The 144,179-nt window shown below is 42.2% G+C and overlaps 2 protein-coding genes across 8 annotated transcripts in view; both read left to right on the forward strand.

The window, feature by feature from the left end:
• The first annotated feature begins 39,258 nt into the window (after nt 1–39,258).
• Klhl24 (kelch like family member 24) lies at nt 39,259–70,615 on the forward strand. 3 transcript variants are annotated; one of them, XM_021185338.3, is made up of 8 exons: nt 39,259–39,387; nt 44,149–44,211; nt 49,136–50,116; nt 57,176–57,360; nt 58,492–58,610; nt 59,806–59,994; nt 62,023–62,211; nt 64,825–70,615. In XM_021185338.3, exons 3-8 carry the CDS (start codon nt 49,197–49,199, stop codon nt 65,023–65,025), a joined length of 1,803 nt encoding a protein of 600 aa, XP_021040997.1. In that variant the 5' UTR covers nt 39,259–39,387; nt 44,149–44,211; nt 49,136–49,196; the 3' UTR covers nt 65,026–70,615. The 3 variants fall into 3 exon arrangements, with proteins under 3 accessions (XP_021040997.1, XP_021040999.1, XP_085688419.1); XM_085832293.1 differs by having other exon boundaries at nt 39,276–39,411; XM_021185340.3 differs by lacking the exon at nt 44,149–44,211 and having other exon boundaries at nt 39,267–39,387.
• Nucleotides 70,616–97,891: 27,276 nt separating this feature from the next.
• The window catches only part of Yeats2 (YEATS domain containing 2), a 95,581-nt gene continuing 49,293 nt past the window's right edge, over nt 97,892–144,179 (forward strand). Inside the window, exons 1-11 of one of the 5 annotated variants that reach the window (XM_029470574.2) lie at nt 97,892–98,043; nt 102,764–102,827; nt 110,680–110,798; nt 113,360–113,457; nt 114,619–114,711; nt 117,337–117,582; nt 119,576–119,691; nt 122,414–122,575; nt 131,543–131,654; nt 135,333–135,377; nt 138,809–138,983. In XM_029470574.2, the coding sequence (XP_029326434.1) occupies nt 110,699–110,798; nt 113,360–113,457; nt 114,619–114,711; nt 117,337–117,582; nt 119,576–119,691; nt 122,414–122,575; nt 131,543–131,654; nt 135,333–135,377; nt 138,809–138,983 (1,147 nt within the window). In that variant the 5' untranslated portion in view covers nt 97,892–98,043; nt 102,764–102,827; nt 110,680–110,698. Of the gene's footprint in view, nt 98,044–98,207; nt 98,468–102,763; nt 102,828–110,679; nt 110,799–113,359; nt 113,458–114,618; nt 114,712–117,336; nt 117,583–119,575; nt 119,692–122,413; nt 122,576–131,542; nt 132,862–135,332; nt 135,378–138,808; nt 138,984–144,179 lie in introns of those variants that run through there. The other 4 variants (XM_021185201.3, XM_029470575.2, XM_085832526.1 and 1 more) reach the window with 4 other exon arrangements.

Here is a 144,179-nt window from a genome sequence, read left to right on the forward strand (position 1 = left end):
GTTTGTACCACTATTTACCAGTGGGTGGGTCTTATCTGTCATGTCAACAATGTAGCATGCAACATCCAGCTCTGAGTAAGACAGTTAATACATTTTTAATTTTTTCCTCAGAAGCCTATATAGCATCTTCAGGCTCAGTGAAAGCTAGCCAGAAGAGAGGAAGGTTCCCAGCCTGTTTGAGATTGACTTCGATGCATTCTGGATTCAGTATGTGTAGGACTTTTAGCAATCAAGCCTTATCATGTAGTTATAGTATATATCTAATGGCAAAGTCAATAGCCTACATTGTTTTAGATACTTCTGAAGCCTCCCTCACCAATAATTCCTAAAGAGGTTACCTATGTTTTGCACTACAACTTTAATAGTCCACGGCTTTTTGGTTAACCATGCAGGTTAATTCCACTTAAACTCTTTTCTTCTTATAGTCATATTTTAAAGTTACATTAATAATTCATAGGTTTTCACATTTATCCTTAGTTTTGGTAAACCCACCAACAACCCCTTCTCTCTCTCACCCTCCTACCCAATCCTTGCTTGTCTTTTAGTTCCCAGTATCCCCTCTCTTATATCATATGTATTCTACTATACCTTCAATTATATTTTAACTGGGTTGTGAGATAGTAGACTTCCACATGGCTTTCCATGCATCTTCATTTTGGGTTAGCCTTCCCTCAACCCATGATTTCTTCCATACTGCTATACACCTTCCTGATTTAGTCTTTTTGCTCTCATTCCACCTCTATACTTTCATTTTTCCATAATGCTATCCCCATTCCTTTACCACCACCACCCCACACACACAGACACACACACAGACACAGAGAGAGAGAGAGAGACCCCTTTTTTCTTTTCATGGCTTCTACTTGTGCTCTTACGTTAAATGCACAAAACAAAATGTTTGAAATTAAAATCACATATTGGAGAAAACATGCAGTACTTGTTTTTCTGTGCCTGAATTACCTTACTCAGTTTAATTTTTCCAGTTCCATCCATTTACCTGTGGATTTCATGGTTTCATTTTTCTTTACAGCTGAGTAATATCCTGTCATGCATATGTAACACATTTTCTTTTTTTTTTTTATTTAGAGAATACTTTATTAGTTTTTGTAATCAAACCCACGTAGATAAGACCTTACATATTTAATACAGTGCGTTACCCCTGTACAAATGGAAAAAAAATTAAGTTCAACATTTCTAGACCAATATGGCTGTTAATTTCTGTACAATGCCAACTCAACACAGTAAACTGGGATACGTTTTTCCAAAGTTGACAGCACAGCTAAAGTTTCCAAAAAATTCAAATTATATATATGTATATATATTTATATTTATATAAAAAGACCAATAATAGCAGTATGTTATGCATCAATAGCAGCAACAGCTTTTCCAGGTTCTGCAGTCATTTGAACAAAATTGTAGAGACATCCAGCACACTCTATTAAAAAAAAAAAAAGTAAAAAACAAAACCCCAGAAAACAGCACAGTTCTGTTACTCTTGTGGTACCTGGCATCATTTTTTATTTCTGTTTTTTGTTTGTTTGTTTGTTTTGTTCTTTTTAATCAGCTTCTCAATCATCATCTGGAAAGAAAACATTCTGAGCAACATCATTAAAACCAGCTCTGATAAAGCACGGTCACTACTACGTATCATAAAGCAGGTACAAGCTATTTTACATTCACAGAGGTAGTAACACATTTTCTTATCCAGCAATCTATTGATGAACTTCTAGGTTGATCCTATTTCTAGCTATTGTAGATAGAGCAGCAATAAACATGTGTGTCTAATGTTCTAACCAAAAAAACTCCTGCAGGGGGTATCAGGATGCCTGGTTATAACAGAGCCATAGTAACAAAAATAACATGGTTCTGACTCAGAGATCAATGGAATATATTTGAGAATGTAGGTGTAAGACCACAGAACTACAATTACATGATATTTTTAATAAAGATGTCCAAAAATACACATTGGAGAGAACACAGAATGGTACTAGGGAGACTGGATTTCAACATGCAGAGAAAGGAAAACATAAAAGCTATAGTTCATTTTACTCATTTTAAGCAGGAAATAATAGATGGTTTATGCTGGGCAATAAAATCTTTAAATGCTTTAAAATTTACTCTCACCATAATTTAAAAACAAAATTAACCATAGGGAAGTGTGACTAGGCACTTCAAATTGGCACTTGGATATCCTGATAGACTGTCCTTGAACTGTGAACCAAGATAAGCCCTTTATCTCTTACAATACCTTTGCCAAAGTATTTTATGACAGCAACAGAAGAGAAACTAAGACAGTAAGAGTCTTTCCTTTCCTGCTGATTAGCTTTAACAACAGGTGACATTAACCTGTGTCTTTATAACAAGCTTACTCTGTTGATCTATTGGTTTTCACTCTTTGTTACATCTCATAAATACAGATAGATAAACTTTGTATTTTGTTTTTCCTAAAAGTAGTCTGGTCTAGTGTAATTTTGTTACATGTGTTCATGATAAGTGTTTTTAAGTATTGTACTAGGGGTTTCTGGAGAAACAGAACCATAAAATGAATATTGCAGAATGTGATTTTTTTTAGATTAGTTACAGATTGAAATTTACAGAGTGCTCAAACAATTGCACTTGTATGCTCAAGATGCTGAGAACACACTGTTCTCATGCTTGGTCTGTGAAGTTGAATGCCCCAGCAGACCCATGCTGGAGCTGAAGGCTTAAACTCCTGCAGAGTCTGGTCTTCAATCCACATCTAACAAAAAGAAGCTGTGGTCTGGGGCCCATGAAGGACAGAAGCGTAGTTAGTTACATGCACTAGCCATCAGGGACCACTGCTTTTCCTCTTAACACTGAGCCTCCCCACTCAGTTACTCCTTCCTAGAAATAGTCCAGCAGACCATCCCAGAGACTTTTATCTAATCTAATGCCACATACAATCAAGTAATTAATCAAAAGTTACAATCACACCGGTCTGTCTGGGCTGGCACCCTGAGGAGACCTTGGGTGCAAACTCTGCAGCCAGCCCCACAACACCCAGAGACAGCTTAACTCCCAGGCACTCGAACACGCCCAGGATCAGAGGATACCAGGATTCCAGGAGCTTTGTCACGCCAGGATCTCAAGGTCCCAGAGGCAGCTTGACTCCCAGGAGCTCTGACACACCCCGGATCTCAGGATCTCAGGACCTCAGGACCCCAAAATCACAGGATCACAGAGACAACTTGACTCTGAGGAGTTCTGACACAACCAGGATCACAGGAAGGGCAGGCTCCAATCAGACATAGCCAGGGCAGGTAGCACTAGAGATAACCAGATGGCAGGAGGCAAGCATAACAACATAAGCAACAGAAACCAAGGTTACTTGGCATCATCACAACCCAATTCTCCCACCATAGCAAGTCCTGGATACCCCAACACATCAGAAAAGCAAGATTCAGAACTAAAATCACTTCTCATGATGATGATAGAGGACATTAAGAAGGATATAAATAACTCCCTTAAAGAAATACAGGAGAACACAGGTAAATAGCTAGAAGCCCTTAAAGAGGAAACACAAAAATCCCTTAAAGAGTTACAGGAAAACACAATCAAACAGGAGAAGGAAAGGAAAAAAAAAAAAAAAACATCCAGGATCTAAAAATGAAACTAGAAACAATAAAGAAATCTCAAAGAGAGACAACCCTAGAGTTAGAAAACCTAGGAAAGAGATCAGGAGTCATAGATGCAAGCATCACCAACAGAATACAAGAGATAGAAGAGAGAATCTCAGATGCAGAACATACCGTAGAAAACATTGACACAACAGTCCAAGAAAACACAAAAAGCAAAAAGCTCCTAACTCAAAACATCCAGGAAATCTAGGACACAATGAGAAGACAAAACCTAAGGATAATAGGTATAGAAGAGAGTGAAGATTCCCAACTTAAAGAGCCAGTAAATATCTTCAACAAAATTATAGAAGAAAACTTCCCTAATCTAAAGAAATAAATGCCCAAGAACATACAAGAAGCCTACAGAACTCCAAATAGACTCAACCAGAAAAGAAATTCCTCCTGTCACATAATAATCAAAACACCAAATACACTAAACAAAGAAAGAATTTTAAAAGCAGTAAGGGAAAAAGGTCAAGTAACATATAAAGGCAGACCTATCAGAATTATACCAGACTTCTCACCAGAGACTATGAAAGCTAGAAGATCCTCGGCTATGTCATACAGACCCTAAAAGAACACAAATGCCAGCCCAGGCTACTATACCCAGCAAAACTCTCAATCACCATAGATGAAGAAAGCAAAATATTCCATAACAAAACCAAATTTACACAACATCCTTCCAGAAATCCAGCCCTACAAAGGATAACAGATGGAAAACACCAACACAAGGAGTGAAATTACACCCTAGAAGAAGCAAGAAAGTAATCTTTCAAAAAACCCACACAAACATAATTCCACCTCTAACCAGAAAATTAACAGGAAGCAACAATCACTTTTTCTTAATATCTCTTAATACGAAAATTAATATTACCAACATATCCTAATCTATTATAATTCAAAAATATGAGGAATAAGTAATTTGTAGGCTGTCATCCCATGGTCTCTCTAATTTGGTAATGGGAGAAATAGGTCCAATATTTTACAATCCATATACACTTTCTGCTTATTTGTACATGACAGGGTCTTGCTGTGTGCCACTTAATGGTCTTGGATTCTCCTATCTCAGCCTCTTTATTAGTAGGATTGTTTATTTGATGTTTTTACACTATACTATGGTTTTCAGAACAGCTTACATATCTCAAAATTATTTATACAGCCAAAAGAAATATAGACAATTAATTTGAGAAGTGGCTTGTAAGAGAACAGCAAAGAGTAAGAATGAAGGCCTTGCTTGATATTTATAATTATTGTATCAATTTTGAAGAAGAGGACTTTATAAGTTACTCTTGTTCTGAGATGAATGCTTTTCAAAATCATCACAGCCAATGCACCAGAATCTTACCCTCACCTAACATATGTGCCACCCTCCAAGGAGAACCATTCTTCAATGAAACAATTGATGAATGACTTCATTGGATAGACCATCTTAATACACACACCATCTCTTAAATGAATGTAACCTGTTCCCTGTGGGCTGAGAATGATGACAATCACTCAAGTCAAATAGCTTTGACTGTAGCAGGAAATCTGTAACCAAAAATCATGCCTACAATTTATTACTTGGCACAGCAGAACTGTTAACTCTTAGCTTATCTACTATGGAGATAAAATCCTTTGGTGATGTGAGGGTCATTCAAGTACAGCCTTATTACAATGAACTCCAATGTCCAAAAACTGTTCTTATTTTGTGTTTGCACCACAGTAAGAACCAAGATTTTAAGCTCTACTAAAAGGAAAACAAACAAACAAACAAAAAGACTTTATCTATTTATGTTCATTTAAAAAGCTAATAGTGATATATTATTTTAAAATATCATACAGTTAATATATTTGGAGTTATTTAAAATATATATTGAGGAAAACGTATGTATTTTTAGTATTGCTGTAGACAAACATCTACAATTGATTGTTGTTTTATATCAAACAACTTTTATAATACTCATTTTTATTGTTACAACATTTTATAAATTTTAAAGAATATGATAAAAACGAAAGGTATTGCAGGGGGGGTTGTTGGTTTTTTTCTGTTTTGGTTTGGTTTGGTTTGATATTTTGGTTTTTTTCAAGACAGGGTTTCTCTGTATCAGAGAGCCAGACAGCTCTGGCTGTCCTGGAACTCACTTTGTAGACCAGGCTGGCCTCGAACTCAGAAATCTGCCTGCCTCTGCCTCTGGAGTGCTGGGATTAAAGATGTGAGCCACCACGCCCAGTTGTATTGAAGGTTTTGAAGGGGGGCTCTCTGGGAGGAGTTGGAGTACAAAAGGGAAAGAAGAATGTTATTTAAGTCTATTTACTCAAAATATGTTTTTAAATGTTAATAAATTCAGATAAATTGAGATTATGCATCTTTTCTCATCATAATGCAATAAAACTTAAATCAAAAAAAAAAAAAAAAAAAGAAAAGTAACTATCACAAATCCAAGTTTTTGTCAGGTCCCAAAGACCCCCAGGACAAGTCTCATTCAGTACTTGTGGCTCCTCCCAGCACTTCTCACATGCCTCCTTCCCTATACCTCTCCATCCCAGAGGCTGGATGTTATTTCACTTCCTCTACCTTCTCTTTCCAATATAAACCAGCCATTTGGCCACACACTCCCTTGGTTTCTTGGCTAGTTCTTGGCCTCTTGGTCCTTAGCTCCTTTCTTGGTCTGCTTGCTCTCTCTCCTCTTCTCTCACTGCTCTTTCCTTCTCCTCTGCCCAGTTCAGTATGTTGGTCATGTTTTACTCTACTACTTTCTCTCTCCAATCTGGATCCTTCCTGATACCTCTGGCTGTACTTTCCACAAAATATACAATAAAAAACCTTCTCTTTAAACCACACCTACAAGACCTGTGAGAGGACACTCTACATGTAGTTCCTGTGACCCTGCCCCCAAGTTAATTCTGGTTGGCGAATAAGGATGCTGACAGCCAATAGCTGGGCAGAAGGGACAGGTGGGGGGGTAGTTTTCGAAAGGCTTGGATGAAAAAATAGAACATGCAGGAGAGGAGGAAGAAGAAGCTTCCATGGGTTAAGGGTCAAGAAAGTGTGGCCCTGAAGGGTTCCCATTTGGAGCTAAGAGTAGCCCAGATGGAACATAGTAAGTAATAACTCAGGATTCTCAATAGGAAAGTAGATTCTAAACAGGTCTACATCTCCTTGTCCTACATAGCATCTTTTCTCCCCTAACTCTGGATGGTAGGTTAGAAATGAGGGTTGAATCATTTGAAAACCCCTATTAAAGGAGGTTTTGGAAAATCTACACCTACATTAATCATCCTTCCTGGATTGAGTTAGAGCTTCCCATTTACCTTAATTATAAGACACTGCAATACCAAAAGGTACCATAAAGTATCTCCTTTACTCCAGACATGTTCATGCTTACTCTCATTGTGGAGAAGCAGTCCATTTCCTCCTTGGTAGTCAGGGTCAGTCCTGCCTGAAAAATCTATAACTTCTTGCTTAGCCTGTTGTTGAAGGGAGAGAGAAAAGGGAAGAGGGTAGCTAGGAGCATGTGGGGAGAGAGAAAAAGATAGAAGGAAGAGGAAGAGACAGAGACAGAGAAAAGAAGGAAAAGAGAGGGGAGAGAGAGAGAGGAAGGGAAAGAGAGAGGGAGAGAAAGAGAGAAGGAAGAGGGAGAAAGGATGGGAGAGAAAGAGAGAGAAGCCCTAATAGTCTTTTTATAAGTGAGCCAGGCTAATACCTGGCTGTTGCTAGGTAACTATTGGCAGGGACTAGAAGGAATGCTAACAGTAACTGACTACCAACTTTTTATTCCTTACTTTTCTAGAACTAACTGTTCAGAAGTTTTACATAAGACACTAATTCCTTTATCAGTACCATCAAATATATTTATCTTGCACAGTTCATTAAATGCACTGTACCATCAATTATCAGTGCTCTCCACACTAACTGGAGAGCCTCTAATAGCTTTCAGTATAATCAAAATTGAGAGTCAGCTGTAGGTGCCACTGATCCCACTAGAGAAAGCTGTCCTTAGTGTTGTGCTTTTGTAGGATCCCTCCACATACTACAAATGTTAGTCAGGGTTCTTTAGAAGAGCAGAACTCATCGAATGGATGGATGTTATAAATGGGGGGTTATATTGCCTTACATGCTAAAGCCTGAGTAGTCCAATCATGCCTACCACATCCTGGAGAAGCTGAGAATCTGGTAGCTCCTTGGTCCACAAACCTGGATATAAACTGTCTTCATCTGGGGCTAAAGGCCAGGGGGATAACTGAAGATCCACTGATCCATACTGAAAAGCTAGACTCTGTCAGCCACAGATGACCATGGCAGTGAGACAGAAGCCACCACCAGCAGGAAGAGGATGTGAGTAAGCAGCTCTGCTTCATCCTTCTATCTCTTTATATCCAGGCTGCCACTGGAGTGTGCTGACCAAGCTGGGGAAAGGCTTTCTCCCCTCAGTTAATCTCTCCTGGGTATACAGTCACACACTCTCACAGAGGTGTGCCTCTTAGTTGATTCTAGTGCACAGTAAACATTCAAGAATAAGCATCAAACATGACATTTTTGTTGTTGTCAAAACTCAAGCTGCCTCTAGACTTTCTAAGAACAACTGAATAAGAAAATTTGTGGTCAATTATTTTTTGCATTTTAACTTGATGTCTGACAAAATTACTTTTCTTGACATATTTAATTTAGTGTGTGTGTGTGTGTGTGTGTGTGTGTGTGTGTGTGTGTGTGTGTGTGTGTGTAAAAATATGTGTTGGTATCAGGACCTCCAAAACCTGTGACACCACATAGGTGGGACCTACAGACCTGTTTTCAAGACAACAGCCACCATATTCCTAGAATCCACTTGGCTCTCCTCCCACCTTTACCTGTGTTACATTATCCATACATATAAGGGAAATGCCCCTCCCTTTCTCTCTCTTCTCCTCCTTCTCTTTCCTCTGTTACCTTCCTTGTCCCTCTCTCTCCCAATAAACCTCTTACACGTGGAACTGTTTTGTGTTCAGCACGAGCTGCTATTCTAACACATCAAAATGTGTGTGTAAATATAAACATATTTAGAATAAATTTTGAACTTGTAATTATGTCAAAACTATAGGAGCTGTTGGGCTGTCTGCCTGTATTCTCTCTCCATTTTACTGCTGCTGTTGCCTCATTGAAAAGGGTGGTTTTCAAGGTCCTTATCTAAAAGAAGAAGAAGAAGAAGAAGAAGAAGAAGAAGAAGAAGAAGAAGAAGAAGAAGAAGAAGAAGAAGAAGAAGAAGGAGGAGGAGGAGGAGGAAGAGGAGGAGGAGGGGAGGGGAGGGGAGGGGAGGGGAGGGGAGGAGAGGGGAGGGGAGGGGAGGGGAGGGGAGGGGAGGGGAGGGAAGGGAAGGGAGAAGGGAAGGGAGAAGGGAAGGGAGAAGGGAAGGGAGAAGGGAAGGGAGAAGGGAAGGGAGAAGGGAAGGGAGAAGGGAAGGGAGAAGGGAAGGGAGAAGGGAAGGGAGAAGGGAAGGGAGAAGGGAAGGGAGAAGGGAAGGGAGAAGGGAAGGGAGAAGGGAAGGGAGAAGGGAAGGGAGAAGGGAAGGGAGAAGGGAAGGGAGAAGGGAAGGGAGAAGGGAAGGGAGAAGGGAAGGGAGAAGGGAAGGGTGAAGGGAAGGGTGAAGGGAAGGGTGAAGGGAAGGGTGAAGGGAAGGGTGAAGGGAAGGGTGAAGGGAAGGGTGAAGGGAAGGGTGAAGGGAAGGGTGAAGGGAAGGGTGAAGGGAAGGGTGAAGGGAAGGGTGAAGGGAAGGGTGAAGGGAAGGGTGAAGGGAAGGGTGAAGGGAAGGGTGAAGGGAAGGGTGAAGGGAAGGGTGAAGGGAAGGGGGAAGGGAAGGGGGAAGGGAAGGGGGAAGGGAAGGGGGAAGGGAAGGGGGAAGGGAAGGGGGAAGGGAAGGGAAGGGAAGGGAAGGGAAGGGAAGGGAAGGGAAGGGAAGGGAAGGGAAGGGAAGGGAAGGGAAGGGAAGGGAAGGGAAAGAAGAGGAAAGAAGGGGAAAGAAGAAGAAAGAAGGGGAAAGAAGGGGAAAGAAGGGGAAAGAAGGGGAAAGGGGAAAGAAGGGGAAAGGGGAAAGGAAAGGAAAAGAAGAGGTGGGGAGGAAGAGGAAGAGAAAGGGGAAAAACCGGAACTGAAGGGCAGGGAGGGGAGTGTCATTTAAAAACCAAGCAATTTTTGGATGCTTGGTATGAGAAACAAACCCTCAGTCCATAATAATGAATTTGAGACGTCAAGAATCTTGAAAAATTCCTGGAAAGAAGCTATGACTACAAACCTGATAGATTACAAGATCAGTGGTACTGGGGGGGGGGGTGCTGCAGGTCCACAGCCATTACTATTGATTTTGGATACCTTTAGGCCACAGAGAGCCAGTCATTGCCATCTCTGTGTCAGACCTAATATCCTAATAAGCAGATAAAAACCTTTCAGAGTGTATTAACTTAACAAAACCCTATTCTTCGCCAATCAAATGGATGAGAATGCTACCAGGTCACATATAAGGCCAGCAGCTGTGAGTTCTGCCGTCTGCTTGTACAGGGCTCTCTGATGCTCCTACCATTTGGTGTTAAGATACTTCAATTTATGACTTCCCTTGTTCTGTCTCCATAAAAACATCATGAAACTGCTTCTATGCTATAATATGAAATTTGGAATAACTTAAATCTGTGTTCCCAAGCTATAGTCACTCATATTATCTCATGACTTCTGAGGCGAGAACTATGTTTCTGTGTAGGCACACCAAAAATGAGGCAATTTCATTATCCTTCCTGCAATGCTGATTGTCAGCCCAAACGACAGTGAAAATGCTTGACTCCTCAACTTGGCAAAAATGTGGTTGTTATTATCCTTCTCGAAATTCCCTAATTGAGGAAAATATGTAATAAAAAATATTTTTAAAAAATTCCCTACCCCTTATCTTCCATTTGGCTAGGTACTTCTGGGAAGTAGACTCTCCCAGGGGCCTGGGTCAAAGTATCTAATTACTTGTTTATTTTACACTTAGTTTCAGCTTGCCTTAACTAATGTATATCCTGGGGCTTAGCATACCTGCTACCTCCCTGTCAGGTAGTGTTAGGTTTCAAGCCTGAGCCAAATGACTGAGATGCCTATTTAACATACCAAAGAGAACTCTGCCTACCAAGTTCTCCTGGCAATCTCTCACTCCCTACCTTTCACAGGGCCCCCCTAGCTGGCATACCTCACCCCCTAACCTGAATTCTCCAGCTCAGGGGGCTGGGCTGCTCTTCCCTATACAATCTAAGCATTTTGGGTACCCACTCTCTTTGTCCCTTTGGACCTCTAGGCTACTGTACATAACTCCCCTCCCTCCCTCCGTACAAAGCACAGCTTAGTCTGGTCAAGACTACTCTGGACTCCTCCCTGTCTATGCCTCTAACTACACTCACCCTTTTATCCACAATAAACTTTTTCCTACAACATACCTAGGACCAGTCATGGTTTCCTTTTCCTTTCCTTTCTTACTTCTTTTTTTTTTCACTCACATGGGCTCAGTCATAAAGCAAACTGTTAGTAATTTTTCAAACCTGAAATAAACTAAAAACACCTAGGCAGGCAGGCACCAGCTCCCAGGTGTTAATCCTGCAATTCACACACACACACACACACACACACACACACACACACCTCAACAACAACAATAAAAACAACAAACCCTCCACCATTTTGGGCCAAATTTAAAGCAAGCATTTATTAAATATTAAATATTGATCAATGATGAGCTTTGGTCAGGATCATTCACTGGAATTTCCCATGTTGCTGGGACTTGCAAGGACAAACTTGTAGGCCATCATACTTTTCCATGAGGCTTTGTCATTTCCCAAGACTACAATTTCCAACATTCCAGGAAGTTATCTGATTCCTAGACATGTGGGGATTACAGGTTAATTTTGAGAATTACACAGAAAGGACAGAAGCCGAGTGCCTCCTGTAGATTTGTGATCTGAAAAACACAGTTCTATATGTAAAAGCACCTCTGGTTTGGGGAATAGACGGATCATATATTTTTCTTACACTTAGGGAACATACAGAGGAACCCTAAAACCTACTGATATGAGAAAATAATTCTTATTTATTTCTAACATAATACAAAATAAATTCAACTCCTTTTATGTACCTAGTACAATAACTTATCTCTGTGCTTTCAGCCTTAAGGAAAGATAAAATAACATACTATAAGAAAACTGAGGAAAGCCAGACAGTAGTGGCACACAACTTTAATCCTAGCACTGGAGAGGCAGAGGCAGGTGGATTTCTGAGTTCCAGGTCAGCCTGGTTTACAGAATGAGTTCCAGGACATCCAGGACTACACAGAGAAACCTATCAAAAAAAGGAAGAAGAAGGAAGAGGAGCAGGAGGAGGAAGAACAGAAGGAAGAAGAGGAAGAGAACAGAAAGCTGGGGCAGAGAAGGACAGACTGGATCTTGACAGCTGAGATTGCTTTATTGGAACAGTGAAGGGCCTCTTTTTGCAGAGTAAAGGCTGAGCACATCTGGAAAAGCTGGGACATGAATGAATATATACATGCACACATATACAGGCAGCTACCAAAAGATACAGCTATGTTTGTTTGTTTGTTTGTGGCTTGACTGGGAGCAGTATGGATTGTTTTCTATACTTAGGCATATTATTTCTGCAGATAGAGCTGAATGACCAGTCAGGCAAAGATAAAGCCTATAGTTCTTTATGACTAGCAACTACTGCCCAGTACAACATAACTCAATTTCTCATGACCCTATGCAATTTACTATCCATGACTTACTAAAATTACTACCATGTCCACTACAAAGGTGAGCAGGTATCATAAAGTAAAGAAGACAAAAAGAGTAGAGCTAGACATGTCAGACTTTCTTCCCCTCTCAGATGCCTGCAAGGCCCAAATGAGATCCTATCTTGCCTATGTTCCATATACCAGCTTCCTGAGTTCAAATTGGAATATATAGTTATTTTATTAAGAAAAAAATGTTTCTAGTTATGATAGCACACATCTTTCATCTCAGCACTTTAGAGCCAAAGGCAAGTTCCAGGGCAGAAGAAAGAAAGGAAGAAAGAAAGAAAGAAAGGAAGAAAAAAAGGAAGGAAGGAAGGAAGGAAGGAAGGAAGGAAGAAAGGAAGGAAGGAAGGAAGGAAGGAAGGAAGGAAGGAAGGAAGGAAGGAAGGAAGGAAGAAAGAAAGAAAGAAAGAAAGAAAGAAAGAAAGAAAGAAAGAAAGAAAGAAAGAAAGAGAAAGAGAGGGAGAAAGAAAGAAAGAAAGAAAGAAAGAAAGAAAGAAAGAAAGAAAGGAAGGAAGAAAGAGAAAGAGAGAGAAGGGAGAGAGGGAGGGAGAGAGAGAGAAGGGAGAGAAGGAGGGAGGGAGGGAGGAAGGAAAGAGGGGTTAGTGATAATTACAAAATATATTTTTGCTAAGAATTTTTTTAAAATATAATGAAAAGAAAGAGACCACCATTCCAACTGAAGTGTCTGGACAAAGCAAACTTTACTCTTGACCAAGAGGATGTTATCAGGAAGAGCAAACACATACCAAGACAGGAAGCGCATTTGGTTGTTATTCTAATACAGGTAGTAACTGTCTTTTCCCCATTGGCTGGGGTCCAACCTCACAGTCTTACTCCATTGGCTAGTCTAAAGAAAGCTGGAACATAGGGAATGAAGGAAGGAGGGGAAAGGAGTCTCGAGCCATCAAATTCCTCGAGCAGGGGGCCTTTGATTAAACAAGGGAGGATTAATGCTTTTTAAAGTCTTAAATGGTGGAAAGACAAAAAAGATCTTAATTCCTTGTCCTAAACACAAGTTTTATAGTATTGGGTAGAAAAGACTCATGTTTGATAATTCTTACATATGTCTGAGGATTTGTCCTACATGTTATGTCTATGCACCATGAGCATGCCTGGTGCCTGCAGAGGCCAGAAAATGACTTCAGATCCCTTGGAACTGGAGCTACCATGTGGGTCCTGGGAATCAAACCTGGGTCCTTGGCAAGACCAGCCAATGCTCTTAACTGCTGAGCCAACTCTCTAGCCCCAAGATTTTGATGTTTTTTTGTTGGTGGTGGTGATGAGTTTTTGTTGTTTTTTTTTTTTTTTAATAGAAATGCTCTTGGGTAAGAAAGTATTTTAGATTGTAAATTAGTTTTGTCCTAAAGTGAAAGATTTTTCCAAACTGGAAAAGAAAAAATGAGGATACAGTTAGAAGTTAAGGTACCTGATAAACACATCTTAAAACTTATTTTAGTGGACAAATATCTATTTCTAAAATTCAATCTACTGTACAAATTTTTAATTTTGTCTGTAAACTTAAGTCTATAGACTGATGATTAAATGAACAAATGGCTCTGAGAAATTGCCAAATTGAGTAAAGCTTTCTGTTGCCTTAGCCAAAGACACCCCATCCCTTCTCCTAGAAACACCAGTAGTCTCCTTATACAAGTGTCTTGTGGAGGGTTGGTCTATTGTAAGGATACCCCATCCCTTCTCCTAAAAACATCAGTAGTCTCCTTACACAAGCCTCTTGTGGAGGATTGGTTTATTGTAATGCCAAGTATGGGCTTGAAGTCTGCACATAGACCTGTAACCCTTCTCCCAAGTTATTTCTGATTGGTAAATAAAGATGCCAACAGCCAATAGCTGGGCAGAAGAAACATAGGTGGGGTTTAGGTTTCCAGGATATGAGGTTCAGAGAGGGACCAGGAGGAAGAAGAAAGTGCGGGAGGAAAAAAGAAGAAGCCACCATGGGTTAGGAGTCAAGAAAACGTGGCCCTGATATATACCACATCAGAGTCCCTTTAACCTGTAGTGAATGGACCCTCTCAGATACTTCTAACCAACCCTGTACCACAAAATTTCATGAGATAAACTCTTAGATTTATATATCTCACCACAAACTTGGGCCAGCTCCCCCTGAGAGCACATATGTACAAATGGAATGTCAGAATTGTCTGTGAGTCCCTGGCTGAAATGCAGGATTTCTTACCTAGCAAGTGAGCCAATGACTATTAGTACCAAACACATCTGTTCCAGCTTCCTGCTTGGGCATAAGACCCAGCTGCAGGCTCATGAGCTGCATGAGACCCAGTGCTGTGAAACTACTCTATCTCTAGAGGCTATGAGAAGAGACTTTCACTTCTGCCAAGTGCTCCCTGAGTCCCAGGTGTTTGTGGCTGGTGCTGGGACCCAAACTCCCCTGTGACCCTCCCTGTCCTACCATACTTTCACCCTCAGTCCCTTGTGTTCCATCTCAGTGTCTTCTTAAACCATCCCACTCCATACAAAACCTAACACTCACATACTCATTGGATGACACTCAGGTTTAACTACATCAACAACTGAGAACTTAAGCAAGTAGACTCAAAACATCTCTAACATTTAGTGGGGAGGATTCTATTACTCCTTTCATTAGTCATGCTTTTGTTTAAAACACTTTACTTACTCAGGGCCCTGCCTTATCTTAAACAAGAGTTCTTGTTTAAGAAGATTCAAATTTTTTACTAGTTTCATAAAAAATTCTTTCTTTATTCAGTTTTGATAGGTTATTTCTCCGAAGGTGAAATAAGTTGATACAAGCCAGATTATATTAGATTAAATGCAGATTTAGTGGGAAGCTGCTCTCAAGTGAGTTCATAGCCCCAAGGACCAAGGAGGGAAGTCACCATGGGAAGAAGGGTGGAGAGAAAAAGAGAAAGGGCCTCTGTCTCTCTCTGTCTCTCTCTCTCTCTCTCTCTCTCTCTCTCTCTCTCTCTCTCTCTCTCTCTCTCTGTGTGTGTGTGTGTGTGTGTGTGTGTGTGTGTGTGTGTATGTGTGTAGAGGAGGAGGAGGAAAAAGAGAAAGAGGAGAGAGAGAAGAACCAAAAATGTCTGGATTATATAGGGAAGAATCACTGGGATTAGGGCAGCTCACCCAGCCTCTGGGCTGGAAAGTTCAGGGTTGAGGACAAGGTGTGCCAGGTAGGGACTGAGGGATGCTGAAAGAACCTGGAAGCCAGGACTGCTTTGATGACCCGTCCAGCAGGTCCAGTTATTCGAGGGTCTCGAGGGGACCTTCTCCTAATAACCAAATGGGGGGTAGAGAGAGACGAGGGCCTTGTGCGAATAACGACATGGAACTGTTCTGGATTGCATCAAAGCCCCAAATGTATTAGCCAGGCCCGAGGTTTAAATGCACAAGCAAAAGGGGAAGTGCCTTTCAGCAGGAGGAATGGGGCAGAGGAAATGCACCTCAGCAGGAGGGATAGGGCAAAAGAAATTTTTCTTTTGGTGATTACAAGGGGAAGCAGGAACTTGGCAGTATCAGGGTACATCTTGAGGTCAGGACATCAGTGATGACTTAGGGCTGGAACATTCTGTGGTTCTCGGAATCGGTGTGTCGGTGGCCCGCTTTTGACCCTCTTTTCTTCTCAGGGGGGGAGAGGCCCAATTCAAAGATCAGGACAATAGCGTTGACTTAATAGCTCCCAACACTTTGATATGTAAAATATGCACCTTGGTCCCTTGTTCTAGGGGTCTGAAACCAAACAAGTATCATTTGGGCTGTTTCCTTTTTAAAAAAAAAATGAACCATTAATTTACTTTATGTATATGAGTACACTGTAGCTGTCTTCAGACACATCAGAAGAGGCCATCAAATCTTATTGCAGGTGGTTGTGAGCCACCATGTGGTTCCTGATAATTGAACTCAGGGACCTCTGGAAGAGCAGTCATTACTCTTAACTGCTAAGCCATATCTCCAGCCCACCTCATCTCCCCAATTTGGACTGCTTTCAATTCCAGATTTTAAGTTGGCAAAGACTCACTTTAAATCTCTCCAAAAGAATTCATTTTGTGGTACATCCTTTTTTTTTTTTTTTTTTTTTTTTTTAAATCTAATCTCTCAGAACTAAAACTAAACTTCTTCCAAGTAACAAAGAGGGAGAAATATTAACTGAGTCCAATCAGTTGAATTACTGTGTTACTGTTGATATTCAAAAAGTTAAGCTATAGCTACTGGAGAAATGGCTCAAGAGAATCCGGGATCAGTTCCCAGCATTTATTTGGAGACATATAACTCTATTTGACGCCAATATATGCAATGCCCTTTTCTAGCCTACATACTGTTAGGGACCTCCTGGCTCACAGACAGCTTCAAAGTGGACATCCCAGTCCCCACCCCCACCTCCCCCAGCCCGTGAATGACATTTCAGGCTTGGAATGACATTACAGCCTTTCCGGGCACTAACAATAGTGCTAACAACAGGAAGTAGTTACAAAAGAGATTATGTGGCCCCTTATCACCAAGGAAAAGGTAGAAATTTTATTATGACAAATGGCTGAGGTACCTACTAACATAACAAAGTGGACTGGCAATGAAAGGATAACATAAACCTCATTCGTCTTCATTTAAGGACCAGGTCTGATTTCTAGAAGAAGGCCATAAGGCACCAGCTCCAGGAACATATTATAAAATCCAGAAACAAGGTCATAAAACCCCCTCCTAAAGAACAGGCTGAGGATAACCACAGAAATGGGAAAATATCTTATCCCAGGATGGGTCATCTATGCTGGACAGTCCTATCTCATCCTGTAGTTAAAAGTTCATGACATAGGAATGCAGGCCAGTGACTACAAGCCAATCAGAAGCTGACCCCTGTGACCTCCCCAGCACCCACTAATGAAATTTTAGATTATTTAGCCCATTCTAAAAAACTGATATAGTAGCCAATCAAAGTAATACTAATGTCTCCGCTTTGGCCCCTACCAATTGCACAGAGATTACCTAATCCTTCTAGAGAGTTCCCCTGATTCCCTATAAGAAGGCCTGCGTGCCTTTGTCTGGAAGTCGCCATTTTGGAGGATGGTTGACCCCTGCATGCTGGTTGCTTCTGCAGAATAAGTACTCTTTGTCTTTGCAAACTATCTGAGTCTGGGGTCTTCAGCGATTTTTGGACCCTTACAACAGGTACTGCCAACAACTCTCAGCAACATAAATCTGTGGCATTTTTGGAATTTTCTTGTCTCAAAATGTTTAGTCTGGGCATTGTTTCCCCTTACAGGTCATATATCTGTATATATGTAAATGTAAATGTGTGTGTGTGTGTATATACATATATATGTATATATGTATATATACACATATACATACATACATACATACATACATACATACATACATACATACATTTTGAGACAAGAAACATTTTGAGACAAGAAAATTCCAAAAATGCCACTGAGTTCATTTTGTGTTGGTAATCTACTGTTCAGCAAGGGGTCTATCATTAAGAGTGGTTTGTATATCCAGTGAGACTCCATTGGAAAAGACTAACTTTTCCTTTGTGCGAAGTTACTAATTGAAGATAGCCTCTGGGTTAGGGACTGGGGCTTTTGTCCAGTTCCTCTCTCAAGAGGTGCTGGACCCCATGTGGGTTAGACATGCTGCTGCCAGTCTCTGTGAGTTCATATTTGTGATGGTCCTGCCGTGCTTAGATGGTTCTACTTTCTTGTTTCCTTGGTGTCTTCTATCCCCAGTGACTCTCAGAATCTTTCAACCTCTTCTCCCACAGTGTACTCAGAAATCTCAGGGGAGAAACCTGATGGAGACAACAAGGTCTCTCACTCTCTGCACATTGTCCAGTTGTAGGCTTTTGTATTTGTGCCCATCTACTGCAGGAGGAATCTATGAATATAGCAGGATGGCATTAGAAGTGATATCATTACCACATTCCTATAGTAGAGTAGTAGTATTTAGATTTCCCCTAGGTCCCTGGGTTATCTATTCACAGGTTCTTGGCACCTAAGCAGTGTTGAGGATCCAGCTCATGAAGAGGGCCTTAAAGGGTAGAAATTGATTTCTCTCACTTTGTGTCACTATTATACCAGTTTATTTTGTAGGCAGGTTACCATTGTATATCAAAGGTTTTATAGCTAGGTTGATATTTACCCTCTGCTTCAAGGAGCATTCACAATACCTTCCAGTATCATGAACATTAGTTAGGAAAAATGAAGGCTGTAGGTAGGCACCAGCTCTATTTTTCCACGTTCAAAGAGTTGTCACTAAGCTTTTGATAGTGTTAGTTTTGGGTTTTGCTTTGATTTAGTTGTAACTTTGCCTTCTTTCTTCCCACTGTGTGGTGGTTTGAGTAGGAATGCCTCCACAGGATCTTATATTTGAATGCTTGGTATTTAAGGTGTGGTACCACTTGAGAGGGACTAGGATGTATGGCCTCTTTGAAGTGGGTTCAGCCTTGTTGGAGGAAGCATGTTGCTAGGGGTGGGCTTTGTGGTTTAAAATACTCATGCCAGGTTTAGTCTTTCTCTCTTCCAGCTTCTGGTCAATCTAGATGTAGAAGTCTCAGCTATATCTCCAGGATCATGTGTGCCTGCCATGATAATAAAGGACTAAACCTCTGAACCTGTAAGGAAGCCCAAATGTTTTCCTTTATAAGAGTTGCTGTAGTCGTGGTGTCTCTTCACAACAATAGAACATTGACTAAGACACTCTTAGAATAAGAAAGTATTTAGCCTATGTCTTAGGGTTTCCATTGCTGTGAAGAAACACCATGTCCAAGGCAACTCTTATAAAGGACAACATTTAATTGGGGCTGGCTTACAGGTTCTGAGATTCAATCCATTATCATCATGGCGGGACACATGGCAGTGTCCAGGCAGGTTGCCAGTGTTCCAAAGGCAAACAGGAAAAGACTGTTTTCAGGCAGCTAGGATCTCAAAGCCCAACAATGGGGGACAATCAAGACAGTAAAGATTATGGTTTGATTTTGATGTGTTTGTAATGTCAAGTTGGCAGGTTGTGCAGGTTAGGGTTTTTGTCGTGTTGATACTAGTCACAGTTACCTTGGAAGAGGGAATTACAGTTGAAGAATTTCTTCCATTAAATTGACCTGTAAACATGTCTATGGGACATTTTCTTGATTAATAATTGGTGGGGGCAGGGGAACAAATCACTCTGGGTAGTGCCATCACTGGTCAGGTAGTCCTAGATTATATTACAAAGGCAAACTAAGCCAGTAGGCAGCCTTCCTCTATACTCACTGCTTCAGAAATATACAACTTCTTTCTTCTTTTTTCTTTGTCTTTTCTAAGTATGTTTTCCCTAACACTGGGTTTCTACAATATTTTGTGACTTTCTTACTTTTTCTAAAGTCTCCTCCTTGACTTATGGCTATTGGTCTGCCATGCTGTGAGTGTTCTCTAATTCGCCCGCGAATAAGGACACCACACACAATAGGGTTCTTCTGCAGCAAGCTTTATGCGTCTTGAGAGGGAGAGCATAAGCTTCACAACCGGAGACCCCAGGCAATCCGAGCCCCTCCCTTTTATAAGAAATTCTCCCTGCCTCGGACGTGGCAAGCCATGATTGGCTCAACACTGATTGCCCCATCCCTGAGGCGGAGCTGCCCGGGGCGGGGATTTCCAGCACAGGATGTTTACGAGTTGTTATTGAGGAAATGACTCAGCACAGGATGTTTACGAGATAGTACTGAGGAAATGACTCAGCACAGGATGTTTACGAGATAGTACTGAGGAAATGACTCAGCACAGGATGTTTACGAGATAGCGGCGCTCCACATCTCCCCCTTTTTTGTCTAATAAAACCAACTGGACACCCAGTATGAGAGGACGGGAACATTGGCCGAATCCTCTTACTCAGAGATGTAAGAACTATGTCCGCAAGCAACAACTAGGCTTGAGTGGGACCCGAAGTTGCTCCGACCTGTCCCTCTGCCATTTTTTCGAGGAGGGGAAGACTAGGGCAGGAAACCCCCACTAGACGGCATATTCCCCAGGTGGGACGGGGGGACCACCTGTGCGATGCATTGCTCTACAATCCTCTAGGGCTGCTGAAGCTCACCCGCTAAAGCGCGGGCAGCCAGCGACCAGTGGTGCAAATCGATTTTGTTTAAGCGCCGCCAACCATACCTGTGCAGATTGCCCCTGCTCCAAGGCAGCAAGCGCCTGGGATATCATGATTTTGTCTCTATTATTTTTCTTATATAATTTGCAAATTAACCATAAGCTAGATACCGATCCGAAGCAAAGGAGAATTCCAAACAAACCCACCCCCACCCATTCCTTAAAATAAGAAACAGCAGAAGAAATCCATGACGAAAAGCCTTCGGTCAAGGAGAGGTCAAGTCTGGTGGAATTGATTTAGACGATGGCCAATCTAAGTTTCTGGAGGGTTTGATCAAAATCAGACGTCCAATTATATAGCAGCTGTTGGGACAAACTCTTAGAAAGATTAGCGGCATATGTGAAATTATAGCATCATGTTTTTTGCCTTGTTCAACCCTTCCTCCGACACGATTTTTTCATTGGACAGGGTTAGGCCCAAATGTTGCATAATGTCTCTCCCCCAAAGGTTTACTGGGAGCGGGAGCACATAAGGTTCGAATTTACCCTTTTGTCCCTCAGGAGCCTTCCAGGTCAAACTCATTGAGCTTATGGCAGGGCATGAATGATATCCCAGACCTTGTAGAGAGTGGGACGATTTTGTAGTGGGCCAAGCTTTTGGCCACCAGTGCGTGGATATAATGCTTTTGTCTGCCCCGGTATCAAGAATACCTTCAAACCTTTTTCCATTTACTTCGAGGCAGAGTTTGGGCCTTTCATTCAGGGATACAACAAGGTAGGCTGAATCAGTTCCTGACGACCCCATCGTTTTGGGACTGGGGCCTGGGGAGCCCTCCCAGAGGGTGTCGGGGAGGAGCAGCAATTGAGCTATCCTATCTCCTGCACTGATGGAAAACACGCCCCTGGGGCTGGAACATAAGACCTGTATTTCGGGGGAGTGTAGATGGTCAACAACCCCAGGATGGACCACTAGGCCCCGTAAGGTGAGTGATCCTCGTCCGAGGATAAGGCCCATGGTCCCAGGGGGCAAAGGTGACATTGGCTCTATAGGTACTGGTTGGATACTCATTTGGGGCATTAGTAGGAGGTCGGAGGCGGCACGCAGGTCCACCCTTGTGGGTCTTCCTGGGTCGCTTCTTCCGCCATCCCGGATGTTCTGACAAACCGGTTCCCATATCTTTGAGGGCCCTGGGACCGTGGGCCCAGTGACCCGTTTTTTGACACATTGGGAGCAGGAACATTTAATGGAGGCAAAAGCCTTCCCTGTATATCTCGCACTGAGCGACATTGATCTGCTCTGTGGTACCCTTTACCACACCTCGTGCAGAGGGTCAAGACCCCCCCTTTCTTGTCTGGGGCTTTGCAATCTCTTTTGAAATGTCCAGGCTTACCACAATTAAAACAGGTCCGTTCACCGGTCTTCTTTTGTGGAGGATGCTTTTGTGCTAACATGATGGCGGCCGCGAGGCCAGTATTGCTAAGTGGACCTCCAAGCTCTCTACACACTCTTAGCCATTCTTGCAACCCTTTTGATTTTCTAGGAGCAATGGCATTCCTGCATTCCTGGGTGGCTTGTTCAAAAATCAGTTGCTCAATAAAGGGTCCTATCCCCTCTGGGTCCCCAAAGATTTTTCCTGCCGCCTCCACCATGCATGCGACGAAGTCGGCAAAGGGCTCCTGGGGCCCTTGAACAATTTTTGTAAGCTGATTGGTGGTTTCTCCCTTGTGATTAAGTGACTTCCAGGCCCGTATGGCTGTGCTGGAAATCTGGGCGTACGCCCCCCAATGGTAATTAATTTGATCTGCGGCCCACGGGCCTTGGCCTGTTAAAAGGTCAAATGTCCAATCCCGCTGCTCTTGCGTAAGGGCTATTGCGTTGGCCCTGGCCTGGGACTGGGCTGCCTCATGCCACAAGGCTTTCCATTCTATGTATTGTCCCATGGTAGGCAAGGCGGCCTTAACCACCATTTGCCAATCACTAGGTGTCATGGCAGTTTGTGCCATTCTTTCAAGAATCATAATAGTAAAATTAGCATTGGGACCATATTTTCTTACTGATTCTGCAAGATCTTTTATCTGACTATAGTCTACAGGAGCGTAGATTCTCCCCCCTTCCTGTTCATAAACAGGAAACGCTAAGTGTAGCTTGCGGAGGATCCTTTGGGGAAAAAAGGAAGTTGTGGATGACCGGGCCTCATAAGGTGGGGGAGCGGAGGGAATGGCGGCAGCCAACAATCTCCTATCCTTAGAGAAGACACCGGACGCGGGCTTACTTGACTCAGGTCGCCCGCCTTCATCTGGGTGATACCTTTCTCCTTTATATCTAACTGCTTCTTCTTCTAACTCGCCCTCTTCCTCCGAGGTCAGCTTACTATCCTCGGTTTCAGAAGAATCCGAGGTATCTCTTAGGTGGAGGGCAGCCAGTTCTCGGGTCGGATATAACCCGGGCCTGCTGCTCCCCTTCTCTCCCTTTCTATTTCTCCCGGGAGGTCCTTTTTCACTTCCCTTTTTTGCCTTTTTTACGGTTTTTGTGCGCACACCCATCCTCTCACTACGCTCGGATTCTGACATACCTTCCTGCATAGCTTCTAAAACCTTTTGCCCTTTCTTTCGGGCTAGGAACCATACAACCAAAGCCACGAAGACGATAATTAAAGCCTCGGGCAATCCCTCCCACGGCCCAGTTAGTTGAAGGGAGTGCGAAAGGGTCAGGTAAAATTCAGGCATACCTTTCCGAGACGTAGTTCCTGCAGTTCTGGACCCTCCCCGTCACCGAGGGATCTCCGACGGTGCTCACGATGTTCTTTGTTTTCCCGGGTTTTCGGCACCAGATGTGAGTGTTCTCTAATTCGCCCGCGAATAAGGACACCACACACAATAGGGTTCTTCTGCAGCAAGCTTTATGCGTCTTGAGAGGGAGAGCATAAGCTTCACAACCGGAGACCCCAGGCAATCCGAGCCCCTCCCTTTTATAAGAAATTCTCCCTGCCTCGGACGTGGCAAGCCATGATTGGCTCAACACTGATTGCCCCATCCCTGAGGCGGAGCTGCCCGGGGCGGGGATTTCCAGCACAGGATGTTTACGAGTTGTTATTGAGGAAATGACTCAGCACAGGATGTTTACGAGATAGTACTGAGGAAATGACTCAGCACAGGATGTTTACGAGATAGTACTGAGGAAATGACTCAGCACAGGATGTTTACGAGATAGCGGCGCTCCACACCATGCATCTGACCTTGACATCAGCTTAAATAGCATGGCGTTTTTCCTTCTTTCCTCTATCCTTCTCCTTCAGGTAGCTTCTAAGGTTTACACCTGCCCTAGAGTTTTCTCTTTTAAACTATAATAAAAGTGTCTCTAAGTTTCCAGTTGAGCCCATTCTTTTTTTTTTTTTTTTTTTTTTTTTTTTTTTTTTTTTGGTTTTTCGAGACAGGGTTTCTCTGTATAGCCCTGGCTGTCCTGGAACTCACTTTGTAGACCAGGCTGGCCTTGAACTCAGAAATCCGCCTGCCTCAGCCTCCCGAGTGCTGGGATTAAAGGCGTGCGCCACCACGCCCGGCCGAGCCCATTCTTAAATTCTTTTGTTAATAAGACGAAGAACCCCAAGAAGGGACCCTCACTTCCCCTGTTCCTATTTCAGAAGGGTACTTCATAATTCTTTGAAACCTCTGACTATAAGAGTGGCAGCACAGTGTCTCTGCAGCTCTGCAGTCCTGACTTTGAATTTGTTCAAGAACTTTCTATCTTATCTACCACTGTGGTCACCATGTGTCTCCATTTAATAGTAAAAGCACGATATTCTTCAAAAGAACCCCAGAACACAAAGCCAGACATGAAATAGCAGCCATATCTAACGGTTCAAAAGAATTCCAACTTGCTCAAAAGAGTCCAACCGCAAATAGAGAAGTAAAGCTTTGGGTGTATCAATCAAACAGAGACTTCCGAAGTTTTCTAGAAAATCCAAAGTCTAAACTTAGCTTTCTGTCCCCAAGAAGCAAAAAGAAGCCAATTCTGCTGAGGGAGAAAACTAAGGAAAAGCTCTTAGAGCAGGTAACTTGAGCAGCAGCTTCTACGAAGGTCCATCTTTCCTCTCTACCCAGGGTCAGCCCACTGAGATTGGCACATACCCCCAAAATATGTCTTTGTCTCTTCATGGTTGCCACTTTGTTACTAAACTTAATAACAGTCTTCATTTCTACCATGTCTATTACATGTTTCTGTCTCTCTCCTTAATAAGATTTGTTATATGCAGAAAAAATTTGTTTAAAAGAATTTAAAATAATACTATATTGTTATCTCATTTATTCTGTAACACAAATTTCCAACTGGAATCTGGCATAATATCATAAAAGTAATAATACAAATAAAATTATTAGTCATTGTGATGGCTAATCTTGGTGGTCAACTTGACTGCATCTGGATTTAACTAAAACACAAACAGCTGGGTATACCTGTGAGAGATTTTTCTTGAGTCACGTGAAGCAGGAAGACCCACCCTAAATCCAAATCTTTTGAGGAGGGAAGATTCACTTTAAACTTGGGCCACACCTTTTGATAGTAGTCTATATAAAGGACATGGAAGAAATAAGTACTTGTTCTTTGCCTGCTTGCCCTTATTCTTACTGACAAGTTAACTCTATCACTGGTGGTAGAGCTTACTTCTTGGATTCCAGTATATATTGAAGACCAGCTAGCCTTATGGGCCAGATGGCTTTTGGATTTGTGAGCTGTCCACTGCGAGACAGCCACTCTTGGAATAATTGGGCCATAACCTATAAGCCAATCTAATAAATCCCATATGTGTGTGTGTGTGTGTGTCTGTGTGTGTGTATCTGTGTGTGTGTGTGCGTGTGTGTAACATATCCCGTGATATATTTACTCATTCTATAAGTTCTATTTTCCTAGATAACCCAGACTAATATTGTAACAAATAAGATTAGATATTAGAAAGCAGTATTTCATAAAGTTAGAAGTAACCACTCCTATGAAGGCCTGTTTCCCTCACCTACTGTCTTTACCTCTTTGGCCACACTGTGCTCTTGATTACTCTAAGTTCAAATGTAACACTCCCATCACACATCAATGTGACATCAGATATAGAAGGTACAAAAAGAAAACCTAAAAATCATACTCAGATCATGTTGGTTGGTAAGTTTAATAACCAAAGAATTTATTCCTTAAAGGCCCCCTCTCTGAAGACTGCTCTCCTGAACACTCAGCCAGGTCTTACAGATCCTAGGAATCTGATCCTTCCTAAAACATTGGGACATAAATCAACGTTTGCCCTCTATATGCACAAAATGGGAAGCTGGAAAAGCAGGGGAAACTATAAACTGCGATTCCCTCCTCCAAGGTCCACACCTGTTAGAGATTCTCAATCTAATTAACAGATTACAACTACCAAGATGAGCCTTTAACCGCAGCACTGGGGAGGTAGAGGCAGGCGGGCCTCTGTAAATTCAAGGCCAGCCTTGCCTACATAGCAACTTACAGGGCAGCCATGGCTGCATAATAGACAAACCTTGTCTTTAAAAGACCAAATATAATAACAAGCAAACAAATAATAAAATAAAAGAAGAACAATTACTACTACACCACAATGATGGTGGAGAGTGGAATGTGGAGAGCTTTATATCTGGATATAACTTATATTTTTAAAAAGAGAATTACTTAGTCTTATTTTATGCATATTAGTGTTTTGCTGGAATGTATGTATGTGCGGCCCAAAAACTAGCAGAGCACAGAGAACATTGGATTCCTTGGAACTGACATGTGAACACCAGGAAGCAAAAACAGGTCCTCTACACTCTTAACCAACCAGACATTTCTCCATCTCCAGAGCTCAGATTATCTTGAGCTACCATTAGCTTCTTTAATAGCCATTCATTGTTGACCTCTGTGGAGGGCATAAAGTCCTTGCTCACAGATAAGTACTAAGAAAACCAGTCATATAGAATATGCAGGGTAGTCTCTTCAAAGTAAGAGATATACAACCTGTTTTCAACCTACAAAGCTGGGAATAAGTGAGGTTAAGAGTCTGGAACCTCGGTACTATCTGTATGGCCAGGACACATAGCTCCCCCAAACCAAGGCAACTCTTATAAAAGAAAGCCTTTAATTGAGTTCTTGATTACAGTTTCCAGAGGGTTAATCTATTATCACTATGGTAAGAAGCAGACAATAGCTGAGAGCTTTATATCATGATCCATAGGCAGAAACCAGAGAGAAACTGGGCATGGTGTGAGCTTTTAAAGACTCAAAGCCCACCCCCAGGGACACATTTCCTCCAACAAGGCCACACCTACTTCAAAAAAAAAAAAAAAAAAAAAACCCCGCCACACTTCCTAATCCTTAAGCAGTTCACCAACTGGAGACTAAGTATTCAAATACACGAGCACAGGCAGACCATTCTCATTCAAACCACCACACCGGTATACCTGGTGTTCCCTTTGAAAAGAGCCTTTATATATGACATCTTTTTCTGCTGTGATCACAAAACACTCCTTAAAGTGGTTACCATGTTGGAAAGTGGTCGGTAGGTACTCCTTTGAGGTGAGAGCTTTGTTTCTGCACTGACGTAATATACCCATGTGATATGTGTTCCTAATTTCCTTAATTTTATAGTTGGGACACTGGTAGGAAAAGGTTACTGCTGGATATATGGTTGTGTATATGAGCACAAATGAAATACAGACGCATTCTGACTGTGTATTTATAGTCAAAATTGAGCCAACTGCTGCTTTGGTAAAACCCTAGGATGAAGCACAGCCTGAAAGCTATAGTCTCACAAGTTGGAACAGAGCAATAACTTACAACAGGGAACCGCTGCATCTCCAAACTACCCGGAAATCCACATTGCAGTTATTGGCTTCTCCTCCAAGCTTCATCTGTCTCTATACCTCACTTCACCCAGAGCTACACACTTGCTTAAACTCAACATCCTTCATCATTCTACCTCACAATTACATAGCTACAGTTGCAAAGCAGCACCCACAAGGAGAGAAGCCTAGCCACAAAGCAAGAGCCCTCTCACTTTCTTAGTCACCTGAGGTCATATGAAAAGTCACTGAGAGTGCAGGATCTTTGAGCAGAAATATTTGGTCCTCACTAGGGTTTGAGCTGTATCAGCAGTGATTCGCTGAGTAACTAACTAATGGTGGTCCAAAGGGCGTTACCCTAAAGCATATACATTTTATATTATAAAAACATCATAATAAGGAAAGGACCAGGTCGAGAACAATGTTTATTTGCCTTTCCATTGCTTCCTGTCCCCAGTAGTTCTCTGTTCCTCATTTTAGTTCCCCATTCATGTACCAGCAACACAAGAATACATTTAACTAAAATGTTGACCGGCCTTGTCAGACTGAATAATCATCTACAGCCACAGTCAATCACCTGGTTAAAGCCAGACAACTGAGTTTCATTTCCTTATGAAATTTCAGAAACTCATTAAAACCTTACACTACCTAAAACATCCTTAATCCCCAAAACCACTCCTTCTATTGTTTAAACTCATATTGATGTAGTAATCCTTGCCTTAACTACATTTTCTTACTAATGTAGTTTGGTTGAAATAAAATGGATAAAAAAAAGTTGGTGTGGTGGTACACCCCTTTAATCCCAGCGCTTGGGATACAGAGGCAGGCAGATCTCTTGAGTTCCAGGTCAGCCAAGACTACATAAGTGAGACCCTGTCTCAAAAGCAAACAAACAAACAAGAACAGAAAAAAAAAAGGACTATATTTAAATAATGGAATCTTGTTCAGTGCTATAGAAAAATGAAATTATAGTATGAATAGAACTGAAAAGATTTATACTGAGTGAGGTAATCAAAACCCAGAAAGACAAATATGTCCTCTTATTTGTGCACCTTAGCTTCAAATTTCCCTGTATGTTTGAACCAGAATGAGTATAAAAGCCAGAAAACTGGAAAGGGGCCAGCAGGGAAGTCAGATGTCCTAATGGAGGAGGGGAAGCAGACGTGGGTGATAGGAAAGGGCCTGGGACCACCACAGGAAGGTTTAACCGGGATGGCTGTATGGCATAAGAAGAAGAGGAAAATTAACCAAAACAAAAGGTGTATAAGAAAGCACCATAGAAACCTACTACTTTGTAAGCCACACTGCTCTTCCAGAGGACCAGAATCCCATTCCTAGCATGCAGGTCAGGTGGCTCACAACGTCCTGTAACTCCAGCTCCAAGGGATCAAATAATTTCTGGCTTCTGTGAGCCCAAGCACATATGTGACATATATTCACACAAACATTCACACATACACTTAAGTAAAAAAATATGTAACTGTTTATGCTAGGACAGAGATAGCCTACATGGCTTAAACCCCATGGGTTAATGAATAAAAGCCAGGTATGAAATGTCTCCTTATGGTTGGCAATGGAAGCCCTAGAAGCCACCTAACAACCAAGGCACTTGCTCTTCCTCTTGGTTATCCACCAGAATTTGATGTTCAGATGCTATTGTACACCGTTCAGATGTATGATATAGAGAAATCAAGATGGAAATGAGCTTGGGGCTTCCTCCCTGCTGGCTAGATTATAATGCTAGAGCGTGTTGTACAGGCTTCTGGGAAAGAAATGACAACATCTTCCCCATCTGTGAACTCCATGGATACAGCACCAACGCACTTGGCAAGATGTACCCAGCAGCATGATAGTAGCATGACGATTACTGTGATAGTCTACTACTCTCTGCCTGCATCTGCAGCCTGCTCCACAGAAGGGACACATGCCTGCTACTGTAAACCCACTCAAAAACTCATTTCTAGGAAAGCCACAAGGAGGTGGCGGGGTGAATGGGATTTACTCCCTGGTGTTTAATTCATCTCACACAGCACCAAACCTCCTTCCAAGTCCATCTATAGACAAATGCCACTCTAAGCCTTTGAGAAGCTTCCCTGCAGTAAATAAGGTTTTTAGTGAATGGAGACTCATTGCTGCTCCAGGTGCCTAAAGAGGACATTTACGCCACCCCCTCGAAGGTTCAGGCAGCATCACAGAAGAATGTGAGAGCAAGAAGACACGGAGAAGGGCTGTGAAATGCTGTCATCCAGGAATGACATAAACACTGCAATCATGATCTCATCACAGCTGTGATGATCAGGTGTGGCCTGCACTGGGCTTGCACGAGAGGGTGTGCCAAGAGTCAAACCTGAGCCGAGAAGCTGCATGTGGGACCGTACCCCTCCCTGACGAACTACTGAATACTAATACATTACAAGGGATTGGGGTGGCCATTGTACTCAGTTACACAACCACTGGTGAGCCCACCAGGCTCCAGTGGATCCTTACAAAGCAGGGTCACACAGCTGACCCTGGTTAACGCAGTGGGTCACAAAACAAAAGTCAGGAATGTGGAAAGGGACATGCAGAGAGAAAGAGGTACTGGCAGGATTGGGAAGGAGATATGAAAGGATGAGTGGAGTCGATCAGAATGTCTTTTAAACATGGATGAAGTCATAGATGAGCAAATCTAATTAATAATAAAAGAACTGGGAAGAGGAAGTTTGGGCATGCGATTGAAAAGTCTGAGTCTGCAGTGTGGCAAAGTCCGAAGGCACCATCAGCACCAACGTGATCCCCTGCAATGTTGACTGCAAGTGCACACTCACTGCCAGGTGACTCTGCATCTTCTACCTCAGGAGGTTCGATGTCTGCCCCAACCTTTGCATGGCTGTGGACCTGCAGGGCAGAGAGGGGACTCCCAGGTTTGGCTATCATCATAAGTTTAGCTAATGCCCATACAGCAGGGATCCTTTTGGATACATGGACATGGGACACCATTAGCTGAGGAAAGGGAAAGTGACACCAAATATTTTCATGAATCAAACCTCTTGTGGAAGTTTGCCCAGCCATTTTCAACTGCTCCAGAAAGGAAGACTGCATGGGTGCTGGCTGGAGGCAAGATCATCTAAGGGTATAGCCCCTGCCAGCTGGCAGCTGGTAGCCAGTGTGCACACTGCATTTTGCACCTAAGCTCAAATAACTGCCTGTGAAACAAGAGAGAAAGTTCAGGCACTCTGAGTGTCCCCAGTCTGTGACACCATACGCCATGACCAAAAGGAAATATGAAAGGGAAAGAAAGAGAGAAGTGTCCCCCACACTAACACAAAGTCCCTAAGGGCTCTAGAAAAGGAGAAAAAAATACAAATTAGGAAGAGAAAGATAATTGATTGTGGGACCATGAAAGGCAACCTGCTTTCTGATGGAGCTAGGTTTAAACCCGGAAGGTGTTCGCTCCCAAACACTAGGCTCCTGACACCAGGCCTCAGCTCTCCATAATTCTGTGGCCATTAGTCATGTAGGGCAATACCCCAAGCCCTGGTATTCTGTCTGGACTCCACCCCCACAGTTACCTGGCAACAGCAGGTAGGTCTGGCCCACTATAAGGGGGGCTGCTTGCCCCCTCCTTCCTCTTACTCTTGCCTCTTTCTTGCCCTCTTGCTCCCCCTCTCTTCGCACTTCCTTCCTCTCTCTCTCTACATGGCCATGGCCAGCCTCTACTCCTCTGCTCTCTCCCTGTCTCTGCCTTTCTCTGCCTCTACTAACCTCTCAGCTCCCCTTCCCAGACATTCCTCCCTGCAAAAGGTATTTAACCTCAGGCTCACCCTGAGAAAGTGGGGTAAGGTCTCACACATCACAACTCTCCTCCATGACAATAAACACGTTAAAATCATCGACTGCCTCTTTTCATCGGGACCCTCTGTGGGGAACAATGGAGCAGGTCTTTCTCTAAATTGCCTCACATCTAATCTCCCTCAGGAGGCCTCTCTGCGTTCTCAGACATGGTTGCCACCAAGCCAAGCCTGCCGAACAAGCCAAGGAAGCTCTTGTCCCTCAGGCAGGACACAACCAGTTTCCCTTTTCCCTTCAGCCCTGGGTTTGAACCTGCCAGTGGGCCCACAACCCTTTCTCAGCTCTTCCGAGACATCTGCGGTATCCAAGAGTCTGAGAACCTGTCGTCCTCGGGCTCCGTGCAGCTGGGGAACCATAAACAGAAATCCCACAGTTCCCCCAAGGACCTCAGACTGTGCCTCCCACCCCAACCCCCACCCCCACCCCAGCAGGGTCCTGCAGCTTCTCACAACCTGACACCTGCCCAGTGGCGGCATGGGGTATCCTGAACCCTGGGCCGGATGCAGGACACCATTTTAACCCACAATATATCACCTCCCATTGGACTGTCCAGATGTTCCCAGTGCAGTTCTGAATTAGAGAGAACCTGTTGAGTGTCCAGGAACATCTGTTGAAGCATACTAACTGGTTTCTACATTTGGGTGCAATGAAGTGGTCTGGGGACTCATGGTTAGAATGGAAAAGTGATAGCCGCAGTTAGCTCAGTGGTAAGAGAACTTGCTGCGCTTTGAGAGCATCCACATTAGGTGGCCCACAACCAACTGGAACTTCAGCTCCAATGATCCAGTGCCCTCTTCTGGCTTTTGAGGGCACATGCATTCATATGCACATACCCACACAAAACTACAGACACATACATATAATTAAAAACTAAAGTAGAATTTAAAAAGCAAAAGGAGGTAGAGGAAATAGTAGGGATGAAAAGATTTAAATGGAATTAGTAGACGTGGGAGGGAAAATCAACCAAACCAAAAATGTATTGGGGAAAAAGACATGGAAGTCTACTATGGACTAACTAAAATATGTAATTTTCTTTAACGAGTTTGAACAGGGTGCTCGACAGTTAAAAGCACTTGCTGCTCTTCCAGAGGGCCCCCAAGTCAGCTCCCAGCACCCACATAGCTGCTCACAGCCATCTTTAAACTGTATTTCCAAAGGATCCACTGTATGCATGTAGTGCACAGACATACACGCAGACCAAACATCCATACACATGAAATAAAAAAATAAACCTTTAAAGAGAGAGAAGAGAATATCATAGTGGCTCCCATCTTCAATCCCATCACTCGGGAGGCAGAGGCAGGCATATCTCTGTGAGTTTGAGATCAGCTTGATCAACTTGGTCTACACAGAGAGTTCCAGAACAGCCAGAGCTACATAAAAACACCCTGTCTCAGAGAGAGAGACAGAGAGAGAATGAGAGAAGGGGAGGGTTATGGGGGAGAGATTGAGATTGAATAGAAAGAGGGAGTTAGAACAAATTTTCAGTATGGTCAGATAATTCTGCTCTCAGAAGCCATAGGGTCTTGTTATATAACAAAGATTGACCTTGAACTTCAGATCATTCTGCCCTCAGTTTCCCAAGTACCAGGATAATAAGTGTTTGTTACTTTTAGTTGGAAATTTGGGGGGAGGGGACTTAAACATGGAAGATATTATATTAGAGCTAAGTTATGTTCATTTCAGATAGCTCCATAAGGTTACTAGGAAAAAAAAAGAGAGAACTTTACCCTGGATTTTTATTTTATGAGTTACATCTAGGGACTGGAGAGACAGCTCCATAAATAAAAGTCTTACCAGCATAAATCTAACGACCCACACTTAAGCCTCCAAGAAAACTTTAGAAGCCAGATGCCGAGGCAAGCATCTGTTATCCCTCCCCTTCCACAGCAAGATGGGAGGCAGGGCTAAGAGTCACCCAGAGGCTCATGGGCCAGCTGGCACAGCGGCAGGAAAAGAGGTTCTTCCTGACCGAGTGAGAACTGATCTCCACAAATAAACAAGTGCAAGGTAAATGTCTCCTGAGAGATGTAAAGGGAAAACTCGGATGCTCACTACCTCACTCTCCATTGATAGAGAAATCCCCACAAGCCTTGCTTTCCAAGCACCACCTTTTCCATCCAAACTCATGAAGAAGAAGCAAGCTGCCTTCACTAATCTCCATGACAAAGGTCACTCACAGGTCACCCTAAAAAGCATCTAAATTTAGAGATTTGCCACAGGAGCAAAACGTCCAGGCACTAGTAATAGAACAAGACAGGCTTTCCAAACTATGCCAGGCATGTGCTTGCAATGCTGTCAGTCACTGCAGGGCCAGGCTCTGTGCCTGTGTGCTGGTGACCTGGGAGACCTCAGTCTTTTCTAGGCCAGTTACAGAGCCATCTAGAACTGCATGCAAATAGACATGGCTTTTAACATACATTTAAAAGAAACATTCAGGGGCTTGGGATGTAAGCCCAGGGGCAGAATACCTGTGTAGCATTTGTGTTACCCCAAATTTGATCCTCCAGCACTCAGCACTATGAGTAATGAATAAGTAAAACTTTTTATTTTAGTACTTCATACATGCATATAATAAGTCTTTTATGTCAAATTGTTACTAGAAGAAACATAGGTCTCTTCAACCTCTGACCCTTTGACCTATGTTCTACAGCTCAGAGTCAACCAGGTTTTAAACAATCATGTCACCTTTGTGTGAAGATATTATAGGGGCAGGGGCACGCTTTCACACACCTTCAGAGGACAGCACTCTCATTGGGTGTTCAGAGGGCTAGTTCGGGTTTGTTTGTTTGTTTTGTTTTTTATTAAGTTGACTTTAGTATAACAATATCTACAAATCAGTCTTTTATTGTTTCATTGTAGTTTCCCAAAACATTTTAATTTATAGTTTTCAGAAGGGTTATTGTAAAGCCTATTTCCATGATACTAGCATATCAAATTACCATTCTTCCAGCCACTTATGATCTTTCTCAATATTTCTAAATACAGTGCAGTTTTAAGATAAATTATATCTCCCCATCAGAAAGAATAAACCGTTCTCTATAATATCCTTTGTGCAAGAAAGAATGTATAATATACAATAACAAGTCTAAAGAGGATCGGCTGAAGCCTGGGGACATGAAGGTGGGGACATGTCTACAAAACCAGCACGTGGGAGACTGAGGGAGAATGATTGCTATGAGCTTTAAAATCAGCCTGACAAGACAAGAAACAATAAAATAAATGAAGAATATTTTAAAAGCCAGTCAAGGTGGCTCATGTCTATAACTCCAGCACTTGAGAAGATGAGACAGGAGAACTGCTACAAGTTCAATGCCAGCCCGGGATTTATAGTGAGTTCAAGGTCAGCCTGCTATAGGGAACAACCCCAAATCAATGTCAAAACCAAACAAATAAAATAGGATCCAGAGAGGCAAGTTTCATAAAACCTTTGTCCTCTAGCCATATGTACTAGCTGGTTTTGTGTGTCAACTTGACACAGCTGGAGTTATCACAGAGAAAAGAGCTTCAATTGAGGAAATGCCTCCATGAGATCCAACTGTAAGGCATTTTCTCAATTAGTGATCAAGGGGGAAAGGCCCCTTGTGAGTGGGACCATCTCTGGGCTGGTAGTCTTGGGTTCTATAAGAGAGCAGGCTGGGCAAGCCAGGGGAAGCAAGCCAGTAAAGAACATCCCTCCATGGCCTCTGCATCAGCTCCTGCTTCTTGACCTGTTTGAGTTCCAGTCATGACTTCCTTTGATGATGAATAGCAATGTGGAAGAGTAAGCTGAAGAAACCCTTTCCTCCCCAAGTGCTTCTTGGTCATGATGTTTGTGCAGGAATAGAAAACCTGACTAAGACACCATGCAATACTTAAATTTACCTTGATTTGCACCCATAGTTAACATATGCTTATTTCTGTGATTTCTTTTAGCTTTAATTTCTGAGGTTTTTTTCCTTAAAACTTGCTTTTCCAAGGCAATATAAGAGATAGTATATCTCTTTTTACTCTTCCTTTATTTTCTTCACTACAACTCATGTTCTTAAAGTACAGGACAAAGCATAGAAGGCAGAAACTATATAAGAGGAGCTGAAAAGATGACTTAGTAATTAATATCATATAGTGTCCTTGCAGAGGACCAGGGTTGGTTCAAGCACTTGCTTTGGAACCAGGGGATCCAGTGCCTTCTCCCTGGCCTCCATGGGCACCGGCACTAACATAGTACACATCCAAAATCTAGGGCACATAAACATATACATAGAAATTGGTGAGAGAAAGAATGGTGACTATTCTTGGTTGTTGTTAAATACTCGCTATATCCCACATACTACACATTTGCTTTTTTCCTATTTTATCCTCATAATTACACAAAGTAGGTAGTTTTATCTTAATTTTATTTTTATACTTTAAATATTTTTATATTTTATACTTTAAATAGCTTTTTGGTTTGGTTAGGTTTGCGCTATGTAATGTAGGCTGGCCTCAAACTACTGATATTCCTGTCTCAAGGTCCTCAGAACTGAGATTACAAGTGAGAACTGCCACTCCCAGAATTATCCTCATTTTGAAGATGAGAAAACAGGCTGAGAAAGGTTAGCGTACTCAAGCATGAGGCCACTAGGATGCAAAGCTAGCATTCGGACCAAGCCTCTGACTATAAAGCACCACGGCAAACACAGAGTTGGAGGACACAACCGTCAAAGGGCTGAGCTTATGTAATGAAGTAACAAAAGCAACCCAGCATAGGGTGACCTCTGGGCTATCCGCTGTGGACACTTTCTGGGATCTCTAGGAGAGCTTCAGGGAGGTTGTGTTAGTTGGAGTAGGTGCCTACACAGAGCCTCTGGTGAGCACAACATCCGCTGAGATGACAAAATGAGAACTCTGGGTCTGAAGGTTGTTGCCCAAGCTTTACTTAGCACAATTTCTGAAGAAAGTCGGTGAGATTTTTCAAGAACAAAAAGGGAGGTCACTCTTGGATATGTTTAGCCCCTCTCCTTCGTGGACGTTGCAGGATTCATGGAATGTCTGTTTACTAAGCAATCCAAGGACCACAAGTGGGCAAGATAAATTCTTAGGACCCATTGGCATCTTCAAGGAGAAGAGTGCCAGGCATAACAGATCAAGCTGAGGTTCATACATGCCTTTACAGGTCACTGGAGCAAGAAACTGGGGCCAGGAATATGAACTCTATACAGACTCTGTGGTAGTTTGAATGAGAATGGCTCCTATAGATGCATACATTTGAATGTTTGGTTCCCAGTTAGTGGAACTCTTTGGAAAGGATTAGGAGGTGTGGCCTTGTTGGAGGAAGTAAGGGCTTGGGATTTCAAAAGCCATGCCAGGGCCAGCCAGGCAGTTATTCAGTCTCCACAGACACCCTCTCTCTGCCTGCAACTTGCAAATCAGATATGAAGTAATCTTAGCTACTTTTCCAGCACCATGCCTTTCTTGCCATGCCACCATGTTCCCTGCCATGGTGATCATGAATCAACCCTCTAAAACCGTCAGCAAGTTCTCAGCTAAAGTGTGGCAGCTCACAACTGTCTATAACTGTAGTCCCATGGGACCTGATGCCCTCTTCTTAGATGTATGTATGTGCAGACATACATGTGGACAAAATACCCATATATATAAAACACAAACAAATAAACCTTTTTTAAAAATAAGAATGAAAAAAAGCATATAGAGATAGTATCATCAAAATGGGAAGTCACAGATCCAGAAGAAAGCACCTGGGGAAGTTGAGGCAGTCAGCTGGAGTTCCAACCTGAGCTTTGTCTCCACTGAATGAGCTTCCTATGGCTGAACTTCCAACTTCCTTTTCCCACTGTAACCTCTCTCGGAGGTGACTCACTTTCTAGCTGTTTTCAAGGAAACCGTGACTTTTATGTCTTATTTTTGGGCTGTTTTACTGTTCTCCTCCCTCCCTGGGAACTTCTTCCCAGACAAGGGACCCTGGAAGACACTTTAGACAAGCATGCCTGGGTCTGAGTTAGGAGAGAATGAACACCACTTCCAATGCCAGCTTCTTAGTAAGCTCAAACAGCACAAAACAATTAACCAGGGTTGCATCTGTAGCCGTGCACAGGCTGGACATGGGAGCATAGACTCATGATCCTAGTACTCAAAGTGCAGGAGGAGCTGAGAGTTCCACATCTTCATGTGAAGGCGCCTAGCAGAATACCGATTTCCAGGAAACTAAGATGAGGGTCTTAAAACCACACCCAGAGTGACACACCTACTCCAACAAGGCCACGCCTCCTAAGGACATTCATATACAAACCATCACACCATACCTCCCTCCCCATAGAAAGAGTGACTTCATGACCTTATATGATCCAAGTCACATAAGCCCCATTCTTCTGCCTTGTTTGTATAGCATAGACCACATATCAACTAAGCCAGCTTCCTTACAATGTAATATGCTCCTTCACTCAGAAATCTTTAAGAATAGACACCTTGCGTTTTACTTTGAGTGAAACTAAGTTTCTCACTTTGGGCCCTACTGTACTGCTTGCTGAAGCATTAATAAAATGCTTGCCTGAAAAACGAATAAGTTCAAACATATCTCTCTCTCTCAAATCTCCCTCCAAAAAATAAAAAATAAAATAAAATAAAGATTCTATCACTAGTGAGTTGGAGGTCAGCCTCAGAAACATTAAGACGCTGTTTTGCAACCTAAATAAAGGACCTGGAGTGATGGCCTCATTGTTAAAAACACTGGTTGCTTTATGAGAGAGGATGAAGCCTAGAATTCCAGCATCCCTACATGGTGGCTCACACTCTCTGAAACCAACTCCAGTTCTGGGGAATCTGGTGCCTTCTTCTGGCCTCTATGGGCATTGCATGCAGGCACATGGTACACAGACGCAGACAAAACATATTTAAATTTTAAATTTTTAAATAAATGGAGCTGAAGAAATGACTTAGTGGCTAAGAGCACTTATTGCTCTATCTGGATTTCAGCTCCCAGCACCTGCAGTTCCAGGGGGATCCAACGACTCTGATCTTTACCAGCACTCAGACAGCCAATACAGACACACACAAAGAATTAATAATAATAATAATAACAATAATAAACAATTTAAAAAGAATTCTAGATAGTTTTCCTTCAAGTTACGTATCTTGTTTAAATCAATTTGTGGAGAAGAGAGGGGAAAAGAAGGAAGGGAAAGGAAAAGAGGGGAGGAGGGGAAAAGGATGAGGGAAGGAAGGAGAGACTATGAAAATAAATCTTCTTGCTTTGACAAGAGAAAACCAAAGAAAGGACTCTCTAAGCTGATAGCACCAACTGGTCAAGCCAGAGTGGCAAGCAGTTTTACTGCAGGCCTAGCCATAAATTTTAGAAAAGTCAAAGAAAGGTCCCCCCCTCCCACCCAGGAAGTACTCAGTAGGCTTTTTTAAAAGTTTATAGGACATGAAAAGGAGACCCAAAAGCTTATCAAATGGCCTGCCTGTCAACTCTCCTCATCTCTCTCTACCTTGTGGCAACACATCTAATTTTAACGGAGGCAAAGCTGTCTTAATGAAGTGCAGAAGGAAGAAGTACATAACTTTTGTCAGAAGCCAGAACTAACCAAACATTTTCAAGAGCAGAGGACGGTCATCCTTGAAAAGGAATCTCCTAGAAACAAGACATCTTGAAGAAGATTCCATGTGCCTCGGAAAATAAAGGTTTGTTACAATTTTTGTTCAACTCCTGCATCTGATTAAGACAAAAAAAAAAAAAAAAGTAACTGAGGCTCTGATAGCGACCTTGACAGATTTAGAAAGAAAGCGTCGTCTGCAATTATGACCAGGCTTCTAGTACATTCCACCTCTCAGGCCCTCTGATTTCCCAAGTGTGTTAGAACGTGGTAATTAAAACAGCCTTATTCCAAGCTCTAAGGTTGCCTAAGTCCTGGTCTTGTGCTTTGGCTTTGGGATGTAAAGGGCTCTTTGAAAACAATCAACATACCACTTCTGTCTTGCTCAAGATGCATTCCTTTAATCTTATTCTACCTTAAATAAATGTTTGGAATTAGCAGCCCGGGAATTGGTTTCCGCCCTCTAGCGGAACCCAGGTGGCCTGAGAGCCCACCGGCAGTAAAAACTACGTCTCCCAGAATGCTCCGGGAAGGGGGATGCCTCCCCCCCCATTGGCCAAGGGTGGGTGACGCTAAGTGTTTTGGCTCGACGGTCACATGTTTCCTTTGTTGTGAGCAGTGGCAGAGACTGGCTCGAGGAGACGCCGGCGCTGCAGGGAACGTAGGGATCGCCGCTCGTGCCGCTTCCAGCCTGCGCCGAGAGGTACCAGGGCGGCCGCTCCAAGAGGCATGCGACCGCGGCGCTGATCCCCGGCACGGGCGGGAGGGAGGCGAGGTCCCTGGCTGCCAGAAGCCCGATGCGGCCTCGGGCGTGGGGACCGGGCAGGGACGAGCCCCGCGTCAGCAATACACTTAGGGTGGAAGCGTCCGGAGTGCTTCGGCCTCGGACCTGGAGTTTCCGTGGGGTGACCGTGAGTGCTGTCGCCTAGCACGGATAAGGATCGGGGTGCTGGGGCCATACCAGCCAGCAGCACAGTTGCGAAACATGCGGGGCGTGGTCACCTGACCGTTACCCGCCCCCGCGGAGCCTTTGTTTACCGGGAGCGCGGCCTCGGGCTGTCCCGGGGGAGCCCCCACCCGGCTGCCCGCTTCCTTCTCAGGGGCCTCTGCTTCTTAATTTAGTTCCCAATGTTCCCGCCCCCAAGCCCTGGGCACCCGAGGCGAAGATCATTCGGGCGGCCGGGATTGGGCGCTGCAGGCGGGCCGGGCCGGCGAGTTCCGAGTTTTTATTGGCAGGGGGTGGTAGGTGGGTGGCCCGTGCCAGGCAGTCCCGCCCTCGCCTGAAGGTGACCTGGAGGACGCGGGCGCCGAGGGAGGGGAACAAGAGGGGCGGTGGGTAGGAAGGGGGCGTGCCCCGCGGAGGCCAGGGGGTGGGGGCTAACCCGAAGCTGCTGGCGTAGGACAGCGCGCAGCTCTGCGAAGTTGCCCTTGCCTGCTCTGTCCAGCCTTAGGTAGCAAAGGATGAAACACAAGGCCACATTTGAGAAGCTTCAATATCAGCTCTAGCGGATTTTAATCATGTCAGGTTTTTTTTTTTTTTTTTCTGTTAGTGTTCTCAGCTGACACCTGGCACAACCACCAGATGGTTGATGGTTGATAATGGTTTGATGTTTTGTTTTTCTTTATTAGGATTTAATATGTATCCATGCCACTAAAGATATAAACGGTGGCTTTTACCTTTAAAAAAAAAAAAGATATTTTGAGATTATTCACCTAAAAGTTTTTTGGTTTTGGATTTTTGAATGAGCTTTCTTAGTTTTCCCTTTTTGGGGCACACAATTTCGTGTATTAATCTCCCACGTAATTGAGAAGTTTCTGATAAGTGAGTTGAAGGTGTGTTTGGAAAACTGTACATTAAGATAACCAAAAGCCCAGTCATTTCCAGACAGAGGATATTAAAGGTGGTTTTCCAAAGCTCTTAAACTTATGGTGCAGCTAGGTTTTGTCATTTTATCTCAGAAAAGTTGAGTTTCTTCAGTAAAGCAGGTATTACTGGTGCACAGCCTTAATATACTTTTAAAAAATTTATTCTGTGTGGGTGTTTGACCAGCATGTACCCACCCACCAGTGTTCGGTGCCAACGAAGGCCGGAAGAGGGCGTCAGATCTCCTGGAACTGGAGTTCTAGATGGTTCAAGTTGTCAGCTGCCTTGTGAGTGCTGGGAACCAAACCTGGGTCCTCTGCAAGAGCACTGCTAAACCATCCTTCCAGCCCCTCTTAATATTAAAAATCCAAGTACTGGTGACTATTAGAATAAGAAGCTGTCTGATCAGAACACATAGTCACTCGTATGCTAAGGTTATTCAGATCTTAATATATACAAATGCAACCCAGTACACTTTAATAAAAACTACCTACCATTTGATAATTTGAGATTCTTTAAACAAAGCTTGTGACTTAGTCTTTAAACAGGAAGAAGAAAACAATATTCTGAGAGCTATCAGTTATATCTTAAACTTTCCTGGCTTTCATCCAGATCACCAAAACTTTAATGCTTTTCCAGTGTGCTTTTTAACTTCCTTGTTTTCCTGCCATTTCATTAAGAGTCAGAGGTCAAGACTTTGGAAAATAAATACTTAGCAAATATGTTGCAGCATTTATTCTTGTATGCACTTTATTTACTCTTACCTGGAAACTTTAGGACAGCTCTTTTATCAAATATGTAAGTGTGGACTCTGTAATGAAAAATGTCAATAAAATGTCCTCACAAGCATTTATGCAAAAAAAAAAATGATTTCATTTCTGTTGTGACTGCAACAATGATACAAGACAGCTGGATGTTTTAAATATTTCTGTTCTTCATGCTGTAAATACTCCCATAAGCTCAACAAGGTGAATCCCCTGTGGGCAGCTCCAGTTATTTGGGAGACTGAAGCAAGAGCAATACTCAGTAGACCTAGGAGTTGAAGACCATCCTGGGCAACATAGACTTGGGAGTTGGGGGTCCAACAACAGAATAGCTAATTATCTTCAAGAGTTTTCATTCTTCCAGCACACCCTCTCCCACACGCACACTCTCCTTTGATACTGAGGACTGAACCAAGGGCCTTCTCACACATGCTAGCCACTGAGTTCTCACACATGCTAGCCACTGAGTTCTCACACATGCTAGCCACTGAGTTCTCACACATGCTAGCCACTGAGTTCTCACACATGCTAGCCACTGAGTTCTCACACATGCTAGCCACTGAGTTCTCCTTAGTTGACTTATCTTAGATGATCCAAAACATTCTAAACCAAATGGAAAATAAGGAGAATGAAAACCTTTTTTTTTTTTAAAGATTTATTTATTATATGTAAGTACACTGTAGCTGTCTTCAGACACTCCAGAAGAGGGCGCCAGATCTCGTTGCAGATGGTTGTGAGCCACCATGTGGTTGCTGGGATTTGAACTCTGGACCTTCGGAAGAACAGTCGGGTGCTCCTACCCACTGAGCCATCTCACCAGCCCAAATGAAAACCTTCTTAAGGGTAGAGTTCATGCCTGTCACTCCAGGACAGGGATGGGGGACTAGAGTTTGCATCAAGCCTGAAATATACAGGCTGAAGTATACCTGGTCTCAAACCAAAGTGATTAGGTTTTGTTGGCGCTTCTAAAATTATTTCTGAATAATTGGTGTAATGCTATGTTAAAAATCATTGACTTCCAAGTGTTTTTGTATATTAAAAGGCCATTTAGAATCCCAGGTCACAGAGCATTTTATTGGCACCATAGCTAGTTTGGTTGTAATAAGCCAAAACTAATTTTGGTAGCAGAAAAACTAACTGTCAAAATTCTGTTTTGGGCTGGTGAGATGACTCAGTGGGTAAGAGCACCCGACTGCTCTTCTGAAGGTCTGTAGTTCAAATCCCAGCAACCACATGGTGGCTCACAACCATCCATAATGAGATCTGACTCCCTCTTCTGGAGTGTCTGAAGACAGCTACAGTGTACTTACATATAATAAATAAATAAAAATTAAAAAAAAAAAATTCTGTTTCTCCCTCTCATTCACAGCAGGGACTTGTTTTGTAGTCCTGGCTGACCTGGAACTTGCTACGCAAATTAAAATAGTCTCTAATTCACAATGATCCTCCTGACTCAGCTTATGGAGTGCTGGGGTTACAAGTGTTCACTCTCTTGTTTTGCTAGGCTTTTCATTTTTAAATGAAAATGCAGTGAGTGTATTGGGGGTGGGGGGAGCTACAAAATGACATTGTTTCCATGTCAGGTCTAGTGAAGAGCATAAGTCAAGCAAAACCTTTTCAGGCAGTAAAAATGCCAACCCTACAGTGTCTAAAATTGAATTTGGATCTAGCATTTGCTACCCTAGTGTCAGACAATAGTAGGACTCTCTTTCATTGGCTTTGGGCCTTACTAACTACTGGTAAAGAATACTTATTTTGGTAGGACTAACCATCACCTGACTTACCAAGACCCAATATCCTTCATCGAGTGTACAGATAAATTATTCTGCCTAATGAAAGTAAAGAAATGTACAAGATAGTGTATTCATGTCCTAATCTTAGCTTACTCTGGGTATAAAGATGTGATTGTGGTATTTTGGGTTTTTTTGTTTTAAGTTGGTTACTCATATTTGTTTTTAATATCGACTTTTGAATCTGCCTAAACTTGAGAATGTACAAGTTCTCTTAATGAATGATTGGGTCAGAACAGCATTTAAATATAATTGCTATTCTATGTACTACTCTAAATCCTGGTATGTACTTTTAAGCATTCTTTTCTATCTCCTACACACAAACACACACACACACACACACACACACACATGTATGTACGTACATACATACACATGCATGCATGCACAACACATGTACACACACACACATCCAGATATACACAATAGCTCACAAAAATTGTGCTGGATTCGTTGTGTGGACATTGTAAGGTTCAGTAAAGCAGAAGAATTATGTATTAAACTTACTTGATAAGCTTGGAGGTTCTATATAAAAATGTATATAATAAAAGCTTAAATTAGAACTAGGTAAGTTTTGTTTTTTCTTTTTTTCTTTTAACTCTTGAGACTTTTCTCAAATTGATTCCAGAGTTACATGTAGTACAGAGTGAATAAACTGTTTACTCTTGACATGTTTGGCTTTGATATCAACTTTGAATCTGCCTAAACTTAAGACATCAACTCTTAGAGTAACTTAATTCTATCGAATTTGAATGCAATGTAAGTTTGTAAGCATCCTTCAAATATTCAAAGTGGAATTATCTCAGGATATACTTTTCTTCATTTCACCATCAAATTTAGCTTACTGTTTTCATAAATAGTAAAAGAAATTTGAATGTCATTGAATATAAAATTAATTTCCTTTAAGAGAGTGTTACTTTTAATGATCTGTATGAAAGTGAACTTTAAATTAAAAAGTTGTAATTTAGTAAGAACTGTTTTCAGCATATTACTAATGTACTTGAGCTGATAGCATCTGACTTATATGTCACTGTTCTCTATTTTAGGTGTGAAAATTTAAATAACACCAGTATTTTGCCTGGGGCTTTGGTCAAACAAATGCTGAGAAGGTATATTTATATTTACTGGCTATTGAAACATCATTACTAGTTTAAACCATTTCATTTCTTTAAGCCAGGATCATTTGGTGCTAGTAAGAATAATAGTGAATAACAGTGACCAATTCTATCAACACAGAATCAGACTGAGTGTGGTGAGGCACACTTGTAATCCCAACACTCAGGAAATGTGGTTAATTTTTAACTATTGCTAGTTTACTTGTAAAAAAAAATAGATAAGTAAAACTGTATTTGTTAAAAATGGGAAAACAAGCTAGGTGTGGTGGCACACACCTTTGATCCCAGCACTCAGGAGGCAGAGGCAGGCGGATTTCTGAGTTCGAAGCCAAAGTTTACAAAGTGAGTTCCAGGACAGCCAGGACTACACAGAGAAACCCTGTCTTGAAAAACAAAAACAAAAAACAAAAACAAAAAAATGGGAAAACAATGGCTGATTAATTTTATATGGAAGACTAAAAGTTATACTTTGAAAGCATATCATACTGTAAGATGACTTCAAATCACCTACCCTGTGATAAGTAGTAAGAATTTGTATTTGGTTCTGTTGTGGAATGCTGGTTAATGAAGTGTTCTTAGAAAAGAGATAGCAAGGGTTCTTGTTCTGTTTTGGTTTTTTGTTATTTTGGTTTTGGTTTTAGTTTTGATTTTGAGACAAAGTTTTCATGTAGGCATGGTTGTCCTGGAACTAGTTCTGTAGACCAAGCTGGCCTCAAACTCAGAGGTCCAACAGCCTCAGCCTCCCAAGTGCTAAGATTAAAGATGATTGCCATCACTGCCTAGCAAGAAAGCAAGTTTTAATTAACCTCTTTATGTCCCCAAATTTACCTAGTACTCCATACATTGCCCTGGCTACAGAAAGCAGGCCCATGTTTTCCTATAGGTGTCAAAGAAATGCAAATTTGTGCAAAGCCAAGGTCTAGTAGATGAATTGTTGAAGGGTTGTTTCTTCTTAAGGTGGTAATTTTGTTCTCTTTGTTGGCTAGTTGGTTGGTTTGATTTGTTTTGAGTTTTTAGACAGTGTATCTCTCTAAGTCAGGCTGGCCTCAGACCTGCAGCTGTCTTCCTGCGTCTGCTTCATCATGGCTAAGATTGTAGGCATACATTGCCATGCCCAGTTTAAAGAGGTTTTTATTGTCAACACCAGTAGTTATATCACTAATCAAGGCCCTAATTGTTTATTGAATTTTCTGAGCCTGAAATACAGAGATGATGATGATGATGATGGTGATGATGATGATGATAAACTAGATAAGCTGATACAAAGAATACATCCTTGATTTTTCTGGATGCTTGATTTGGAAACTGACTTTTAACTAATTTAACCATAATTTGAATCTAGTCTAGTAAAGATTCAAATACGAATTCCTTTCCATGTTATAACTATTTGTGGGTGTATGCTTGTTTTGAGAGAGGGTCTCATGTATCCCAAGCTAGCCTAGAACTCACTCTTAACTGAGGATGACCTTGAACTTGTGATGTTCCTGCATGCCAAGGACCAGCCTCAGCTTGCGCTACAACTTGGTTTGGGAACTACAAAAGAACAACTCTTGAAGTCAATCATGGATACAACCTGACAGCTCTGTGTTCTACTTGAACTGGCTCTCCAGACAGCTCACCTCTTGCATACCAAAGCCCAGTCTTTTCATTTACATATCAATTCAATCATTTACCCAGGGTCCTGTTTTATTATCCCACGAATCAGGAATCAGCATTTTACGACCATAGCCCCTTGATTCATAGAAAAAGATAAGTACATTTTTTTAACATAGCAAATGTATTCAGGGTGATGATGCCTTTGTAAACACAGACAAGAAGCTAGTTGAGTAGGATCCAGCTCTGAGATTACAATTCCTACAACCCCTGGACCTAGATTTACCCTGTCCAAGGCTGACCTTGAACTCAGGATTTACCTGCCTTTGTAAGCACAGACAATAAGCTACCTGGGTGGGATCTGGCTCTGAGATCACTATTCTCACCTCATCTGGACCCAAATTCCATCTTTCCCAGGCTGACCTTGAACTCAGAAATCTGCCTTTGTATTTTTCTGATAACCTGGCTCATTAGTGCAACTGCCTTTGTTCTCTCAGGTCCATGAAGCTGCCTCATACAGTTCATAATGAATCCTTATATTTTGCATAGTGAGAAATTATACATTCTTGATCTCATGTTTTCAGAGTTCTTTCCCACAGCCTTACGGGCTATCCTGAAGGTCACAGCATTCACCATTTTGCTGAGGAACACATTCTCATCTCCCAGACTCATGCTGTTTCTAATTGTCATGGAGTCATTAACCTTAACAAGGAGAGCACTCCCCAAAGGAGGAACATGAAAATATGCACATTATTATACAAACAATCCCTACACCCACAGCAACTGTCAGCACAACTGGGGACCTACCCCTTCCTAGCTCTGCTCCAGGGGCAGAAAACCATACCATGCTGTCCCTTCCATGGCCGTGCAGGACTCAGTACCTGCCTCTATGGTTGATCCTGAACCTCCTTGTGCTCATTCTCAGAGGACATCAAAGAATATTATGTTCTTTAGTTATGTCAGGAATCTTACGTGCTAAGAATTTAAGTTAGAGAGGAATCTACTTGGCATCTTGTCTGTGCTACTGCATATTATCATGCATTATCATTTTGTAATTTTTGCTCTGTTCAACTCTTCTAAAGACTGGATGTATTAGCCAGATAAGTCTGTACAATTAAAAAAAAAGAGTACATTACAATATTAATTCACCTAAGGATAGAAAATAGGAAGAGGTGTTTATTTATTACTTGTATTTTTGTGCTGGTTCGTTTTTTGGGGTGGGTTTTGTTGTTGTTGTTTGTTTTTCAAGTTGATACAAGCGAGAGTTATTTGAGGAAGGGAACTTTAATTGAGAAAATGTCCCCATTGGGTTGCTTGTAGTTGTCTGTAGGACATTTTTTTGATGATTGACATAGGTGGGCCCAGACCACCTTGGGGCAGCACCATCCCTGGACAAGTGGTCCTGAGCTGCATAAGAAAGCAGCTGGCGTGATGTGCATACAAGCCAGGAAACAGTTCTTCATGCCCTCTGCTTCAGTTTCTGCCTCAAGTTCCTGCCCTGACTTCCCCAGTGATAGAGTGTAACCAACCCTGAGAGCATCAAGCGGAAAGAAACCTTTTCCTCCTCAACTTGCTTTTGGCCATGGTGTTTATCATAGCATAGTAACCCTAACTAGTACAATTTTTCTCCAAACTTCCATTATAAATAGGTAGTTTCTGCATTACAATGTTAAATGTGCGTGTTATTTAGGCCCAGCTCTTCATTGTCACATATATTTGTTTATTATGTTGAAAGGCACATGTATGCCACAGAATGTATCTGGATGTCAGAAAATGAGTTGCAGGAGCCAATTTTCTCCTAATTGCTTGGGTTCTGGGGATCTAACTTAGGTTGTCAGGCAGGTGACAGCACCAGTGTAACAGCGCCTATCTATGACTAAGAAATGTGTCCCAATCCCTCAGAGAGACTGCCCGTGAGTAACCAAAGGACTTAGTCACTCTACTAAAGACAGCTCTTTTTTGGTTTTGGTTTTGGTTTTTTCGTTTTTCAAGACAGGGTTTCTCTGTGTGGCCCTGGCTGTCCTGGAACTCACGCTGTAGACCAGGCTGGCCTCGAACTCAGAAATCCGCCTGCCTCTGCCTCCTGAGTGCTGGGATTAAAGGTGTGTGCCACCACTGCCCCGCCTTTTTTGTTCTTTTAAGAATAAGGTCTCACTTATGTAGCCTTGGCTGGCCTGCTGAAAGTCTCTATGTAGACCAGGCTAGTCTTGAACTCACTATATAGCCAAGCATGACCTTGATCTCTTCAGTTTCTTACCTCCACCTCCAAGTGATGAGATTACAAATGTTACTATGAGCCTAGTTTATGTAATACAAACCCAAGGCTCCATGCATACTAGGCAAACACTTGACCAACTGAGCTATGGCCCCACTTTTTAATAGCTGTAATAAATTACTCTATCTTAAAGATATCCTGAGGGGGCTGGAGAGATGGCTCAGTGGTTAAGAGCACCAACTGCTCTTCCGAAGGTCCTGAGTTCAAATCCCAGCAACCACATGGTGGCTCACAACCATCCGTAATGAGATCTGACGCCCTCTTCTGAAGACAGCTACAGTGTACTTACATATAATAACAAATAAATCTTTAAAAAAAAAAAAAAGATATCCTGAGGTTTAGTTGGGGCCCTTTAGCTTGTTCTAAGTATTTTCTGTTAATACAACACTGAAAATCTGTATAAATAAGTTGTGCAAAAAATTCCTGATTATTTCTTTGAGAAAATGGTAGAAAATAAGGCTGGTCATACAGTTTACATATTTAAAAATACAGTGATAGATAAATCCTAACACTGTTATATTAAGGTAATAATTGTTTATATTAAGGTTCTAGCTGTAAGCCATGCCTGTGGGGTTTGCCTGTAAATCATAGCTTCCAGGAGGCTGAGGCAGGAGGAGTTCCAGACCATCCTGGGCTATGTATAGGGAAGACCTTGTTTCAAATAAACCAAAACAATAGATGAAGATTGTTAGTCCAGTTCTGTATGCTTTTTTCTCTTTGCTATATAGAACAGAGTAGAAACTGAGCATCTAAAAGAGAATGTATAACCCTTTGAGCTCAGGACCACGCAAAAGTTGAAGGCTATATAATAAATTCATGCTTAGCTATGTCTTATCTACATAGAGAGGTCCAGCAGGCCAGCCAAGAATACATATGGATATACTAGGATATTGCAAAGTAACTCTCATGTTCTAATCATGCAAATGCAAATTTTTATCAGTTTTTATTAAAATGAGCCCGCTAGTGTATATTGTAGAATATGCTAATCATGTGACTTGTATTTACAAAAAAAGATGAAATTGTCTAAATATTTTTATTTTGTTTTTTTAGTTACATAAAGAAGATCCCTAGGAGCCATTTCTCAGCAATTATATAGTCAACTGATGTAACAATGGTACTAATATTGGGACGCAGATTAAACAGAGAGGATCTTGGGGTGCGTGATTCCCCAGCAACTAAGCGTAAAGTTTTTGAAATGGACCCCAAATCTCTGACAGGTCATGAGTATTTTGACTTCTCTTCAGGATCATCCCATGCTGAAAACATCCTCCAGATATTTAATGAGTTCCGAGACAGCCGCTTATTCACAGATGTTATTATCTGTGTGGAAGGAAAAGAATTCCCGTGCCATCGAGCTGTCCTCTCAGCCTGCAGCAGCTACTTCAGAGCCATGTTCTGTAACGACCACAGGGAGAGCCGAGAAATGCTGGTTGAGATCAATGGCATTTTAGCTGAAGCTATGGAATGCTTTCTGCAGTATGTGTATACTGGGAAGGTGAAGATCACAACAGAGAATGTCCAGTACCTCTTCGAAACCTCCAGCCTCTTTCAGATTAGTGTTCTCCGTGATGCTTGTGCCAAGTTCTTAGAGGAACAGCTTGATCCTTGCAATTGCCTAGGAATCCAGCGCTTTGCCGACACCCACTCACTCAAAACACTCTTCACAAAATGCAAGACCTTTGCATTACAGACTTTTGAGGATGTGTCCCAGCATGAAGAATTTCTCGAGCTTGACAAAGATGAACTTATTGATTATATCTGCAGTGATGAACTTGTTATTGGTAAAGAGGAGATGGTTTTTGAGGCCGTCATGCGCTGGGTCTACCGGGCGGTTGATCTGCGAAGACCACTGTTACATGAGCTCCTGACGCACGTCAGGCTTCCTCTCCTGCATCCTAACTACTTTGTTCAGACAGTTGAGGTGGACCAGTTGATCCAGAATTCCCCCGAGTGTTATCAGTTGCTGCACGAAGCAAGACGGTACCACATACTTGGCAATGAAATGATGTCCCCAAGGACTAGGCCACGCAGGTGAGAAGGTGCTTTACAAGGCTAGTAACAGTTGCTGTTTTAACTATATATTTTACACTCGGGAACTCAGTCTCAGTGTACTCATTTGAGTGTATAGCTTATATGAGACATACACAATTGAAAGTTTATCTGGTGGCTTAGGGATGTAGCTTAGTTTGTAGAGGACCTACCTACGTAAACTGGGTGTGGAAGCACACAGTTGTAATCTTAGCTCACAGAGACGGGTGGATGAGAGTTAAGGGTATCTTCAGATACTGTGTAAATCTTACTGAATCTTGTCAGTCTCACCTTTCAATGACTGTTTTAGTGTTTTGGTTTTTGACATACTAGGCTACATATTATGTAGCCTAGGCTAGCCTTGAAAATCTATGTAACCTGACTTTGAACTCTTGATCCTCCTGCTCTACCTCCCAAGCACTAGCACTACTGGCATGGGACCATGCCCCGCTCAGGTACTGGCATGGGACCGTGCCCCGCTCAGGTACTGGCATGGGACCGTGCCCCGCTCAGGTACTGGCATGGGACCGTGCCCCGCTCAGGTACTGGCATGGGACCGTGCCCCACTCAGGTACTGGCATGGGACCGTGCCCCGCTCAGGTCCTTTGTCTGAAATGGAAATTACATCCATGTTAAAGAACAGTTAAGCTTATGTTTGCAGAAAACTGTGATTGTTGGTATTTTATACGTCTTATATTTTATATATATATATGCCTTAATAATGGAAGGCATAGATTTATTTGGCAGGGTTGTATCTTTGTGGGTGCCCACTCCACAGCATGTGTGTGGCAGTCTGAAGACAACTTTGTGGAGTCAGTTTTCTCGTCCCACCTTTGCATGAGTTCTGGGGATACAGTGGTCCCCAAGCTTACATAGTAGCACTTTTACCCACTGAGCCATCTCATTAGTCCTAAATTTACCTTTCCAAAAAGTTTTTCTTTGTTTTTTAGTTTATGTGCATGGGTGTTTGTTTACCTCTAAGTCTGTGCACCATATACACGCAGAACCCATAGAGACCTGAAAAGGGCATTGAATCCTTTCCAGCTAAAGTTAAAGTCAGTTGTTAGTCCCAGTGTGGTTGCTGGGAATTGAACCCAGCCCCTCTGGAAGAACAGCCAGTGTTCCTAACCACTGAGCCATCCGTCTCATTAGCCCCATTACTTATCTTTTATATGTATGAATGCGTTGCCTGCATTAGGCTGCCTACAAATGAGGTTCCCAAGTAGCAGCATGGGTAACATTGAATGAACCAGACAAGTCTTTGCTGATATAATGACCATATGTGGCAAACACTTCATAATGGGGGTGAGGGGTTGAACACTCGGAAGAACTAAGAGTTTGTAAGTTCATCATACTGAGGTTAGACCCAGCAGTTAGTTGTATCCGTGAATCCTGACTTCTAACATTTACGTGTTCACTCTTGTGGAAGTAAGTACAATATGGTGATAAAAGTCAAATGGGAACCATGAGAGGAGAAAGGGTTTCTGTCAGGGGCGGGGAGAGTAGTAGAGTGCAGAAAGTGGAAGGGGCAGCCGGGTGGAGAGGAGTAGAGGTGGAGAGCGTCCAACAAAGCGAAGCATGGTGACAGCTACCGTGTGTGCTGATTTCCTTTGTTTGCCTGCATGTGTGTCTGTATACCGTGTGGATGCAGTTCCCCCAATAGCCTGATGAGGGCATCAGATCCCCTTGGAACTAGAGAAATGGACAGTGTGAGCTACCATGTGGATGCTGAAACCAAATCACCCTGTGGGAATCTAACCTAGGTCTTTGGGTAGTGGTGGCCCACGCCTTTAATCCCAGCACTTTGGAGGCAGAGGCAGACGAATTTCTGAGTTCGAGGCCAGCCTGGTCTACAGAATGAATTCCAGGACAGCTAGGGCTATACAGAGAAACCCTGTCTCAAACAAAACAAACAAACAAAACCTAGGTCTTATGAAAGAGCAGCAAGTTCTCAGAGCTGATTTTTTAATTTATTTTTATGTTAATGAGTGTTTGCCTCCATCTATGTAAGTACACATGTACACGCCTGGTTTTAGTGCATCTTTTTTTTTTTTTTTTTTTGGTTTTTCAAGACAAGGTTTCTCTGTATAGCCCTGGCTGTCCTGGAACTCACTTTGTAGACCAGGCTGGCCTCGAACTCAGAAATCCACCTGCCTCTGCCTCCCGAGTGCTGGGATTAAAGGGTGCGCCACCACGCCCGGCCTCTCTAGTGCATCTTAACCAAGATATTCTCCCATGTGGCTGGACTGTATAATTCACCATTATTACATGTTTAAATGCTTTGAAATCAGCCACTTTATACAAAGTATTCATTGAGTGTTTCCTGTTAACCCTGAGATAAAACCAACTCCACTATTTTGAGCCAAGTTTAAAGCAAGCTGTATTAAATATTAAATGCTGACCAAGGGATAGACTTTGGTCAGGACCATTCTCTGGACTTTCCCAACTGAGAATGTCCCCAGGCCGTGTGTTGCAGGGATTTATAAGGATAAGCGTATAGGCCCTGTGCTTTCCCACGAGGCTCTGTTATTTTCCATGAACTCCAGCTCCCTGCCTTCCAGGAAGCTCTGTACCTTACCCCCACCTGACCCTTAGGCACTCCTTAGCGCTCCTTCTCAGATGATACCTCTGTTACCAGTTTTTAACTCCTTTTAGAAATATTCTCTGTGTAAGAGTGTGTATGTAGCCTGTCTCCTGCCTTTCGTACAGATAGCTTCACTCACAGTTCCTTCCCTTGCTTTTACCACTTGACAGTTCCTGGGTTTCCTTTTTTATTGCCAGTGCTGGAGCTTTAACCAAAGGCCTTGCTGTAAAACTGTGTGTAACTGTGTGTAACTGGGTTCTGAATGACCACGTGCAGATCTTTACTTTTTGTGTTATTAGAAAAGCTTCCTATGTTGTTCTCAAGAGTTTGCGTGTGTGTGTGTGTGTGTGTGTGTGTGTGTAGTGTCCACAGATAGGCCAGAAGAGGACGTTGGCTTCCTTGAGGTGGAGTTGCAGGCACTTGAGTAGCCTGACAGAGGTACTAGGAACTGAGCTCTGCAAGACCAGTTCATGCTCTGAAGCAACGGAGCCATCTCCAGCCACCTCTGCTTCCTTCTCTTAAGCAACATTTAAATAGTACTCTACGTATGGATAGAACATAATTAGGTTTTGTTGTTTTATTTTATTTTATTGAGAAAGGATCTCATTGTGTATCTATGACTGTCCTGGAAGTTAGAGATGTAAACCAGGCTGACCTCAAACTCACAGAGATCTACCTACCTCTCTGCCTCTAGTACTGGCATCAGTAGAGGTGAATACCACCATTCCTGGCTTATAAATTTTTTTCCCATTGTCTTTACTGTTAGTTATTTAATGGGAATTTTGATTGTTTCTAATATGAATATGGCTAATATGAACATGGCTACTCATGGATTTGCATATGTATGTTACTGTTCTGTCACTCAGAATGAATCTCTACTTTAGCCAGACAACTTTAGAACAACTTTCTGGCCACATGGGAGTAGAATAGCTAAGCAAAAAGATGTTAATTGAAAACCTCACCCTATATTAGTCTGGACAAACAACCAGAAGTGACCATTAAAAGCAACATGTTGTGGGGGTCCCTGCAAGCTCTACTGCCAGCAGAGAAACAACTTCAGGAGGCAAGAAGGACTTAGCTGTCCTGGTTCAAGGAGTTGTGACCTCAGTCAGTCTAGTTTTGATATATTTAAGCTCAGTGCAAGTTTGGAAAAAAGTTCCCATGTGACAGTGATCACAACAAAGCTTAAGGCATGATTATATCAAAACTCCTTTGCAAACTACATGAGACCTCTTCCATAAGGATGCATTCTATTCACTGAGAATCGGTGTTCATGACCAGGGAGTAGGGAGGAAGGGTTTGTAATAAGCATAGAAGTAAACTCTTTTGCAAGTACATAGAACCTCTTTCATAGGAATGGGTTCTGTTGATTAAGAAACAGTGCCTGGGCCTTTGGAGGATTCTGGTGAAGCTTGGCTCTGTAGGTAAAAGATCACCAGGCTATAACAACATCCACTCCAGCCTTCTAGGAAGAAAGCAGGTACACACATCCCTTCCGCTTTAAGAGAAAAGCCTGCATATATAACATTTCTGGTTTCTCTAATGCTTATCTGTGAGCATGAGGAACTCATGACTACTATGAGATGTGGTAGTTTTCTTTTGTTTTGGTACTAGAGATAGACTCAGGGCTTATTCTGCAACTAAGTTATTTCCCTAGTCCTGTTGTCTTAATGGTTTTTATTACTATCTTGACAATTTCATGTGTATAAATATGTATTATATATTATGATCCACTACCACAGTTCCTGCTCTTACCCTCTCCCATTTCTGCTGACCACAGCCCCCTTCTCAACTACCCACTAGCCCCTCTACTTATATGTTTATGTGTGTGTTCAAAGCATATGTGGGAGAGTCTTACCTGGCACTTGGGCAGCTTACCCAAGACTGTACTACTGAAGAAAGTGACTTTCTCTCCTCTGGCCATCATTAATGCCAACAGCAATTCAGGGAAGGATGGAGCTTTATGGCCCCTCCTCCATCCATGGTGAAATGTTGAAAGGTCCCATCTTGTACAGATAATCTGTGTGGTCCTTATTGCTACAGCTGCTGTGTATTCCTTACTGCTACAGCGATAGCGTGTCCAGAAAATAGAGCTACATCACACTCTGCCGTTCTCCAGCTCTTAGCAGTGTTCTCTGAGCCTTGGAAGGGTGTGGTGGTGATTGTCTCATTCAGGGAACTCCACTTACCAGTCACTTGTTCCCAGAATTTTAACCCACTGCCTACTGCAAAATGCTTCCTTCATCAAGGCTGAGAGCAGCACTTTGGGTATAAACACAAATACCTAGAAGGCAGTTTGACCTTGTGTCCGTTTATGTGTTGGTTTTTTTTTTTTTTGAAACAGAGTCTCACTGTGAAGCCCTGCCTCCTGATGAGCCCCCTGCCTCTGCCTCCTGAGGGTTGGGATTAGAAGTATGTGACACCACACTCAGATGTCTTTTTATCTATGAATGTACTATCCATTTACATGATCATTATGCTTTGTGGAGTGAACGTGTTTCTATGTCATGGCTAATAATCATCTAATAATCATCACCCTGGCCACAGATTTAAGCTGTCTCTGAACATTGTACATTTAAGTCACATGGGCATAATTGTGTCTCAGTATTTAAGCATTTCTACCATTAGTTCCCAGTAGTAATTTTTAGATAATTGCCACTTTTTTAAAAGTAAACATTGTGAGTCTTGGTCACTACATTTGTTTTCCTTATAAAAGCCGCCTGCCTGGGGTAGTTCCCAGTGGAAAGCCCTGGCACACAGATTCCTATGTCCTTGCCAAGTTTAGAAAATAAGAAGATCAGATTTCTGTAGGGGTGGATCTAATGTTGACTATGAGAAACCAATTAACTTGCTTCTCTTCTAGTCTGTGTTAGTCTATTCTGCTCTGGTGGCTGATACCAGAAGATTACAATGTCAACGACTCAAGGCTAGCCTGAGCAACAATAGTGAGACCCTGTCCTGTCGCAAAAAAATAAAAAAATTAAAAATTAAAATTAAAAAAAATGTGAGGTTGAAAATTTAGGTTGGTGGCCAAAAGCTTGCCTAGCATGTACAAGGCCCTGGGTTCAAAACTAGTACCATACAAAAAGAGAAAGGAGGAGAACCAGCTAGCAGATTAAATGTGTTAAAGCTGCCTGCTCAGCATGTGGTTATAGTCAAGTCTCTACAGGAGAGCTTTAGAACTGGGTCCTTTCAGCTGATAGCAACTTGAGAAATTCACCCAACATTAAAAAATGTCCTGCCAAAGAATTTGTAATGTTCAAGTCAATAGTGCTGAGACAGTAAGTTGCGTGGCTATAGCAAATACCCACTCCTGTGATTGTGATTTATTCTTTCACTCCTTCAATTCATTTATGTATTTCTTCTAGGGCTGGCCAATCCTGTCTTTAGATAATACAATGAATTGATAGCATTAGATCTTACAGATGGAGAACTCTTCTGTCTCTTTAAGGTTTAAAGTCTTGTGATCTCCATTTTTAATGGATGCATGCATATTGTAACAGTTAGACCTACAGATGTTTTTGAATTTTCTTTGATTTCATATATCCCTAGCTGGACAGCATGAAGACCTTGCAAATTTAATAACTTATTTCTGAAGAAATACTCTTAAATACATAGACATTGGATTTGTTTTTAGCAATAATGAAAAGTGGTAGAATTCTTGCCTTGAAAGCCCAATGACCATGTTTCAGACCCTAGTACTATGGCAAAACAGAAGGCTTAAAAAGTCAAAACCTATAAAAGCCAGAGTGGTATTCCTTGCCTCTAATTTCAGCATTCAGGAGGCAGAAACTAGTGAGTCTGTGCCAGGATAGTCTGGTCTACATAGTGAGTTCCCAGCCAGCCAGAGCTACATAGAGAGACCCTGTATCTAGATCAACCAGCCAACCAGAAAAGACAGAGTTTATGGCTGTAATCCCTTTTCCATCACTCACTTGTATTCTCAGGCTGAGACAGGAGGATCATGATGTTTAAGCCAGCCTGGATGGGTGATATATTGAGGCTGTGTCTTTTTAAAGAAGAAGAAGAAGTTTAATAGTAGGGGCAGGCTCACTGGTTAAGAGCACTTGATACTTTTGCAAAGGACCAGGGATTGGTTCCCAGCACCCACATGGTGACTCATAGCCATCCCTAACTCCAGTTCCAGGGTATCCAGTATCCAGTCCCATTCTTTGACCTCCATAGAAACCAAGCTCATGGGTGGTGCACATACATACATTCAGGCAAAACACTCATACATGTAAACCTAAAACACTTTAAAAGAAAAATCCTTGTAGATATTTTCTATGGTATAATGATGCCACTAGTGAATCACCGCAATGTAAATCGCTGGCAGCTTGTACTGTTCGGCATATCTGCAAGGACAAATTTAATTGCCTGTCATGGCATTAGGGCTTGATTATATTTTAACAGTCTTGATTATATTTTAATATACCACTTAATTATTATTTGTGCATTCTTAACAATAATTATTTTAGGTCTACTGGCTATTCCGAGGTGATAGTTGTGGTTGGAGGCTGTGAGCGAGTTGGAGGATTTAATCTTCCATACACTGAGTGCTATGATCCAGTGACAGGAGAATGGAAGTCCTTGGCCAAGCTTCCAGAATTTACCAAATCTGAGTATGCAGTCTGTGCACTGAGGAATGATATTCTTGTTTCAGGTAAATAAAAATTATTATAGTAGCTACAACTTTTGATTGGGAATCAGATTGGCTGTTTTTAAATGATAATGACTTACTGAGTGTAAAATGAATATATCAGATAAACAAGTTTATACAACAAAACTGAAAAGACTTTTTGCCCTTGAAAGCAAGAATACTTACAAAAGTTCTACCAAAAAATGGTTTGGGTCATAATATTTTAAATGCTTTTGTGTACATTTGAGTATATGTATTTTAACTCTGTGTGTGTGTGTGTGTGTGTGTGTGTGTGTGTGCGTGTGTGTGTGCATGTGCATATGTTTTCATATATGTGTGTGCACAGGAGAACATAGAAGTGCCTACAGAGGCCAAAAGAGATCATGAGATCTCCTGGAGTTGGAGTTGTAGGCAGTTGTAAGCCGCCATGGGAGTGCTGAGTACACTCAGGTCTTCCGGACTAGCAGCACTGAGCCACCTCTCTAGCTTAAAGTGAAAGTTGTAGAAGTTATGGTTTATCTTTTTTTCTTTTTCTTTCTTTTTTTTTAAGAATCATTTCTTTTTCTTTCTTTTTTTTTTTTAAGAATCATTGTAAACTGTAAAGTTAGAAGTATTCATACAATTAAATATGTTTAATTTGCTTGTTTTCTAAAATTCTCTCCCCAAGTTTATCAATTAGAATTTACCTATAAAAATTATTAACTTGAACATATTTATTATACATGATGTAGTCCTAAAAGTCAGACAAAATGACAGATTTGAAAAGTATAGCTGGTGTTTATGCTTTGAAGCCTGTTGATTAACAGCAGTTATTGCTGATTGCTATTTACTACCCAGTGAGTAGCTCTGGTCATACACCTGATTTTCTGTGGTTTTTACAACATCTTTAGAATTACCCTATTTGTGCTTATCTGGGATGCCTGGTTTATAAAACCCACTTTCTGTATTTATTATTTTGGACCTTACAGTCATTATTTTTCAAGATAAGAGTTGGCAGAATTTAAATCTGCTGTGTGTAACTTTTTCTATTAAGCTATAGAAGGTGAACTTCTTGAGTTGAACAGGAAAATTCGGCTTCATTACCTGTGTTAGTGGCATTGCCCTCTGGTTGTACTCAAGTGATATTACCACGTGTGCATTGTTTTACATTTGAAGGTGGAAGAATCAACAGCCGTGACGTCTGGATTTATAATTCACAGCTAAACATCTGGATCAGAGTCGCTTCTCTAAATAAAGGCAGATGGCGCCACAAAATGGCTGTCCTTCTCGGGAAAGTAAGAGAAAAAGCTTTTTATTATTTCTGCTGGTGAATGTCCAAAAGAAATGCCACAGCTGCATCTTGCATTTCCCTCTGGGTATTTTGGCTTCGAATGATATTTCCTTCCATTACTAACCAAGATAAACTAAAGACATAAACAATATGACACTGTGCTTTTTGAATAGATATTCTGTTCTCCCAATTTCAAATTTGTAGCAGTACAGCACATTTCTCACACACTGGAATCCAGATGCTTAAGAACTAGAAAAGCATTATGTCAGATTACAAAACCAGGCCAGTGTCTAGGCCACACAACTTTCCCCTTTGACTGAATTTGGCAATCAAGCAGAAAAAATGGTTATCTCAAGTAGTATTATTTTGCCTTCTTTATTTGTGCAAGAGGGGATAAAACGAAGATAAACTCTCCAACACATTTTGTTTACTTTCTCTGTGTGTTGGGGGTGGTAGTGGTGATGGATTGTGTTCTTTGTTGTGTGTATTCATGTGTCTGTGCCCTTGAAGGCCAGAAAATGGTGTCAGATCCTCTGGACCTGGCTGCTGGGAAGAGAACCTGGGTCCTCTGTAGAAGCAGCAAGAGCTCCCGACTGCTAACTCTCCAGCCCATATTCACTTTCTTTTTCTTTTTTTAAGACAAGGTCACATTGCACATGAGAAAAGTGCAATGTACAGAAGTGGCATTGGTTACTGTGGAGGCACAGAGGCACAGAGCTAAATTGTGGCCAGATTTAAATTACAAAGTGTGAAGTTTAGCTCGACTCTTAAGCATTCACTGATGCTCTGTTAAAGGATTGATTGGTGATGTTTGCAGAAGGTTGGCATGTGATTTGAGGAACATGAAATGATGCAGACCCTTGGATAAATGGTAATGATGGAGAACAAATGGAAGGGCAGGTGTGAGAGATCCTTTGGAAGACCCAGTTGGACTTCGCAGTTAATTACATGTGGCAAGAAGAGTTTGTTTGTTTGTTCATATGTTTGTTTGTTTGTTTGTTTGTTTTGTTAAAGATTTGTTAATTTCATGTATGTGGGTACACAACATCAGATGCCCATTACAGATGGTTGTGAGCCACCATGTGGTTGCTGGGAATTGAACTAAGTCCTTGAATGAGAGAGATTCTCTAATTTTAACAGAGCAGATAAACATTTTAGACTTGCTAATTAAGATTCCTTTCCCTGTATTTTATGTATAGGTGTATGTTGTTGGCGGCTATGATGGGCAAAACAGACTTAGCAGTGTAGAGTGTTATGATTCCTTTTCAAATCGTTGGACAGAAGTTGCTCCACTTAAGGAAGCAGTGAGCTCTCCTGCAGTGACAAGCTGTATAGGAAAATTGTTTGTGATTGGTGGAGGACCTGATGATAATACTTGTTCTGATAAGGTAAGACATATGCTTAGAGAAACTACCCATGCTATGTACAAAAGGGAGAGACAGGTGGTCTCTTGAATAGATAGATGGCTAGGATACTGAATGTGAGGGATCTTTTAAAAATTGTCTGGTATTTTCTTCTTTGAGGGGAAAAGCATTCAATTCCAAGTTGCCATAGTGATACCATAATGCAGCCAGTGATTTTCTATGTGTAACAAATGGGATTAAACCTTTTTGAAATGAGCTAATCTCAGGGTTAAACTTTATTGTCGTCTATAGGATTTAAAAGTTACATACATCACAGAAAATTAATGAGCAAAGGTAAATTATACTGCTTCCAACTAGGTCATTTTCTTTAAACCTTTGAAAGGAACAAAAGAAGAGGGAAGATTGCCTATATAGTGTGAACAGAGGACGGCCCAAATAGCAGCAGTTCACCCAGCTCTGGGACAGAAGAACATGTGCTGTCCTGGCATTTCGGTAGACATCATGTTTATTCTAGGGAAGAGTATCCAATGGATAATTGGCTTAGCAGTGATAATGAAATTTCAAATCATTTTCCTACTAAATGTTAATATATCATCAAGTATTATGGCACCAGTGAGTGTCACAGTAGCTAAAGTGCCAACCACCAAACCTGACGGTCTGGTTAAGTCCTCAGATCCTGTAATATAGGAGGGCAGCCACTCTGCAGGCTCCTCTGACCTTCACATGGGCACTGTGACAATACATACAGAGTTTATGCTCATTAAAAATATACTAAACTGAGCTTGCTTGCTGTTCTTCTGAGGTAAGGACTCCCTAAAAGCATAAAGAAATGATAGTCAATTTACATGAGGCAATTTCAGAGAAACTTAAGACTTGATTTTAGTGTACATAAGTCAACCTAGAGGCCATCCCTCTTGGAAAAAATTCTGTGTGTATTTTGTTGTGGGTTAATAATGGGGTCCTGTGTCAAGTCCAACACAGGGCTAGGGTCACTCATAGAGGCAGACGCAGGAAGTTTGACTAGTGCACACCCCATGTCGCTACCCACCCATAGTGCATCAGTCTGTGGGAAGCCTCAGGATCCACTCCAGTGGTGGGGAGCCGCAGTCTGAGGTCCCTGCAGAACCTGTTTGGCTCACACCACAGACACCACAGAAGAGCTGAGAACAGAGTGTGAGCCTGTGGGTGGGCTCTGGCCCTGGGCCGGAGGGAAAAGGACAGGGAGGAGAGAGTTCCAGCTGGTTCCCTTGGGGAGGAGAGTCCTAGGCTTAATGTGGTAGAGACCCTCTGGGAACCCTGAGAGGCTTTCTTTGGAAAGCTGGACGAACAGCTCTCTGAGAACAACCTGCTCCATTGTTCCAGCGTGGCGGGTCCCAATGAGACGAGATAGTCCATGGTTTTAAGGTGTTTATTGTAGAAAGCCAGAGAGAGGGAGAAGAGTAGAGAAGTAGAGACTGGCCATGGCCACATGGAAAGAGGAAAGAAGGGAAGAGGGGGGGAGCAAGAGGGCAAGAAAGAGAGGCAAGAGTTAAGTAAGAGCAGGGGGGCGGGGTTGGCAAGTAGCTCCTTTTATAGTGGCTAGGCCATCCTGTCTGTTGCCGGGTAACTGTGGGGTGGAGTGTGGACAGCCTATGTGACTGATGGCCACAGAATTATGGAGCTGGGTCCCTGTGTCAGGAGCCTATATCTGGGAGCACGGCAAACAGGCCTTCCGCATCCCTTGCAGATTAATCTGCTGGGTCTCCCGGGTTTAAACCTAGCTCAACCAGAAAACAGGCTACCTTTCACAGTCCCACATTTTGTTACTATCTTATGTTTGATGGTAAAAAATTAGCCTTTCTTTGATTTTTTTTTTCAAACAAAGGAGTTTTATCCTTGACCAAGAAGCAAAACTTTTCCTAATACATAAATTTTATTAATCAGAGTAACCTCATTTAATTCTTTGAATTAACAGGATTTAATTTTTAACCATGTTTCTACATATTAACACATTTTTAAGCAGATTTGCATATTTATATAGAAATTTTACTCCATATTTTTCTGTATTATTAGGTCCAATCTTATGACCCAGAAACCAATTCTTGGCTACTTCGTGCAGCTATCCCTATTGCCAAGAGGTGCATCACAGCTGTCTCTTTAAACAACCTGATCTACGTAGCTGGTGGGCTGACCAAGGCAGTGTATTGTTACGATCCCGTTGAAGACTACTGGATGCATGTACAAAACACATTCAGCCGGCAGGTAAAAGCACAGAGAGTCCAGACAGAAATACAAGAGGGAACAAGTGACGTGATTATTTACTGGAATCTCACTTTTCAAATAGTTCATATATTTTAAAATTTCCTCCCAAGGAGTTATTTTTATTCTTTCTTTATTTTTGTGGTGCTGAGATTGGGTCCAGAGCCTCATGACACCAGGTACACTCTACCCAGATCCATGCTCTGCCCCAAGGACTAGCTTTAGCAAACTAACTTACCTTTCAATAGCCCAACAGTAAGTATCCATTATGTTTAGGCTTTTTGGTTTTTCAAGACAGGATTTCTCTGTATAGCCCTGGCTGTCCTGGAACTCACTCTGTAGACCAGCCTGGTGTGGAACTCAGAAATCCGCCTGCCTCTGCCTCCCGAGTGCTGGGATTAAAGGTGTGTGCCACCACACCCGGCTATATTTAGGCTTTTGGTTTAAAAAAATCCAACCTTTACCTTTTTTAGAATTTCATTCTAGTCTTCCTACCCTTTCTCTTTATATTTCAGAAAAGGAGAAAAATGGCTCTCTGTTTGTAGTCTTATTAGTTGTTTTGTTATAAAGGAAGTGGTTATGTTCATACCTCATTCATCCACACATTCTACCTGAAGCCCCAGCTCCCCTTTTTCTCTGCTATTTCAGAAAGGCTCCCAACTTCCGGGGTCTTGGCTTTGCTTATCCTCCTTTTATTACCAAAATGCTGCTCCAAAGGCTAGAACTTTGTCTCTCCTCGTATCAGTAAAGATGATGTAGAGGGAGACAGCACAATGGAGTGAATGTGTTGGTATGTGCACAGGAATGTGAGTGCTCAGAGAGACCAGAAGACAGGCCAGTGCCCTGTAGTTTCAGTTACAGATGGTTGTCAGCTACCTGATGGGGGTGCTGGGAACCAAACTGCAGTCCTCTGCAAGGGAAGGAGGTATCCTTACCCTCTCTCCAGCCTGTCCTCCCAAAATGTGTTCCTTCCTTCCTTCCATCTGTCCATCCAGAAACTTTCTGTCTCTCTTTCTCTCTTTCCCTTTCTTTTTCTTTTTCTCTTTCCCTTTCTTTTTCTCTTTCCCTTTCTTTCTTTCTTTCTTTCTTTCTTTCTTTCTTTCTTTCTTTTTTCACTTGTTGGCTCTATTTTGTCTTTCTTAGTTTGATTAGTTGGCTAAATTTTTGCTTGCCTTCCTTCCTTTTTCTTTTTCTCCTCCTCCTTTTCCTCTTCTTCTTCCTCCTCCTCCTTCTCTTTTTTAAAAAAAAAAAAAAAAACAAAAACAGGTCTCATGTTGTAACCCTGGCTGGCATGGAACTCACAGATCTGTTTTCTTCACCCTCCTCAGTTCTGCATGCCCAGTCTCCAAAGACAAGTCACTAGTAGTCATTTCTTCATTTGTTTTTAGTTTCTTATCTTTTTCCTCTTAAGTCTCATGGCTTAACTCTAGTTTATTCCTGACTTACTTCATTTACTGCTTACGATTGATCTTGTTTCAAATGCCTGTTTTCACCCGCTGTGTGGCCTTGTCCATGGTGCACCAAGGTTTCAGACTTACAGAGGAATCTGCCTGCTTCTCTCATGCTGTCTCTATCTTGATGTTTCAGAATCCTTAGCTAGGTTTTTTCACTGTCTCTAACAGAGACAAGCACACATTAAAGCTGTCCTTAGAATTCTGTCCTCTAACTGTTATAGCTTCTCTATATCAGTTTGCTACCAGTTATTTTCCAACAGATTTCATTATGTCCCCTTACTAAGAAGCCTCCTGAGAAACTCTAAAGCTCGCCACTTTGTTCTAGACCTTCTGATGTCTCATCTTTGCTTTGTTCTCAGCTAAAAGGCCAAGGAGGGATTGCTTTGTGCTCTCCCCCCTCAATCCCCCAATCACTGTCTCTGTCTCTGTCTTTTGGCTGTCCTGGAACTCGATATGTAAACCAGGCTGGGCTTGAACTCAGACATCAGCCTGCCTGCCTCTTGAGTGCTGGGATTAAAAGTGTGTGTCATCACTGCGAAGCCGTGGCTTTTTTACACATTTGTGTGTGTGTGTCACAGCACATGTGGAGGTCAGAGGTCAACATGTAGGATTCCAGCATGAGGGTCCTGCAATGGAACACACAATTATTGGGATTGGCAGCAAGCATCTTTTACCCAGAAACGCATTTACCAGGTCCCCTTATGGTTTGAGGTGTCTGTGTGTGTACACACGTGTGTATGCATTCCATGTGTGTAAGTACTCCCCGCCCCCCATGCCCCAGATACCAGAAAGGAGTGTTGGATCCCCTAGAATGCCTGCTGGGAACTGAACATGGGTCCTCTGGAGAACAGCAGATGCTCTTAAGCACAGTGCCATCTCCAGCCCCTGCTCTGGTTTTTTAAATGCTTATTTCCTATACTGGAATGAAAGCCTTGTCAGTCTCCTCTAGGCCTCTGTTAGTAACAAATCATCTTAGTATTCACTTCATTCATGTAAATATCAACACTCAAACATACAACAGGAGTTGGGCAAAAGGGATGTTACGTCTCCCTTTCTTATATTTTGTTAATGCATGTTGATGCTTTTTCAGTTTATTGTCAAATCCTTTATCTTCAATAGTTAATTGGTTTTTTGTTTGTTTTTTATATATTTGGTTAAACAGGAAAACTGTGGTATGTCTGTTTGTAATGGTAAAATCTATATCCTGGGTGGAAGACGGGAAAATGGAGAAGCCACAGATACTATTCTCTGTTACGATCCTGCGACAAGTATCATCACAGGAGTGGCTGCAATGCCCAGGCCAGTGTCCTACCACGGCTGTGTAACTATTCATAGATACAATGAGAAGTGCTTTAAGCTCTAACTAAACCCAGGATACCTCACACAAGAAGCCAACGCCAATCCAAGAGGAAAGTTTTTAAAACAACCACGTGAGAACTCAACTCCTTTGCATAAAGAAATAAATAATCCGATGCCTTTCTGACCCCAAATTCCAATATTTCAAGCTGTCATAGATCCTTTCCTGTACTGGGGGTGGGAGGTTGGCTGAGTGAGACCAGTGCACCTTTACCCCAGCACTCAGAAGGCAGACTTCTATACGTTTGAACCCAGCCTGGTCTACATAACGAGTTCTAGGCTAGCAAAGGCTACACAATAAGGCCTTGTCTTTTGAAAAAAAAAAGTCATAATTTGGCCTATGATTATACTTTGGCATTTTTGAAATACTATGTGGGGTAGGCAGTGTAAACTTCTTAGGGACTTGTGAACCAATTTTCAGGAATGTGTCCTGTTTTTGTCAATTATGTAGAGAACATTGCATGAATGAAGCTTTTTTTTTTTTTTTTGGTTGAATTGCCTGATGTTAAGAATGTTTAGAATTCATTGTGAGAGGAAGAAATGAGTTTGTTTGTTCATTTGTTCACTTTAACAATTTATTTAACTTTATGTACATTGGTAGAAGGGGATCAGATCCCTTGGAACTGGAGTTACAGACAGTTGTGAACTGCCATGTGGGTACTGAGAATTGAACCCCGGTCCTCTGGAAGAACAGACAGTGCTCTTAACCACTGAGCCATCTCTCAAGCCCCAAGAAATGACTATATCCATACTGGTTATTTCTATTGAAGGCTTTTTGGGGTTTTGTTTGGTGTTTTTTCTAATTGTAAAAGTGTAGTGACAATTCAGCTACCATAGAATACCAAATTTTATGACTTTATAGACTATTCTCTGATATTAAATACTTTTTGTGAGTTTATGTAGGAGATGTAAAAGTAAGGAGATTTAAATTATACATTAGTCCCTAAGGAAAAATTAAAATTACTATTGAAGAAAAAAAAATGTGATCCACTTTGGTTCTCAGGGTATTTAATGACTCATCTGTGCGTCCACTAAAGAATTTCTTTCTTTTAAACTAACATAGGAGTTGAAATCCCTTTTACAGAGCAAGGCAGGTGTCTCTGTTCAGGATCTGTTTCCCAGGCATGGTAGTGCAGACCTGTATCCAGGATCTGGGAAGTGCATCAAAAGAAACCAGATGGGCTGAAGAGATGGCTCAGTGTTTACGAACACTTCCTGCACTTGCAGAGAACCCAGGTTTGGTTCCCACCCTTATCAGGTAGCTCAAAATTTCTGCAATTCTAGTTCCAGGGAATCGAACACCTTCTGTCCTCCCTGGGCATCTATAAATATATGGTGCACATAAATTCACACAGGAACACGTGTATAAAAGAAATATATCTTAAGACAAAACTGCATTTGCAATACTGCTGTAAGAAAAACAAGAACAGGTTTGCTCCTACCCAGCCTGGCAGAGTTGGACCTAACTCGTGTGATGCCTTGTGAGTGCCTCTCTGCTGCCTTGTGAGCAGTTATTAGGCTAGGAGGGTTGACTGATTCCTTAATATCCTACAGCAGTGGGGCCTCTCACTTGTAACTCTGACCAGCAGCGATTCCGGTCTCCAGAGAGAAATCTCTTATTTGGGAGAGCTCTTTTATTTATATAAAATACTGATCATCATTTTCAGATTTCTATTAAATTTTCCCTCTAGGTTTTTCACCTCCATTTTGTAAAGCTTAGCAGTTTGTAAAGGGAAATGTGAAATTTTTCTTAGAAACATAAGTGAATACAGCAGGAATTAGCACAACTAATTATTGTAACTTCCAGTGCCCTGGGCTGCAGCAGGTGGCTTGCTGTGTAGCTTCCCAGTCTCTCACTATAATATACTCCTTGTCAATGACAATGGTGTCATTAGATTTCTGTTCAAATGCAGGCAGTTATCAGGAGCCTAGCATTGGCAAACAACTTTTTCCTCATCTTAGGATAATGCAAATGTTTTTTAAGAGTCATGCTACGTTGGGCTCTAAATTCTGAGAAAAATGCTAAAAAATACACTTAGGAAATTGTTTTCAAGTCATAAATTTTAAGTGATATAACATAGCTATAAAAACAATTCAGAAAATCATCTGTCAGGTGAGCAACAGATGTATGTAAAACTGAGGGTGTTTGTACTGTAATTTTATAGTAAATATCTGCATTATGCTTTTGTTAGAGAATGGAAATTGTTTAGTTCAGAAATTCTTAACAGTAAAGTGTGTGAACAAAGGTGTTTTATAAATGCTTAGGATTCTACAAACGATAATTGTTATTCTCATGTATATTTGTAAGATCATGTCCATTCATAAATACATATAAAAGACTTGGTCAAAGTAAATTTGTATTTTAGTATTTTTGTCTGTTGTAAAAGTATTATCTACTTGTATCTTACAATGTTTATCTTTCATATATTCTCATGTTTATTGCAGTAAATTGGAAAAAATCCTGAAAATCAGAATTTGTTTAAACAAATTAATTTTTATGTTACAAATTATATTAAAAGTTACCAGAAATTACCTGAATCCTAGAAAATTAACTTTTAAAAGCTACCCAGTTGATATTTTAACTTCCTTTAATTACTTACCTTTGCTAATCCTTGATAAATAATAGTGGTAAGCCCTGGTTTAAAAAATAATAATTTTGCCGGGCAGTGGTGGCGCATGCCTTTAATCCCAGCACTTGGGAGGCAGAGGCAGGTGAATTTCTGAGTTCGAGGCCAGCCTGGTCTACAGAGTGAGTTCCAGGACAGCCGGGGCTACACAGAGAAACTATGTCCCCCCAAAATAATTAATTTTAGGGTATAATAAATGTATTAAAAGGGCTATATCAACCATCCTAGAGTCAGACTATCTTCATTCTGCCATCCCATAATTGGCAGACTTTGTTCTGATAGGTGATGTTTATATGAGCCTCTAAGTTAGGATGTGTATGTGTTTATATGTAGATAGTATAACTGTGTACATATATCACAAACACCCAATGGTTTTTGCAGTTTAATTATCAGAAATTTGTATAAATTAAAAAATTAGGGGCTGGTGAGATGGCTCAGTGGGTAAGAGCACCCGACTGCTCTTCTGAAGGTCCAGAGTTCAAATCCCAGCAACCACATGGTGGCTCACAACCATCCGTAACAAGATCTGGCGCCCTCTTCTGGAGTGTCTGAAGACAGCTACAGTGTACTTACATATAATAAATAAATAAATCTTAAAAAAAAAATTAGTTGATCATATACAATTCGATTGCATAAGACTAAATTTGAACATTTCTAGAGTACTCTTTATTGTTGAGACAGGATCTCTGTAGCCTGTGCTAGCCTCAAACTCTTAGCAATTCTTTGCCTCTGAGAGCTGCAGTTAGAAGAGGAAGCCAGGACCATTTTCTAAAATAAGCATTTCATCTGAAAGTGCAGATCTGGTCATAAGGATCTGTGCATCTGTGTAACAACAGTGTTACAGGGTCAGAAAGCAGACCTGGAGAGAAGTTTGCAAACACCACTTGTGGCTGTTCAGTTGGGAAGGTCATGTGTTTTGGGAATCAACAGAAAATTACTGTTGGTTTTTGTGTACATTTTCATGAACTTGAATCCTCCTTCAAGTCTTCTCCATGTACTCCACAAGGTGGCCTGACTTCCTCCCTGTCTACTGCTCTCTCCCACACTGACGTGACTAACAGGAAATGGGTTTTCCGTAGCTGTTTTCCATAGATGGATGATTGGGATCCAGGTGTCTACCCCATTGGAATCAGGTTTTAAAGGACGCTAACGCTCAGGGAGGGCATTGGCTTGTCTGAGTCGCCCGTCGGTGTGCAAAGTGCTCTCACCATTTAGTTGATGGCTCTAGACTGATAGGTTTCAGAAATTTCACCTCTAGCAGTGGTTAGACATCCATTGTACTTGGAAAGATGACAGTGCTTGGTGAGCCGGCACACTCTCCTGGTGAATGTGAACTGTCTCTGCGTCTGCTGTCAGACCCCATTTTGAAACTCAGGAAAGACAAAGGTAGGTTGTCTGCTTTTGTCATTGTCCAACCCAGGTGTGTGCTGCTTTTTCCTGATCTGACAGTAGATTTTTAAAAGTCACTCAGAGCCCATGCACATACAGGAAGAGAGAACAGGAGTTGGATTATTTGTGTGTGCCTTTAACGTCTTGAAAGGATACATCCTACACACTTCATGTGGTACCAAGTAATAAGATAATGCCCGGAAGCTTCCTGTGGGCTGCCTCATAGTCAACCCAAGACATTACTCGTTAAAACGATTTGGTCTTGCTAGAGTTAGTGGTACAGAGCTGAGTGTGGTGGCAATGTCTGTGATTCTAGCCCTTGGGAGGTGGGACAAAAAGATCAGGAAAGTTCCAGGACAGCCATGGCAACAGAGCCAGTTTGAGGTCAGAATTGGCCACATGAATTCCCATGTGAGAAACAGTAATGGCATTGATTAGCATTGTGTAGAAAGCTGGAATGATATCATTTCATCCATTATTATGTTCCAAACCACATAACCAACATGAAAATTCATCGTATCACGTAACCAGAATGAAGCAGCTTCGCTGACCTGTGATGCAATAGATTTGACTAGCTAATTATGCTTCTTGCCACATCTAGTGCTAGGTGTCTTGCCACATCTAGTACTTCCAGGAGTATAAACTAATACCAGAGATGTTTCAAAATATTTTAGACATTTTAAAGTGTTTTATTTGTAAGCGGGTTGCAAGATGGCTCAGCGGTTAGGAGCAAGCACTAGCATTTGCTGCTCTAGCAGAGGATCTGGCTTGGGTTCCAAGCACCTTCATTGTGGCTAACAATTGTCTGTAACTCTAGTCGCTGGGGTTCTACTACTCTCTGGCCTCTACAGGCACACATGATGCATATACATGATATGCAAACTGTCATAGTACAGGCAAAACATACACATAAAAATAAGTATCACTAAAATGTTGTATGTGGACCTTTTACATGTGTGTGATTGCCTTAAATATTAAACTTATATAGTGCTAAAGGTGATCATAACATAGAAAGTGAAGTCAAAACTTCATATATTGTTCCAAAGAAGTTTTGTTTTAATGTTTGTGCCTTAAGCTACCCAGTGCCATTTCAGTCTGATAAACCTCAGTATTGGTTTTTGAGGATCTAGTTTTGTTTTATTTTTTGAGTCCGGGTGATATAGATCCCAGGCTTGCCTAAAACTCTTGTTTTGCTGAAAATGATCTTGAACTCCAATCATTCTGTCATATCTCCCAAGTGCTTGGATGATAGCTTGTGCCACCATGCTTGGCTGCGTGGGTTTCTGTCTGTGGTCTGGGTGGGTTGTTTGGTTGTTTCTTCAATTGGTTGATTTAATGTAGCCCTGGCTAACCTGGAACTCAGCATATGACCAGGTTGACCTTGAGCCAGTGGCAATCCTGCCTCTGTCTGTGAGTTCTAAGGCTTTTGTGAATAGCAGCTGCCTGCTTGGCAGAAAGAGAATGTTAACTAAGGTTGTTGCTTGGAGTTTTACATGTTTAACTTTTGGTACCTAGGTGCTTTGTGAAATCCTCAGATAAATAAATACCCACTGAGCTCTCATAAAGGTCATTTGGAATAGTGACGAGTATGCATAGTTATTTCTGTTTGTCATTGTATCAGTAGTGCTGCTCCAGGCTTCTCCTTGAGAAAACACTTCCTCTTCATCACTCCCGCTCCTGCAGTGTGGGTCTCCAGAGCTATCGAAGGCTTTCAGAACTGAACAAGTGTGCGTGCTTTTCTGTAACTTCCACACAGCCATTGCCTAGAGGGAATCCTCACAGTGAAGAAAGGAGTGCTCTCCATGTCCTTGTTCTCCGTTCAGCAGTAGTACAGTAATGTAGTACAGTAATGCTTATAGTTTTGTTTAATTGCACTTCCTCCATAGTTTGAATTTTTAAAAGTTGTATCTAATGTCTTTTAAACATTACTTGACTATATGGTTACATTAAATTTTGTTTACCAAAAATGTGATGAGTTTTAAGTTTGTTTTTTTAATATACCTAAATGATTGTGCGAAGAGGGGCAAGGGAGAAATCAGATGTTTATATTTACCAGAATAACCATAAAATAATTCAGAACATAAACAAGAAGCTAAAATAGTAACTTGAGGAAAGGAAAGGTGGCCAACCAGAATACTAATGTTAGTGTGTGTTGAGTATGACCCTGGTGTGATGGTTGGGGTTAAAATGGAACTGTTGAGATGAAGCAGAACAAAGGTGATAAAGACATGTTAATACAGCTTATCTGTGAGGTGTAAGGGAAAGATGCCCAGGAGGCAGGACACAGACACACCCAAGGCCATGAATGTTGGCTTCTTTTAAGAGTTACTTATACCCACAGAGGGCAGAAAAGGGTATTGGATCTCCCTGAACTTGAGTTACAGCTGTAAGCTACCGTGTGTGTGTGTGTGTGTGTGTGTGTGTGTGTGTGTGTGTGTGTGTGTGTGTCTGTGTGTGTGTGTGTGTGTGTGAGAGAGAGAGAGAGAGAGAGAGAGAGAGAGAGTAACTATGAATCTCAACCCTTGAGAAGTAGAAGTTTTCAGAAATGAAGGCTTCTAGCCTGTTCCTGTTTTCTCTGCTTTGCTGTCTGAAGCCATGAAGATCTTGTTCATGGGGGAGGTTCTTTGTATTTGGCATAACCATTCATACTAAAGGAAATTTGTAAATGGTTCTGGATGTTGGTGCCTTGTCAAAATTAAATGCTACCCCAGTTCTGAGTTGTATCTATGGACCAGCTGCTTTGTGGACAAAATCCTGCCTGATTTTGAGATCATTTGGCCTCTTACCTATTGTGGTAACAGGGCACATTTTCCATTCTTGAGGCGCTCTCATTAAAAGTCCGATCTCCTGGTGCATGATGGTACAGGCATGATGGTAATCACTTGGGAGAGATTAAAGGCATGTGAATCTCTTCCGTTCAGGACCAGCCTACTTTACATATTTAGCTTGCAGCCAGCCACGGCTACACAGTGAAACCCCATCTTAAGAACAAACAAGAAATATGAACCACTGACTTTAATTATCAGAGGTTGTCCCAAAATTGTGCTCTGTTTGAAAGTTTAGATTCACCCGTACAGGGACAAAGGAGAAAATGGTGGGAAATGTGGGAAATCCAAGACCACTAACAATAAAAAATCTCCAGGGTACAGACTTGGGGGTTGAGAGCACTTGTTCCTGGGTGGGCCGTTAACTTTCCTTTTAAGGTCCAAAGTGGAGGAGAGGTTAGAAGTCTGTATGATTAAAGCAGCCTTAATAACATGATACCAGCTTTCCCAGGACGATACCGCCTCTTAGAAGTCATGTGGAGAGACAGCTTTTACTTTTTTAATGTTTTCAACCTTTCTCTTCTATACGTATTTATTAACTTCTTGAATATAGTAAAAGAAGCTTTCTTAAATTTTTTAGGTTGTAACAAAGGCGATTTTTAAAAATAAAAGTTTTGAGTCCTTTTTTAAAAATGAAACCTAGAGATAATTATGTATTGCTACCCTTGTAAGGGATCCAATAGGTCAGTTCTCACAGGAACAGGTTGACCCTTAGCTTTCTCAGATCCATCTCTGGCTTTCTGTGATCTTCCCCCTTCATGCATTCCCTACCATGAGGCTATGTATGCTGTAATCCAGGCAGAGCCCTTCCCCCAGCCCCAATAAGGACTGGTGGATTGCTGGTGCCGTGCCTTCAACCTCTGTAAAGCTGTCAGCACAGTAAGACATAAAATTTATTCTGTATAAACTACTCAGCCTATTATTAAGTCTAAATTACCTATTCAGTGTCCAACAAGAGCTGAGTGTGAAGGTGCACACTTTAATTCCAGCATCCAGAAGCAGAGCCAGGCAGATCTCTTGAGTTCAAGGCCAGCCTGGTGTATATAGCCAGGTCCAGACCAGCTAGAATGACATGATGAGACCCTGTCTTAAAAAAAAAAAATGTAGCAAGCAGTGGTGGTGCACACCTTTAATGCCAGTCATCGGGAGGCAGAGGCAGGTGGATTTCTGTGAGTAAAGTAGTGTTGGGGTGGAATGTTCTCTAGATACCAAGTCTGATCCATGCTATCATTTGATTTACATTTCTGGGCTTTGTTGGAAAGACATAAATTGGTGAGAGTATGATATTGAAGTCACCTACTGTTGGACTGGGGAAATTATGTGACTTTACATTAAAAAATACTTGGCTGAGCAGGGTGGCTCATGCCTTTCTCCCCAGGACTTGGGAAGTGGGGAGACATCTGTGAGTTCAGTAGGATCCAACACCCTCTTGGCTTCTACAGGCACTAGGAGTATATGTGGTACACAGGCATACATGCAAGCAAAACACTCAGACACATAAGAATTCAATCTTAAAAAAAAAAAAAAAAACCCTCAGGTGAAGAGAAAATGGAGCAGGCCTCCCTCTGCTTCTCTGCTATTAACTGGTAAGATAGCTTGCTCCTGACGATGTGGGGACTTTTTGAGATGTTGGCCTCTTTTTTTTATAAAAAAGGTTTTAGGGTTTTTTTACTTTATTTTTTTAGTTTTTTCTTAAAATTTTTATTATTTAAATGCATTTTATACATCAAACATAGTAATAATATTGAGTATTTTGAGAATCAAATAATACATAAAAATCTTGCTCAACTTTTATATTCATATCCTTTCATACCTGTACTGGCAAGTTTTGTGTCAACTTGACACAGCTGGAGTTATCACAGAGAAAGGAGCTTCAGTTGAGGGAATGCCTCCATGAGATCCAACTGCAAGGCAATTTCTCAACTAGTGATCAAGGGGAAAAGGCCCCTTGTGGGTGGGACCACTCTGGGCTGGTAGTCTTGGTTCTGTAAGAGAGAGCAGGCTGGGCAAGCCAGGGGAAGCAAGCCAGTAAAGAACATCCCTCCATGGTCTCTGCATCAGCTCCTGCTTTCTGACCTGTTTGAGTTCCAGTCCTGACTTCCTTTGGTGATGAACAGCAATGTGGAAGAGTAAGCTAAATAAACCCTTTCCTCCCCAACTTGCTTCTTGGTCATGATGTTTATGCAGGAATAGAAACCCTGACTAAGACAAATTGGTACCAGCATAGTGGGATATTCCTGTGACAACCTGACCATGTTTTGGGGAGGTCTGTGGAAGGACTTTGGAACTTTGGGCTTGAAGATCCATTTGTTGTTAAGAGCTCTATCAGATGTTGTGTAGGAGCTTGGAAGATAATGTTGAGAACAGTGCAGAAGATGGAGGCCTGGCTTGTGAAATTTCAGAGGGAAAATTAAAGACTCTTTCAGGGCCATTGCTGTTTTGTTTGTGAAGATTCTGTAGTTCTGGATAGCTGGGGCTGAAGAATCAGCTGTGATTAACAAGATACCAGAACTACTAAAGCAAAAAACTTTGCATTACTGGGACTATTGATGCTGGTTAGCTGGAGCTAAGAAATTAGCGGTGATTAAGAGAGACCAGCATCGTTGAGGTGACATCTTCTGGGAAGTGTTTTCTGAAAGCACAAAGAGGCTGTGTTCCAGAGATAGCCAAGGTTGTACTCCTGCTGCAGCGGGACATGGTAATGTGTAAGGGTCACCCAGGTGGTACTGGTTTTGAAAGCATGAAGGGGTCATGCAGAGCAGCTGAGGCTTAGCACTGTGAGAGGCCATGGAAGGCCATTGGTGAAGGTGCAGCCTCAGTTGCAATTGATGGCCCAGGACTGAAGGGGTCATGAAGTGTTTTGGAGATGCCAGTACCACGAGATGACCACCAAGAGCAGCAGTAGTGGAGTACAGGCATCTGGAGCTTAGAGGACGACACGTGTGCTACAAAGGGCATGGCTGGAGAAGTGACCCAAGCCCTTGGAGGAGCCCAGAAGATCATGAGTTGGATCCCAGACATTGTATGGTTGGAGATTGATTTTTGCTTTTGATTGTGACTGTGCCCTAATATTTTCCCTCTTGAAGGAAGAAACTATTTTAGTGGAGCCCACAGTTAAGAGACTTTTAATTGTAAAAAGACTTTGGATTTTAAAAGAGATGGATATTTTAAAGAGATTGAAATTTTAAGAATATGTAAAGACTGTGGGGCGTTTAAAGTTATTTAGACCTTGGGGATGAATAAGATTGTAAGGGTTCCAAACAAACACAGAAGTGGATGCTCACTGTCAGCTATTGGATGGATCACAGGGCTCCCAATGGAGAAGCTAGAGAAAGTACCCAAGGAGCTAAAGGGATCTGCAACCCTATAGTTGGAACAACATGATGAACTAACCAGTACCCCGGAGCTCTTGTCTCTAGCTGCATATGTATCGAAAGATGGCCTAGTCGGCCATCACTGGAAAGAGAGGCCCTTTGGACTTGCAAACTTTATATGCCCCAATACAGGGGAATGCCAGGGCCAAAAGAATGGGAATGGGTGGGTAGGGAAGTGGGGGGGGGGTATGGGGGACTTTTGGGATAGCATTGGAAATGTAATTGAGGAAAATACGTAATAAAAAAAAAAAGAAAAAAAAAGATTGTAAGGGTTGAAGCTTACTAGTGATGTGTTTGTGTGTCAAGTTGACAAGGGGTCAATTGAACTGGCTATTTTTGTGTCAACTTGACACAGCTGGAGTTATCACAGAGAAAGGAGCTTCAGTTGAGGGAATGCCTCCATGAGATCCAACTGTAAGGCATTTTCTCAATTAGTGATCAAGGGGGAAAAGCCCCTTGTGGGTGGGACCATCCCTGGGCTGGTAGTCTTGGTTCTATAAGAGAGTAGGCTGAGCAAGCCAGGGGAAGCAAGCCAGTAAAGAACATCCCTCAATGGCTTCTGCATCAGCTCCTGCTTTCTGACCTGCTTGAGTTCCAGTCCTGACTTCCTTGGTGATGAACAGCAGTATGGAAGTGTAAGCCGAATAAACCCTTTCCTCCCCAACTTGCTTCTTGGTCATGATGTTTGTGCAGCAATAGAAACCCTGTCTAAGACAATACCCTAAAAATATCATTAATGAATATTTAATACTATGCATAACTGAGGATCTTATGTTTAATGTTAAATACTAAATTGTTTCAAAACATACAAAATATTCTTCGGGAGTTTAGCATAGTAAAAAGAACATAAAATATTAAAAGTGAATTATTAAGAAATATATTCAGCCGGTAGGTGGTGGTGCATGAAAAAAATCCCAGCTCTTGGGAGGCAGAGGCAGGAGGATTTCTGAGTCCAAGGCAAGCCTGGTCTACAGAGTGAGTTCCAGGACAGCCAGGGCTACACAGAGAAACCCTGTCTCGAAAAGTAAAAACAAAACAACAACAACAAAGAAAACCAAAAACAAATATATTCAAAAGCCCTTATTTGATACCACCTGATATAGTGAGAGAGTATTTAAAACACATTATATATCTGTGTATATTGTCTAGCAATCAGTTTACTTAAAAAAAGATTATTAGTGTTTCTAGGAGAGATTATTTTGTCATTAAGTATATTTTTTAAATTTCAAAATAGCAAAAACTCTGAAGTTAAACATTAAGAAAATGCTCATTTCATGCACAGAAAAATTATCAATATATTGTATTTCCATGATATTCGTAGAACATGATTTTAATATATTCAACTGGTGCCGGGCGTGGTGGCGCACACCTTTAATCCCAGCATTCAGGAGGCAGAGGCAGGTGGATTTCTGAGTTCGAGGCCAGCCTGGTCTACAAAGTGAGTTCCAGGACAGCCAGGGCTATACAGAGAAACCCTGTCTCGAAAAACCAAAAAAAAATTTTTTTTTCAACTGTTAATATTCAACAAACAGAATAATTATTTTAAGATATATTTCATTGTTATGTCTCCCTTTTCATTTCTGATTTTATTAATTTGGATACTGTCTCTGTGCCTTCTGGTTAGTCTGGCTGATGGTTCATCTATCTTGTTGATTTTGTCAAAGAACCAGCTACTGGTTTTGTTGATTCTTTGTATAGTTCTTTTTGTTTCTGTTAGGTTGATTTCAGCCCTGAGTTTGATTATTTCCTGCCATCTACTCCTCTTGGGTGTATTTGCTTCTTTTGTTCTAGAGCTTTCAGGTGTGCAGTTAAGATGCTAGTGTATGCTCTGTCCAGTTTCTTTTTGGAGGCACTCAGAGCTATGTGTTTTCCTCTTAACAATGCTTTCATTGTGTCCTATAAGTTTTGGTATGATGGATCATCATTTTCATTAAATTCTAAAAAGCCTTTCATTTCTTTATTTCTTCCTTGACCAAGTTATCATTGAGTAGAGCGTTGTTCAGCTTCCATGTATATGTGTGCTTTCCATTGTTTTTGTTGGTATTTAAGTCCAGCCGTAGTCTGTGGTATCTGATAGGGTGCATGGGATTATTTCAATCTTCTTGTATCTGTTGAGACCTATTTTTGTGACCAAAAATATGGTTGGAGAAGGTACTGTGAGGTACTGAGAAGAAGATATATTCTTTTGCTTTAGGATGAAATGTTCTGTGAATATCTGTTAGATCCATTTGGTTAATAACTTCTGTTAGTTTCACTGTGTCTCTGTTTAGTTTCTGTTTCAATGGCCTGTCTTTTGGCGAGAGCAGGGTGTTGAAGTGTCCCACTGTTATTGTGTGGGGTGCAATGTGTGCTTTGAGCTTTAGTAAAGTTTCTTTTATGTGGGTGCCCTTGCATTTGGAGCATAAATGTTCAGAGTTGATAGTTCATCTTGGTAGATTTTTCCTTTGACCAGTATGAAGTGTCCTTCCTTATCTTTTTTGATAACCTTTGGTTGAAAGTGGATTTTATTCAATATTAGAATGGCTACTCCAGCTTGTTTGCTTGGAAAATTGTTTGCCTGAGGTAGTGTTTGCCTTTGTCACCCCATCTTGGCAAAGTGAATAGTTCTGGACCCTCTACCAGGGCACAACTTCTGACCTGAGTATACTCTCACTGGTGAAGCCGGAATAGCTCAACAGTTCCTTCCCCTGTTGGCCACCAGTACCCTCTCCTGCATCTGCACATGCTCCCTGATGAGGGAAGTAACAGGATGTTTGACCCACCTCTATTTTCCAAACACATGTGTACATTGCTCTGCACTGACTCTGCCTCCTTAAGTTAGAGGTCATTGATTCCCCAGCACCCTTGCACAACACCTTCTGAACTCTGAGATCAGAGGACACATGAAACAGTTGCTCCTGACACCACCCCATAAGCCTGCACCCCAGACCCCCAGCATTTCTGATCACCCCATCTCCACATCCCTGTATTCCCAACCTCTCCTACCCCACAGGCTGCACTGAGTCTGGCTATGAAGGACACACACACACACATACACACACACAATAATCATGACACTGAGCTGAGCCAAGAGGCATGAAAAACAAGGAATACTAAACATTTAAACATATTTAACTTAGGTGTTGTCATAAAAAAACTGACAGTCAGTTAGGCAAAACCCAATGATTAAATAAAAAAAAGTAACATGAAAGCCAAGAAGGACTGTCTCCTACAAAAATTATCAATCCATAGTAATGGCCACCAATGAGACTGACTTGATGACAAAGAATTCAAAAGAACAATTAGACATATGTTTAAAGATTTCAAAGAGAACATGTGTGGACAAAGTCAAAGAAGATGTGAATAATCTCCCAAATTATAAGAAAACACAAGTAACTGAATAAAAAAAAAGGTGAATTTCAACATGAAAATATAATTCAACAAAGAGATATGAATACTAAATAAACAATTTGAAATTAACTGGAAAAAATCAATAATCCAAGTAAAAACTCAATGGAAAGCCTTACCAACAGTATCGATTATTGGGAGGACAGAATATCAAGGCTTACGGAAAGTACAGAAAGTAAGTCATTCAGTTAAAACCGTACTTTAGAAAACTAGCTGGAGGGCTGGAGAGATGGCTCAGCGGTTAAAGGTGCCTTCCGCTCTTCCAGAGGACCTGAGTGTAGTTCACAGGCTCACAACCACCTCTAACTCCAGTTACAAGGGATCCACCACCCTTTCCTAGGCGCTGAGCTCTGTGGGTATCTGCACTTACACACGCACATGCCCATACACATACACACACTTAAAAGTAAAAAAAGCAGCCCGGAAGTGGTGGCACATGCCTTAATCCCAGCACTTGGGAAGCAGAGGCAGATGGATTTCTGAGTTCAAGGCCAGCCTGGTTTACAGAGTAAGTTCCAGGACAGCCAGAGCTACACAGAGAAACCCTGTCTCGAAAAACATAAAAGGAAAAAAAAAAGAAAAAGTAAGAATGGAGTATACATGATCTGGGGGATAAATTACAACTAACTTACTGAATAAATACATAAAAAAATTTTAAAACAGTTTATGAACTATGGGACTAAAGGAGAATTCCATGCCAAAGGTATAGGTATAGAAAATATTTTTAGTAAAAATCTTAAAATTTGGACCAGGTGTGGTGGTGTATGCCTTTAGTTCCAATACATAGGAGGCAGAGTCAGGTGAATTGCTGGAGTTTGAGGTCAGCCTAGTCTACAAATTTGAGTTCAAGAACAGGACAGCCAGAGCTGTTACACAGAGAACCCTCTCTTGGACAAAAAAAAAAAAAAAAAAAAAAAAAAAAGGAAGGGGGAAAAAAGAAAGAGAGGAAAGGGCATAGATTCAGTTAGGCATGGGCAGTGGTGGCACACATAGAAACCCTATCTCAGAAAACCAAAGCAAATACGTCTGCAGACTTCCCAGATCTAAGGAAGTAGATGTCCACCACAGTAAAGGAGGTGAACTAAGCATCAGATGGACTGGCCCGGAAAGGAAATCCCCACCCTACAGTGTAGCCAAAACACTAACTATTCAGAAAAAGTGTGCAAAGTGACAAGTATAGTCAAACTGATAGATAAAGGCAGGCCATCATACTAGGTTCTGAATTTTCTATGAAAACATACAATTTCCTCTGGCTTTCTATGGAAAGCCAGAGGGCACAGAGGAATGCATTTTAAATGCTGGAAGATAACAACTACAAACTTTATGTAACAGGGCCCCAGACCACAGCCCAAGTGACTCCATGGTGGCAGAACCATTCAGGATATAAAACTCAGCACACAGACAGCACCGTCTGCCAAAACTAAAACAAAAACCTAACCTGTCAAAATCCATAGTTATAGGACGGTCTCTAAATGTACTGACCTTGCTTTTTGGCTTCTGTAGTATTGTTTCTGGCTAACTTTTCTTGTAACTGATATATGTTAACCTAGGATATGGTTTTTGTGCTCAAAAGCTCACCCTGAGAAAGGCTCCCAAATACCCAGCTGGATGGCTAATGAGGACTTTCTATTGGCTTAAACCCATATTCAGGCAGCCTTCCCCGGTAAATACCCCCACAACACTATACTCAGCCAAACTGTTATCATAATGGAAGAAGAAAATCTTTCCATGTCAAAAGTAATTGATACACAAAAGCCCACTCTTAAGAGAACACTGGAGAGAATACTTGAGATGAAGAGAATGATAAAACATTCAAATCATAACTGAAAAAGATGCTAAGATATTTATTAAGAAAAATGAAGACCAAGAAAACAGCAAACACTACAAAAATCAACAAAATTACAGGACAGTAATTCAATAATACCTCTGATTATCTAAGGTCTCAATTCTCCAATCAAGATATAAATAAGATGCCTTGTAATGGTGGCACATGCCTTTAATCCCAGCACTTGGGAGGCAGAGGCAGGCAGATCTCTGAACTCAAAGCCAGTCTGGTCTACAGAGTGAGTTCCAGTGTGGGGCGCCACCCCACATCGTCGCCATTATAAGATGGCGCCGACATCGCCTGCCTCTGGAGATGAACAAGTGATCCGCGCATGTGCTGGCATTAACCGTTCATGGTGCCAGGTGCCCGCCTGACAACGTCACCTCGGGTGACAAGAATTTGGCCTATAGGGAATCGCCACGTCCGAGGCGAGAGAAATCTCCTATTTAAGGGAGGCGGTTTTCGGGCTTGGGGTCTCCGCCTTGAGAAGCTGATGCTCTCCCTCTCAAGACGCATTAAAGCTTGCCACAGAAGGATCCTGTTTGTGTGCCGCGTTGTTTCTTGCTGGCGGGAAAATTAGCGCGGGACATTTGGTGCCGAAAAACCCGGGAATTGTGACCAGACCATCGTCAGCACCTTCGGAGACCCCTCGGCGACGGGGAGGGTTCAGAACTGTGGCTAGACTACGCATCGGAAAGGTATGCCTGAACATGAACTCTTTTCTTTAACTCTTTCCCAGGCATTGGGTTTGTCCGGATTGTGGTTTGGATTTCCAGAGGCCATTATCATCGTTATTTTAGCTCTTCTACTCTTCCTCCTGGCCAGTTATATCTGTGAACATAGGCGGTGGTGTTAACAAGTTTCCAACAGCATATCAGTCCGTTGTAGATAAGCGGCGTTGCACTCCATCGCAGCGCCAAATTAGTCTCTGGTAAATAAAAGAGCAGAAAGGCGAGCCGTACTTTCGGTTTCTCGCTGTTGCCGTAAGTCGGACGTAGATAAGCCGTGGGCCGCGCCAAGACATCTTTTTGATTCTAAAAGTGACTTAAGGCGGACGTAGATAAGCTGCGGTTACTTTTGACCCGTTATGGGGTCGTCACAGTCAATCCAAACATCACTTGAAAATCTCCTTAAGAAAAGAGACCTAAAGCTAGGGGACAAGGTTCTTAAGCACTTTGTTGAGGAGGTAGATAGAGTTGCCCCTTGGTATGCCGTTTCTGGCTCCTTGACCTTGGCCTCATGGAAAAAATTGGGGAAGGATCTTGATTTGTGCCCCGACTTACGTATGGGCACCAAAGCAGTTTGGAAGATGATCAAAAACTGCCTTGAGGATGAAACATGTGAGGAAGTCAGAAAAAAGGGACAAATAGCGTTGGAGACCGTTCAGGATGGCATGTCAGAATCTGAGCGTAGTGAGAGGATGGGTGCACGTGCACAAACTAGGAAGAGGATCCCAAAGAATAAAAGTGAAAAAGGACCTCCCAGGAAGCCTAAGAGGGCGGGAGAGAGGGGAACAAGCAGTATACCTGCCTCCCCACATGAGGAATCGGACTCCGAGGGAGTACCGATTTTTCAACCTATATCTAAGCCTGGGTTGTACCCAACCCAAGAGCTTGAAGCACTCAATATTCAAAGCTCTGAAGAGTCATCCAGAGCAGAGAGTGGGAGACTAGATACAGAGGAAGAGGAAGAACTTGATGAGGAAGCAACCAGATATGAGAGAGAGAGGTATTATCCTGATGAGAGGCCGTTAAATAAACGGACCTCTAAACCTGCCATTTCAACAAAACCTAATGCTTTACCCAGGAATCCCGTACAGACAGTTCCCTCTGCCCCACCACCTTATGAGATACGCCCTAAAGCTTTCTCATTGTTACCTGAAAAGGTGCATCGCAAGCTCAGGCTCGCTTACCCTGTCTATGAGCAAGATGGTGGGAGAGTATATGCTCCTGTTGATTATAACCAAATAAAGGAGCTTGCAGAATCAGTTAGAAAGTTTGGAGCAAATGCCAGTTTTACTCTAATGCAGTTAGATCGACTGGCATTAACCGCCCTGACGCCCAGTGACTGGCAAACAGTGGCGAAAGCTGTGCTACCAAGCATGGGACAATACATGGAATGGAAGGCCCTATGGCATGAGGCGGCACAGGCCCAGGCTAGGACTAATGCCGCAGCCCTGACCCCAGAGCAAAGAGACTGGACCTTTGAACTCCTTACAGGACAGGGTCCTTATGCAGCAGATCAGGTCAATTATCATTGGGGAGCTTATGCCCAAATATCCAGTACTGCTATACGAGCATGGAAATCACTCAACCGTAAAGGAGAAACTAGTAATCAGCTCACCAAGATTATACAGGGACCTCAGGAACCATTCTCAGACTATGTGGCCAGGATGATGGAGGTAGCAGGAAAGATTTTCGGGGATCCTGATTGTGCCGGACCCTTTATAGAGCAATTAATCTTTGAACAAGCCACTCAGGAGTGCAGAAGTGCAATAGCGCCGAGGAAAAACAAGGGATTGTCAGAATGGCTTAGAATATGTAGAGAGATTGGTGGACCGTTGAGTAACTCTGGGCTCGCCGCAGCCATTTTACAGGCACAAAGGCGACCTCCCCCTACGGGGGGCAGCAGTCGCACCTGCTTCAACTGTGGGAAATCAGGGCATCTCGCAAAAGATTGCCGGGCACCTAAGCAAAACCAGAGAACTCTTACCCTATGTTCCCGATGTGGAAAGGGTTACCATCCAGTCAGTCAATGCAGATCAACTAGAGACATTAAAGGCAACCTCCTCCCGCCTGCTATCCCTGTTAGACAGGAGCCAAAAAACGGGCCTGCGGGCCCCCGGCCCCGGGGCCCTCAAAAATACGGGACCCAATTCGCTGGGACCAGTTCCCTGAGCGAGGAGGCAGATCAAGCCAAGGCACAAGAATGGACTTGTGCGCCACCACCTCAATCTTATTAACACCTCAGATGGGGGTTCAACCTGTCCCTGCCATGCCCTTAGGGCCTCCCATACCGGACAACGCGGTGGGACTTATCATTGGCCGTGGTGCCCTTACCGCATGCGGACTAATAGTCCATCCAGGCATAACAGATAATCAACACATCCCAAATATGCAGATTCTATGCTCCAGCCCTCATGGTGTATTTTCTATTAAAAAAGGGGACAGGATTGCTCAGCTCCTCCTCCTCCCGCTGCTGGGAGAATTACCCAATCAAGATAAAAAACTTATGGGATCTTCAGAAATGGATTCGGCCTATTTGACATTGTCACTTGATTCGCGCCCGAAATTAATCCTTAACATAAATGGTAAAAATTTTGAGGGCATTCTTGACACCGGAGCTGATAAGAGTATTATTTCCACACATTGGTGGCCTAAAGCTTGGCCAGTGACAAAATCTTCTCATTCTTTACAAGGCCTGGGGTATCAATCCAGTCCAGACATTAGTACCAACCGGCTGGTCTGGACGTCACCAGAGGGTTTAAAAGGATGCTTTTCCCCCTACGTTCTACCCCTACCTGTAAATCTCTGGGGGAGAGATGTCATGACAGATTTAGGACTGACTCTGACCAATGATTATTCATTACGTCTTAGAGAAATGATGGAGAAAATGGGTTATCAAGAAGGCCAGGGTTTGGGACGCCATGAACAAGGCGAACCGCGCCCAATCTCACACAAGGCCAATAAGGACAGAGCAGGCCTGGGTTTTTCCTAGGCGCCACTGAGGCAGTACGACCTATACCATGGAAAACGGAGGATCCTGTGTGGGTTCCTCAGTGGCCGCTAACCTCCGAGAAATTGAGCGTTGTAACACAAATTATTGCAGAACAACTAAAACTCGGCCATATTGAACCCTCTACTTCCCCCTGGAACACCCCCATATTTGTAATAAAGAAAAAGTCTGGCAAATGGCGTCTGTTACATGATTTAAGAGCTATAAATGGACAGATGTCCCTGTAAGGGCCTGTACAGAGAGGATTACCTATGCTGTCCGCCCTTCCTAAGGGCTGGAACATCCTCATTATAGACATCAGAGATTGCTTTTTTTCCATACCGTTACACCCTGCGGATAGACCTCGCTTTGCCTTTAGTGTCCCCTCTATCAATCATACAGAGCCAGATAAGAGGTATCAATGGAGAGTCTTGCCCCAAGGGATGGCCAATAGCCCTACTATCTGCCAACTGTATGTAGACCAAGCACTCGCCCCGATAAAGAGACAATTTCCACAAATAGTGTCTATCCATTACATGGATGACGTCCTGCTTTGCCATAAGAATCCATCTGTACTGCAACAGGTTTTTCCTGTGTTACAGAAAACATTAGAGCAATGGGGGCTACATATAGCCACTGAAAAGGTGCAATTGGCAGACTCTGGACAGTTTCTAGGTTCTTTTATACAGCCCAACATTATTAAGCCACAAAAAATAGAAATCAGGATGGATAATTTACATACTTTAAATGACTTTCAAAAATTGTTGGGAGATATCAATTGGCTTAGACCTTTTTTAAAAATCCCTTCAACAGAATTGAAACCCCTGTTTGATATCTTGGAAGGGGATTCTCATATCACCTCTCCTAGAAAATTGAATCCTTTGGCAGTGGAGGCACTTAATAAAGTAGAAAAAGCAATAAGTCAAGCGCAGCTTGTTAGAATAGATTATTCCAAGCCGGTTTTGTTATGTATCTTGGACACTCGAGGCTTACCAACTGCTGTCATTTGGCAAGAGGGGCCCCTATGCTGGGTTCATCCACAAGCCTCCCCTGCAAAGATTATCGATTGGTATCCGGCCGCAGTAGCACAATTAGCATTAAAGGGATTAAAAATGACAATCAAATACTTCGGCCTTGAACCTAATATCATTGTCATTCCCTATACCCCTAATCAAATACAGGTGTTAGCTGCTGCTTCTAATGATTGGTCCATTCTATGTGTCACATTTAGTGGAAAATTTGATAATCATTATCCAAAGCACCCATTGTTACACTTTGCCCTGACCCATCCATTAGTTTTTCCCAAAGTAACAAGTCATTCCCCACTTAAAAATGGTCTTGTAATTTATACAGATGGCTCCAAAACCGGGCAAGGGGCCTATGTAGTTAATAACATTACCCATATCAGACAATATTCGGAGGTTTCCCCTCAAATTGTTGAGTGTTTGATAGTATTAGAAGTTTTACAGCAATTTGATTGCCCGCTCAATATTATTTCTGATTCCTTGTATGTGGTTAATGCAGTTCGCCTGCTAGAAACTGCGGGCCTAATAAAACCTTCTAGTAGGGTAGCACAAACCTTTGAACAGATTAGAAACCTTCTATTACAAAGAAAACATCCCTTTTATATCGTACATATGAGAGCCCATTCTGGACTCCCTGGCCCCATGACAGAGGGTAATGAGCTGGCAGATCAGGCTACGCGACTTGTGGCCACAGCACTATCCTCACCACTAGAGGCCGCCAAAAATTTTCATAGTAAGTTTCATGTTACCTCTGAAACACTTCGCCGGCGCTTCTCTTTAACAAGGAAAGAAGCCCGCGAGATAGTCACACAGTGCCAAAACTGTTGTCAGTTTCTGCCCACACCTCATTATGGTGTCAATCCGAGGGGACTCTCCCCCCTACAAGTTTGGCAGATGGATGTCACTCATATTGCATCTTTTGGTAAGACGCAATACGTTCATGTGTCTATTGACACTTGTTCTGGTGTGTTATTTGCAACTCCACTTTCAGGAGAAAGGACATCTCATGTAATTCAACATTGCCTCGAGGCCTGGAGTGCCTGGGGTAGACCAAAATGTCTTAAGACAGACAATGGACCTGCTTATACCTCAAATAAATTCAAACAATTCTGTGCACAAATGCAGGTGACCCATATCACTGGACTTCCTTATAACCCTCAAGGACAAGGCATCATTGAAAGAGCTCATCGAACGCTCAAATCCTATTTATTTAAACAGAAAGGGGGAGCGATAACAGAGTTGCCCCCTGGCCCAAGAGTGGCACTATCCATGGCACTCTTTACTCTAAATTTCTTAAACCTGGACGATGCAGGAAGGAGCGCTGCAGAGCGCCACTGCTCGGAACCAAAGAGACCAAAAGAATTGGTAAAATGGAAGGATGTGTTAACAAATCAATGGAAAGGCCCGGATCCTATCCTAATAAGATCCAGGGGAGCTGTTTGTGTCTTTCCACAGAGTGAACAAAATCCTTTTTGGATCCCGGAGCGGCTAACACGAAGTATAAACCAAGAAGATGATCATTCTCCTGACCTTTCTGTGGATAACCCTAGCGCCAACGATAAGGACACATGAGTTTCGATGGGGAATCATGTCAACCTTCCCACTTCCAATGCCGGTGATGTATAACGCCCAAGTTTTCCCTCGCTTGTTTACTACTGATAAAGAATTAGGCCTTCCGTTTTTGCCCTGGGATTCTCAAATAGAACGAGTAGTGGATAATAGAACTCACTACCTTCTGGGTAGCCTATGCTTTAGCATCAATGGGACGGTGCCCAGTTATATTGGGTTACATACTCAATCTATGTCAAATATTATTAATGGATGGACAAATGCTACACATTGGGGCGGGAATTTTACAGAATTATTTGGAACCTGGCCCCGGGCTAATTATTCTGAAGGTCTCAGACAACCAAAGTTGGCCCCGTTCTGCCATGCAAAGGAGGACTCGCATTCCCCTTTGCCTTGGTCAGGATGCCAATCTCGTATGGTGGGAAAAATTAGAGATTATTTTTCCATTTCCCCACCCTTATTAGATAACACAGGAAATGTTGTAAGCATCAATGAAGAAGAAAACTTGGGTTCTTCGGGGAGCCCTTTTGACCTTTGGATCTTGTGTGGCATTAATGGTAGTTGCACAGACTTGTCTCCTGTATCCATGCTTCTGGGAGGGAAGGTAGAGAAGGGAAGTCTGAGCTTCCCCTTAAATAAATCCAATAAGCATGGCATTCAGAGCACAATAATCCGCAAACCTATTATATCCTATTCCCCCGCACCAATATGCGTATGGCCCCCTTTTCTTTAGATTGTTAGTAATGCTTCCTTGCCAAGTAATTCCGATAAGCTTGATTGTATGATGCAGCCATGTTATTATGTTCTGTGCTGGAATGCTTCTGAGTTCCCCTTGGCCCTGGTAGCACGCCTGCCCCGATTTGTGCCTGTTCCTGTGGAGGCCCCAAGTTCAATGGCATTATTCAGAGAAAGGAGAGATTTTGGAATTTCTGCCGTAATTGTGGGCATCATCGCAGCCACCGCTGTAACAGCATCGGTTACTGCTTCGGCCCTGACCCTTTCGGGCACGGTGCAGTCGGCTGCCACCATAAATAAATTGTCCTCTACGGTGACCACGGCCATGGAGGCTGGACATCTAGCTTATACCCAGATTCAAGGCAGGTTATTGCTAGTGAATCAACGCATAGATTTAGTCCAAGAGCAATTAGATGTTTTGTGGCAAGTTGCCCAATTAGGGTGCGAAAGAAGATTGCCAGGTCTTTGTGTGACCTCTGTACAGTATGACAATTTCACACGGGCTGCTAATCTTTCTAAAGCTTTATCCCAGCATTTGTTACAGAATTGGACAGTTGAATTTGACCAGACCCTGCGGGAACTCCGAACAGCGATATTACAAATCAACTCCACCCGCCTAGACCTGTCCCTCACCAAAGGCCTCGCCTCCTGGATTTCTTCAGCATTTTCTTATTTTAAAGAGTGGGTGGGGGTGGGAATGTTTGGAGCATTTTTCTGCCTCGGACTGGGCTTTATGCTTTGGCTAATTTGCAAAATTTATAGTAAAAACAAGAGAGAAAAAATTATGATAACTCAGGCACTCATGGCCTTAGAGCATGGAAGGTCAGCGGAAGTCTGGCTTGCGGCACTAAAACGGCAGTAGATGTTAGCAGCCGGTCGCCGGCCAGGCAGCTCTTGCACCCTCAGCATCTCTATGCGTCGCACGAGGATGAGTGCCCGGTTTGAGCAGCCCATGAGGGTTGTTGAGCTAAGCATCGCACAGAGAGATACCCCCGCTCTCTCTGGGAAGCATGCCGTCTTGAAAAGGGTTGCCTGTCCTAGTGTCCCTTCCTCAAGAAAAACGACAGAGAGATCGGTCAGGAGTATGTCGGGTCCCACCTAGAGCCTAGACAAGACCCCTGCACATATCTTTTGTTTTTAAATTATCTTTGGGGATTCGGCCTCTACTTCCGCCCTCCTTGAATGGGTGGCTGGCTTGCCTTTGTATAGAAAAGGGGGAGATGTGGGGCGCCACCCCACATCGTCGCCATTATAAGATGGCGCCGACATCGCCTGCCTCTGGAGATGAACAAGTGATCCGCGCATGTGCTGGCATTAACCGTTCATGGTGCCAGGTGCCCGCCTGACAACGTCACCTCGGGTGACAAGAATTTGGCCTATAGGGAATCGCCACGTCCGAGGCGAGAGAAATCTCCTATTTAAGGGAGGCGGTTTTCGGGCTTGGGGTCTCCGCCTTGAGAAGCTGATGCTCTCCCTCTCAAGACGCATTAAAGCTTGCCACAGAAGGATCCTGTTTGTGTGCCGCGTTGTTTCTTGCTGGCGGGAAAATTAGCGCGGGACATTCCAGGACAGCCAAGGCTACCTTGTCTTGAAGGGGGAAAAAGACATGAGATTAGAAGATTAGCCATAAAACAGGGAGGGTCTCTCTTTTTTCTGCATCCAAGAAACATACTTTACCACCATAGATGTGACCTTAGGGTAAAAGGAAGGGCTAAGGTTATACAACAATGCAACCAGGACTCATGCAGAAAAGACATTTAAAGTCTCTACAATCAAAAATGAGAACAAGGACAGATCATCTCAATCAATGCAGAAAAGGCTTGTGATATAATATACATCCCTTCATGATTAAAAAAAAAAATCCTCAAGAGACTAAGGATGCATGAAACAATCCAGGCAATTTACACAGTTGTAGGTGAGTGAGGAAAAATAAAGCATGTTTCTACTAAAACCAGGGAACAAGACGAGGACATCCTATCTCTCCACTCCTTTTCAGTATATACTTGAGGTCATCGCTAGAGCGGCAAAAGGAGAAGAAAAAATGCAAATAAAAATAAGATTATGTACAACGAAAATACTACCAGAAAATAATTGGAGCTGAAAAATGCTTCCAGGGAAGTGACAGGCTACAAAATTAGCATACAAAAATCAGTAGGCACCAGGCCTGATGATGCCCCATATGCAATTTCTGTGAATTCAAGACCAGCCTGGTCTACATAGAGAATTCCAGAGATAAGTAGCAAGAGCATGTCTCAAACAAAGAAAAAATCAGTGCACTTCTTGGCTTGCTAGCTTTATGTCAATAGGACACAACTATAGTCATCTGAGAGGAGGGAACCTCAACTGAGAAAAAAAGTCTCCCCAAAATTGAGCTATAAGCAGACAAGCCTGTAGGACATTTTCTTATGTTAAAACTGAAAATTGGTGCCGGGTGTGGTGGCGCACACCTTTAATCCCAGCACTCGGGAGGCAGAGGCAGGCGGATTTCTGAGTTCGAGGCCAGCCTGGACTACAAAGTGAGCTCCAGGACAGCCAGAGCTATAAAGAGAAACCCTGTCTCAAAAAACCAAAAAAAAAAAACAAAACAAAACTGAAAATTGTGAGAAAAACCAAATTCATGATTGCCTAACTAAAGCAAGCTTTATTCAGTACTGGCCAGGACAATGCACACTGGCCAGGTCAATAACCGAGATTCCCAGAGAATGACCATGAATTAGGTGCTTATAATTAGTCAGGTGCTTATAAAAGAAGAACCCACAAGGCTATGTATTTACTACTTTTTTCCATCCTGCCTACTGTATTTCCTGCCTGAGTGCCTCCCTCATGTGTGCTCAAGCACACCCTGTGAGGTTGGGGTAGCCAACCTTGTTTACCAAAGTAAAACCATGTGGCTTGTTGAACAGCAGCCTCCATCATTCCAGGATGTTATCTGTCCTTGGGTAAGTGGGGCTTCCATGCTAACTTTAGCCCTCACACTTAATTAGTGATCAGTGGGAGGGCCCAGCTCATTGTGAGTGGGACCAGTCCTGGGTTGGTGGTCCTGCGTTCTGTAAGAGAGCAAGCTGAGCAGGCCATCTGAATCAAGCCAGTAAGCAGAACCCTTCCATAACCCCTGCATCCCATCCTCTAGGACTCTGCCCTGTTTCAGGTCCTGACCTGACTTCCTTCAATGATGAAAAGTGATATAGAAGGGTAAGCCAAATAAATCCTCCCCTTCCCAAGTTTCTTTTGTTCATGGTGTTCTACCACAGCAATAGTAACCCTCATGGTGTTCTACCACAGCAATGGTAACCCTCATGGTGTTCTCCCACAGCAATGGAAACCCTCATGGTGTTCTCCCACAGCAATAGTAACCCTCATGGTGTTCTCCCACAGCAATGGTAACCCTCATGGTGTTCTACCACAGCAATAGTAACCCTCATGGTGTTCTACCACAGCAATGGTAACCCTCATGGTGTTCTACCACAGCAATGGTAACCCTCATGGTGTTCTACCACAGCAATGGTAACCCTCATGGTGTTCTACCACAGCAATGGTAACCCTCATGGTGTTCTCCCACAGCAATGGTAACCCTCATGGTGTTCTCCCACAGCAATGGTAACCCTCATGGTGTTCTCCCACAGCAATGGTAACCCTCATGGTGTTCTCCCACAGCAATGGTAACCCTCATGGTGTTCTACCACAGCAATGGTAACCCTCATGGTGTTCTACCACAGCAATGGTAACCCTCATGGTGTTCTACCACAGCAATGGTAACCCTCATGGTGTTCTACCACAGCAATGGTAACCCTCATGGTGTTCTACCACAGCAATGGTAACCCTGACAACTTTCTACCAAAACCAGACATAGGAAGAAACAAATCAGGGAATCCCACTAAAAAAACAAACAAACAAAAAAAAAAAAACAAAAAAACAACTAAGCGACTAAACAAACAACAGCAAAACCTCACCTAACCCAGGAAGTGAAAGACTTCTTTAATGAAAAATTTAAGATACTAAAGAAAGGAAGACACAGGAAGATGGAAAGCCCTACTGTGCTCATGGACCAAAAAATTAATATTGTGAAAATGGTCATGTGCCTGAGGATTTTATTGCTATTAGGTGGGGAGAAACAGGCTTTTTTAGCTTATATCACATCACAGCCTATCACAGAGAATTCGGAGCAGGAACTCAAGACTGGTACCTGAGCCTGTGTCTTGATACCTTTAATCCCAGTACTCTAGAGACAGAAGCAAGAGAATCTCTGTGAGTCAAGAGCCAGCAAGGTCTACATACTGAGTTCCAAGACAGACAGGGCTAAATAGAGAGACCTTGTCTAAACAAAACAAAACAAACAAACAAACAAACAAAACCAAAACAGGTCCTTAGAGGCAAGAACTACTGTAGAGGCTATGAGGACTGTTGCTTTCCGATTTACTCCCCATTGTTTGTTCAGCCTGCTTCTTATAGCACCCAGGACCTCCTGCACAGGAGTGGGACCACACCAGTGAGCTGGGCCCTCCCATAGAAATCATCAATTAAGAAAGTGCTTGACAGGCATGTTTACAGGACAATCTGGTGGGGACATTTTCTCAACTAAGGTTCCTGCTTCCAAAGTGACTTGAGCATATATCACGTTGTCATAAAATTAGCTGAACACCAGTCTACCAGAAACAAATCAAAAGTTCAATGTAATCCCAATAAAAATTCCAGTGACCTTCAAAAAAACAAAAAATAAATAAATAGAATGAAATAAAAAACCACATAGGGATGTACAAAAGTCCTGCAGATCCCAAGGACTCCTGGGCAATATGAAGGCATCATTATACCTGATTTAAAATTATATTGAAGAGCTATAGAATGAAAAAAATTTGGTACTGGTATAAAATAGATAATTATATCAATAGAATAGAGTAGGAGATCCATATAAAGGGCTATGCAACTACAGCTACCTGATTCTTTACTAAGAGGCAAAAAAACACATACTGGAGAAGACGCTATCTTAAATGAATGGTACCAACCTGGCTATCCACATATACAAAGATGAAAGTAGATCCTATCTCTCAGCCTACAGAAAACTCCAAACAGATCAAGGACCTCAATATAAAACCTGAGACTCTGAATCAGCATGAGGAAAAGACAAGGAATGCAGACAAGATCGTAGTATATGCAAGGACTTTCTGAATAGGACTTTAGCATTCAGAGAATAAGGTCAAGGACTAGCAAAGGGAACTTAATGAAGTGTCTGAACAGCAAAAGCTGTTAGTTGAGTAAAAACACAGTCTGTGGAATAGAAGAAGGAAATAGAAATCTAACCTAGATTAATATCTAAAATATACAAAGTATTAACAGAAAAACTAATCAAAAATGGACTTTGGGAATGAATAGACAGCTCTCAGGAAAAGATTTATGTGAGCACACTGTCAGTCTCTTCAGACACACCAGAAAAGGGCATCGGATCCCACTACAGATGGTTGTGAACCACCACGTGGTTGCTGGGAATTGAACTGAGGACCTCTGGAAGAACCTTTAGTGCTCTTAACCACTGAGCCATCTCTCCAGCCTTAATGAACACTTTTAAAAAGTGTTTCATATCATTATGATCAGGGAACTGAAAATTAAAACAACTTTGAGGGACTTATGAGATGGCCTGGGGGTAAAGGTGCTTGCTGCAAAACCTGAGGAACTAAATTCAGTCCCTGGGACCGCAAATGGTACAAGGAATCAACTGACTCCAGGAAGTTGTTCTCTGATCTTCCCACATGTGCCGTAGTATGCATACGTAAATAAGCAATTTACATATTTAAGAACCACTTTAGAATTTCTCAACCCAATTAGAATATGAAAAAAATCAGATTTCAGCAGATATTGGTAAAGTTGAGGGGGAGGGGAACATTTATTCACTGTTCTTAGGAATGAAAACAACAAACCATTAAAGAAATTAGTGTTAGGGGTTCTCAAAATGTTAGAACTAAAACTAGAACTACCATATGGCTCAGCTGTACCATAGTACTCCTGGATGTATACCCAAAGGACTCCAAGTCCTACCCCAGAGGGTTATGCATCCATGTTTTTTGCTGCACTATTCCCAATAGCAAGGAAATAGGACTAGTCCAGATGTCCATTAACAGAATACATCATGAAAATGTGGCTCATATACACTGGAATTTCATCCAGCTCTCAAGAAAAATAAAATTATAAAGTTTGCAGGTAAATGGATAGAATTGGAAAAATATACTGAGATAACCCATACCAAGAAAGACAAATACTGTATATTCTGTCTTACATGGGGGATCCTAGCTTTGAATCTTTAAATCTGTATATTTAACTTGGGGTAACTGTAGAGGCCTGGAAACTGAAATAGGCTCATTCTAGGTGAGTTGGGGGTGCTAATAGAAAGAAATGAAAGCAGAGACGGGTGTGGGGATACTAGGTAGTAGAAAGATTTATGAAGGGACTGGGGCAGAGGATTGGACAGATGAGGAGTGGGGGCGCAAAGGGGACTATCCAAAACAAAGTAAGAATGAAGAGACCTAGTATTCTGTAAGCCGATTAAAAAAGAGAATGTGGGGCAGTGGTGGTGCACGCCTTTAATTCTAGCATTTGGGAGGCAGAGGCAGGTGGATTTCTGAGTTCGAGGCCAGCCTGGTCTACAGAGTGAGTTCAAGGACATCCAGGGCTATACAGAGAAACCCTGTCTCGAAAAACCAAAAAAAAAAAAAAAAAAGAGAGAGAGAGAGTGTTTCATTAGTGTGGCTTACAGGCAGTGGTCTCAACCTCTCCTGACAGAAAGGCTAAGAGTCTGGTGGTTGTTCAGTCCACAAAAATGGGTATTTTAGCAGTCTCAATCTGGTGCTGGAATTCCAGAGATTCTTAATGAGCTGCAGGTCTTCAGACTACATTAGAATCTCAGAAAAGTAGGTTCTAATACCAGCAAAGGAATGCCTCAGGAACAAGGTAGGTGAACTTGCCAGGGACCATGAGAGCAGGCAGCAAAAAGCAAAGGTTTCTCCCATGCCTTCTTCTGTGGGCTGCCACTGGGTGCAGCTCAGACTTAGGGTGGTCTTCCCACGTCAAACCATCCAATTAAGAACATGTCTCATCTGAGGGGCCAGCTGCTTGGGTTTTAGTTGACTCTAGATGTGGTCAAGTTCACAACCAAGGTTTGCCATTACAGTGGTTAGCCAATTGTTCTCGGAATTGGCCTGGAACTGCAAACCCAGCCAAAAACCCATGGCTGCAGAGTTCTAAGCTCTAAGTGGGGGGCTTACTGTTGTGTAGCTGAATTGGCATGGTACCAAACTGCCTTCTAAATATTCATATTTACTCTCATAGACAAATAATATTCATAGGATTAGTCAGAGAACCTTTTCTTTGCAGTGAACAATGGCAAATGCAGAATCCTGGCTGTTCAAGGTGTTGAGAGTCAGGATTGACTGAGCACTCAATCTAAAGGGGACATTAGGGCCACGCCCTGTAAAGCTTAGGAAGCTCGGAGAAGCATGCAAGAGGGAGAAGGGCTGTGCCATGCTATCTTCACCATGTATGTGAGGATTATCTTGAATTTTGATTCTACTGTCTCTACCTTCCAAGAGCAGGGATTATAGGCATGCAGTATCACATTCCACCCCAAATCTGAAAGCCATAGAGAGAAACAGCAGCTCCATCGCATCAGACTACCACCTCTTCCAAAGTTACTATTGTGACTTGAACTCTAGGCAGCTTTCCAGCTAGACCAAAGAAGTGGGCTTCTACTTTCCCAGGCATGCAGATAGATATTCTATGTGCTTACCTTGGAGTTTGACCAAAATTTGAGTTAACTCTAATATACTCAGCCAGACCTTACCTTAATCTCTTTCTTGATGTTTTAGTTACTGTTCTATTGCTGTGAAGAGACACCGTGGCCAAGGCAACGTATAAAGAAAGAATTTAGTTGTGGGCTTACAGAGTTGGGATTTAACTAAGTGATAGAGCCCTGGGTTTGATCCTCAGTTTAAAATTAAAAAAATAAAATAAAAAATAAAAAGCCAGGCAGTGGTGACACACGCCTTTAATTCCAGCACTTGGGAGGCAGAGGCAGGTGGATTTCTGAGTTCAAGGCCAGCCTGGTCTACAGAGTGAGTTCCAGGACAGCCAGGGCTATACTGAGAAACCCTGCCTTGAAAGATCAAAAAAAAAAAAAATCCTGTCTGCTTGCTTACAGTTTCAGCGGGTAAGTCCATGACTATCATAACAAGGAGCAAGGCAAAAAGCGGGGCTAGCATGGCAGTAGCAGTAGCTAACTAAGATCTTACATCTATCTAAAAGGTGGACGCAGAGAGAAAGAGATGGCCTGGCACGGAATTTAGAAACCTCAAAGCCCACCTCCCACTGACACATATTCAACGAGGCTACACCCCCTAACCCTTTCCAAAACAGGTCTACCAACTAGGGACCAAAGCTTTAAATATATGAGCCAATGGGGGCTATTGTCATTCAATTTCATGGAATTAGTTGATTTCATAGGTGCTAGGAATTGAACCCAGGGCCTCACACATATATCATACACCCACCCCCAAGAACTTAATTTTTATCTTCCAGACTTCTCTGAATTTTCACTTCAGGCTCAAAAAGGACTTTCTTGGTCCAAATTTAGATTAGGTTCAGTTTCCTTGTCAAATGGCAATTCTGTGGAGGCTGCTGCATGTGCCACTAATCCTAGCAGTTAGGAGGCTAACCTGAAAGATAATCATTATGAGGTTGAAAATTTTTATCAGGGCTAATTAATTCTGCTTTGTGCATTTCTGTGTCCTCTGTGCCCAACTAACATATACAGGAGCAAGTCCCAGACAGTAGAGAAGCAATAAACATTGTTGAGAAAATGGTTCATCTTATTTTACTCCTGATAGACCTTAATATCAGGAGGCCAGGGAAAAGATACATGTCTCTAGTCTTTGTCACTGTTCACAGCTTTTGAGTCTATAACTGTGTGACAGTTTTGAATCTATACTATGAGTCATGACTGGGCTTGTTTTAAGACAGTTCTCATTATTTAGTTCTGGTTGGCTTGGAACTTACTATATAAACCAGGCTAGCCTTGAACTCAAAGAGATCTACCTGCCTCTGCTTCCTAAATGCTCGGATCAGAGTTGTGGGCCACTATTCCTGGACCATGACTAGCCTTGTTATAGGGGATATAGGAATATAACCTTTAAAATATTTCATATTAAACAAAATGCATAAAAAGATTGACAATATGTACATAAAATATAATAAAACTCACTACTCAGCTTGTGTGGTAAATATGTACAACCTGTACAATATGAGCAAGAGCTGAAGAAGGCTGAGGCAGCTCCAAGGTCAGCCTGGATGCTGCAGTCCTGAAGAAGTAATAGGAAGTCTTGGTGTGTAGTATCATGGAAGAAAACTGGTTTCAAGCGATTTTAAAGGGAAAACCGAGCCTTAATGGATTGTCATTCATTAGCTGCATCTACATTAAGTAAATCTACAAAAGTAAATGTTTCTACAGAGAAACAATGTCTCAAAAAACAAAACAAGCAAAAAATTTTTCAACATTTTCAAACCTTCACCCTTTCTTTCCTTGTTGATTTCGGTCTACAAAGTATCTGGGACCAGAGGGGGGAGGGGGGCCACTACACCTCACTCAGGTTCTACATCAAAGTAAAATGGGTTCACAATGATTAATTCCTTCTTCCTGTCTTTGCTTCCTTCATTTTCTCTTTCTTTCTTTTTTTTTTTTTTTTTTTTTTTTTTTTTTTGGTTTTTCGAGACAGGGTTTCTCTGTATAGCCCTGGCTGTCCTGGAACTCACTTTGTAGACCAGGCTGGCCTCGAACTCAGAAATCCGCCTGCCTCTGCCTCCCCAGGGCTGGGATTAAAGGCGTGCACCACCACGTCTTTCATCTTTGTTGTTGTTTAATATATATATATATATACACACACACACACACACACACACACACATATATATGGTGCTGGAGGTTGGACCCACAGCATTGCTCTAAGCAAGCACTCTACCAATAACTTTTTCTTTGAGACAGGGCCTTGAATTCACTATGTAACTAGACAGGTTTTGTACTTGTGATGCTCCTGCCTCAGTCTCCAGACTACAAGTATTACCCCGCGATACTAGATACTAGGTTACTGCTGCTATATACACCTCTATCACTAAACACAGTGACGCAAGATGGTACGCTCAGCAGTGCGGTCACCATAGTTACTGTTGCCATGACTACAAGAGAACCAGCATTCTCTCAAACTTTCAGCAGGAAGACAACGGTTGGCCGGCTCAAGCGGTCAACCCGAAGGTGCGACGCAGAGTTCAGGGGCAGCTTTAGCCCCCTGCGGCCACGCCGCCCCGACCCCGCCCCCACCGCGCGCGCCCGCGCCGCCCCGCCCTCGAGGTGACGTGCGGGGCGGAGCCTGGCGGCGGGCGGGCTGCTCTGTCGTGAGCTTCCGCGCGGGCGCGTCCCGGGCCTCGCACGGCGGTTCCACGGGAGGAGACCTTCCGCTCTTTCTCTCCGCGTGGGGGTTCCGGGTCCCGGCAGGGCGGCGCTGCAGCTGGGCGCGCAGGAAGGGTGAGTGTCGGCGCGGGCGCGCGTCTTGTGCGGGGCATTGTCTGGCGCGGGCACGTGCACCCCTCCCCCACCGCGGCCGCGCGGACAGCTCAGCGGCGCGGACGGGTGGGCGCCTGGGTCCGCGGAGCCAGGTCCGGCGTGGGGAGGGTTCTTCTCGCCGCGCAGCCTCAGACGGGGCGCTTTGCAGCCGAGGCGGCTGAGCTTGCGCGGTGACCCGCGGGTGGTCCCGAGACGAGGTCGCCTCGGCAAGTTTGGATTTGCCCAAAGAAATCTGCGGCGGCTTAGGAAGGTTGGGAGAAGTCTGCACGAGGGCGTAGGACGGTGTTGTGTCCTATGGAAGCTTCGGAAAGTGAGGACTTGACCAGAAACACGGCTCGGTGTGCTTATGCAGAAGACAATAAGGCTTAGAGCTCATCTCCATTATGCAAGTATTTATGTTAAACAAAAAATACTGTGTCCTATAATTCTGTAGCTCACTAACATCTTACTAGTTTTGATATTGCTAGTATTTTTGTCTAGGCACATACCTAATTGCAGAAACAACCCACTTTTAAAATTCCATGACATAAACTAGAACGTAATACACATTTATTCAGCAGTATCGTTGCCATTAATAAGTAGCAAGTATTCATCCGAGAATATTTTTAAAATTTAGACAAGGACAAAGAAGAAATTCTAGTGTCCAGAAGTAATTACTATGGGTGTGTATATTTGTGTAGTCTGCCTTAAAGGTAGGACCAAAACAACGGATGAGGGGTTGGTGCCTTAACTGTTGTTCGTTTGAGACGGGGGTCTCTTTCATATACATACATAGACCTGTCACAGAATCTCAGTCCTCTCTGTAGACCAGTGCTGGGATTAAGGGTGTGGTTCCATCACATCTGGCAGACTTACTTTTTATAGGAAGCTTGTAGAAAGGTTTTGAGAAGGTAGCACAATCCTACCACTACATCGGAGAAGTCAAAAGTGTGTGTGTGTGTGGGGGGGGGGGGCTGGGGAGTCAGGATGCAGCCTTCTGCGGTAGCCTGGATTGACTCCTTGCAAATGGAAGTGGACAGAGTGAAAAGATGAGAGTTTGGAGGTAGAATTAGCAAGACTTGGAAGGGAAAGGGAGAGATAGCTTGTAGCCCAGGTTGGCCTTGAACTCTTGAACCTTCTCAACTTCTAAGAGAGTTGCAGCACCGAATGCTGAGGGTTGCTTTGATGTTTTGGGTTTGAAACAAGGTTTTATGTTGCTCAGAGTGACTTCAAACTCCATATATAGCCAAAGATGGCTTTGAACTTTGGATTCTTTTGTCCCAACCTCTGGTGTGCTGAGAGTATATAGGTTTTTGTCCACATGCCCTGCATTCCCTTTTTTTTTTTGGTTGTCCTGGAATTCACTCTGTAGACCAGGCTGGCCTCGAACTCAGAAATCCACCTGCCTCTGCCTCCAAAGTGCTGGGATTAAAGGCGTGCGCCACCACCGCCCGGCTCCTGCATTCCCCTTTTTAATTCTTGTTTTGAGCAACCACATAGATAGATAACTGTACCATTTATTGAGATGGGGCAAGCATGCACCACCACCACCCGGCCTCAATCTCTGTTTTACATGAGTTAAATCTGAATGACATATTTGTTATACGGTCAGTATGTTGAAAAAGCACATGTGACAGTATAAAAGTCAGGATTAAAAGACTAAGCAAAGGACTGAGGAGAAACAGAATATGTATTTTCTCTTTGGAAACCAAGAGGGCTGTATTTTCTCTTTGGAAACCAGGAGGGCTTATAAGCTACTAGAATAGGAGTTGCTCCTTTTGCACTGGTGAGATGGCCTTAGTTCCATTCCCAGAATCCACATAGCAGAAAGAAATAACTGATTCCCATACGTTGTTCTCTGATCTCTGTATGCATGCTGTTTACCAGGAATGTCTGCAGACACATACTTTACCCCTGAAGTGTATCCCTAGCTCTGTCATTGCTTGGTTACTGACATATGTTTAATATTTCCCTCCACAGCTTAAAAACGTTGATTTTAAGTGTATAAGGTTTGCCTGTATATAGGTCTGTGCACCACTTGCACGGAGTGCCTACAGAGGCCAGAAGGTATAATAACTGGAACTGGAGTTACGGACCCTTGTACCATCACAAGTGCTGGGAGTGGAACGTGGATAGGTCTCGTGAAAGAGCAGCCAGTGCTCTTAACCACTAGGCCCTCTAATCTCTGCACCTTTCCAAGTTCTGTTGTGAGGAGCTTGTTTTCAGTGCTTAGAGATGGAACCAGAGCCTTTTGTGTGCTAGGCAGTTCAACATTGGACTACTTCTCCAGACCTTTTATTTTTTCGATTTCTCTTTTATTGCTAAATATTCTTTAGCTATGAAAAGACTTTCTCTGTAAAAATGTCCTACTGTTGTAAGTGCTGTCTGCTGTGTATTATTTGGCATGTTATAGTTTGCTATGTACTGTTGTTGGTTGGTTGGTTGGTTGGTTAGTTGGTTAGTTTAGTTATTTGAAACAGAAGCTTCAAGTTCACACGGTCAAGGGCAGAGGGGTAAACGCCTGGTGGTTCTGCATATGTGGTGGGGTTACAGGTATGTCACAGTGCCCAGCTAAAGTCCTTTTTTAGTGTAGACTATCAGAAGAGCCAGACCTAGTGATAGATCTGTAACCCCAGCTACTTACAGGCTTAAAACAGAGAATCTCAGAGCTGGAAAGATACTCTTAAACTGCTGAAGTCCCAAGACTAGTTGCCAACACCCATGTTAGGGTGCTCACTACTGTCTGTAACTCCAGCTCCAAGAGCTCCTACGCTCTCTTCTGACCTCTCAGGGCACCTGTATACACGTGCACACACACAAAACACACATGTGTACACATAGATGAAAATAAATATTTTTAAGTCTGGAGAGATGGCTTAGAACACTTGCTGTTCTTGCAGGGGACCTGGATTCAGTTCCCAGCACCCACATAGTGGCTCACAACCAACTATTAACTCCAGGTTCAGGGGATCCAGTGTCTTTTCTTGGCCTCTGTAGTATGAGGACACATGCAGTATACTTACTTACATGCAGGCAAAACACAGCTTTTTAAAAAATAGACTTAAAAGCATCACAATTTAGATAAGCTTGCTTTTTTTTTTTTTTTTTTTTTTTAGCAATCACTAGCTCAAAGTAAGTTCAAGGTCATCCTGAACAACTGAGCAAACCATATCTCAAAATATAGTAAGAAGTTGTATAGGGAGAAATGGGGATATATCTCTGTGGTACAGCAGTTGTAGGCCATATTTAAAGCTCCAGTGCCTAGTTGTTATATGCACCTGTAAAGAACTAAGCCTTACATTTGTAGATCTGTGAGCACAGCCTATCTAGGATGCACCTTACCCTCATTTGGGAATATTTCATTCCCTCTGAGTATATTCTTAGAAATACTTGGATTGAGTATTCTCATTCAACCATGCATTTTAAAAAATTATTGTGTGTGTTTGAGTATATACATGTGGGTATACAGCTTTGTATACCTGTAGGCTAGTACAACACTAGGGTTCAAGGTAAAATCGAAATCCACTCAAAGGTGACTGGCGTTCAGGCATGTGTGCTTTGATTACACAGATAGAATTGGTTTTCACTAGGCAAGGGCTGTGTATCCTGATAAGAAGAGCCAATAGGAAGGAAACTGTTAGTTTCCTGTGGTGAAAGTATACCAAGGGTAGTTGAGTTGGGTGAGGTGGGTCACACCTGTAATCTCAGCACTTGGGAGGTGAGGGTGGGCGAGGGAGGACTTCTCATGGTGGTAATGGTGGGGTTGGTCTCTATCTGCAGGTTTTGTTTTGAAAGAGTATATCCTTTGCTATCCTGAGTCGTCACTGTGTAGACCAGGCTAGCCTTAATCTCATAGAGCTCCGCCTGCCTCTGTCTCAAAAGGTCTAGGATTAAAGGCTTGTACCTCCGTGTTCTTCAGCATTGCAAGATGTGGTTGTGCTATAAAGGGAACTGTGAATGCTAGTAGATGTTTCTTTGGGAACTTTCTGCTTTGGCTAATGGTTTTAGTTGAATGTTTTTGAAGTTTATTGAATGTTTTCAGACCCTTTGGAGGAAGGATGTGGGGAGAGATATATTGGATGAGGTAGTTAAGAAACACCTTTTCAGATAAAGTGGGTGTCTGAGCGTGGATCTGATGAAGCTAACCCTGGGGGATGAACATCTCAGGCAGAAGGAACCAGAAACACTGAAGACCAGAACACTCAAGAGTATTTGACAGACAGAGAGAGGGGCATCATACCTATATCAGATCAAGGATAGAAAGGGGCAGGGCCTGGGAGTGGAAGTTTGCAGATCATACCACAACATGAGACAAGTAGATAGTGTGACGTGGTTAGAAAATAATTTTGTAATGCCTTTCTTTCTTTCTCTCTCTCCCTTTTTTTTTTTTTTCTGTTGTTGTAATTGCTGTTGTTGTTTTGAAGACAGGGTTTCTCTGTGTAAACGCCTTGGCTAGCCTGGTACTTTCTTTGTAGATCAGGCTGGTTTTGAACTCAGAGATCTGCTTGTCTCTGCCTCCTGAGTGGTGGGATTAAAGACTAGGGACACCAACCCTGGCCCATAATGCTTTTCTGAACAGGTATAATTTGCATACAGTGAAACACCGGCTCTCAAGTGTACAAATGGATAAATTTTCATGTAACTTACACTCATACTAATATATAAGATATGGTCACTTGAAAGTACCGTTATTCTCTTTCAGGTCGATCACCAGCAGCGGCGCCATCAGCTAAATTCAAGTTTCTCTGGCCAGCCTTGTCTACTGAGTGAGTTCCAGGATACCAGGCATGCACAGAGAAACCCTGTATCAAAACAACAAAAACAAACAAACAAACAAACAAAACAAACAAGAAAGAAGAAGGAGGTGGAAGAGGACGAAGTAGTTGTTTTTCTGACTGTGCATTTATCAGTTGAGGGATTTAGGAAATAGAATCCTTCAGTTTGTACCTTGTTCTGCTTCCTCTCGTCATAAATACTGAGATTCAACCTTGTTGCTTGGCTTGGTTTTGATTAGGTTTGCCAGTTTTCCATTCTGTGTGGATTTCTGAAAAATGGGTCATAGCTTTTTTGTTCTGGTATTTACCACAGGAGCACTGGTTGTCTTGTCCACAGGGTGGGAAGTTTGACCTGAGCAATGTGGTCGGGAGAGCTAAGCAGGCAATCATGGCCTGGATCTTTTTTTTTTTTTTTTTGGTTTTTCGAGACGGGGTTTCTCTGTGTAGCCCTGGCTGTCCTGGAACTCACTTTGTAGACCAGGCTGGCCTCGAACTCAGAAATCCGCCTGCCTCTGCCTCCCGAGTGCTGGGATTAAAGGCGTGCGCCACCACGCCCGGCTTCATGGCCTGGATCTTGATGGGCCCTGATTGTGCCCGTCCTGCCCCACCCCACCCCCAGGATTCACATGCCTAAGGAATATAAAATTGCTGACAGGATACTTGAGGTAGTCTGTGACAGATCTTCCAAAGAGCCTGAATGTATCAGGTTTCACTACTTGCTCTCAAAATTGGTTGTATCTTCTGTGAGATGGCAGGGTTCTTGTGAGATGGGTCCTAGGGCTCTAGATCTTTCCTGAAATGAGAACTATCTACAAAGTGAATTCCAAAACACCCAGGTCTCTAAAGAGAAACCCCGTAGTTTACAGTGACGGGCTTGGTGTGCTCACACACACCTTTAATCTCAGCTCTTGGGAAGCAGGCCAGGCAAGGCTACATAGCAAGTCCCTACCTGGACAAATGAGCTGAGGAAACCCAGTGGCAATAATATGTAATTAACACATTTTAATTTGCTTTTCCTTAGCTTTGGGTTTTGATACAGGGTCTTACTGTGAGCTCACACTATCGATGGAGCTGCCTATGAACTTGCAGCAATCCTCCCTCTGCCCTTGCGGCTAGGCTTACATGGATACACTACTATGCCCTTTTATATTTTAAACGTATAGATCACTAAATGACTGTCAAAACTCACTGTTTCTGTTATTTGAATAGGCATGATAGGATTCCTTGTATTGTTTATGAAAAGAATTATTTTTTTATTTATTATGCTTAAATTGGCAACATTTGTTCTCTATGACCATACTATTTGGTAAGATAAAAATTGTAAGTTGAGCCGGGCGATGGTGGCGCATGCCTTTAGTCCCAGCACTTGGGAGGCAGAGGCAGAGGCAGAGGCAGAGAGGCAGAGAGGCAGAGAGGCAGAGGCAGGCGAGTTTCTGAGTTCGAGCCAGCCTGGACTACAAAGTGAGTTCCAGGACAGCCAGGGCTATACAGAGAAACCCTGTCTCAAAACAAAACAAAACAAAAATTGTAAGTTGGAGGCAAGAGATGTGTTGTAACACACTTTGCCTGCCGTGTGGGCCCTAGGTTTGACCCGGGAGGTGTGGTGGGAAGAAATTAAATTGGAGGTATGGATGACTAAGGATTTTATTTTAGTCCTACCATTTCATTTAATTGTATTTGATTTTGTCTCAATCCATCCTTACAGGCAAAACTGAGGATAGAAGATTTATATCACTGTCTCAGTATTTTTTCCAGTTTTAACTGATTCAAAGTTTAGGGTTAGTAAACATTTTGTTTCCAAGTGGAGCTGACTCCTGTCTGTGCCTGAGTCTGTGCCTTTAATCCCAGCACGTAGAAGGCCCAGGCAGGCAGATTTCAGAGTTCTAAGCCACCCAGGGCTACATATTGAGACCTTGCTCAAAAACAAACCAAAGCAAAAAAAACCAGAGTTTTTTCTTTCCATAAATCAAAATTATAATATCATACAGTTACAGTCCCGTGTAAGGGAATATGCTCTGCCAATGTGCCTAACCTTTGCTGTCAAGGTTTTCCTAGGCAGAAACAGACCTGAATTATTCTAAACCTCTCAGGATAATTGCCACCTCTTCCTTAGTATGTTTAGCTAAAACTTAAATATCCTTTGAAATGACCGAGGAAGCTTCGTTGCAAGTTCTTAATGTAATAAATGACCTTGCATTTGTTGTATGTTGATGGTCTCTTCCTTACCTGTCCCCACTCCATTCACTTCTCCCTTCTTGTCCACAGCTTTGCATTCCTTTGAGTGGGAATAAAATAACACTCGTTGGTTTTCCATGAACCTTCCTTCCCTCTTACTACATCTGGGCAGGATTATTCTTGTGATTATTTGTGATGGACAGGACACTCACACTATGGATTCCATAGATAGGTGAAGATGACACTCCTCCTGGTCTCACATTTACAGATAATGCCCTAAGACTTTTGGCACACTCTCCAGAGTTAGGCCACCTCTGGGGAAATGGTGTGGCTCAGGAGCGGATATGAAGGTCTGCTGGGATGTATTGATCCCTGCAGGTAGAGGATCTTTTGAGTGTTATGTTGTAAGAAATTAGGAGCTGGAGAGATGGCTCAACAGTTAAAAGTACTGGCTGTTCTTCCAGAGGACTAGGGTTCAATTTCCAGCCCTTACCTGTCCAGCTCCATTTCCAGGACACTCTTGTCACACACACACATTTACACCTAGTGAAAATAAATTAGCCATATAGATTTTTTTGTTTGTTTATTTTTGCTCGTTTTGGTTTTTTCCATTACCAAGATTCTCTCAAAATTATCTAATCACAAACCAAAGAAGAAACAGTTTCTGTGTGTCTTCCTTTGCAAGCTTCTCATGGAGTTCAGGCTGGCTTTGAACTCGTGGTGTAACCCAGGATGACCTTGCCTCCAGCCTGTGGTGTCTGCCACCCCCTGCTTTGTTTGAATGTAGTACTGGAGATTGAACCCAGGGCTTCATGCATGCTGGGCAAGCGCCCTCCCACTGAGCACCCTACCACCTTACACCACTTTTCCTAACTTTAAAATAATAGTAGTTAGATTCCACACCTTCCAAAAACACTTATGTTGTAAATTACAGCAGGTAACTTAAGGTTATGAAACAACTTTACATGGCTTTACGTAGGGTACTTATAAATGCTGCATGCTTTTTGGAATATTTTGAAAGTTAGTGTTACTATCCAGGCTTTATGTATCTGTATAGTGACTTACTGTCACTTGAGTCAGGTGACTCTCTCTGGGATAAACTAAGTCAGTTCTCTTGAGTGATCTCTTGGTTATCTGTTTAATTTTATTGTTATTATTGTTATTTTCTGTGTATGAATGTTTTGCCTACATGATGACTCTGTGCTCTTTGGGTGCCTGGTGCCAGTAGAGGCCAGAAGAAGGCCTTCGATCTTCGGGACCTGGAGCTGCATACAGTTGCACATCATCATGTGGGTGCTGGGAATCAGACGCAGGTCCTCTGGAAGAGCAGGCAGGATTCTCAGCCACCTCTTCAGTCCCTCTTAGTATTTAAGACAGGTCTCCTACAACTTAGGTTGGCCTAGAACTTGATATGTTGCTGAGGCTGGCATTAAATTCCTCTACTCCCAAGTGTTGTAATTAGAGGCACCATGGCAGGCTTTCTGTGTTTGTTTTGCTCTTTTAGTATAAGGATGAAACAAAGAGCTGAGGTTCTTTTTTGTTTGTTTGTTTGGTTTGGTTTGGTTTTTGTTGTTGTTGTTGTTTTTGGTGGGGGTTTTTTGTTGTTGATTTTTGAGACAGGGTTTCTCTGTATAGCCCTGGCTGTCCTGGAACTCACTCTGTAGACCAGGCTGGCCTTGAACTCAGAAATTCGCCTGCCTCTACCTCCCGAGTGCTGGGATTAAAGGCATGCGCCACCACGCCCGGCTGCTGAGAGTCTTTTAAATTGATGTTTTTGTCTCACCTTTAAATGAACACATTTAAAAATATTTTTTGAGGGGGAAAAGTGGACTGGGTAAATTTTACTACCTGTGTTTTAAGGCATTTCCATACAAAATAAGTTGTTTTGAGTTAATGATTTATTTGTGTAAGGTCTTAGATTGGAGGGGACAGTTCAAGGGGCACTGAGAGGAATTAGTAGGGAATAAGGAGATTATTTGAAAGGTAACAGCACCATAGGCAGACAGACAGAAGGGTAAGGGGCTAGGGGTGGGGCTCCAAGAGTTCAGGCCCCAGTGTCTGAGAGAGGACAAAGCAGGGTCTCTCCCATATGCTAATGGAGGGAGACACCTAGAATTTTTTTAAGATTTGTTTTTGTTTTATGTGTAGTGTTTTGCTTGCATGGATTTTTGTGCAGTGCCTTTTAAGTCAGAAGAGGACATTGAATTCCCTGGAACTGGAGTTACAGACTTGTTAGCTGCCACGTGGCTGCAGGTGCTGGGAATCAAATCTAGGCCTTCTGGGTTAACCACTGAGCCGTGTCTCCTTCCCCATCTTAGTCTTTTGAGAGGATGCATTTTGCTTTATGGTGGCCTCTCTCATTCTCAGGCGGGAGGGGAAAGGGCAGGGTGGAGAGCAGAGGTGGGACACTTCTGATGTAAACTTACTTCCCAGGTGACTTGTGGCCTGCGAGTCGGCTGGCTGGGACTCAACAGTATCCCAGTCCAGTACCGGTCAGTATCTGTGAGACCTGAGCAGAGGCTGGAGTCTAATACCACATTCTTAAGATTAAAAACCCTGTTTTTAAGACCCCATCCACCCACTCCTTTTTTATTTTTTTCCAAGATACATAAAAAGGCTTTATTTGCAGAGAAGCAGGAATTTATCAAACAAGCCAAATCCCTTGTCGTCCTCCGATTCCTTGGACTCCTTCTCATTTTTCTTCTCTGCTGCAGTGGGGGCAGAACCAACAGCAGGAACTGCAGAGCAGGACCGCAGAAATAGCCACAGCCCCACCAGCAGGCACACTGGCCAGCTTGCCAACACCCTGGGCAGTGACATCCTCAACATTTTTTTCATCTAGCTCACTGATGACCTTATCGAGCCGGTCATTGTCCACCTTGATGCCCACGCTGTCTAGTATTTTCTTGATGTCTTTGGTGCTAGGAGGGGAGTCCCCCCCCCCCCCCCCACGAGGGTGGCCAGCAGATAAGAGTAGCACACATCTGCTGTGGTAGACAGACCTCACGCAACCTTGGACAGTGAAAGGCCTTTTTTTTTTTTTTAATTCCCTTCAGAGTCTTGCTGTGTTGCCTGGGCTGGCCTTGATCTCATGATCCACTTTCTTAGTGCCAGGTATATGGTTATTTCTACCACACCTACCTTCATTTAAAATAAACACCTTAAGAAATAGTCAGTGTGTGCTTCTGTATTTGGTTAGGTAAGTTCATCTCCCTTAGTGGTACGGCACTGTTGCAGAAAATATTAAAAAAGCATCGCCAAGTTCCTGCGCTCCATCCTGCCAATCCCACTGCCTCCACGGCTAGCCCCATGCAGTGACTGACCAGTCTTCCCAGCTTCGGTTCGCTGCCTCAGTTGCTGCCTGTGCCCTCTCAGCCATAATCCCCATGTGGTCGGTGGTCCCACCTTCCAGGAACCCAGTAGAACTAAACTCTAGAAACGTATAATCAACCAGTCAGATTTATGTATCAATACATTTCTCAGTTCACAAGGTACTCACACAAGAATTTCAGGGCTAACTGATATAGTACAAGCTGCCCACCTAGATGAGACAAGTTACCCCAGTTATCCCTTTATATATGATAGTCAAAACTACCTGTGGCCATGTAAAACCACTCGGAATCAGGATCTTCTTCCTGTCTGTCCTCCATCTTGCTTCCTTCCCCTCTGTCCTCTGTTGCTTCCTCTCCCTGCAACTCTTTGCTTCACCTCCCTTTTCCCTGGCCAGTCACAGGCCTCCTGCTGCACTAGTATTTTAATGTAATTGGGCAGGGAATATCCTGCCATACAGTACAAGTGTGGGACTCATGAAGCAGTCTTCTGTGTTACAGGTCACCGCTGTAGGGATCTGCCTGTTCTACCCCAACTTTTCCCCTTTGCCTCTCTGCCCCCTCCGCACTACCAATGTTCTAATCTCATTAGTGAATCAAACTGCCCACTAAGGGAGCCACTAGCCTCAGGCCATTAATTCAGTCTTTAAAAGGATGTATAAATTAAGATGTGCTACACATGTACAAAACACATCAGATCTTAAAGACTTGATAAAAATACACCACTGTAAAATTGCAATACTGATTCGTTTATATTGTTTAGATAACATTTCTCTTTAAAATGTGGCTGCTAAAATAAAAAAAAAATTTTTTTTTAGATTTATTTGTTTTTTATTTATATGAGTACACTGCAGCTGTCTTCAGACAAACACTAGACAAGTGCATGGGATCCCATTACTGATGGTTGCTGGGAATTGAACTCAGGACCTCTGGAAGAGCAGTCAGTGCTCTTAACCACTGAACCATCTCTCCAGCCCTAAAATAAAAATCTTTATATGGCATACATTACAGTCTAGTGGTTCCTAAGCTGGCTTAGTGTGCACTGGCTGCATGCTTCTAAGAGGATGCATTTTGGTTCATGGCAGCCTCTCTCGTTCTCAGGGGGTGGCTAACTGCTTGCTGCTGACTATTGAACACTGGCAATTCACTGTCAATAGTTCACTGTGGCAAAAAAAAAAAAAGGAACTGAATTTTATACTTAATTTATTTTGTTTATGTGTTTAATTTTATTGTATGTATCTGGATGGTTTACCTGCATGTGTCTGTGAACCACATGCATGCCTGGTGCCTATGGAGGTCAGAAGAGGGAGTCAGAGCCCCTGGAACTGAAGGTTTTGTGTCACCATGTATGTGCTGGGACTCCAACTCCGATTCCCTGGAAGAGCAACCAGTGCTCTTAGCTGCTGACCAATCCAGACCCGCTTTATTTAATTTTAATCTATTTAGTTTAAGTAGCCACATGTGGTTAGTGGCTAATGTATGAGACATTGTGAAATTAGAGGATTCATGGGATTGTTTTATATGTAAGTCTGGCTAATTTACCATACTGCAAAGTTGGTCATTAGTTTAGCCATTAAGTACACAGTTACATTTGTTATAAGTAATACTAGAAGATCAGGGATAGTTTTATTGAGTACCCACTCCAGCAAGCACTGAAGAAGCAATGGAATCGGAGTTTGCATATTAGAATGAGCCCTGAGCTACACTAGTCATGCTTTGAGATGTGCTCAAAAGCTTTGTGAATTGCACAGCACTGGAAGCTTAACATTGCTTTCATCAAAGTCTGGTTTATTCTCATATCCTTTTGTGAAAGCTAGACTTCTTTTGAAAAGTATGTGCAGGGCCAGGCATGGTCATGTATGCATTTAAAATATCCCTGAGTTCAAGGTCACTCTGGTCTTCTTTGAGCTTCAAGGCAGCCAGGGATGCATAGATTAACCCTGTCTCAAAAAAAAAAATTTTTTTTTTAATTAAAAATAGGAGGAAATGTGAGGAGCAGCAGAGCAGTGTGCAACATTGTTAAGGAATTTTCCCTTGGAAGGGAAATTCAGAGTTTTTAACAATAGCCGTGCTGATAATGCGACTTAATGCTGTTGGCTAAGTACACACAACACTGAGAGTTAGGCATCCCTAACCAGAAAATCTAAACTCTCCCAAGGTTGAAAGATTTCTGGATCTTTTCAGACCAGTCATATTCAGCCTATATATGCACAGACTTACACAAAATAAGTACCAATATTTTGTAGTGTTTGTTTATTACCTTTGTGTGTATACATAAACATTTATACATGCTAGTATTTCATAATAGTACTATTAATGTGTTTGTTATTGCTTCACAGTGAAGAATTGAATTTCACCATGTCTGGAATCAAGCGAACAATCAGAGAAACTGACCCTGATTATGAGGATGTGTCTGTGGCCCTGCCAAATAAGCGGCATAAAGCGATTGAGAGTTCAGGTAGCCGTCGAGTTGCTTTGAGACTTAACTTTGCTGACATTTGCCTGTGCATAAGGGTTTATAAAGTCTACAATCATATATAAGCTGAAGGATATTTGAAGGGTTAGCCTAGTGTTCTGTGCAGTTCACCATGTGTCACATACAAGGGAGGGGATCTGGCAGGAACATGATTAAAGTAAGCTGTAAATCTTAGCTATTGTTGCAATATAGCTTAAAATCAGAATGTTGGCAACTGGAGAGATGGCTCAGTGGTCAAAAGTGCATTCCAGTCTTTTTAGTTCTTAAAGATTTTCCCCCCTTTTTTGATTTTGAGAGAAGTTCTCTGTTATGTAGTTCTGACTGTTCTGGAACTAACTCTGTAGACCAGGCTGGCCTGAACTTACAGGGGTACCACCTGCCTCTGCCTCCTGGGTATCAGATCTGCCATTATGTTCAGTGTTTTGTTTTGTGTTTTGAGACAGGGTTTCTCTGTGTAACCTTGGCTGCCCTGGAACCCACCTTGTAGACCATGCTGGCCTTGAACTCCTGGGAACTGGGATTAAAGGCCTGTGTTGCTACCAACTAGCCTTTTTTTTTTCTTGGTAATTTTATGTATATAAGTGTTTATGCACCATGCACATGCATTTCCTGTGTAGCCCAAAAGAGGCCAGGTGTTGGAGCCTTTGAAACTGGAGTTGCAAGAGATTATTAGTTCTAATGTGAGTGTTAGGAATCAAACCTGTTTCCTCTGCAAGAGTAGCCAGTGCTCCTGACCGCTGAGCACTCACTCTAGCTCCCAAGCTCAGTGCTCTTGCAGAGGATCCAAGTTTGGTTTCCAGCATCCATGTCAGGTAGGTCACAGTAACCTGTCACTCTGGCTCCAGGGAAGTAGATGCCTTCTTTGGTCTCCATGGGCATCTGCACTCACACACATAAACATATAATTAAAACTGAAATAAATCTTTAAAAATAATAATATAAAATCAAAGTTTTTTGATGTCTCTGTAATATGGAATAACCATGTGAGGTGATTGTATGTAATAAAGGTTTTTAATATAGCTTCATATTATTTTCATGTATATAGAAATAAGAATGATCAAGTTGTTTCATGGATACTGTTGCTTAAATAGGATAACATTACTTTCAAGTATTAGTTGTCCTCATTAAATGTTTCACTTGAGTGTTAGCTAGTAAATGTCAAAGGAGGAGAGATTTCTCTTGACTCATGCTTTCAGAGTTTGGCTGGTTCCATTGCTCCTAGGCCTGAGGTGAGGGAGGATATGAGGAAATCATTCTTGTAGTAGTGGGGCTGTTCTCGGTACAAGAGTCCAGAAGCTGAAGGAGAAAAGAGTGAGCCACAGTGGCTTAGGATAAGATGTATCCTTCAGCCAGGTGATGGTTTGAGCACCTTTAATATCAGAGGCAGTGGATCTCTGAATTCGAGGCCATCCTGGTCTACAGAGCAAGTTCCAGGACAGCTGGAGCTACACAGAGAAACTCTGTATTGAAAAACAGCTCTGTGGGGGGATATAATCTTTCAAAGGCATGGGCTTCTCCAACTAGGTACTAGGTCACACACCTAGACTCACTAAGACCTCGCTCGCAACAGCATTGTCAGCTGGAACCAAGGTTTTAGTACATGAACGTTTGGGAACATGCCAGATGTGATTACAGTCTTGAAGGTCATCTGTGAATAACAGAAATTTAGAAAATACTGATCTAGTACTACTAACCCTGCTTGTAGCTGCTAGTGGGGACTTAAGGTTCATTGGTATTTCACTATTATGTAATCTGTTGAAAGTAAATTATTGATTACATTAACATTTTGAATCATGGTTTATCTTTGTTTTTTATTATTTTTTTTTAATTTTTTTTAAAGATTTATTTATTCATTATATGTAAGTACATTGTAGCTCTCTTCAGACACTCCAGAAGAGGGAGTCAGATCTCGTTATGGATGGTTGTGAGCCACCATGTGGTTGCTGGGATTTGAACTCCGGACCTTCGGAAGAGCAGTCGGGTGCTCTTACCCACTGAGCCATCTCACCAGCCCCAATCTTTGTTTTTTTAAACTAACATAAAATGATACATATTTGGGGCTGGATAGATGGCTCAGGGTCAGCAGTTAAGAACCTTTGCTGTTCTGTCCCCAGCACTTACTGGGCTACTCACAGCATCCAGCAAGTCCAACTCCAGGTTATCTGACACCTTCTTCTGGCTTCCACAGATACCTGCATATTCATGTGCACGAATATACACACATAGACTCACAGATAAAAGATATTTTTATTAACTATATTTATGACCTATCTGTCTGTCTATCACACAGTATTTTGTTATTAGCTTACTTTTTTCTTCCCTATCTTACAGTTTCATGCAGATGAAAAAGACATATTTTTCTTTCTGAACCATTTAAGAACAGATTGTATAGTTTTATTTCTGTATACTTGTTTAGGCTATTGTGTGATGAACTCAAAGCAATTTTTGTTTTTTGGGGGGTGGGAGTGGGGACTGGTTTCTTTGGCTGCTGATTTAAATCAGTAGGTACTGATTAATTTGGTATGTTTTTGTTCTTTCTGTAGCTCGAGATGCAGCGGTGCAGAAAATTGAGACTATTATTAAGGAGCAGTTTGCTCTTGAGATGAAGAATAAGGAACATGAGATTGATGTCATTGACCAGGTATAATAATGATAAATTGAAAACACTAAATTTATGGGAGGGAAAATATATTATTTGTTGAGGTTTATTTAAAAAATAAAAATTCTGATGTTGGGCATGGTGGCATACATCTTTAGTCTCAGCATTCCAGAGGCCCAGACAGATGGAACTCTGTGGGTTCCAAGATATCCTGGTCTTTATAATGAGTTTCAGCCAGCCAAGGCTACAGAATGAGACTGTCTCAAAACAAAATCAAAAAATTATCCTGCTAAGGGATGGGCACATCTATAATCCCAGGAGGACTTGGGAGTGGAGACAAGAGCTCCAGACATTTAAGGTCATCCTCAGCTACTTAGTATATTTGAAACCCGCCTGGGACACATGAGTCTTTGTCTCAAAAAACCCAAAATAAATAAAGTTGGAGAAAAGATAAAAAGTTCTACTTGAACTTCCATCCCCAGATATAATCCTTTTTGGTATTGTTCTCAGTATACTATAGTTATTGCTTAATTAATAAATATGCTCACATGCTATATTTTGGTTTTTGTTTGTTTTATTTGTAGGTTTTTTGTTGTTGTTTTTTAGATTTATTTGTTATGTATAGTGTTCTTCTGCCTATATATAGGCAAGAAGAGGGCACCAGATCACATTAGAGATGGTTATGAGCCACCATGTGGTTGCTAGGAATTGAACTCAGGACCTCTGGAAGAGCAGCCAGCATTCTTAACCTCTGAGCCATCTCTCTAGCCCCTGGTATTGTTCTTTTGAGACAAGGTTTCTCTGTGCAGTCCTGGTTGTCCTGGAACTCAGTCTATAGACATGGCTGGTCTCGAACTTAAAGAGGTCAGCCTGCCTCTGCCTCCCAAGTGCTGGGATCAAAGGCTTGCACCACAAGGCCCGGCATTTTTGGATTTTTAAGACTTTACTGATCAGGGAAGCACACACTCTTGCCTCTTTCTCCAGTCTGTTCTGGGGTAAAAGCATAGACTCCAGGGCTTTGTTTATACACATGAAGTACATCTCCAGCCTGTATCTTTGCCAGTTTAATTAGATGAGAAGGATTTATTTGTTGAAGCAATTCAAGAAGCCGAGTTCTTGCTTTTGTTGTGTGTTTATTCTGTGGATTTTAAGTCATTGTTGTTATTTGCCTATTAAACAACATTTAAACTCTCACTGTTTTAGCGACTGATTGAAGCCAGGAGGATGATGGATAAGCTCCGGGCCTGCATTGTAGCAAACTATTATGCTTCCGCTGGTCTCCTGAAGGTTTCTGAGGTTAGTGCTCCTCATAGTCCAGTCTGTTCTGTGTGGATTCCCTGCCATTGAGACATTTCTCATATTGCATTTGATAAGCCTGGCCACCTTTCTGAAGAACACAGATCGTCAGGCAATGTGTTTAACATGGTGGTGTCCTTTCTGTACTGATGGCTAGTGTAATACGAGCAGGGAGACCTTACTGCAACTCCTCCTAGTTCTTCCTCTTGCTTTGCCTTAGTGAGCGTGCCTTGTGCTTTTAAATGCTACTTCTTAATGGTAGTTTTAAATATAAGAAAAAGACAAACATGTTTTGCATACCATGTAGATTCATCAGTTTAAAATTCTGTTTTCTTTTCTCTAAAGCATTTAAAATTAGGTTCTTAGATATCATAACATTTCAGCGCTCCTGTAAAACCTTTTTACTCCTTTTTCTCTTTTTCCTGGCAACCGTGTATTAACCACAGAGTGCCAGTGAAAGACACACATACATAATGCCTGTAAAAACACAAAACCAGAGACTATAAAATATAAGCAAATAATCAGTAAGATAAAACAAAAAATCAAATAAGGCATTATCCATCCTGTGGATGTCTTCCCAGGATTTCTTTGTATGTAAGGTTCCTTTAAGAATATTAGTCCTGGGTGAGGGCTGACCTCAGTCTAGTATGACTTCATTTTATATTGGCTACATCTACAAAGACCCCCTTTTTCCCCTCCTATTCTCTGTGTGTTTGCTTGTGCCTGTCCTTGGCCCGAGGCTCTCCCATATGATAGGTATATAATGTACAATTCAGTAACACCGACAGCCCCTTAGGCTCATTCTGAATAAAGCCACAGATTCTGGGTGAACATGACTTTGTAGAATTTGTACATCCACCCTTCTGGCATCGTTGATGGACTAGCTCAGTGTTGGCTCAGCGCAGTGGACATCATGAGCTGAGTTTGCGTGACGTAAAGGAGACTGTAAGCAGGTACTCACCTTGAAAAACTGGTGTTGTGTTCGCTTATCACTGGGGTGCGCACTGTCAGGATGCCTAGATATAAACCGATTTTAGCTCCTGGTGTTCTGATTAAGATTTGCTAAGGGCTGCAGATATGGCTCAGTCGTTGGGTTTACTTGAGTTCAGTTCCCAGTGTCTGCATGGTGGATCGCAACTCTAACTTTACTTTCAGGGGATCCAACACCCTCTTCTGTCTTCTGCAGGTATCAGATATTCACATGTTGCACATTTGTGCATGCAAGTAAAACACTTATACAGATAAAATAAATCTTTAAAAATTTTTTAAAAACATTCAAGAAATCTAGGCTTTGTTTTATATAGTCATTTAATTATTTTAGTTTGGAGAACACCCAGTACTGAAATGGGCTGTCAACTGAATTAATCAGCTGTATATGTTATTTTAAAACATTAGTCTCTTCACCCAGACCATGGCTTTTGTTTTGATTAATCACTGTCGCTTGATCTCTCTCTCTCTCTCTCTCTCTCTCTCTCTCCCTCCCTCCCTCCCTCCCTCCCTCCCTCCCGCTGTCTGTCTGTCTCTCTGTGTATGTGTGTGCGTGCGTGCGTGCGTGCATGTATCCATGTTGGGATGAAATCTTGCAGTCTAACTCCTGCTGTCCTAGCAGCTGCAATCCTTCTGCCTCTGCCTGCCTCCCGAGTACTGGGATTACAGATAGTACCACCTTGCCCAGCCAGTGATACAGATGGTTTTTGTTTGTTTGTGTATGTTTTTATTGTTTTATTTTTTTTAATCGTTCGTTTGTGTCTCAGTATGTACACATACGTGCAAGTGCCAGTGGGCAGTAGAGCCAGAGGCATCCTTCTGACCCAGTTACTTGGGGCTAGAGTTGAAGTTGTGAGCTTGTGACATGAATTCAATGACACCACTTTAAACACAACTGAACTTAGGCCCCTGAACAAGCCTGAAGGAATGTTCCACATTGCTGATTTTAAAGCTTCTACTTCTGTTGTTTTTAACTCCAGTGTGGGTTTCGTTTTTTTTTTTTATACTGTGTACTTTCATTGTTTGTTTTGAGACTATGTAATCCAGGCTGACCTGGAACTGAAGATTAGTTTACTTAATTACTTAGACTCCAAAGATCTTGGGATTGTCATCATGAGTCACAATGCCTAGTTCTGTGTCCTTTTAAAATCAAACCTTGCTGGGGATAGTGACACTTACCTTGGGCTCGTGGCCTTCCTGCTCCTGCCTCCTGGATGCTAGGATCACAGGCATATTCTGCCAAGCTGCTTATGTGTGGTACTGAGTTCATGCATGCTGGACAGTCAGCCTCAGTTTCCTTAGTGTGTTCACGGGTCTCTGCCCCTATCACGCCTGGCTCATTTTTGACCTTAGAGTTAGAACTTTTGCACAGTCGCTTGTCCCTCTAGTTTTTGTTTCGTTGATACAAGGCTAGGTATAAGAATTTACGGATGTAGAGAGATTTTGTGTTTTCTTTTTCTTTCTTTTATTTTTGGTTGATAGCCTAGCCTTTACTAGCCGAGCCATCTCTCAATACAGGATGTGGAGAGGTTTTTGAAAGTTTGCTAACATGATCTTACCGTAGGTAGGCGTTTTCAGGAATTAGGATTTCGCCAGCTTTAGTGGGTTTGATTAAGTTTGCTTCTTTCATTTTTCTAGGGATTAAAGACATTTGATCCAATGGCTTTTAATCACCCTGCTATCAAGAAGTTTCTGGAATCACCTTCTAGGTCATCATCTCCTACCAATCAGAGATCAGAAACACCATCTGCCAATCACTCTGAAAGTGACTCTTTGTCTCAGCACAATGACTTCCTGTCTGACAAAGACAATAACAGCAACGTGGATATGGAGGAAAGACTCTCAAGCACCGGGGAACAGAGACCAAGCCGAAAGACAGGAAGGGTATAGCTCCAGCGGGGATGGACCTGCTGTCTATTAAATGTGGGCAAGACATAAGTAGTTTGATTTTTACAAGGACCATTGGTTCTTTGAGATAGGATCTCAGTCTGGGGCTCAACAGGCTAGTCTAAAACTTGAGATATCTCTTGCCACAGTTCCCAAGTGGTGATGTTACAGGATTGAACCATTGTGTAGGCCTAAGAAGCTGAAGCTGTGTCCTTTTGGGGGGGGGGGGTGGCAGCGAGGGGAGCATCTTGCACTATAGCCAGGCTGGTCTCAAATTAGCAGAGTCTTCCTTCCTTGGCCTCCTGAATGCTGGGTTGCAGGTGTGAACCATCATACCCAGCAACACTGAGTATTAATGGTTATCACAACTACCAGTTAGAGTGCTGCCATTCTGGGGTGTGTGGGTGTGGGTGTGCATGTGTGTGTGTGTGTGTGTGTGTGTATTTGACATTCTCACTTAGAGCATAGCACTCCAGGGTGCAGCAGAGCTCTTGGATGTCATTCATGCAGATGGGAAAGAACCCTTAAGGGTTGGAGTTCCATGATCTTGCTGAAGGTCTAAGTAGTAACTCCTGTAATTTGACATACAAAAACCAAAATACACAATTCTTTTCTTGATTCAGTTTTGCTATGAGGCCCTGGCTGATCACACACTGATTATGTAGACCGGGCTGGTCCGGAACGTGTAGTGATTGCCCTACCTCTGCCTCCCAAGTGCTGGAATCACTGTGCCCAGCTACAAAGCTACATAATACATGGTTTATTTGGTGTTTGTATTTATGTATAGAGTTACTATCAGGTTAGACTAGTGATGTCACAGCTACAGTTTCAGTTATAAAGGGAACTTCCAAGTAGCTCTCCATACATTCAGACATCAGTGTTAAAAAAAAAAAAAAAAACAACAACAACAAAACAAACAAACAGCCGGGCGGTGGTGGCGCACGCCTTTAATCCCAGCACTTGGGAGGCAGAGGCAGGAGGATTTCTGAGTTCGAGGCCAGCCTGGTCTACAGAGTGAGTTCCAGGACAGCCAGGGCTATACAGAGAAACCCTGTCTCGAAAGAAAAAAAAACCAACAACAAAACAGACATCAGTGTTTAATTTTCATAAAAACAAATCATTATTTTTATGATAAATTCGCTTGTGTATTGTTGAAAAAAGTAAAGCAGGAAGGCCTTTTTAAAATTAACCCATACTCTGATAGCTCGTTATCAGGACTGAATATTTAGATTTACTTGGGTTTGGTCAGTATTCTTTCTCTTACTGCCATCTTTTAGGCTGGAATGACAGGCATGTGCCTCATACCTGGAGTATAGGTGTTGGAGCCTAACACAAGGCTTGGCCCCAGCTAGAGAAGCGCTCTACCAACCTTTACATCCCTAGACTCACTAATTTGTTGTTGTTGGTGGTGGTGGTGGTGTTTTTTGAGACAGGATTTCTCTGTAGCACAGACTACACTCTTTGTGGACTAGACTGTCCTCAGAACTCAAAGATCCACCAGCTTCTGCCTCTCAAGTGCTGGGATTAAAGGCATGAGCAGCCATGCCCAGCTCTTTCTTTAAGAAAGGAAAATTAGCTGGAGGGATGGCCAGGTGGTTAAGAGTGCTGGTTGCTCTTCCAGAGGACCTGGGTTTGTTTCCCAGTATCCACATGGCAGCTCTCATTGTTGTAACTTCAGTTCCTGGGGATCTACAGTCTCTTGTGGCCTCAGTAGACACCAGGCACACAATTGATGAATCAACACACATGTAAGCAAAACAGTCATAAAATAAAATGTAAATTAAACAACAACAAAACCAACCATACTGCCAGGTGTGGTGGCGCATGCCGTCAGTCTCAGCACTCAGGAGAGCAGAGGAGAGCTACACAGCAAGTCCCAGGCCTGCTGGGTGGAGAAGACCCTGTTCTCTGAAAGATAAAACCTTCATTATGTCAGCACCCTATTGAATACTGTTTCAGTGAGCACAAATGTTGATCTCATTTCTTTCAGGACACGTCTAGTATCAGTGGCTCCCACAAACGGGAACTACGGAATGCTGACCTCACAGGAGATGAGACTTCACGACTGTTTGTCAAGAAAACGATAGTAGTCGGCAATGTGTCCAAGTTAGTACCGTGAGATATTTCCCATGCGCCACTCACTGCGACACCAGCACTTTGCCGTCACTGCATATTCACAGCGGTAGTACAGTAGGAGGAAGGTTCTGGAATTCTTTATTCCTAGCTTGTTTGAAAAGTAAACGTTGATCTAGAAATATTCATAGAGTAATCTTGCACCTTAGTAGAACAAGATTTCATCTACATTTTCCCTGGCTCAGTGATATTCTGTGACTATTCCTGGTGATAAATGAGGTGTTTGCTCTTGAATGCCACTATAGAAGAAACAAGGTAGCATACTTTTTACACTTCGAGTTACTTACTTATTTTTATTTTATGTGTGTGAGTGCCTGTGTTTATGTGGTCCACACGAATGCCTGGTTGCCTGCTGAGGCCAGAAAAAGACATCAGATCCCCACGACTGGAGTCAGAGTTGGGAGCCTCCATGTATATTCTGGGAACAAACCTGGATTCTCTGGAAAGGCAGCCCATGCTTTTAACCCATGAGCCATCCCTCAGGCCCTGCTTATTTATTTTTGAGCTGTTTTTTTGCCAAGCTGGCCACAAGCTCACAATCTCCCTGCCTCAGCTGTCTGCATAGCTCATGCTCAGATACACAGCAGGATTCCCAGTTGCTGTTTACACTTGCATGTGTAATTTATGTATTTGATGATTATTATTTGTATTTGTGTTTTGTTTGCTTTAGAACTCTAGAGAAGCGCTTGCATCTCGCTCCAGAGTGCTGGGAGGAAAGGCATGCGGGGTTTTCAGTTATTTGAGAGCTACTGAGGTAGTGAGGTTTTGTCATTGCTTTACTCTGGCTTTCAGAGATGTGTTTTCCACTTTCATAGTATCTGCATTTCATATTTAGCTGTCATCCTTATCAAAGTAGACACCAACTGTCTTTTTTCCTGAACATTCCTTTATTTCTTTTGTGAAATGGAATGATTTAGGGGGCTGAAAAGGTGGCTCAGTGATAAAGAACACTGGATAGCCTTCTGGAAGGCCCAGGTTCAATTCCCAGCCCCACCGTGGCTGCTTACAACTGTTTGTAACTAGTTCCAGAGGATCCAGCCCCCTCTCTGTCCTCTGCAAGTACTGCACATATAATGCACAAGATGTGCATGCAGGCAGGATACCCATATAGGTAACATTTAACGATTTAAGTGGGTAGCATTTTGTTGTTTGATTTCTCCTCTTCTTCCTCCTTTTCTTCCTCTTTCTTTTTCATCTTCTTTCTCCTTCATCTTTTCCTCCTCTTTCATCTTCTTTCTCCTTCATTTTCTTCCTCTTTCTCTTCTCCTCTTATTCCTTCTCCTTTTCCTCCTCCTCTTCCTCCCCCTCTTCATCCTCTTCCTCCGTATGACTTCAAGGCCAGCTTAGGGTACACTGGTGCTAACCTGCCAAACCATCTCCCAGCCCTTAACACCAACTTTTTAGTTTTTTTTTTTTTAAAGATTTATTTATTAATTATATGTAAGTACACTGTAGCTGTCTTCAGACACTCCAGAAGAGGGCGTCAGATCTCGTTATGGATGATTGTGAGTCACCATGTGGTTGCTAGGATTTGAACTCAGGACCTTTGGAAGAACAGTCAGTGCTCTTACCCGCTGAGCCATCTCACCAGCCCTTTTTAGTTATTTTTAAGATTAATGAAAGTTTAATAAGGTTACACAAAAGTCAGTTCTTATTTGAAAGCCTCATATTAAATAGCACTTAAAAATTATATTTATATTAGCAATCAAAACATGCTTAGTAAATCAAACAAAAGACAGGCTAGCCCTTCAAGAAGAATTTATAAAAATTAATTTATTAAAAGGAATAGAACAATAGTCAGACTAACAGTCAAGGAAGCTTAGTACTGTTGTAAAGGCCACTCCTCCCTAAATTAAAACTGACCTGCAGATAGAGCGCAGAGACAGAGTGCTTGTGTGGACGGGGTGTGGCGCATCTTGTACCTTGCAGTACTAAGGATAATCAGAGACCTAATGAGCACACCAGAGGCTATGGCCACGTTTTTCACCAGAATCTAAGAAGGGTGTCCCATTCACTAGCAAAAGGCAAAGCCCACCAAGGATAGAGGCTTCATGTGCCATGGTCATACCCAGTGTATTTCTACCTTAGATACCCACTCGATAAGAAACCAAGTTTGATTGTTCTCTTTTAGTTTGGTATTGAGAATTAGAAAACAAACTTGAAGGGAATTAAGTAGGCATGGAGGTTTTAGAAAAAAAAGGATTAGAGACTGGTCAAGTGTGACTGCTGATAATTACTGCTGGAAATTTTAGTTTTAAGCAGGGCCTCATTATTAGTTATTGTTAATATTTTTAATATGTATTTGTGTTTTGTCTGAATGTATGTGTGAATCCCATGTGTGTCCCTACAGAGGTCAAAAGAGGGCATCCAATGCCTAGACTGGAGTTAGAGTTGTAAGCCTTTCTATGGGTATTGGGAATCACAGATCCTCTGGAAGAGCAGCCAAAGCTCTTAGTTGCTGAGACCTTACTGTAGTCTCAGTTACTAGTCTTGAGGTTTTTAGTTTATTATTATTGCTGTGTGCATATGTTCTTGTGTATATGGACTTGTACATCAGGACATTATTTTAAGTGGGATCCTGGAATTAAATTCAGATTGTGAGATTTTTGTGGCAAGCACCTTCCCCAGTGAGCCATCTCATCAGCACAAATAATTAATTTTTGAAGGAAGAAGCTCATCTCTCTTTCTTCTCCAGGTACATACCTCCAGATAAGCGGGAAGAAAATGACCAGTCAACCCATAAGTGGATGGTATATGTCCGAGGGTCGCGTAGAGAGCCCAGCATTAATCACTTTGTCAAGAAAGTTTGGTTTTTCCTTCATCCTAGCTATAAACCAAACGATCTTGTGGAAGTTAGGTGAGCACACCAAAGATTTACTGAATTTAAGAAATGTGAATAACTTTGCAACGTGCCTTAGGAATCTTTATACTGTCAATACTTTCTCAGTACCCACTCTCTGTCATTAGATAGCTTTTGCTGTGGTTTCCCTCGGCAGAGTATTTCTAACTGACCCTGTCACCTGTCATATTGTCACTGTGCTGTGTTGGTAGCCTTTGAAGGACTGGTGCATAGAAAGTGTTTTAACATTACAGAAATGTTTGCAGCTCCCTGTAATATCACTTTCAGATGTAATCCCAGTGGTATGTCTCCTGTTCACAGACTTAAGAAATAAGTACAGTGATTTCAGGAAGATGGGATGATTGTATGTACTGACATGAAATGTATGTTATTTAGGTGCATTCTCTATTCTGCATTTTCTATATGTTAGCAGCTCCTAAACACCCTTACTATCTTGTACTTTATTGTTAGTGTCAGTGAAATTTCTCATATCCCTGTGTGACACAGAGCATTCGATTCATGGCCCTGTTGAACTCCTTAAAATGACAAATATGTTCCTTCCCCCACCCCATGTTGGTCTAGGAAGGAGTGTTTTCCTTTTCTTATCTGCGGTTTCTGGACCACCTTTCCTCCGTTCTTAAAAACTCCTCAGTCCAGCAGGGTGGTGGTGGGGAACGTCTTTAATTGCAGCACTTGAGAGGTGGAGGCAGGAGGAACTCTTTAAGTTGGAGGCCAGCTTGGTCTTCAGAGCTAGTTCCAGGACAGCCAGACAGCCTGTCTCCAAAAACAAAAGCATAAAACCTCAGTCCTGTCATAGCTCATACAGCCTGCCTCCTCCCTGGTTCTGATTATCTACTAATTTCCAATATGGACACCTCTTTGAAAACCAGCCGTAACCCTCCTTACTGCTGTTGCTCTTTTCCGCTAGAGCTCTCTCATCTTTTGGGTATATGCCCAGGAGTGGCATAGCTGGGTCTTGGTGTAGAAATAGTCACAGTTTTCTGAGAAACCGTCAAAGCAGTTGTATGAGTTTGCACTCCTATTAGCAATAGAGGAGTGTTCCCTTGCCCCACACCCTCGCCAACTTCTATTGTCACTTGAGCTTTTGATCTTAACCATTCTGAAGCGTGTAAAATGGAATGCCACAGTCGGTTTGATTTGCATATTTCCCTGGTAACTAGGGATATTGAACATTCTCACTATTCGAGATTCCTCTTCTAAGAATTCTCTGTTTAGCACTGTACCCATTTTTTAATTGGGTTATTGATTTGGTTTGTTGATATCTAGTTTCTTGGGTTCTTTATATATTTTGGATATTAGCTCTGTCAGATGTGAAGTTGGTGAAAATCTTTTCCTATTTGGAAGGCTGGCCTTTTGTTCTATTGATGGTCTCCTCTGCCTTATAGAAGCTTTTCAGTTTGAAGAGGTTATTGATTGTTGATGTCAGTGCCTGAGCTGTTGGTGTTCTGTTCAGGAAGTTGTGTCCTGTGCCAATGTGTTCGAGGCTATTCCCTAATGCCTCTTGTGTCAGGGTTAGTGTGTCTGGTATTATGTTGAGACCTCTGGTGCAGGTGGACTTGACTTTTGAGCAGGGTGATAGATAAGAATCTATTAGCATTCTCCATGTAGATACTCAGTGTCTATAGGTGTGTGGATATGTCTGGGTATTCCATCAACCTGTCTGGTTTTTATGCCAATACCATGTAGTTTTTATTACTATTGCTTTGTAATACAGCTTGAAATCAGGGATGGTGATACCGCCAGAAGTTCTATTACTGTTCAGGATTATATTAGCAATACTGGGTTTTATGTTTTTCCAAAGGAAATATAATATTGACCTTTCAGGATATGTGAAGAATAGTGCTGGGATTTTGATGGGGATTGTCTTGACTCTGCAGATTCTTTTGGTAAGACGGCCATTTTTAGTGTGTTAATCCTACCAATCCATGAGGATGGGAGATCTTTCCATCTTCTGGGGTCTTCTTCGATTTCTTTCTTTAGGGACTTGAAGTTCTTGTCACACAGATCTTTACCTGGCTTAGTGAGAGTTACCCAAGATATGTTATATTATCTGTGGCGATTGTGAAGGGTGTTGTTTTCCCACTTTCTTTTTCAGTCTGTTTGTCATTTGTATATAGGAGAATCGCTTTTTTTTTTTCCCTTTGAGTTAATTTTGTATCCAGCCACCTTGCTGAAGGTGTTTATTCGCTTCAGGAGTTCCCTGGTAGAAATTTTGGGGTTGATTTTGTACTGTCATATCATCTGGGAATAAAGATACAATACTTTGATGACTTTTCCAGTTTGCATCCCCTTGATCTCCCTTAGTTATATTGCATTAGCTAGAACTTTGAGCACTATTTTGAATAGTTTTGTTCCTGATTTTAGTGGAATTGCTTTGAGGTTTTCTCCATTTAATTGGATGTTAGCTTACTGCCTTCTTGATGTTGGTATAGTGCCGTATTATGTTTATGTCTGCCCCTTGTATCCCTGATCTCCTACACGTCTGTCATGAAAGGGTGTTGGATTTTTGTCGAAGGAGTTCTCAGCATCTAAAGAGATGACCATGTGTTGTTGTTTTCTTTCTTTCAGTTTGCTTGTGTGGTGCATTGCATTGACTGATGTTCATTCATTGCACCATCCTTGCATCTCAGGGATGAAGCCTGCTTGATCATGGAGGATGATCTTTTTAATGTGTTCTTGGATTTGGCTTACAAGTATTTTATTGGGTATTGTTGCATCCATGTTTACAAAGGAAATTGGTCTATAATTTTCTTCTTTGTTGAATCTTTTTGTGGTTTGGATATCAGGATGAATGCCTCATACAATGATTCTGGCAATGTTCCTTCTGTTTCTAGTTTATGGAACAGTTTGAGCCATATTGGCGTTAGCTCTTAAAATCTGGTAGAATTCTATGCTAAAAAAAACCTGGCCCTGAGCTTTTTTAGGTTGGGAAACTTTTTTTCTTCTTTTTTTTTTTTTTTTTTTTTAAGAAAATTTAAAAATGTATTTATAATGGAAATATTTCATATCCTACCACTCACTGAATTTTTTTTAACTTACTCACATTGGATCCCATTCACTGCCCCACCCCTACCCCAGTCACCCTCTCTCACAATCTTTCCTCTATCTCCCTCCCCTTTTCCTCTTAAGTATCTCCACTCCCCCTGGGTATCCCCCCCCCCCCCCCATACTTCAAGTCTCTGTGAGGCTAGGTGCTTCCTCTCCCACTGAGGCCAGAAAAGGCAGCCCAGCTAGTAGAATATATCTCACATACAGGCAACAGCCAGACTTTTGATGGCTGCTTCTCTATTTCCTTAGGGGTTATAGGTCTGTTTAGATTGTTCATCCGATCTTGCTATAACTTTGTAAGTGGTATTTTTCAAGAATATTATCCATTTCTTTTAGGTTTTTCAATTTTGTGAAGTGTAGGTTTTTAGAGTATGACTTACTGATTCTTTGGATTTCCTCAGAATCTGTTATTATGTCCCCATTTTTGTTTTTGATTTTGTTAACTTGGATATTCTCTTTCTGCCTTTTAATTAGTTTAGATAAAAGTTTGTCTGTCTTGTTACTTTTTCTCAAATAACCAACTCTTTGTTTCATTGATTCTTCATATTGTTTCTTTCTATTTTATTGATTTCAGCCCTAAGTTTGATATTTCTCTTGGATGTGCTTTTTTTTTTTTTTTAATGTAGGCAGTTAGTGCTATGAACTCTCCTCTTAGTACTACTTTCATTGTGTCCCATAAGTTTGGATATGTTACGCTTTCATTTTCATTGAATTCTAGAAAATCTTTGATTTTTTCCTTTATTTCTTCTTTGACTCAGTGGTCACTGAGTAGAGAGTTGTTCAGTTCCATGACTGTAGGCTTTCTGGTTTTTCTGTTCTTAAAATCAACCTTTAATCCATGGTGGTCTGATAAGACACGGGGTTATTTCAGTTTTCTTTTATCTGTTGAGGCTTGCTTTGCAGTCAGTTTTAGAGAAAGTTCCATGAGATGCTGAGAAGAAGGTATATTTTTTGATTTTGGGTGAAATGTGAAATATTCTGTAAATGTCTGTTGTCCATTTGGTTTAAAACGTCTGTTAACTCCACTGTTTCTGTTAAAGTTTTGGCTGGATGACCTCTCGATGGTGAGTATGATACTAAAAGTCTCCCACTATAAAAGTGTGAGGGTCTATGTATGATTTAAGCTTTCGTAGTGTTTCTTTTGTACACATGGTTGTCCTTCTGTTTGAGACACAGATGTTAAGAATTAAAACATCATCTTGGTAGATTTTTCCTTTGATGAGTACTAAGTGTTCTTCCAATCTCTTTTGATCAATTTTACTTTGAAGTCTATTTTGTTAGATATTGGAATGGCTACACCAGCTTATTTCTTGGGTCCATTTGCTTGGAAAATCTTTTTCCAACCCTTTGCCTATCTTTGATGTTGAGGTGTGTTTCTTGCATGCAGCAGAAGGATTGATCATGTTTCTGGATCCATTCTGTTAGTCTGTGTCTTTGTATTGGGGAATCGAGTCCATTGATATTGAGAGATATCAGTGACCAAAGATTTCTAGTTTCTGTTATTTTGTTTTTGTTAGTATGTGTATGAGATTGTGGGTAGGCAGGTTGCATGCAGGTGGGGGGGGGGGGTTGTGGGGGGAGAACTCTGTGTGGTTTTCTTTTTCTGGTGTTGTTGGCATGAGATTATTTCCTGTGTTTTCATGGGTTAGAATTTCCCTTCTAGTACCTTTTCCAGGGTTGGATCTATAGATAGATACTGCCTATGGAATTTGACTTTATCATGAAATATCTTTCCCCCATCTAGGATGATTAAACATTTTTCCTGGGTATACTAGTGGGCTGATATCTGTAGTCTCTTAGAGTCTACAGTAGAACATCTGTCAAGGCCCGCCTGGCTTTAGAGTGTGTGTTGGGAAGTTGGGTGTGATTCTGACAGCTCTGCCTCTTACTCCTTCCCCTGTAATGTTCTTTCTTTGTTCTGTGTGTTTATTGTCTTCACTATTATGTGGGAAGGGGACTTTCTTTCCTGGTCCAATCTATTAAGTGTTCTATAAGCTTCTTGTATCTTATAGGTATCCCCTTCTTTACATTTTGAAATTTTTCTTCCACACACACATGCACATATATAAGCTTTTTAAAAAGCATTTAAAAATATTGAATGGCTCCTGAGGAATAAATACACCAGAGGTTGACATCTGATACACACACATACACACACACACACACACACACACACACACACACACACACACACACATAGTAAACTTGACATTCCATGTGGGTCCTGAGGAATGAACCCAAGTGTCAAGCTTAGATTATAGTTTTCTTAACTGTTTGCTTCTTCTGCTTACCATTGCAGAAAACTGCCAGACGTGGTGGTGTACATCTTGAATCCCAGCACTCAGATGCAGAGGCAGGTTGTGTTCAAGGCCAGCCTGACATGCATAGTGAATTCTAGAACAACCAGAAATGCACAGTGAGACCCTGTCTCAAAAATGAAATTGCTGGAGAGATTACTTGCTCTGTTTTTAGGCAAGTTTTTGTTTGTTTGTTTGTTTTGTTTTGTTTTTCGAGACAGGGTTTCTCTGTGTAGCCCTGGCTGTCCTGGAACTCACTCACTCTGTAGACCAGGCTGGCCTCGAACTCAGAAATCCACCTGCCTCTGCCTCCCAAGTGTTGGAATTAAAGGCATGCACCACCACTGCCCAGCTTTTTAGGCAAGTTTTTAAATATACTTAATAATTTACATGTATCTCCCATATTAGACTTTGAGCTTTCTTTCTTCCTTTTTTAGTTTTTAAGATAGGGTCTTATGATCCTCTTGCTTCTCTCTCCCAACTGCTGATATGACAGGCAGTGCGTGCGTGCATTCGTGTACATGCCTGTATTTGGGGGGCATGTCATCAAGACTAGAGTTTCATGTATGCTGAAAAGCACTCACTCTACCCACAGAGCCCCATTTGAGCCCTGATTTTAGGTTTCTAAGTCTTTGCTCCTTTGAGATATAGACTCACTGCATAGCCATAACTGGCCTAGAACTCTGCCTCTGCCTTTGTCCCTCTGTCCCTTGACCTCTGCCTCAGATTAAGGAAGCGCCTCCACACCCAGTCTTTGCTTTGTACTTTTTGATGTTTGTGATCTCTTACTAATAGTAGCATCCCCCAAGATCCAACATTTTGTGTTTGATGCAGAATGAGTTACTTAGGTGGTCAGTTCCATAGTAACTCTGCTTGCTGGGAAGTTTTAAATTGTACTAAGCAGAGGCCTAAATTTCTGTGAGTTCTTTTTTCAGGGATTAGGGGTTGAGACAGGGCCTTTACTGTCTGTCTGGAATTTACTACTTTGACCGAATTGGCCTCTCAGGCGGAACAGTCCTCTTGTCTCGGCCTCCCACATGTGCATTGTAGGTATGCACTTGTAACTGCTGAAGGTGAATCCACCTGTGCCTTGGTGCCGACATAGTCATAATGCTCCTTCTCCAGTAGATTTCAAATATTTGAAAGAGGCTTTTGAGTCTTTTCCATTGTCTTTATTTCAGATGTCGTGTATGTAAGTATATATTATAGTCCATGTATTATAGTCCCTGACAACACTCCAGTTTAGCTGTATTTATTCTTCTTAAAATCTGAGACTTAGCATCCCAGATTTGGGAGTGTGTAAAGTAGGGTAATAAAATTAGCCTGTGTCTTGGCTTTAGTTATAACTTAGGATCTTCTCTATGGGACTCCAGAGTTTGCTTGTACCTGGTGTCAGAATTAATTGTATGTATATTAATTTGATGTAATTTGATACAGCTGCTGGGGAACTCCAGTTAAATTTTTTTAAGTCAGAACCCAAATGTGTTTGTCATGGTCAGCAGATCTTATCCCATTACCTGATGAAGAAGAGTCTCTTCTTCTGTAGAAGCCGTGGTTTTTTTCCTTGGCTCACTTGTCATGACTACCTTTGTCCCACTTCCTAAGAGCTGTGAGAGTGAACTTTGCTAAGCTAGTCACTGAGTGTGTGTTGGACTCCAGGCTTTTCGTGGAGATTACAGAAATGAATGCCTGGTCCCTTCGTTTGGGGAGTTTAATGTTAGACTATCCCTGACCTCATACATATGAGACTAAAGTGGGCTAGTGTGGCACCAGTCTGACAGCAGCTTACCATGCTGTTGTGCATCCAGAGAAGGACTGTGTAGTGAGGAGATCTGCCACCATGGGCACTTACACTAGCATGGTGGTGAGAGCGTGGCCTCTGTAGTCTAGGTCTTGAGTTTGAATTGTGGTCTCCTGCTTGCTTACTTAAGTGTGGCCTTGCAGGTTTGTTATGCAGTTGAACCGTGCCTCAGGATGGTGCTTCATGAAGTTGTGAACACTGGCCAAGTTAGTAGATCCAAAAGGTTTAAAACAGTATTTGTATTAACGAAATACTCTGAATGTTTGCCACTGTCACCATGGAAATCAGAAGTGTTCATCCTAGGAAGAACTTGGAAAAGCTTTTTAGTTCTTTGAAGCTCTTCCATATAGAAGAATGATCTGTTTATTCTTTGTGATTCCAAATCCACAGCTTTCATGCAGCAGATAGCTGGCTCCTCTGCTGTGGCCTCCCCACTGCTTCATTTACATGAGCCTTGTCCAGCTGAGACCTTCAGTAAGTAGTGCATCTGGAGTCACTATAGCAACTGAAGACTTGTTGGCCACTGCTGGCAGTCACTGATAAATTTCAACAGAATGGATGTAAGCCTATAGTGCCCCTAGTGTTAAACTGTGGAGGTGGAGAGAACAAGTGTAAGGCAGACACAAAACCAGACACAGAAAATTGTCTACATGTACTCCATCTTTGCCCTTAGAGATTCTGCTGTTCTGGCAAACACAGGGAGCCAGGGGTGGGGTGGTGGTGGTGGTGGTGGCTAGTTTTGTTGTCGTCTGGCACATGGAGCAGTTACATACTAGCTTGCTGCAAAGTGGAGAGTGACTCTGGCTCAGATGTAGAGAACTCATCTTGCTGTAATTAGTGAGGTTATTTTCTCTGCTTTCCAGGCTGCTCTTGAATTCAGGACTTCTGTCTGCGACGCTTGCTTGAGGATCTCTGCTTGTTAGTTCTCATCTGTTAGGCTTGTCTTCGGTTGTGTTGTGTTGTGAGACTCTGACCTAACTGGATTCATGTCTTAGTTTTCCAAAAGCTTATGTCACAGAGTGCCTTCTCTCCCAATCTCAGCACTAATTACAGTAGTTCTGACTCAAAGATTTATAGGTGTTTTCAATTTGAAAACCTGTTATATAGGATATAGTCTGAATACTTCAAGATCTCAAGTAAATTTCTAAATTTTTTTATTATGGAAAATTTCACATGTACACAAAAACAAAGAGTGTAATGAACCTCCATGTGCCAAATCAGTTGGTAACACTGTGCCTGTCATTCATTCATTTTCCTTTTCTTCTTTCCTTATAAATTATATTGTGACTGAATAGTCTGTAGTCCCTTAGCATTCAAATACACACTCTTCACTCTAATATTCAGCCCCTATGTAGGGAAGATCTTATTGTGAACAGCTTGCTTTCTTTTTATGAAGTCCTTCTAGCAGATAACACCAACTTAATTACCGCTTTTAGATTGAACACGATTATGATTTATTTTGGTCTGGGATATACATCTTGCATCCTATGCCTGTCAGCTGTCAGTCGGCTTCTACACTGTGGTGTCACATTTTCACACTGGTTCCATTTAAGAAATGACTTTGGATTATACAGTTTGCACCTATTATCCATAACCATTTAGTAATAAAAAGTTTTATGTAGACTTGAGTTAGTTTTATTAGCATTGTGTGTGTGTGTGTGTGTGTGTGTGTGTGTGTAACTTAACATGCTGATTTCTCATTAAGACACCTAATTGGTTTTTGGGAAGACATGAATTTCTCTTTTGTCTCTTATGAAAACTTTTTTAGAATGAGAGTATAAACACAGGTAAATTTGTAAAATTTCTGCTTTTCCCTAGAGAGCCCCCCTTTCATCTGACTAGAAGAGGCTGGGGTGAGTTTCCTGTCAGAGTGCAAGTTCACTTTAAGGACAGCCAGAACAAGCGGATAGATATCATACACAACCTGAAGGTACTGTAGCAGAGTGTTGTTCCTGAGAAACAGTGTCTGTCTGCATTACCTGCTTTCTCCCGACTGTCAGGGCTTAGATGGTGGAAGCAGGGGAATCCTTTGAGTATCCGATCCTTACTGCTGCAGCTGCCCTCTCCTTAAAGCTGGGGAGGCAGCTGCTTGACACTGTATGCTTTAAAAAGGTGAACTAACTCCAAAGTAAAGAAAAGATTCAATTCTTTATCAAACACACCATTGATATGTTGCTCGAGACCCTGTTACTCCAGCCTTTCTCTTTTAATTTAATTAATTTTCTAGTATATGAGGCAAATACTTTGTGTTCTTCGGTCCCTACCAGCATCTCACAAAATGCACACCAGAAGATTAAGGTAAGTGAACATGTTTGGCCAACAATGCAACAATACATAAGCTTGGAATAGTTGAAACCGAGATCCTTCATTGGTTCTACTGCCCTTGTAGTTTATTATAGGGCTGTTATAATTCTTATCTATGAAGTACTTTCTATACAACTCTAGCTAGAGCATATGTAACTATTGTTGTAGTACATGAAGCAGAGCATTAGCGCTGCGTGCAGAAGAGTCTCGAGCATGTACACATCTGTGTTCAATGAGTAAGGCACTAGACCCCATCCCCAGGACTAATAAAAAGAAAGCAGGGCTTAGAGTTCTGGTGTAGCATAGGAGTGGTAGAGCATGTGCAAGAAATCCTCAGTACCACATATGAAAACATGATCCACATAATACCAAAATGTTGGATTAATTGAAACGATAATATTGTGGCCAGTTTTTCTGCTCTTTTTTGTTTTCTTTGTGTATTATATTTGTTTTTAAATATTTTTTTGCAATTACATAATAAATACATGTAACTATCATTGGAAGACCATCAAAGTTCTTCTTGGATTCTTTGTAGTAGAGGTAATAGGTTGTATTATTTATATGCAACTTAATTCTAATAGTGTGCTTTCCCCCAAGTCACCCTTCTTTTGTGGTTATCATTCAAGCTCCCAAAATTTGAACTAAATAAAGTTGAATGTATCTGAAGAGTTTTCGTCTTTATTACCTTTCTTGTACAAATGTACCTATTTCAGTGCTGAGATGTTGGGCTTTTCCTTCTGTTGATGATAGACAGCAAGCACTGTTTGTTTCTCCTGCTTATGTTTTCATGAGATTAGAGAGGAACGGAAAGCAGCTTTAAAGAGCTGAGGGGGGCCTTGATAAGACGGGCAGGTACTTTGGTTTTTAAAAACATGATGTATTTTTATTTTTTACATGTGAGTGTTTTGCCTGCATGTATGTATGTGCACAGCATGCTTGTTCACAGAGACCAGAAGAGGGCATCAGCTCTCCTGAAACTGGACTTACAGAGAGTTGCAAGCCGCCATGTGGGTGTGGGGAACAGAACCCAAGTCTCTACAGGAGCCCAGGACTCTTAATCATTGAGCCAGTTCTGCAGCCCCAGTTCTTGCTTTTCTTCGCTCGCTGCGTGAACCATTTTATCTGGCAGTAGACCTAGCCCTAGATCATCAGCTAAGGGGCATTTTTACATAGTTCCTACCTGTTAAGTTTTCTTCTGGTTCTCAGTGGAAGAGTATTTGAGACACAGTTTTTTGTTTGTTTGTTTGTTTGTTTTGTATGTTCATGTTTGAGATGGGTTCTCACATGTAGATCAAACTGGCCTATAACTCAGAGATCTGTCTATCTCTGCCAGTAGGCATTAAAGATCTGCACCACCACACCTAGTCTTAAAGAACAGTATTTTAAAATTATAGTAAGGTACACTTTAAAAAAAAAAGATTGACTGTTTGTAACTATGTGTCTGCGTTGGTGTCCATGGAGGCTAGACAGATTACAGAGATACTTATTTCTATCTTTAGAGGATAGACAAGAGGCATGGATATAACCTACAGTTGCTCTTATCTTTTGAGCAGCTATCATCTTGATTAAGAGCTTAAATAGTAAAACTCTAGAGCTCAGGATACTTGCTGCTCAAGCCACAGAACCTGCAGCATCCTTCCCCTACCGCAGATACCCATAGGCACCCTACTAACACTAAAACTCTAGCTGGCAGACTGGAGAAGTACCCACTTTAAAGCAGGTATTGGTGGCCATACATTATGTCCTTCTCCCATGTCCCTGCCTCCTGCCCTGGAATCTAGTGAGCCCAGCTACAGGCTTGTGCTGTGACACTGCCCCCACCCTCAGGAAGATACGAGAAGAGGCCGTCACCATACAGGCCCTGATTTCCTCCCTCCAGTGCCCCAGCCATGCTGTCTGTCAGTGCATGGGCTTGAACTGCCAGAACAGCCACACGGCCACCCATGCCGCTGTCTCTCTGTCCATGAAAGCATTGGTAACTTTTCTAATAAACTTCTTTCTCTGTGTCCCCTGAAGCCACACCTGAAATCTGTCACCACCATTACTTGTGTTACTGGTTTTAATCTTCAGAACACCAGAGTATGGCGGGCTGAGTTTCCTTGCCTGTATGAGCTTCTGCACAGCTTCCCTACCTACTCTGCAGTCTTAGACCCTTAAAACCCATGCGAACAGCTCTACCCAGATTCACTTAGTCTGTTTTACCTTTTAGTCTCACTGTGTAATGTTTGTACTGATAAGATATAAAAAAAAATTTTTTTTTAGTTTTAAAGTGGGATGGATATAAGTTGAGATGATGCGATAGTAAGAATTTCAATGTAATCATAAACTCCTGTTAGTTTCCTTCCCTTAGTTTATATTCCTTGCCTTAAAAATAAATCTGTGATGCTAATGTATTTCAAGTATTTAATGTTGGCTGTGCCTCTTACATTTTCATTCGTAATTTTCAGTCTTGCTTTGTAACTACACACTGTGCAATTGCATCTTAGCATTGCATGTGTATTTCTATAGCCTGCCATTTGAAATATTTTCACACAACTTTATTAACTCATCTCAGTGCCACCTAATACTGTACAAATCGATCTGATGTGATTTAGTGAAGCATTCTTTATTGGGTTGTGATTATAGTTAAGGCTGCAGAAAACCTGTGTGAAGCCTCATTTTCCGATGGGTTTTTAAAGTGTACAAATTGCATACACTAGCAAGATTTTGCTGAAAGGACCCAAATATAGCTGTCTCTTGTGAGACTATGCCGGAGCCTAGCAAACACAGGAGTGGATGTTCACAGTCAGCTATTGGATGTATCACAGGGCTCCCAATGGAGAAGCTAGAGAAAGTACCCAAGGAGCTAAAGGGATCTGCAACCCTATAGTTGGAACAACATGATGAACTAACCACTACCCCGGAGCTCTTGTCTCTAGCTGCATATGTATCGAAAGATGGCCTAGTCGGCCATCACTGGAAAGAGAGGCCCATTGGACTTGCAAACTTTATATGCCCCAATATAGGGGAATGCCAGGGCCAAAAGAATGGGAATGGGTGGGTAGGGAAGTGGGGGGCAGTATGGGGGACTCTTGGGATAGCATTGGAAATGTAATTGAGGAAAATATGTAATAAAAAATATTAAAAATAAATAAAAAAAATAAAAAAAAAATAAAGTGTACAATTTATAACTTCATGATTAAGTTTTGGCTTTACTCAAACTTCCCCCAGAGTATTGAGGATTAGCTTGCAGTGAACTAGTGCTAGGTGCTCAGGTTCATGATCAGAGTGAAGTCTAATGTCTCCCTCCTTTATCTTTGAATAGCTGGATAGAACCTACACTGGCCTACAGACGCTGGGTGCAGAGACGGTAGGTACCATTGCTCAGCCCTGTGTGGGGGAAGGTGGTGTGCTCATGCAGGTGTGTGGGCGTGCATTTGGGTGTATGTGTGTGTGTATGCATATGTGCATGCTGTGCTCAGGTCATATGTGTAGGACAGGGCCACACCCTATAGTCTAGGCTCACCTCAAATCCAAACTTTCTATCTTAGCCTCTTGAGTGCTAGGACTTGCAACCACCCCAGCTGACTATTATTATTATTTTTATTTTATTTTATTTTTGGTCTTTCAAGACAGGGTTTCTCTGTGTAGCCCTGGCTGTCCTGGAACTCACTTTGTAGACCAGGCTGGCCTCGAACTCAGAAATCCGCCTGCCTCTTACCTCCTGAGTGCTGAGATTAAAGGCGTGCGCCACCACCGCCCGGCTTATTATTGTTATTTAACAACAACAAAAATGAGTATTGATCTCTCTTTTTTTGAGTTGATTTTTTTTTTCTTGGCCACCCCACCCAGTGTGTTTTCTTTTTCTTTTTTTCTAATTTTTTGGTTTAAAATATGACAAAAATTTTAGGATCTGAACCATTTTCAGCATGTAAGTCAGTGACATGAAATATGCTCACAGTGATGTCAGCCATCTCCTGAGCTTTTCTCATCTTCTAAGTCCATAACTACTAAGTTACCCCACCACTTTCCTTTTTTGTCCGTGTGAACTTGCCTCCTTTACGTGATTGGCCTCACAGTGCCCTTGGCTTCATTTCACTGCCTTGCTGCAGGGCATGCAGGGCTTGGCCATTTATAGGAGGCATTAGAATCCATTCCCCCTTTTGGAGATTTATCTTTATATTTTTAATTTGTATGAGCATTCTACCTGCGGTCAATGACATGTGTTCGTGGTTGGCCTTGGGGACCAGATTGAGGGTGTTAAATCCCCTGGAACTAAAATTAAAGACACTTGTGAGCCACCATGCAGGTGCTGGGACCTGAACAAAGGTCCTCTGCAAGTGCAACAAGGGTTTGTTTGTGTTTTGTTTTGTTTTGTTTTTTAAGATTGACTGTACTTTTAATCTTGTATATGTGTACATCTGAATATGTGCTGCTTGTCTATGGGTTCCCATAGAGGCCAGAAGGTTCAATCCCCTGGAGCTGGACTCGGATCCTCTGAAAGAGCAATACCTGTTCTTAACCACAGAGCCACCTTTCCTGCCCCTTAAGCTTTTTAGATTTGTATTTATATATGTGAACGTTTGGCCTTGATGTATGTGCACCGCTCGTGTGAAGAAGGCATCAGATCCCTCGGAACTGGACTTGCTCAAAGTTGTTAAGTAACATGTGAGAGCTGGTAGCTGATCCCAGTTATCTAAGAGCAGTGAGCACTGCTAACCAGCGGGGCCTGTCCTGCTCTCCTCTCCCTCCGTTTGTATGTGCCTGTGTTCATGAACACTTGGATGGAATCTGCCTTTTGGCTGTTGTAATAATGGTGCTCTGGATAGAGGCTTACAGAGAGCGGTTGGTTTCCTTTTTCAGTTCATATAGGCATATCCCCAGAAGTGAAATTACATCTAATGATAATGCTATTTTCAGTTTTTTGAATAAGTACTATAGTATTTTCTATGGCATCTTTCTATGGAATTTTATATTGCCCCCACAAGTATGGAGTCTACATTGTCCACATCTTTTTTAGTACTTGTTATTTTTCTGGTTTTAAATTATAGGTAGTCACCATTACAGTTGTGAAGTGGTTGGCATTTTAAAATTACTAGCAATATCAAGCATTATCTTTATGGGCTTGCTGTCTGTTAGTATTTTCTTGCAAGGCCTTTACCCACTTAGTCATCTCCTTTGCTCATTTTGAGCCCTTTTGTGTAGGTACTTGGTTAAATTTGTTATAAGTTCCAACTTATTTGTATGTGGATGCCCAGTTTTCCTAGCCCCATTTATTGAAAAGACTGGCCTTTTTATTCCAGAGTGATTGAACACTTGGCATGCCTGTAATTTATTCCATTGGTCCAGGTGTCTGTTTTATTGTTTTAAATACTGTTTAATAACTAATGCTTTGTAATAAGTTTTGGAACTCAGAAAATATAAGACCTCCAGTTTTATCCTATACCCTTGTGCTTTTATTGTATATCTGCAGTTAGTCTACCCAGCTAGGTAATGTAAAGTTTGTAGCAGTGCACTTATGATACCAGAAGACTTTTATTGAGTGCCTTCGGTGTGCTTTCCATGGTCAGATACTAGGACTGAAGAGATGACTAAGATAACTTATTTTTGAGGATGTACTCTGATGTTCTTGAGCATAAGGATAGTGACAACTTGGAGAGGAAGGACTTATACGTCATCTAACAGCTCCCAAGTCATACTTCAGTGGTCCTCAACCTTCTCATGCTGTGACCCTTTAATAACAGTTCTTCATGTTGTGGTGACCCCCAACCATAAAATTATTTTCTTTTTTTTTTTGTTTTTTGTTTTTTGAGACAGGGTTTCTCTGTGTAGCCCTGGCTGTCCTGGAACTCACTCTGTAGACCAGGCTGGCCTCGAACTCAGAAATCTGCCTGCCTCTGCCTCCCGAGTGCTGGGATTAAAGGCGTGCGCCACCACGCCCGGCTTTCATAAAATTATTTTCATTGCTACTTCCTAACTGTACTTTTGCTACTGTTGTGAGTCATTATGTAAATATCTGCTATTGAGACTACTGAGGCAGCTCCTGTGAAAGGGTCATTGACCCACCCTAGGGGGTTGCAACCACAGGTTGAGAACCACTGCCACAGCTCATTACTGAAGAAAGTTAGGGCAGGAGCTCAAGCACAAGCGAGGAATTAGGAACTTAAGCAGAAACCATGGAAGTATACTGCTTCCTACTTTGTCTTTCATGGCGAGCTCAGCCTGTCTTCTTACTTAACTCAGAACTACCAGCCCCGGGATAGATTGCACTGCCCATACTGGGCTGAGCCCTCTGACATCAATCATTAATTCAGAAAATGTTCCACAGGCTTCCCCTAATGGAGGCATGTTCCCAGTTGAGGTTTTCTCTTCCCAGGTGACCCCAGCTTATATTAAGTTAATAAAAAGTAACCAGCACAGACAGTAAACACTAAAAACAAAAGCAGATAAAGACAATTTCAGTTTCACCTACAAATAACTGTGCTGAAGAAGAGCCGCTGGCGAGCCGGGAGCTTATGTTAAGTTGCAGTGGATAGGGAAAGTCTTCCCGAGAGGGTGACCCTTGAGATGTCCTGGCAGGAAGGTGGCCGTAGGGGAAGAATGTTCTAAGAAGTAGAAGCAATGAATGGAAAGACAGGGACTCCACTGAGGTGTCCAGGTATTAGAGTAGAGTGATGAAAATCTAATTCCGTAAATTGCATTGACTGTTGGGATGTGGCAACACTCCTTTGTTTTCTGTTCGGAGCTCAAGCCCCATCACACTGATGATGGACTCAAGCCTCCTTGTTCCCCACTGTGTAGGTGGTGGATGTCGAGCTTCGTCGGCACTCGCTTGGTGAAGACTACGTTTATCCTCAGTCGTCGGAATCTGACGTATCTGATGCCCCGCCTCCAACCCTGACGATTCCAGCCCCCGTGAAAGCCTCACCTGTGCCACAGTCCCCTGAGCCAGCTGCTGCTGCCCCTGGGGGAGAAGGTAATGCGGGCCTCTTTGCCGGAAGGATCACTCCCTGGGTGTTTTTCTCATGTGGCGAGCCTCTAGCTCACAGTTCTACTATGAAAATAGCTAAACTTAAGCTCGTCTCGGTAATAAGTTTTTCATAAATTTCTACATTTTAGAAGAGTAAAAAGACCGTAATAATCATTGAATTTTTATCCTTTTAAAACATTTTACTTTGTTTAATGTACATGAATGCTTTGGCTATATATATGTCTGTTCCCCACATGCACACCCTGTGCTCACAGAAGCCAGAAGAGGGCGTCAGGTCTCCTAGAGCTGGAGCTGCAGATGGTTGTGAGCCATCTTGTGGATGGTGGGAGTCAATCCCAGGTAGTCAGTGACTCAGCTTCTGGGTTGCAACTCCTGGGGGTGGTCAACCAGGGTTTTTAAAGCAGAGCCATTTCCAGCCCCTACATTTTTATCCTTTGCTGAGAACTTTCTGGTTCAGGTTCAGATTGTGTGAATAGGAGACTTTAATGTTACATATTTAGTCTTCTGTAAAAAAAAGTAATATTCAACATCAACATTTCATCTTATTTTATGATGTTTTATCATTCAATAAGAATATAAACGTGTTAATGTTCATTTAAGTTTTTATATATAAGCAGTTGATTCCCAGGTAAACCTGGGGGGTTAACCTGCTCAGGTAAGCCTGAGGAGGGTAGAAAAGCTGGCTCAGCTATAATGAGCCTTGTATGCAAGCATGAGGACCTGAATTCAGATGCCCAGTCAACGTAAAAGCTAGATAAACAGTATATATCTGTAACCCTTCCCTGGGGTCCAGAGACAGGCAGGCCCTTGGAGCTCACTGGCCAAGCAGTGTAGCCAAATCGGTGAGCTCCACGTTCAGTGAGAGCAACTGAAGAAGGCACCTGCATCAACCACATGCATGTACACACACACACACACACACACAGCCCTGTCTGAAAACTCCTTTAAAGACTTCCTCAGAGGTACTTGTCTGAGTGACTCCAAATTTAGTCAAGTTGGCAATGGGAATTAACAATCAGATGTCTGTTCTCTGTCACCTTGACTTACAAATGCATTGATTTTTAGATTATTTTATGTGTGAGTGTTTTGGTTCTATATATGTATGTGCACCATATGAATGCTTGGTTCCCATAGAGAGCAGAAGAGAGTTCAGACCCCTGGAACTGAAGTTATGGGCGTGAGTGCTGGGTACTGACTCGGGGTTGTGAAGAGAACAGTGCTCTTAACTGCTGAGCCATCATCTCTCCAGCTCCAACATTATTTTTGAACCCTTACTGTATATCCCTCAAGGGCATATATTCATCTCAGAATGAAAATGCAGGAGTCCTCAAGAGTCTCCAAAGTTTGTTTGTTTGTTTTTTTGGTTTTTATCCTTATACAGTAATTCATTTTGGGTTTTTATGACATGGTTTCTTTGTGCAGCCCTGGCTGTCCTGGAACTTCCTCAGTCAACCAGGCTGGCCTCAAACTCACAAAGATCTGCCTGTCTCTACCTCCGAGTGCTGTGAGTTTTTAAATTTATTTTGATGTATGTATATTGCTGTGTGTGTACACTTATGCGCAGGAGCCCACTAAGTCAAGAAGAGTGTCAAATTCCTTGAAGCTGGAGTTAACAGCAGTTGTGAGCTGCCCAGTGTGGGTGTTGACTCAATCTTTGGTCCTCTGCAAGAGAAGCTAATACTCTTAACCATTAAGGCCTCTCTGGCCTCATGAAGCTCCAAAGCTTTAACAGTCTTAACAGTGCTCAAAAGCCCCAATTCAGAGTCTCTTCTCAATTGGACCATGTATAATCAAAAAACACGTACTATAAACTAGTGTACAGTGGTACAGAGTGAACACTCTCATTCCAAACGGGAGGAATAAAGGCCTAACACAGAAATACTGAACCAAAGCAAATACCAAATCCTATAGTTCTGTATCTGTCATCTGGGCTCCAACAACCTTGAGTCCTGTCTATGTCCTACGTCCTGTTTCCAGTCCCTATACCTTTTGGAGTTTGCATGCTTGAAAAATCAGCACCATGTGGATACTGCCTGGTTTTGCTGCCAGTTTGAGATATAGCCTGACACCTTTGGACCATAGCTCCAGCAGCCTGCGTGGTCTTGAACAGGACTTCTGTAGGCTTTGTCTTTTCAGGTTTTGCAATGACTTTGCTTCTTTAGCCCTCCACGGGTGGAGTCCCATATTCTAGGCCATATTCCTATCATCCGGGCGCAAGTATGAGGCTATACCTTCGTGATGTTAGCCTCCTTTACAGTGGCTGCTGCCTTGAGAGCACCAGGTCTGTTTCCTGAGCTCATGCCCTTAACTCACCAAACTCACACTTTCTGACTCTGAACTTTCATCGTCGACCTCAGCACACACAGTGAATGAGGCCTCGCTGCAGCCTGAGAGTTGCATTACTTTACTCTTTCCTCTGCCAGCCAACTCAGTCTGAGCCAACCTCACGCAGATCACCAGGGCTGGGATAGGAAGCAGCCAGGGTTAGTAGTGGTTTTAGTTTTGGTTGTGTGTTTACTTACTGGAGTATAACACACAACAGCTTCTAATCCAGTTCTCAGCAGAGTCCTTAGTCTCCTCTTAAGCCCCATGAACACATTCTTCTGCCTGCCAGCATCTGATCCTCTGTAGTCCCACCAGAGCAGCCTTTATCTTAGACTCTGGTCACAGCATCATCCTAGGGCTTTGATAGCCACAGACCCAAACTCTCTCTCATTCCTCCTACATGCTAGTCCCAAGGCCTGTGAAGCAAGGTCAAGTTCATCTCGCCAGTGACCGTCCTGCTGGTCCCTGGTGTTGCTGGAACTCTGTGTTAATGACTTGTCACTGACCAGGGGGATGCTGCCACTCACATTCAGAGTGGGAAGTCTCTTAGTTAAACTTCTCTGGAAATTCCCTCAGATACACAGGTGTGTCTTAGTGACCTGAGTCAGGTTGACAAACAAAGGTCAACTATCACATCACTGATTATTTTACCTAAGTTAGCAGTCTGAGCACAGGATTTACTTTCTACCAAAAATATCTAAGGGGATAAATGATATTTATTTTATTCTGGCAATTGTTTTAAGTGGGTTTTGAATCAATATTGAATAATGTGGTAATAGGGTTTTTTCCTGATAATCTAATCCTTTTTTTAAAAATTGGATATTTTCTTTATTTGCATTTAAAATGTATTCCCCTTTCCAGGTCTCCCCTTCAGAACCCCCCTATCCCATTCCCCCTCCCCCTGCCTCTATGAGGGTGCTTACCCACCTACTCCCACCTTCCAACCCTGTCATTCCCCTACACTGGGGCATCGAACACTGTTGCTCCTCTATGGGGCTGCAAACCCCCTCAGCTCCTTCAGTCTTTTCTCCAACTTCTCCACTGGGGACTCTGCACTCAGTCCAATGGTTGGCTGCAAGCATCCACCTCTATATTTGTCAGGCTCTGGCAGAGCCTCTCAGGAGACAGCCATATCAGGCTCCCTCAGCAAGCACTTCCTGGCACCCACAGTATAGTCCGGGTTTGGTGACTGTATATGGGATGGCTAATATCCACTTATCAGTGAGTGCATACCTTGTGTGTTCTTTTGTGACTGAGTTTACCTCACTCAGGATATTTTCAAGTTCTATCCATTTGCTGCAAATTTCGTGAAGTCATTGTTTTTAAAAGCTGAGTAGTATTCCATTGTGTAAATGTACCAACAGAGAGATTTCCAAAGTAGTTGTACCAGCTTGCAATCTCACCAGCAATGGAAGAGTGTTCCTCTTTCTCCACATCCTTGCCAGCATCTGTGGTCACCTGAGTTTTTCTGGCTGGTGTGAGGTGGAATCTCATGGTTGTTTTGATTTGCATTTCCCTGATAGCTAAGTATGTTGAACATTTCTTTAGGTGCTTCTCCGCCATTCGAGTTTCCTCAGTTGAAAATTCTTTTTAGTGAGAATTTTATTGAGTATTTTTGCATTGATGTTCATAGGGAAATTGTCCTGAAATTCTCGTACTTTGTTGGGTCTTTGTGTGGTTTTGGTATCAGCGTAACTGTGGCTTCATAGAACAAATTATGTGGTGTTCCTTCTGTTTCTATTTTGTGGAATAGTTTGAAGAGTATAGGTATTAGATCTTCTTTGAAGGTCTGATAGAATTCTATTCAAAACCCATCTAGTCCTGGGCTTTTTTTGGTTGGGATACTTCTGATGACTGCTTCTATTTTTTAGGGATTATGGGACTGTTTATATAGTTTATCTGATCCTGATTTAACTTTGGTATTTGGTATCTGTCTAGAAAATTGTCCATTTCATTCCAGATTTTCTAATTTTGTTGAATATAGACTTTTGAAGTAGGATCTGATGATTTTTTTTTTTTTTTACTTTTCTCGGTTTCTGTTGTTATGTCTCCCTTTTCATTTCTGATTTTGTTAATTTGTATACTGTCTCTGTGCCCTCTAGTTAGTCTGGCTAAAGGTTTATCTATCTTGTTGATTTTCTCAAAGAACCAGCTACTGGTTTTGTTAATTCTTTTTGTTTCTGTTAGGTTGATTTCAGCCCTGAGTTTGATTATTTCCTGCTGTCTAGTTCTCTTGGGTGTATTTGCTTCTTTTTGTTCTAGAGCTTTCAGGTGTGCTGTTAAGATGCTAGTGTATAGCAGGGCATGGTGGCGCATGCCTTTAATCCCAGCACTCGGGAGGCAGAGGCAGGTGGATTTCTGAGTTCGAGGCCAGCCTGTTCTACAGAGTGAGTTCCAGGACAGCCAGGGCTACACAGAGAAACCCTGTCTCAAAAAAAAACAAAAAACAAAACAACAAAAAAAAAAAATGATTGTGGGGCTGGTGAGATGGCTCAGTGGGTAAGAGCACCCGACTGCTCTTCCAAAGGTCCAGAGTTCAAATCCCAGCAACCACATGATGGCTCACAACCATCCGTAACGAGATCTGGCGCCCTCTTCTGGAGTGTCTGAAGACAGCTACAGTGTACTTACATATAATAAATAAATCTTTAAAAAAAAAAAAATGATTATGTATGCTCTCTCCAGTTTCTTTTTGGAGACACTCAGAGCTAGGAATTTTCCTGTTAGCACTGTTTTCATTGTGTTCCATAAGTTTGGGTATGTTGTGCCTTCATTTTCATTAAATTGTAAAAACATCTTTAATTTCTTTATTTCCTTCTTAACCAAGTTATTGAATCAGGAGTTGCTCAGCGTCCA

This window comes from Mus caroli, unplaced genomic scaffold (assembly GCF_978045245.1).
Source record: "Mus caroli unplaced genomic scaffold, Mus_caroli_1 scaffold_17, whole genome shotgun sequence".
Classification (NCBI taxonomy): domain Eukaryota; kingdom Metazoa; phylum Chordata; class Mammalia; order Rodentia; family Muridae; genus Mus; species Mus caroli.

What these genes read in the sequence shown, in the direction of transcription:
- Klhl24 (XM_021185338.3), top strand. Translation starts at nt 49,197, where the DNA reads ATGGTACTAATATTGGGACGCAGATTAAACAGAGAGGATCTTGGGGTG. An exon ending in ATAATACTTGTTCTGATAAG is followed by an intron (nt 59,995 to 62,022) that starts GTAAGACATATG and finishes CTGTATTATTAG; the next exon opens with GTCCAATCTTATGACCCAGA. An exon ending in AAAACACATTCAGCCGGCAG is followed by an intron (nt 62,212 to 64,824) that starts GTAAAAGCACAG and finishes TTGGTTAAACAG; the next exon opens with GAAAACTGTGGTATGTCTGT.